This window comes from Trachurus trachurus (genome assembly GCF_905171665.1).
Source record: "Trachurus trachurus genome assembly, chromosome: 9".
Lineage (NCBI taxonomy): Eukaryota > Metazoa > Chordata > Actinopteri > Carangiformes > Carangidae > Trachurus > Trachurus trachurus.
In genome coordinates, this window is record NC_139895.1 from 20,174,569 (window position 1) to 20,296,965 (window position 122,397).

Sequence of the window (122,397 nt, forward strand, 5' to 3'; positions counted from 1 at the left end):
CTGACACCTCTCCTTTATGCTTACCTAATTTTCATAATTCGTACCGGATGATACAGTGACAGCAGTTATCTAAAGCAGTTGTGCAAATTGAAAATGATCTTCTGTAGGTTCAGCTTAAAAAAAAAAAAAAATCTATAACACAAAGTCATCCCAGGTGGGAAGAAATGTAACACTGTGGGTAATATAATAAAGATGAGGGGTTGTTACGTTAGTCTCATATAATCACACACTGCACCAGGGTTCATCATATAGGAACAAGGAGGATTTCCTGCTTTGCCACAATTCCCAGTGTCTCTATGTTCGACAATCCATGCGTTTCACTTGCAGTAAAGTCTGGGTGTTTGAGCGTGGTCACACAACAGTCTTCCTTTCAGGCTATCAACATGCTACAGATACCACTTCAAACCATCTTCACTTACACTGATGATAACTGAACTCACAAGTATTTAAGTGCCACAATTCATAGCATAACCACATAAGACTCTATTCTTATTTCTCATGGTTTCTCTCCATAACAATGCGCTCTGTCACATGTGCTAATTTGTCTTCATCACATACTGTCACTTAGAAAACATGCTCATGTGCTCGGCTTCACTTTCAGATCACTCTCACACATTTCACTTCACATTCACACCTTGTCTCTCTCTTTTTATGACCATGACCATCATATCACCTATGTGGCAGGAGCTTATGCAAATATATGTGATAGCATGATAAAAAGAAAAAGAATATAACTGTCACATGGCAAGGAGGTTTACACTGACTGTGGCTGCAATGCAGCTCAGGACATTATAGTTAAATAAAATCTGAACAAAGATTAAAATCAAAAGTCATATGAAGTTGTGGACACTCTGTTGTGATCCCACACATCACTTAATTCATATGTCAATTTGTTGTGGTTTCACAATGATTTGTTCCCATTGCTGTTCGTCTGCAGAGATCATGTCTCATTTCTGTTTTTGTCAGGTTTCTGCATGTGTTCCTCCTCCTCGTTTCACCTGTGCTGAGTTCATGTTAAGTCAGACGATCAGAGCCCAGAGCTGATGAGTTTGATCAGGTGCAGCAGGAGAAGTTTGGTTTCTTTCTTGGAGCATCCAAGCTGGGCAGCGACTGATACTGGTTCTTTTCAGCAAAGAGATCATGCGCTCTCACTTGTCTGTGGAGAGAAAAGAAACACACTTAATTCACAATGAAACATTTTCTTTACTGTCATAGGCTTGCGGCCAATCATTTCCTCCTGTCGATCACCTGACGTTATTAAAAGTTGCAGCAAAAGATTCAGCTGGAGGAGAACTTGTAAATGTGTGTTTTACTGTCCTGTCTTGAGTTTTTGTTCAACAAAACTTCTTGCAACTTCCAGTGGATACACACATGGGTTAGCATGCAGAGGTTTGCCTTACTGGATTTCTGTAGTTTATAATTTTCTCTACATACCTATCCATAAGACAATGGTTACTCTAGCCAACAGAGGGTACCAGGTGTCCACTCTCAGTTATAACAGAGACCAAACAGTGACCCATTGTAAAAGACTGTGAATGTGTTTATAACATGAACTCCGGAGAGGTGAATACGGCTAGTTAGGCCCATTAGAGGCAGGAAAACTCCTCCACACAGACCAGCCATCCAGCAGATACTGTACAGCACCTGTGTCCTGGAAAAGCCCAAACTAAACGCCATGAACAATTATACTTTAATTACACCTGTCTCCCATGAGCTAAAAATATAACATCTCATTCATTTCTAATTTGTTTACGGTTTGTAGACTCAGCTGATTGAATCAGTTTTCTCACCGGGCCAGGTGCAGCACAGCCTCAAGGATATTGTCACCATCTTTGGCACTAGTTTCACAGAACAGAGTGTTGTAAGTCTGTTGGGTAAAGACAGAAAATCATTTATTAAACAAGAGTAAGTTGGGTGTGGATATGTGGCAGGTGTTCAACATTTCACTGATGTGGTTAATAAAATATATTATGTAAAGATGACGGTGTTCATTTGTAATTACCATGGCCAGTTTTTCTCCATAACTAGTGGGAACGCAGTCAGCTCTGTCTTGTCTAAGATCACACTTATTACCCACGAGCATGATGGGAATATCCTCATGGGCCAAATCCTGCCATGCAAGAAAAAAAAGAGGTGAAAACAGAAACAAATGAAATGGAAAACAAAATATTAACATTAACTATTAACTATTAACAAAACAGTATCTGATCATAATAATCAGATTATTCAATGTGATGAATAAAATAAAAAAAAACAAAATAAAATAGAGACACTTGCTTAGACATTAAGCACCACATTGTCTACATTATCTGAAAACACACACTGCACGCCATGCAGAAATTTCAACATGCTCACAATATAACAACAGTACATGCTTTACACCACACACTTACAATTCTGCTGCATGTAAAAAGAGAGAAACAAGCAAGATGACTTAATTTGATATTCAAATGAACATGTTAAAATACTTCAGTGTCTTATAATATGACACCTCCTGGTGTCTTGTAATAATAAAAAACTATCTAAACTAATTGCTGCTACAGAAATGTGGATGAATTTCATCTTGACTTTATTCTGCAGAGCTACTGATGTCTTCTGCTGACTACTGCGATACAGAGTCAGTCAGTAATGTTTTAGTAGTGGAGAGTTGTGCATTACCTCAATCATGTCCACCCACTCTCTAACATTAAGAAAGCTCTTTTCACACGTGACATCGTACAGCAGCAACACACCGTCCGCCCGGCGGAAATAAGACTTGGCAATACTGCGAAACCTGAGGTGACAGTGAAGATACACACAAACCTTGATTTTCTCTACTGAGGTGATGAATTATGTGCAGTGATAAAATAAATACATGTCCACTTAAGTGCTATTCTGTATATCATGTGTACATCAAATTAAGCTTTATTTACACTTCCTAAAACTACATATACAATGACAATGACAATGACAAACAAACAATACAATTTTAGCTTTACAAAAACATTAATTTTTGTTAATCTCACTCTTCTGTTAGTTAATATTCACACATGCACAAACCCATACCTTTCCTGTCCTGCAGTGTCCCATAGCTGTAATAAAACAGGCTCTCCATCTACGATTACTGTCTTCATCTGGAAATCCACTCCTGAACACACAAAGGAGTCGCAATGAAACATGTCTTTACAGAGCTGATTAATACAGATAATAGATAGATTAGAGACGAACAAAAAGATGGTTTTAATTCACCCAGCTCACCCAGAGTCGCGCTGGAGTTGAGTTTGAATTCGTTCTTGCAAAAGCGCAGCAGGAAGCTGGACTTTCCCACCGCAGCATCTCCGGCCAACACGATCCTGAAGGCTTTCTCTGATGTCATGTAGCCCAGGTCAATGCTGTCCTTGCGCTGCTTTGGAAGAGGCGACCGACAGGCAGAGTGAAGATAGGGGAGAGTGAGCCACTAATACATCACTGATAAGATTGATGACGGCATTTGTATTCTGCAGATTGACTTTAAGTTAAATGTATTCAGTCCTTGACATTGACCACTTTGCGACTGCTTCTTCTCTTACTCCCATCTCTCTTCATTATCAGCTCTAGTCAACGATGTGGGGACTTTATCTTATCGCAGGTCAAGAGAGGTTAGAAATATAATAAGTAACAGCTGCTGCAACGACCGTCCTGAGGAAGGCGTCCTCTCATCCCCAAATATATCACAAGTTCACTGCTGGCCTTCATCTTCTTGAATATGTAAATTTCACATTCATTTTCAGAATGCATTGATAATGTTGACATGACAGTGGTAAAGGTTCAGGAATAATATCTGTCATTAACAACGCCAAATCTGCTCATCGGCTCTCCAGACATTTTACTCTGGAGCAACATAACAGGAAAGAATAATCTGTCAACAGTGCGTCTTCCTCCACTTGTCCTCTATCTGTCAAGCAAAACGTCTCTTTATTTCTCCTGTTAGATCTCTCTTTTCCTTCTTCTCTCTCTTACCTTATAATTGCCGGCACTGAGGGGTTTTCGTTTTGTTGGGGCTGGCGTTGTGTTGACACTAATGGATTCAGACGGCTTCCAGTCCAAAACTGAGCTGCTGTCCGACCCAAACGCTGACTCACCATCCTGTGTCTCCGCTTGCTATGATGTAGGCAAACATTAACATTACACTAGTCACAGAATTTACGTTACGACTTCAGGCTAAACCACTGAAAAAGTCTGTGTGTTTGGTCCTGGAAAAATACCTCAACTACTGGAAAAAATAAACATGAATTTGCTACTAAGGTTTAAAGGATAAATCACACATTTCCTTTACTGACGTTGGGCATCCTCTGACTTTTCCTCTGGTGCCACCATAAGATTCATATTCATAGTCTATAGAATGAAATATTCTATCAACGACTGGATGAATTGCCACAAACCGGCCAGATAGATTCCTGTTCCTCAAAGGATAAGACGTAGCAACATCCCCTAATGTTTCATCATCAGGTCAAAATCTCAATTCTTCTTTTGAGCACTTATGAGCAAAAGTCTGGATGCTTCCATGTTAAAGCTATGGTTGGTAATCGTGTCCTTCTATCCTGAGACTAGTCAATACATTATATACAGAAAAAGGAACAAAAATAATCAGACGTCTGTGGCAGCTGCAGGACTGACAAAACTCTGACCAATCCATGTTTTTCGCTCCGAGAGCAATAAACCAATCAGATGCCTTCATGTCTAGTTCTGCCTACGCCCAATCAAGCTGCCGTCTCTCTCCCTCTCTCTCCTCTCTCTCGCGTGCATGATCATGGAAAAGCCACACAAGGTGAAGGCGTGGTTTCAGAGAGAAGTCTGAGGAAAGGGGCTGGGACTTTTGACCTTTGTATTTTCAAAATGTGGCCTGCTATTAACATTTTCTCCAACCCTACCTTTAAACCCCCCCCCCCCCCCCCAAAAAAAAATGTGCAATGTACAGGTGTGTCTTTTTATGTGTCTCACTTCCTTATTGTCTTACCTCGCTGTCAGAGTTTTCTCCCATTGTGCTATGATGGTTGACATGCTCCCTTCTTTTCCCCACTCTCTCGTCCTCCTCTTCTTCTTCTTCGTGACCCTTGACCTCCTGCTCGGAGTCGTAGCCTCCGTGCGACCCTCTGAGCGTAGACAGGCCGCTGTCCATGTAGGTCTCGGGGAGGCTGTCCTCCTCACACTCACTGCTGAGTCTGCGCCTCATTCCGGGGTCACACATGGCCAAGGCCAGCGTGTCACAGCTGGGTCGTTTACGGAACAGAGGGTAATCCTCCATACGCTGGCAGACCCTGAGGAGGAGGTCAGGTAATAAATAATCCATGTGGATAGCACAAGGCCCAAGAGGGAGATTACAAGAATAGCCAAACTCTTATCCTGGGGCAATATTTTGTTTTCGTCACGACACACTAATTAATTCACTTTAAGAGAAAAGACACTTGTTCCCTATCAACTTAAGATACAAAAACCTGTTTAACATACAACTATTAGAAATAACTGGGCCTCTGTACATCCTCTTTAACTATACGAAGACCAAACCTTTGTCCCCTGAGTCATATTGTTCAGCTTGTGTGCTCATCAGCTTGGACGGCACCTTAAATAAATATCTCACAGCATATTCAACATTTACTTTACTGCTGTGTAAATAGACAGTCATCTGTTCTTGGAAAAAAAAAAAACAACTATAATTGGAAAAGCACCTTGATTTAAATGCTTTCAGCCTGAAGGTTCAAGCCTTTTGAATGTATTATATGAAATTAAACTAGCTGATCATCCTAAATCTAGTATAAATCATTAAACCTCTGCCCTTGATGCAGCTGAAAATAATTTTTACAAGATAAATGTATGTACAGTGTAATCCAGATTCAGACTATTAGAATCAATTAAACTATTAATTGATGAAATATACCATAAACTAATAGTGCATCATGCATGTCTTACTTGTCCATTATTGTGAACGGTGAGCTGTGACAGATGCTTTTACTTCGGCCTCTGTTCTTCATGTCTCCTGGTGATTCACTGTTACCAGACTGTAACAAAACAACCAGTAAAAATGAGTTTCCCTTTGTTTGTGTTTCATGAACACACAGTGACACTGACATTGTTTTGCTAAATATTGTCACACAAGCAGTAACATTTCCTTTGGAAAGTGTTGCTTAACATCTCTTGGTCCAATCAATCTTTTTCACATGTTTTAATTATATAAATGGGTTTAAACCCAAAAGATTAAATAACTTTAGCGTCTTTTATGATCATTTTATAAACAGAACTCTTATTTATCTATTTTTATTAACTGTGCAGCTTTACTCTCATGATCCTCTCCAGAGTGGCCCTCAGGCCATCGTTGGTGTCGTGGAGCTTTCTGTTGGCTATCCTATCAATACACACAGAACAATAAACAATATTACTGTTTATCCTAGAATACATTTCCTGTTTTTCATTTATTTTCAGTACTGGAAGATCCCTGGTTGAAAAGCTCAACAAGGGGCGGTGAGTGTGTGTTACTGTTGAACTTACTGCAGCATCTCGATCTGACTCTCCAGTATGTCTCTCTCATCCGTAAAATGTTTCATGAGCTCCTCGTCCCTGAAACAACAAACAACAAACATTCATCAGCACACTTGTTGAATTGAGATGGAAAAAAAAAGTTTTAGCTTCACTGGCTGCACAAAACAGAGGACTACACTAGAGTGAACTGTGTCAATGAATACACTGAATGTGTTCAAATGTAGACATTTGAATTGGTGAATAATGGGTGTGGATTTTGCTCTGTTTCTGCTTGATGCATTTTCAACCTTAGTATAAGAAAATCTAAATAACCAAGCCCCTAACTTTTACTCCACTGTGTTTATGATGCTTTTTTTGTGTGCATGTTGTTCGCTTGTTGATATCTTATATGATATGGTTTGTATTTCTTCAGCTATAATGAAAAGTATCTGGATACCCTCACTGTGACGTTGCTTTGGTGACACACAGCCATGAATTTGGTGGGCGGAGCTTCTGAGGAAGCATTGAGGGGAGGGGTTTATTTGTTTTGCTGTTGAGTTCACACATAAACAGTTTTCTCCAGCCCTGCTTACTCTACCTTTAAGGGAAGTAATAATTGTTTGTTTTCTCTTCTATTAGTTGGTGTCTATTTAAAAGTTAAGTAGCCTATCATCATATCCATGTCACACTCACACACAAACTCACATCCTAAACTGACAAGAGGTCAGTTCTTGTGTTTTCATGCCTGTGTCCCAGTTAATGTCACTAAACCTGAGAGCTATCATCTTTTATTCCCCTTATCCAGTTCTGCAGTAGATTCGCTATCACCAGACACACCCAAACATGGAGACTCGGTGTGATGAGATGATCCAAGCAGCAGTGTTATCCTGCTGGTGACTCTGTTGCTAAGTAACACTTCTGAAGAAGTCATTGTGTGTGTGGAGTCGCTCCAGGATATCCTGTTTCAGCTGTGAAAAAGCGAAAACATCCCTTGGGAATGAGCGGGTCGGAGGGGGGCATGATCTTTGGCAGGTATCTCTGTCTCTCTGTATGACTCTGTCCTGCTCTACAGACATTAGCAGCAGGGTTTGTTTGTAAAGGGCCCAGCCCAGATTGATATACGTGAACAACTACTTTTAGTAGTTTCATAATTTTGAATTCAAGTTTAGTATGGTGGAGGACAGAGTGCAAATACTCACTAATTTCAAGTTTACATTCATCAAAAACCTGTTCTACAACTTCACGTCATCAGTAATTATTCTGTAGGTTTAGACTTTTATAGGTCTGAGTGAAAGTGAAGTGTGTTTGCATGTGTCTGTGTGGGTAATTAATTAGACATGTATGATCAGCAGAGACAGTTATAGAAACACGAGACTGATACAACATGATGATGATGAGGCTTGTTAGACAATGTGTTGCAAAGTGGATCTTGCAAAAACCCAAGGAAGAAAAAGGGATTGAAGCTTAACTCTGAAACACGAGTCAAGATAAATCCAGTTGAAACTGACTCTTAGTAAAGAAAGCATGTACACACCAGCACACAGCATAGTATGTACAAAGCAAAAAAACCAAAACAAACAGCTATAACAAATTCACCGTTCAGAGTTGATGCTTTGATCGGTTATCTCTGTCTTCAGTGAGTCCATATCACTATGTAGTAAAGCAACTTTTGTCTGAGATCTCAACAGATCCTGTTTTAACCGCTGATTCTCCTGCAGAGACAAAGTCAAGACACAAGAGTGGTGAAGAGCTGAACATGAGAGATGTTTGTGAAGCTACAAGCAGAGAGATAAGTAAGAAAAAATATGTCCAACACCTCAAACAAAACTTTTTTTTGCCTCACCAGCGTTATCTCGTTTATCTTCTTCTTCAGTGCCGGGCTCTCGTCTTTCACAGTGATGCTCTTGTACCTTTCCTCAATCTGATACACAAGTTCACATATTTTTGGATTTAGGTCATTTGACTGCAGTTACAGAGATTCAACAATACAATAACAAAACACATAAAACTGTGTAAAATCTGCATAAAGACACCTGTATGATGTAAAGACAACCTCACCAGCCTCACCCTTACTACTGGATTTGTCTTCTTTTTTTTTAACACTTAGGGCCGGATTTACTAAGATCCCAGATAGCGGGCGATATATTGTTTGCGCCCGCTAAAATATTGCGTGTTTGGTTAGTGCACGCAAAACAGCTGATCTACTAAGAGTAACCCGCTAAATGAAAACACGTGCAAACCGCAATATGTAAATGAGGGTTTTGCGAGTGGTAAACGTTTCCGCCATGGAGAGAGTGGACAGAGAGCTGGACGGACGAAGGGACAGAATGACATTTGATCCGATGCATACAATGACAGCATGTGTGTTCATCTCTCTCGCGCTCTGTTTAGATAAATAAACACAAATCGCTACAGGGCCCAACTCGTCATATAGTGACGAACAGGCAGCAGCTGCAGAGACAATCACACACCTATAATGTGTGTGTGTATGCCGCCCATGATTTTTTAAAAATTTCGGAACAATTTCGCATTTCAGGGCTTCAATACAAGACGGACATTACATACGAGCAGCATGGAGGTATTTGGATGTTTTTTGGTGTGTCTTTTTGTTACGAAGAAAAGTGGTATCCATTTGCAACCGTTATATGGACATGCACTGCTACGCCGAGACCCCCTGTAACTCAGAGAAGCCACGGATAACTCTGAAACTTCTCCCAGCCCTTAGTCGACATGATGATGAGTAGATAATGAGTGCAATTTGAATTTTGGGTGAACTATCCCTTTAAAGTTGATTTTAGACAATTTTAAGAGAAGAAATGTGTTACTTTATGTTAGGCAGCTCCTTTTAGCTGAGGCGAAGGTTCATACTGATGTCAGTAGTTGTATCTTTTTTTCTTGTTGCTGATTTTGAAATATTTTCCATACTGTATAACTACAACACAATAACACCTCCAGAAAGAAAACTGTGCTTTGTAACTATATTTTCCTACATTAGTTTTTTATTTCTTATACTCTGGCTGCAGCCCCCACAGCTCACTGCTTCCCACACTAATGCCATTTCAATCTATTGAAAGTAAGACTTATTTGCTCAGCTGACATGAGGTCAAGAGAGGAAATCCGCCCTGGTTGAACTTCTAGTGAATGCAGTCAGTGTTCTACGTTATTATTTTTTAAAACTTTGTTTTTTCTAAATATGTACCGTGCATTTGTATTGATATAGGTCAAGTGCCTGCTCTGCTCCAGCAGTGCACTTCTTCTTATGGTGTCTCAGGTCAGGTCCCATGTCACTGGGGTAGTAAAACACTGCAGCATTGTATTGAGTGTTTATTTTTAAAGACCTCTCTATCTGTAGCAATATGCAGCCTGAGGTTTCATACATTTATTTCTAACAGATGTGGATATATAACCAAGAAGAAATAAATTCATTTAGAAAATCAAGTTAATATGATACATATTTTGCATATTATCTATATGCTGTGGCTGAAAACAAGTCTCATGGTGTTGGCGTCGCTGATTCTGGACATGTACATCTAGATATACAAAATGTGACAACAGGACTCTGTCTCGACCGACAGTGTTAATAATAGGTTAAAGTGAGACTGGAAAGCAGTCAGAGGTGAAAAACGTACCTTCTGCATTTTCTGGATCTTACACTGAAGCTCACACACTTCAATTTCATAACTTCTCCGTAACTCGCTCAGTGCAGCCTCAGTTCGCTTCTTCTCCTACACAAACACATACGAACATAAAAACACAGTCAAATATCATTAAAGTGTGTGTGTCTCTAGTTATGTCATATGATAATGTTATGTGTGATATTTTAGGGCAGGCTTTGAAACATGGATGAAGGAAATCAATAAGTGTATCAGCAGCTGTCTATTTACGGTTTCCTTTCTTGTATTGTAGGTCTCAGAACATGAGTGTGAGTGTGCACACATTACAGTGTGACACAGGTGAGTGCCCTCTAATTTTGTGTACTTTTCGCAGACAAAACAAACAGCAGCCCCCGAGTCAGTGGAGTACACTTACATAAGTTTATACACACACACACACCAGCAGGCACAGAGATATGAGAGAGATAAAACAGAGTTTATGTTCCCATGGAGTCTGGCTCTAAAACACCGTAAAGAAACATCAGGACCACACGTAAAACGAAAGGGACGCCGGTCGAACAAGTCAGATGGTCTGATACATTGAGCAGACGCTGGGGTTGTTCTCACTTTTCATGGAAAGCCAAACATTGGTAGAAAATCTTATCATTGCACACATTTCTTTCACTTGGATTCCTGGAAGTAGAGAAATATCAACCAGCCATTCACTATTCCAGTGTAGGCCTACCACCCCAGGACAGGACATCCAGTCTGACATATAGAAACAAACTACCATTCACACTCACATTCACACCAGCTTATATCACTGACACAGCGTTGCCAGAGCTCTCTATACATATGTATTTACATAACATCTCATCATGGAGCCTCTCAGTCTACTGGCATATACACTGTATGAGGATGAAGGGACAATGTTTAAACATTTCAACTTGACAAAGACTCGACTGTCATCAGAACATTGTCACTTTAAACAAATTTGTTGTTTCAGCAACACAGAAAACTGCATAAATTGTCTGGTTTTGCAATTCATGCCCTTAATCTTAGTTCTTTCATTTTGATCTTGAAAACTGAGCCTAGGACATCAACACTGAACCCTTCATACACCCTATTATTGAACAACCAGGACAGCAGAAATATGCACCAGATCAAGTTATAATCTTATTTTAAGAGAGGAACAATGCTGCCATGCAGTCATGTTTAATTTATAACTAAACACACCCTGATACACAAACTAACAAAACAACCTAGACCACATAACTTCCAGGCTTTGTACATGTGGCACCATGCTGTCCCTCATGTCTAAAATAAAATTACAATTACAGTAATCAGTAACAACGTTTGCCTGTATTTGATGGTGAGGGTGCCTTCAGCCCATTATAAAAGAGGCTACACCACCTTTATATGTCCATGTTCTACCTCTGTGATCCACTGAGTTAGGAAATCCAGAGGATCAGCAGGTGTGTCTGCGTTTGGATCAAATCGGATATTCACCAGCGTGTTTGTTTGACATGAGGGAAGAGCCGTACAAACGCACCCTGCTTATTGCGTAGCTTACACAAACCAGAAAGACAGAAACACCTAACAGCAACCAACCTGCAATAATAAAGCAAAAACACAAAGCCATGTTTCCTGTGGACATTTGAATTTTCTGAGTGTGATGTGTTGGTGAGCTTATCCCACCTGCTCCCGTGTCTTTCTCTCAGTAGCATGAATACGTTGGTCCATCTCCTCCTCCATCTCACTGAGCTGCATCGACGCCTGGTCCTGTGCTCTGCAAAACAACAACAACAACAGGATAATGACACTCACTAATGTCTGGAGACCTTTATCCCACCATCATCTTCCAGTGCTTTCACATTTACCTGACCTGCATGTTTTCAGATATAAAAAACACTCAGTGTATGTATATGTGTATGCATACGTATGTGTGTGTTTTTCACCGTTTGATGGCATACGCCAGGTTCTCCATCTCTGAGTTTTGCTGTTTGATCTCCTTGGTGAAGTTGATGATGATTTTTTCAAACTGAGGAATCAGCCTGGGCTCAGTCAGGCTGATGTTCTGGTACAACGTCGCTGCTTGTTCATGTCTGAAAGAAAATCAGGATTTGACATCAGCTTTCATGTTGACTGAGATGTTGACTGCGCTATTTTCTTTGATAACGCTTCAGGACTAAAGAACAATTCTGTTTAGTTCATTTGAAGTCACTGAAGCACACGGAAAACGATTATTTATTCACAACACTCAACACTTTGTATTTCGCACAAAACACAAAGCACTGGGTGAGGTCAGGATACTTGGTGTTGATATGTTCAGATTTTTATGGACTTGGAGTAGGCTGAACACTGATCTGCATCCTGCTGTGTTGCTATTGAATCAAACCAACCGAAACTGACTGAATTATGACTAATGGATTGTGATTAGTAGTAGAGGAAGAAAGCCATGGACTATTATTATTGAATGACGCACAGAAACCATTATCACAACCAAAATCAAAGCATATTGTGATAGCTCTGATTAATCATTTTTGTTGGGCATGTGCAGTACATTTTTTATTTTACTAGTCCTGCTATACTGTACTTGTTCCTATGGAAAACACATACCTTGCATCAGTGACTAATTTTTATCTAGTCAATCAGTTGGTGATTTGGTCAAACACATTGAATTTTGATAAACATTTTAATTTCCCAAATATAATTCAAAACAGACTGATAGAACTTGCTGTTACCTTTGATACCTTCTTTGTTTTCACTTTGTTAGTTTGTTTCCATAACTCCTGGACAGAGAATACTGGTCCCATGTCAGTGTGAAGTTTAACCTCTATATGAACAACTTAACCACACAGTTTATCCGGTGTATGCTGCCCTGAAGCCATCACAGTGACAAAGTGTCCTGCGTCACACAGCACGTAGAAGTAAAAGTGGGTCATAAAAGTGTGAGTGTGGGTATTTGCCTACTGACAGGATGGACGGGCTCTAATCCTGAGCATATAGACTCTGCTGCTGGTCTGCCAATAACTCACAGTGACACATAGCTTGCTGCAGCGTCATAAGCTGTGACACACAGAGCGATCATGACAGAAACACACACAAATAATCTAAAGTCAGACCAGCAAAAGTACAAAATAAACAGAAGTAATTATTAGTTAGTGGTTGACGTAATCTAAAGCTGCTGAAAAACAGGTTGCTGTCCTTTCTTCCTGCACAAAACCTAAAGTATTGAAATACATGTACTGGACCCAAACAAAGCATTTTTGAACTGGGAATTCTGTTCTCTTTTTGTAATCCTTGTTTGTTCTGTTCTGACATCAAAAGGTTGTGCTGTACTTTCATATACATCAGACATTTAGATATGAATCTATGAATAAACCAAAAGGGAAAACATGGAGTCATTTCATGTAGACAAATCGTGTTTGAGTGGACAGCCTGACCTCTTATAGTCTTAGTCACTGTCTGAGTCAGCTGAGAAGCCGAATAATATAAAACAAAATAGACAACTCGTTACATTAGCCTTCTCCACAAAATATTCTTTCTTCCCCTGGAACACAGACACTTGTCTGAAGTGAGTATTTTCCAAGTTGTCATCTGTCAGCTGACTGTTGCAGCGGAGACTGTAACTGTTTGAGGATAAGAGAGATTATTTAGAAAACGGCACCGCTGTGACAATCAATGTCCCAATGCTACGGCACGGCAACGCGTGGATGAGTCCCATGCCAGGCCTGAGGCAGTTTTACACACAAACAGACACACAGACACAGACACACACGCACACACACACACATACACACACACATCCCTGAGCAAACACCTTGGTTTTCTACAGAGCTCTAATTCTACAAAGGAAGTTGTAGATGTTGTTTAAAGCAGAAGTAAGTGATATGTTTGTGTTAATATAAGTCTTAAATAGTTATATCTTCCGACAGCAATCACTTATATAGAGTGTTTGGACCGAAACACGGGTCTGTCAGTCACTCTGCTCTGCTCTGAGCCGAGGAGAAAACTTTTATCGTATCCTACAGTTTTTATCCAATGAGGAGAGAGAACGGCATGCAGGGCTGTGTGTGCAGCCAAGGGACGCCGTGAATGTGGTGATGTAGGGACGAGGACTGTTATGGTGCGTTCAAGGAAACTCGTAACTCGTGTTTTTCCGACCTGTGAAGTCGTACCAGTTCGATCTGGTACGAGTTCACGGGTCGGAAGTTACGAGTGGCCGTTATAGTGCACTTTCACAGGTAAAACAGGTCGGAAAAACACGAGTGGGTTGCCTGAAACGCTACAAAGTCGTAAATTGTGACTTGAAGCTGTAATTTACGGTTTCAAAAGCCTGCCTGGAACGCAGCATTAGCCAAAACGACCGGATCGCTTACTTCTGCTTTAAACACAAGCAAATTTTCAAGAACTCTCAAATTAAATTAATTTCGGGGAAACAACGTTATTCATTTACTGGTCATGAGTCTGTATAATGTTTTAGACCTTTCAGTAAGTGACAGTATTTGTTGCTTCAGACACATATAATTGGTCAGAAAAACAACGACTGAGGTTTGATGCCTGGCTCCATTAAAACACATGATCATAAATTAATTAGAAGACAGATCAGATAAATTAGATATAGCCTTGGCTTAACTGTAGCATACAGCAAGCTGTTTGTGTGAGTTATGGCTGGTTTCTACTCTACTTGGTAATATTGATGGTCAAAGGATGCTTTCTTTGAGAGATTTCATGCAAGACAAGCTTGAGCTCTCAAGACATCACATAAAACATACAGAGTTGATGCTCTGAGAAATCTAAAAACTCAAAACAGTGCTGAAGATCACTGGTCTGGAAACTTGAAAGACCTGCCAGAGAGAAGTCTGGCATACTGAACTTTAAGCGTGGAACAAATGTACATTAAGTTATATTTTCTGCTGCAGGCAATTTATGAAATATTTTGTAGATTATATCTATTAACACAAATAAGTCATGACAGGGCAGTTCTATAAATAGTGCAAGAAAGAATTAACATTTTTTAAATGGTGTCTCTCAGCATTCAGTTCACTCAGTTAACATGATTGTCCTTTTAGTTACTTAATCATGTTATCAGACTTACAACTGATGATGTTCCACTGTGATGTTATTTAATGCATTTAATGTAATGTTATTTGTTCTCTATTCCCTCTATGGTAAAGCTACCAACACATTGGTCCTGCAGCTGAATGCAAGGCAATGCAATGTCAATGAGGTCATTGTCTGATTTAAAATACAATTTGAACATGAATGATGTTTTGCTTTAACTGGAGAAGTAGTATCTGAACACAGTTTATTACAGTGAGCATCAATCTGGTTATTTGAGCATGACTTTTGAACTATTTGCAACATCACTGATATTTAAAAATAAATTCTTGTTATTCTAATCTTGATTTCAACGATAGGCTACTGAATTATGTCCCCTAAAAAATCAAAGGCTCTGTCTGAGGAGAAAGGAGGGTTTGATGTTTCTCTCCATGTATACCAGACAGGACAAAAAAATATTATTCTACTGATTAATCTGTTTTCTTGATCTATTTTTTTGTTTTAATTGGTGGAAAAACATTCATCACAGTTTCACATAAAGCCCTTGTTTAAAAAGAGAGTAAGTTAAGATCCTACACGTCTATCTGATGCTGATCTGACGTTCACACAGGCCGATGACACATTTCTGTTATTCACCATCACTCCTGTGAAAACAACTCCTTTACCTGGCTTTGGGCTATGAAGACAAACAGACACTCAAGACAAATACATTTTCAAGACTCATTTTCATTCTCTGTTATTCAAATCAAGCAAACTTTGAAAAAATGATCTCTACTCCAACTTTCCCATTACTGTTCTCATTAATTTCTCATTTCCTTTAGAGCTACCTCTGGTAATATAATATGTGAGTGAGTGCCCCGGGCTGCGGTGATCATCAACCACTATCAGATCACGCACACTGCGCTCACTGTTGAACACATTCATATCACCTGAGGATTTTCATAGGCCTATAAAAAAACACATCCATCCCTCGGTAGGCCACAGATACTCTGACGAACAGGTGTGCGCCCTCACCTGGGGATGAACTTGGACTGGTCGCCCATTCTCGTCTCGAAGTCCTCCCAGGCGACGGACACGCAGCCTCCCTCCAGCTCCATGTCCTCTCCGTAGCGGTCGTGGAAGCCGCTGATGAACTCCAGCAGAGTGACGGTCCCGTTCTTGTCCACGTCCAGCCGGTCAAATATCCGGTCCGCCTCGGCCGCGGGCACCTGCAGCTCCGCGCAGATGGTGAGGAACTCGTTCCTCTCGATCTGGCCGGAGTTGTCCACGTCGTAGGACTTGAAGAGGTTGCGCAGCCGGTCCTGCTCCTCTGCGCTCATGCCTTTAATTGGCCGGCTAAAAATAAAATAAAAACAATAATAGAGCAAAAGGGTCTTTCAGTAAAAATAAGTTGAGCACCCAGAGGTGTCAATGTTTTATTCCCTGCACACCGGCAAACCAGACAGTATGACTAACATCCCAACTTCCACACTCGTCCGCGCTTTATCCAAACATGTCGACCGCTGCCGGCATTCAGCCTTCAAAAGGTCTGAGCGAGTTAATCCGTGTCAAAGTTCTCAGTGCTCAGTGGGTCAAATGCTCCGGTGTCTCCTTCGACATCAAACCATTTTCCTGTTTGCAGTAGCAGCCACTGTGAGCACAAAATGCTGTTGCGTCTCACTCAGGTAACGCGCCAAGCATCACCTGTGTGTAGGAAGTGTATGTGCTCTCTCTCTCTCTCTCTCTCTCTCTCTCTCTCTCTCTCTCTCTCTCTCTCTCTCTCTCTCTCTCTCTCTCTCTCTCTATTTACTTAACCACAATGGTCTGGGCTTGGGGCCAAAAGCAAGTGCTTTCATTGTGGGAAGAGGGTGATTACCTGAGATGGACTGAATGGAAATCAGACACCATCAACCTGTATAACCTTCCAACCTCTAATATACGAGAGGAATTTAAGACACTCCTGACACTGTTGTGTTAGTAAAATGACATCAGAAGTTGTTTTATTGCCTTCATCCAATTCATCATCTGCATATCTCCATAGACATAAGCATTGGAACTTGGGTAGGCTCTTGAGATCTCGATCTCAACGGGTCTTTTTTACCTGGTTAAATAAAGGCTAAAAGGGGCTCTGAGCCATTTCCTATAGCCTAACTCTGTGACACCAGTTTAACTGCATTTATAACAATTTGAAGATCTTTCACTGATACAGGGGATTATTTAAGTCTGACTCCCTTTCACAGTCCCTTTCACTCCTTTTCTTTTTTTTTTTGAACAGGTGTTGTCAGCACAATAGGCCTTATTCAACTTTGTCTCCCCCAGTTATCCCATGATGAAATGCAGATTTATTTACAGTAAGAATAAACCAAATGTACTTCAATATCAAATGCCTCTAGCTCTGTCACAGTATCCGATTTTCAATACACAATAATTGAGGTCAAAATAATTCACAATAATGATTTTCATATTATTTTCATGTGTCATTTTACAGTATCCATATTTTAGAGGAGATTTTTCAGAAAAGCGATAAATCTGGTAAGCACTTGATTTGCAAAGTCAAAAGCATAGAACAAGTGCACTGCCGGGTCAGGTTCATCCATTTTTTTTGGATAAGCACTTAATTGTGTTGTGAGGATTTGCTAATTTCTATAGCATTTATGAATTTGGTGGTGTTGTGTACATGTTTATCAAAAAAGATGAAGATGTTTTCTGGATTTTCTTGTGTTTTGACCATTTGCATAAATTAAGCTGCAGTGCACCATAGAAAGCAGGTTCTATACAGGAAACCAAGATTCATTTGCAATTTTTACTGTTGTGAACTTAACTTAGTAAATTCAACATTAAACCTGATACCTTAATATTTATAATGGTGGACCCAGGCTTTCAGTTTTAGTACTGGGTAAAGTGCTCCTCTGAATTTTGTTCAAATGTATTTTCTTCGTGTTTGACCACTGAAAAGCAATTCAAGGAAGTTGAATCTGCCCAACAATATAAAACTGTGTCATCTGCATACAAACGAACAGAACCATTGTTTAATGATTAAAAATACTGTTGTTGGATGAGTCCAAAAACCAGCAAGAGAAATCTTGTACATTACACTCCTCAGAGTACATTTCCAGTAGTTTGCCAGGCTCTGCGCTGAGATGTATGGTAGTTTATCTCTTACCTGGATATGACCTGTTCCTCCTGGTTTGGAAAGTCGTCCACATTTGAGGAACGCCTGTCCTCCCCGAAACGGTCTTGGAAGCCGCTGATGAACTCATGCAGGGTGACGGTTCCATCATTGTCCACGTCCAGCCGGTCAAATATACGGTTTCCCTCAGTCGGGGGCACCTGCATCTCCGCACAGATGGTGAGAAACTCTTCCCTCTCGATCCGCCCGGAGTTGTCTGTGTCGTAGGCCTGAAAGAGGGCACGCAGCCGGTTCCGCTCCTCTGTGCTCATTGTCCTCGGTGGCTGGCTGAAAACAAAACAAAGCTGTTGCTGGATGTAACCCGTGTGATGTCACCTAAAGGTGTCTGAAAGGGAGTTTTGAAGTTCAGAGTGGGCTGCTCTTGCTCTACCATTGCCATCTTGGCAGTGCTTAAAGGGATATTTCAACATTCTGGCAAATTCACCCATTGCCATAATCCCTATAGTCATAGCAGTAGGTTTGTTACCTTTAATTGTCGGTGTAAACTGTTTTTGATCGGCAGGGCAGAGATACAAGCTGCTCAGCTAATGCGACGGAGGCATATGGTATTTCCAGGTTTCCCCCCATCAAACTCATCAAATACACAATCCAACAACTCCAAAATGCTCTCGTGGACAAGTTGTGATCTGCAAATTCACCACGCTATGAAATAAATGCAGAGACAGAACTACACAGACACGGTGTATTTGCTTTGTGTCGTACTGTAATGTTACATAATTATACGTTAGTTATCCATAGTATTAGCTGAGCAGCTTCTGCCCCGCCCATTGAAAAACAACTTGCACCAACAATTAAAGGTAACAAACCCTACTCCTAAAACTATAGGGATTATGGCAATGGGCAAATTTTCCAAAATGTTGAAATATCCCTTTAAGTCCACCTAACTCCTATTCCAAACACTAACGAAGAGGTGGAGCCTCTGTGGTAGACTTCTCTGAATGAAGTATACACACTCACCCACCTGTCACTCAGTTATATAGATCTTCAAGTCTTGATAAAATGTATAAACCAAAGTGTAACATAGAAATCTTTGTGCATTTGTTACAAAGGGTGAAATTAAGTGTCGAGACTGAAACCAGCCTCAAGCAGTCATTTGAGGAGCTGCAGTTTCCGGTACTTAAGAGTTGGTTTCCCTTTTTTTAGCCCCAGAGCTTAAAGGGATAGTTCAACATTTTGGCAAATTGGCCATAAATTGCCATAATCCCTATAGTCATAGCAGTAGGTTCGTTACCTTTAATTGTCGGTGTAAGCTATTTTTAGAACAGCGGAGCAGAGCTGCGAGCTGCTCAGAGCTACACTATGGAGGCTAATGGAATTTCTTGGTTTCAGCAAGCAGCCCCTAGCCTGACAAGCCAGACTATATCATTAAAATGTATAGTCTGGCAACGACTGGTAGACCTCGGCTCAATCCAGGGGGCGGTATGAAGGCTGTCTTTCAAACTACCTCTGCACGCAATAGGGTAGCGCTACAAATCAATCTAATCAGAGCAAAGAGCAGGATGACGTTAGCCTGACAAGCCAATTAAAATGTATGTCATTATCGCGTTAAGCCCGCCCAACGACTCTCTTTCTAGACCCACCTACGGAGCAAATATATTTGCTGCTGCTAGGGTGCGTCTAGAGTTCTAGGCTAAGCAGTCTCTGCATTTGCCTCGAAAACAACTCTGTCTCGTAACGTTCAGTTATTATCTCATAGCGTGGTGAATGTGCAAGTCAAACCTTGTCCACCAGAGCGTTTTGGAGTTGTTGGATTGTGTATTTGATGAGTTTGATGAGGGAAACCAAGAAATCCCATTAGCCTCCATAGCGTAGCTCTGAGCAGCTTGTGGCTCTGCTCCGCCGTTCTAAAAATAGCTTGCACCGACAATTAAAGGTAACGAGCCTACTGCTAAAACTAAAGGGATTATGGCAATGGGCCAATTTGCCAAGATGTTGAACTATCCCTTTAAAGCTTGGTTTTAGCACAGGGGTGTTTTCAGTCTGAATCTCTGCTACATCCTGGAAACCAAACACTTCCAGTGTTACTTGGACCAAAAAGGAAATCAACAGCACACTTATTGAATTGACTTTCAACACATCAGTCAGATTAGTTTATCAATAAGGGTTTGGACTGGAGAAAACTAAGTTAAAGTAATGCGATTAATGACAGAAAAATTAATAGCTTAACTGTTGCTGTCCTGCTAATTCTTTATTTCAAAAATAACTCAACATGGATCCTTTAATTAGCCTGTCATTGTTAATGAGTGTCAAGCCTTTGAAACTTCTGTGTTAAGATGACATTACCACAGAATTAATTATATTTAAAATGATTTTGGTCGAATATCATATATCAGGATCCATGTTATAATGAAATACTTTCTTGGTTATCAACATGCTCAAAACATGAATAATGACACATTGTACATTGCCCTGTGGAGACTACTCTAATTTGCACTTCTGTGTATGTTGAAAGACAGTTCATTTCTTAATTGTATCTCTACATCTCTCACCTGGATTTGACCTGGTTCTTGTTATTTGAACATTCCTCTTCGGCTGCTGAGTGTTTGGCCTTTGCCTTGGTGTCATCCTCTTCCTCCTCGTGTCGTTCTTGGAAGCCACTGATGAACTCCTCTAAAGTCACTGTGCCGTCGTTGTCGACATCCAGGCGGTTGAATATTCCCTCTGCCTCTTGGGCCGGGACATTGAGCTCCTGACAAATAGTGGTGAATTCATGTTTCTCAATCCGCCCTGAGTTATCCACATCGTAGGCGTGAAAGAGCGCACTCAGGCGCTGTCGCTCTTCCTTATCCATGCCCTTTGCTGAAGGCATGGTTTTGCTTTTTAACCTCGAAGAAAACAACTGCTGATAAATAAGCAACAGATTACGGTTTTGTAAAAACCAGCAAGACTTGAAATATAACCATATAGCAAAGTGGGATAAAACATTACATTTTTGTTGGCAAGAGTCAGAGATGGTTAGAGGCCAGCTCTTAGGTGGGAGCAAGTAAAAACATTTTGCTCAACATGTGAAAAAATCCCACCACTCAAAAAGAAGACTGCCCCTCCAGGATTCCTCTCAAAGCCTCTGCTACCTCTGATCTCATCTCATCTCCTTAACTTGTGTTCACTCCTCACAAAAATACACTCTTTATTTCCCTCAGTGATGCTGTTGCAAATGCTATTAAAGCCATGACTGGTGTCTACGTGGAAGAGTCCCTCCTCTTTCCCAGAAGGATGGAAACAGTGTGGCTAGGATATTCAGGAGTAGATCAAGTCACTTGTTGTTTGGAAATCGTGGATTCTGTGAATATTTGGAGTTTCTATGGAATGAATGAATGTTCTTTTAGCCAGCAACAGAAAAAGACTATCTTGACTTTTTTTTCCTCCAAACTACATCTGATGAGCCAAGGCAAAGATAAGGAGTTAATTAGTCTAATGATAACTATAAAAAACAAAACAAAGTAACCTCATCACAGAATCCAACAAAGCTGGACTGCAGTGAGTTAAACACTGGTCCCCTGCAGGTAACAGAGCCCAAAGGGACGGAGGAGGGAAGCATATAGTCAAACACATGCAGGTAGATCGAATGCATTTTATTAATATACAGAATAAACATAATTCTTAATCATTTATGAATACCACATTACTCATTACTGTGATAACAAAGGAATATGTATAATAGAAGTAAAAAAAAATTCTACTACTATCTACCGTTACATATTTAAAATTAGCTGGTCTTTGTTCCAGCTGGGTGCAGATGTTTGTGTGTCAGGACTGAGAGACTTGAACAACAGTGTTAACCTCTCTGATCTCTGTCACCGTTGGGGCACGGGCACAGCCGTATAAATGAAGCACTTCCAACCTGAACAGAGAGAAACATGGAGACAGCAAGTAATTAATAATAGTGTATGTTGTATGTAATGGTGTTTTTTTAGGTGTTTCCTTTACTGACCCTTCATAGATTCTTTCAGATGTTGCCAAGTCTCAGTGTTTTCAGAGACTGTTTAATTTGCTCTGTGCAACGCTGACAAATACTGACAATACTTTGTATACTGTTTGTGTGTGTTTACCTCTCGCAGTGTTTGCAGAGCTTCAGTATACTCTCTGAGGTGATGTGGCAGAAACTGAGTTTAACAGTACGGAGGTGTCCACTGCAGTAATTTGCCAGCAGGGTAATGCTGTGCCACACACAGACACACATACATTTTATTCATCAGTTTCATACCAGGAGATGAGGACAAAACAGTGCACACAGCTTTACAGTAGGTGGGATCTATTGAAAAGTGATGGTAAATCTTTACATCATGACAAACCACTGCATAGAATATGTCATATGTTGAATGTCTAAAATGTTTCTTACCCTCTGTTTCCTGTACTAGTGGAGCTGAGATCCAGCTGCTGAAGTTGTCTACACCCCAGGGACAGAGACTGAACTCCTACATCTGTCACAGCCTTACAGCCACTTACATCTAAGGACCTGACACACACACACACACACACACACACACACACACACACACACACACACACACACACACACACACACACACACACACACACACACACACACACACACACACACACACACTAGAGCTGTAAACTGTCAAGAAGCCAACAACACATTGGTCAAAGATATCTGCTGAGACTAACCCCACAGAGTCTGTAGGGAATCAATGCAAGACATTACTGTCTCTTCACATTACAGTTTCTGTGTTTGTACCTGATACAAGGTGTGTATTTGCTGATGTTGTACAATGTCACATCAGTGACTCCAGGACAGGAACTGAGGATCAAACTCTGAAGCGCGACGCAGTTTTGGAGCAACATGTCCATTGTGGCATCAGTTACCTGTTCCAGTAAAACCCAGAAGAATCGTCCCAATTACACAGAAAATATTTCATTCATATACAGTAAAAGGCTTTTGAATAAATGTCAAGCTCACCGCCTGTAGAGCAGTGAGATTGAGGGAAATGAGACACTTGAGCTGTGACACCATCACCATCAGACAGTGTGCGTTGACTTTAGGAACCTGTCCGATGTTAAGATGCTTTAGGCCAGGACACACCTTAAACACAGAACATGAAAAAGGGTTAGTGTTTAGTTATAATATAGTAGTTATAATTAGTAGTTAGTAATTATAATATAAGGAATGAAAGCAATATAAGAAAACACTCATGTCTTTCTGGTAATGCAATGAGGGTTAAAGATGTTTTCGTACCTGAAATAATGTCTGCAGGCAGGATGGAGTGAGAAACTGACAGCCAAACACCTCCAACCTGCACAGACTGAGGTGAAAACACAGCCACAAACAGATGTTAGATTATACTGTACCTGGATGGATTATCCATTAAGAAGTCAACATGCAAATGCAACTGTCATGTCCAGTTCAACAGGTGAATCATGGCTGGTTCTAGCCAGATGAAACAGAAGCAAATATTTTCACATAACTAATACTCTTCAATTTTTCCAGTTACATTATGTTACCATTGCACCTAAAACAGGCCGTTAGATTGAAATATAAAAGACCTCTCACAAAACAGAGACACATGTGACAAAAACTTAAAGGAAAACAGATGCTTACAAATGTGCACTTGCCTTATCTGATGCTACAGTGCAGCACAAGCTATATTTACACAGTACGTACATAAATAAATGCACAGACCTCTCTTTGTGTCTCATGACGAGTTTCTTTAGTGGGTCATCAGTGACATGGCAGCCATTAAGGACAACTGATTTTAGTCTTGACCTACAGGAAGATTACATGAAGTTTTAAAATTACAGTAGTTTTTGTTTTAGACGAGCAGAATCATGACCCCAGAAAAAACAAGGGTGTGTGTGTGTGTTTGCGTGCCTATTTGTGAAACTGACCCTGTGCTGCCGTCACTCAGAGCTTTCACTCCTGTGTCTGTCGCTCCGCTCCAGCTTAGGTCTACACTGGTCATATGATTACACAGCCGCCCAATCAGTGACAGCATCTGGTCACCATGGAGCCCAGGACCAGTGCAACTTGTGACCTTGACTTCCTGTAATTATGTAACAAATGACAAAGTACCGGTAGCTTTAACACAGTTTCGTTCAGCCAGTTAATGAAGAAATAGGGATCTGCAGGGTCAAATCAAAACGTAGAAAAGTCCAGTCCGTGCTCTTCTCCTTGTTTATTTTAAGACAGTGGGTCTTTTGCATGTCTTTGTGGTCTTTTTTTTTGTCTCATTGTAATTGTTTTGTATCTTTTTCTGTGATAATTTGTGACTCTGTTGCTGTTTTACATTCCTTCATAGTCAATTTGTGTCTCTTTGTCCCTGTTTAACTGACTTTCCAGTGAAGAATGTTAACATGCACTGCAAACAAAGGTTGAGAGATCAATAAGGCTTGTCAACTTGTTCAGTAACCATTCATAATGGTAGAAAATATACTTAATGTAAGTAACTATGGCAACACATTTTCACATAACATTGTATAGAAGTGGTGACTTATTAGTACACTCCATAAACACTGTATGCACTCAACAGATGTGTTTTATAGACACTGGCAGCAGGCAGATGCATGTAGGGTGTGAGGTCAATAAATTTAGAGTCATAAGTCACATAAAATACGTTCTACTTATTTTTTCTTCCCTCCAAGTGCAAGATTTTATTTTGCATAACAGAGAGCACAGTGTCTTATTGATTAGATGATCTAATCCTATAAATTGCGGTCCATGATGTTAAATCATGTGACAGAAGACAACCCAAGCTTTCTGCTTGTAATCACGTATTTTAAGATAAGCACCTGTTTTACAAAGTCTTGTCTTGACATTTAATCATTATTATTATTACCTCCAAAGAACTTCCACACAAAGTGAAAAACACCTCCAGCCCGAAGGAGGTGACAGACAGGCCACTGCAGTTGTACAGACTCAGGCTGTGAGGACGAAGTTTGCCCACAAAAAGTAACCACGGCTCTGTCAGGGTGGAGTTTTCCACTCTCAAATGTTTCCCTTTGGGAACAAAGAGAAGAGTCAAAATAAATATCATATGTGGAGAATCTGAAACTGTTTTGATAAGTGGCCTTGTAACTACAGTGTGTGTACAGGTATGAGAGCATGTGATGTCGTAGGTCTGTGTTATCTTACTGTATGTTTGTCCAGGGAGGGGTACAGTACACCACAGCACTGGAGGAACTTACATCATGGGAACAAACCATGTGCTGCTACTTTGAATCGTTCGGGGCATCCCACTGACCTAGGTCAATAACTCCGATAGCTAACATAAACCTTAAGAAGCCAAACAGCACAAGGCTGCTAAAACACTTCTTGTCTCAAGGAGTAGTCATACATGTTAATAGTCACCATGAGACATAACCTTTGTTTAGATGGTCAGCTTTGCATGGCTCTATTTATTGAATATTTACTAGTTCTTCATTACATTATGAAATATAGCCTATTCTATATTTGAGTCTTTCAACTGCTGCTTGTATGATATTAACATTTTACTAACTTGTAGCAGAATCTTTTATCAAGAAACATGATAAACATTTTTTATTTAACTATGGCTTATCGCTGCTCTAAATGTCAGAAAATAGTTAGAATCAGTATTGTTTTTGTTGTTTACTCAGCTATTTGTTATGCTGTTGTCACAGTTATGTGTTACTGTTTACTGTTACTCTGCATAGCTTGTACATTGTCTTCAGAATGATTAGTTTGTTGCCATTGCTGTCTTCATGGCATCTTGTCTTGCCTATCATTTACATTTTTACAGCATCACCTCACCACATTATTATTGTTAAAAAAATGCTAATTAATGAGCATTATCCTTGAAAAATAATTAACGGTGGCCAAAAATTGTCTGTTTCTTCCAAGTGAAGTGCTTATAGTGCATGAGGCTCACTCACAGAGTGAGTGGTCGGTAGCCAGTGCGTGCAGCCGCCTGCAGACCTGCACCACTCTGCACAGATCACTGGGAGGCAGCACAGACAGGATGGACAGCCACAGCTCATCAGGCAGACACATCCAGCTGCTACAGACAGGGACACCTGCTGGCTGATAGGTGCAACAACACACACACACACACACACACACACACACACACACACACACACACACACACACACACACACACACACACTGGTAAGATACAGAAAACACAGTCACACAAACACAACATTCTTATAAAAAAAACTCTCTTAAGACTAATACATGGCATTAGAGACACAGCCACGTTCGGTCTTGATGAAACACAGAAGGACTCGGTGACGTGACTTTTCCACATATTCATAACAAGACATAATGTAATATATTTTGAACATAGAATAATTTCAGTAAAGTGGTCAAATTAGTATTATAAACAAAGTGATAAAGATTGCTTACGCAGTCCGGGTTGTTCACAACACCATGCACGTTTGTACCTGTAAAAGAAAATGTTATATATTTTACTAAAAGTTATGACTCCAAAGGAATCCAGTATCTTTGTTCAAAAATTGAGAGAAATTCAACATGGTTTAATAACTTATGAAACTAACTTGCTCCACCGTCCCTTATATTTTGGGCTCTTGTGACTTTCCTTACTTACTGCTAGTACGAACTGAAAGAAAGCACCACCCTAACCATGACCTTCTTTCTAATTTAATCCTTAATAGACAATATATTAGTTAACTTTGAGGATTTTTTTTCTCTATATCTCCATGTGACCATGTGAACAGATTTCTGGTTCTACAACATGATCCACATACAGCCACTTTGTAATGAAGGTCTTTTTATCCTCTGACTTGCTGCTGGCTCAAAATCTGAATTGGTGTGAAATTAATTAACATTTCCTCAGTCACACGGCCTGTTGGTGACTTCAATTTTTCAATGAATGCGGGTTTCTTTTTATGGTTTTTAAAAGAATTTTTTAAGCAATGTGTGCGGCTGTAAATGTATTGTTACTTACTTGCTGGTGATGTTGGTCTTGTGTTATTATGAGGACATGTCTGTGTCTCTGTAGACTGCAGCCACAAGTGTGAATCCGTGTGTTTCACTCTGTCCTTGAGGTTGTGTTTCTTTGATCTCAGTCTCTCTGTGTTTGTGGCTGCCGGCTGTGGTCCGCTGGAGGCTGAGGAGGATGAAGTTCTGCCCTGGTTTTTATTGATGGCACCTAAGCACCACTTCCCTGTGGTCTCTGCAGCTGTGACCATTCTACTTATTGCTTTGTTTAGCTGTTTCTTTAACTCAGGATTTTTGGAGTGCAATCCAAAGCAAGATGTAGAGGCTGATGCTTCAGCAGATGCTTCAGCAGATGCTGCCTTTTCTTTTGTCGTCTTCTTCACTTTTGCAGATGACTCCAAGGAAGATCTCAGTTTCATATGTTGGCCTACTCTGATGTGATACAGTTGATCTACTAAAAGCTGGTACTGCTCATATACAGTTAAATTTGGTGAAATGTTCAAGTGATGAGAAAAATTGGGGTTTGCGGTCTGTCCTGGTATTTCCTCTGGCTCACTCATATTCATATTATTATTTACAAACCTCATGAAAGCAGAGCTGGAATATTGTTCTTTATGTACTTTCCCATCACTTTCCTCCAACCTTGCATCTGTTTTGTCTGGCTCAACCTTTGCCATCCCTTTATAAATCATATGTGTGGAATCCCTAAGTAATGATTTGGTCACAGCGCTACATGTGGTGCTGACAGTGCCCAAACATGAGGTGGATTCTTTCATTGAGCAAGTTGCAGCATCTGATGTAAACATCTCATCTGTGCTGCTGTCAGACATGTTTGTTTGGTATCTTTGATCACATATGTGAGGTATGTCTGTTCTCCTGTGCTCCTGGTTGGGAGTTGATTTATTAGTGGTTTGCTCCAGGTTCATATTCTTCACATTTTCAATTTCTTGGCTCTTAGTCCAAATTGCTTCATCTCTTCCCTGGGTAAATGAGCAGGGTGTGTGGAGATCTTCTTGTAAAGGAGATTTGAATCTACAGAGGAAATTATTTTGTTCACTCTTCTTATAATTTGAGGGTTGCCCCACCTTCAACGTACTCCCTTTTTCAAGTACGTCATGAGTACCTACAGCGCAGGAGACTTGGCAATGATACTTTGCTGCAGATGGATCTTTACATGTAGGCAAACATTTCTCTGTTTCCTTCTTCTCATTGGCCAGAATCAAACTGTCAGCTCTGCAGAGCTCGTGACAAATCTCAGATCCACTGGAGAGGAATCTGTGGGCCCAGTCCAACACATGCCTCAGCTTCTGCTGTTCACTGCAGCAAGTGTAACCGAGGAGATGAAGACTCAGCTCCTGGTTTAAGTCCTGCCTACAGTTCCCAGCATCCTCCAGAAGTTCAGACACATCATGTGCTTTTCCTAAGGTATTCATAGTTGGATTTTCTGGTTTAAAAGTCATCAGTGGCTCATGTTTTTCACTCCAATGTCTCACATTCATGGAGTTTTAGCCATTATTTTTCCATTGCACACACCAAGGTGAACATCAGTCAAACACATCCATGCCGGCTATCTTCTTCTTTATCACCTCAGTTAGTCTTCATACCCTGTTGTGTTGCTCTTGTACATCTGTAATGTCTTAATACAACGCTGTTCGAACAGAAAAGACAAAACAGTTTACAGTAAATTCTCAACATAAGTATGTAACATGTCATCTTTTCAGTGTTGGATTTTATCTATTCAGGCCACAGAAACAACAGCTACAATTTGAGCCCACTCAAGATAAAAAGTCAGTCTTACCATAAAGATGTTTGTTTATTCCAGCAGAATCTGTGTTACAGAGAAGATATGGTCGCGTCTACTTCAGCTCCTGAGGTAATACACCATTGTAGCCCGGAAATCTTGTGTTGTTCACACAAAATCACCATAGAGACGGAGATGCAGAGAGCAGTAACTCCTTCACACCACATGAGGTGGACAAATCTTTGAAAAACTTCTGAAAGATCATCTTAAATCGAGGCTGTGGAGAGCTTTGAACGAACTCAGAACAATGCAGCACTTTTACAAACTGAAAAGTAAGCAAAATGAAAGAGAAGAATCATTTGCCAAAAATGAAATGTGGTGGAGTGAAAGTGTACAGTGGCATAAAGCAGAAACACACAAAATTGTATTACTTTCCACCACCGCTAATGCAATTACAGCCCTATACAAACTTTTGCATGTAAAACAAATCAAAAACTGATGAATTAAAAAACAAAACAAAAAAATCTCCAACTAAGCCTCTAGGCCTAACAAACGCTCTATTGTCTCACTGCTGATGACTAAACTGTAGTCTTTGCCTAGATTAAATCATGTTATTACATTTTTGGTGATGACATAAGGAAAACTTTGAAAAACCCTGCAGTGAAACTTTATAAGATAACTAGATAAAATCTTCAATTAGAAGATTGAGATGAACCCAGGCCAAATTAAGACAAAAAATAATCCACACAGAAAGTGCCATATTTCAATATATATTCATTGGGGAGCTTTATTGTGGCAGTATTAACATATAAAACAATCCATATTTTCTTTTATAACATACAAACATTCAAAATTTTCACTTCACAAAGTTCATAAGGCTTAGTTGTCCCAGAAGAGAGGGGGTCATTACTTAGGGATTTTTTTTCTTCTTTTTTTTCTGATACTAGTTAAATCAAATCTCCCAGAGTTTCTTATTAGAAGAGACTGAATGACAAAAAAAAGAAAGAAAATGAAACAAATGAACAGACTAACGCATAAAACAACGAAAACGATTCTTTTGACAAACATTCAAAAACAACAAAGTGACCGTGCAAGAGAATCTGCTACTGTACATGCCCACACAACACTGAAATAATATACTAAACAACAGTTTATTTTCCTCTTATACCGTGTGATGTCCAATAGATTTGCATATAGTAGACCTGAGTTCAAATATTTAAAATCTTAAATAAAATAATTAAAAGCAGTATTTGTTTGTTTGTATTAGATAGATTTAAACAGTTGAATTCCAGGTTTTGGTTGTCTGTAAAGCAGTTTTATTATAACTGATAAATAAATGTACATGATCAAATTTAAGGTTTGTAAATACTTGACTCATGTCAGGAACTTATGAATTTGAGTAAAACCTCATATGTGACATCAACTGGTGTGTGATCTTGATGATGTTTTTATCACAGTTTTATGTACGTACAGGCAACAAAAGTTGTACTCTCGGTCCATCTATATGCTGTAAAACACAGGAACAGTTCAGTAGCTCAAAACAAGAGCTAAATCTCAAAGAGGTTAAATCCCCCTTTAAACTCATAAAGGCTGCTATTGATAATTGAGCTACAGACTAATATAATGCTACAGTGTCATGGAGCCAAAGATCTGTTTCATCACAGAACCGAAAAGGCCTTGTTTTTTTTTTTATTCGCAATGAGTTGAGGTGTAGTTTTACTTTCCATTCACTCTGTTGGGTGTTTTTAATAATAATCTTAAAAACTCAACATCTAAACAACTGATTCAGTTAGTAGCATGCTCCATTAGCAATGAGGTTAGGTGTTAGCATTAGCATTTAGCATCTCGCTTCAATGATACACACACAGCAAAAGCACAATGAAGGTAACAATTAAAATATTTTAGCGCTGCTCTTTATGAGATTGGTAAATGATCTTTTCCAAGCAGCCACTAAGAAGTCTTCCTCTTAGACAAAATCCCTTTTTTTTTTTTTTTTTTTTTTGGATAAGCCAACAGAATTAAGCAAATGTTTTTAAAGGTGGTGGAGAAACTGCTCAGATCAGATGCCTAACTTTCACTGAAAGAAAAGCCTTTAATGTTTCAAGAATTATCCTCTCTTTCTCCTGTTAGTAAAAACGCAGAGAACATGCAATCATCTAAGATGGTCAAGACAGCCAAGCCTATATCTAGATCGCTTTACACAGACAAGACACAAAAGGGAGGAAAGAAAGGAAATCTCTAACCAGATTGTTTTTTTTTTTTGCCACAACTATAAACAGTATTTACAGATGAGGGCATGCAATTTGCATTGAGAGGTCAGCCAAAGGAGCCGAGTGAGAGCTTCCCGGATCAGTTATAGGAGGACGATGCACAGAAATAAAGGACCAAAGCCAGAGACAAACTATGTCTGTACAGCTGTGTACACAAAGCCTATTTTAAATGTGAATCGCTCAAGTGTTTTGGTGTATGTGCAACTTGGAGGAGCAACAGTTACACATGTAGACCGGATGATACTATGATGATATCCCCCATTGTTAGTCACCGTGGGATGATGGTGATCATTTAGCAGTGCATACAGATCAGCCACATCCACTACAGCGAAGCTGCTTTTATCTCAGAGTCTGTGGTGTTAAATGCAAACATAGTCGTCATAGTGGTTTGGCCCTTTGCTTGGTTTCAGCATCAAAACTCAGTGCATGTATTGTACGTAGTAGGAAAATAAATGCTTTGTCCCAAATAAGCGTGTTTCTGTTGTTACTGCATATTTTCTATATGCATAAAGCTTGTTAATGCATAAAGTTTACAGAGTTACATGTTAAAACAGCTGATAATATGAGGCAGCAACATTGGATAGAATATCATGAGAGGGCTTTGATGGTTATGTGCATTGCGGCGGCCTCTGTAGCAGCCAACCCACAAAGATTATGGAGAGTGTCTGAAAATAAACTTCAAAGCATTAGTTCAGTTCTTGATAAGAGTCTAAATATAATGTGAGAGCTTTGATAGAGAGAGAAAGTTTGTTTGATAGCAGTGAACCAATTGTGAACTGGCAAAACTGTCCACTCTGCCATAAAGCAGTATGGAGGTTCGGCTATAAAGTCCAAACTATTGGCTGTCAGCAGTTTTTCCCAGGATGACATGGCTGCATACATAGTGGAGTGATATGAGGCTACAATAACACGGACAGTCTGCAGCCATATTTATGTCCGGTTTCAGACTTAGTATAAATACATACAGTGTTTGGATATTATAATAGTGAGACATGTATGAATGTTACGGATAAAATATATATGGTTTATGCATAATATGCTATGCCTTTTTTCTCTTTTTTGTATTCCTTAGACACACATTTGTTATTTTGAACAAAAACTGCTAATGCCCTTTCCTGAGAAGTTGATCCACATCAAACTACATTTTGAACAAAACTATTATTTAACAACATATACTGTATTTTCATTTGATCTGAAGTCAGCTTTCATCATTTTACCTCTCTGTTCTCCCCTCCACTCAGAGCCACAACACTATAACTGACAGGCACTGTCTATATGCTGAACAATCTTGCTGTGATTGATAGCTGTAGGCTCCCAAATGTTAGACTAGGCTACTAGTTAATTTTGTCTTTAGCCCAATGTAGACATAATTCAATTTATATAATTAAATTGTGAATTGTGTAATCATGCTAAATATTTCTCTACAAAATAAAAGTTTTTCTTTTTCAATAAGTGTTTTAAGTGCCCTCTTGGTTTAACCTTGATTTTATTCAATTTTGACTCCATGGCCCCAGACCTTTTGGGAACCCTGGCCATATAAGCCATAACAGTGAATGTCCATAACCACAGCCTTATGCTGTAGTTACTAAAAATCTTATTCCTTAAACTTCAAATTTACATCTTCCCCATCTATAACTCCTGACATTAAATAATACCGTCTCTATTCAAAGATACATAAACTCTTGCAGTTGTTTAAATAATAAAAACAGAATCCATCCCATGTCATGTATCATTAGCAGTACAGTTGAACAACACACATGTCTTCCTCTGGGCAGTTTGAATGTACCATCCAGTCTCTTCCATTCCCTCTGAAACATACACAGAGCTCCCCCCCAAAACTACTATCTACCAACGGATCACCATCAATGTCACACTTGAATTTAAACTTAGTGACTTTTTCTCATGAATAACCTTTTCTTCCCTTCATACAAGTTAAACCACATCAAAAGTTGCGCTACTGTAGTAGCCTTAATCAGTGAGCTAACATTTAGTTCAGAAGACATCTAGAAGTTCAACAAAACACACGTTTTATCATAACAAACAGACTAAAGTGTCTCTCATGCCAGCCTCCTGTCTCCAAAATGACATCACATAATCTGAAACAGCTGTAATCAGTGGTCTGTGTAAAAGATTTGTGCTATAGCCTCTGTAGGAAAAACCCAGGGTGCTACCAAGTCAACAAATATTGACGGTAGTCTTAAAAAATAGCTTAAATTTCTCAACACCCATTACCCCAATAAACTTCAATAAATTTGCTTTTTTTGTAATCTTTTGTAAACTCTTAATTTCAAAATAAGATCAAAGTAGATCCTCTGACTGAAAAATTCCTGAAAGATCTGGATCACATAAAAATGTACAAAACATTAAAAACAACTTATTTAAGATTGGTATTAATTATCAATATTCTCTTTTGTTTTTAAATATATATAATGTGGCTGTGGCTATTGTTGCGTTCAGTGACAAATCAATCATCTCTGTTTCTTTCTCTCTGTTCCCACCCACTCCGTCATGACTGACTGGCTCTGTGACCAATCAGGTGCTCTACTACGGTTTGTGACGTTTACCAAAGAGTCTCTGCATCAACTTGTCAGCATCAGGAGTGAACAGACCATCAACGCTTCTAGTAAACCAACAGGGTTTCTCTTCTTTTCAGTGACTTTTTTCTCTGACCTCCCTCAGTTTTATTTTCACAAAACTTTCTCTTTCAGTGTGTTCAACACTTACAGTGCGACTTGTCCTCTTTCCTCTCAGTTTGTCTGCCAAAACTGTCTATCTTAAGAAGTAATTGGATCCTATGATTAAAATCTTATTTTTTCCTCTCTATTTTTGTCAAGACACCAAATTATGTTGCCAAAGAGGTGAAAGAAACCTTCTTGTTTCAGTGTAATTCACAAATCACAAATAAGGTAGCACAAAGGGGCAGTATTTCTATCCGGGCCCCTTTTTGATAAAACATCCTACTACAATTGTACCAGCCCTCATAAATAATGCACCTTACCAGCTCATAAAATAAAATGAACTTCTTCCTAAACAAGTGAAATAATTTCATCCCATTGGCAGACCTCTGCTTCAAGAGATTCTAGCTTTTAAGACTGAATATAGGAGTAAATTACATATTAAGACGGACATTTTGGCTCATTTGTTTCCCCCACAGTGCCTTCTCATTCTCTCCTTTTCATTCTGTTTCCTTTCCTCTTCAGTCTGACCACAGGTTCTCCATGGCCATGCTGATCTTACACAGGATCCAGCGCCGAAGCGGGCAGTAATACTCGTAATGAAACTGCTCAAACTCTGGCGTCTGGCGGATCTCATGGAGGAACGACACATCAATGTCCGACTCCAACAGTAGCAGCAGGGTGGGCACAGTGACAAGCAGGACGCCCATTACTACGGCAACAAAGCGGGCCACGCTCAGCACACATGCATTGACTCTCTCATTGGACGACAGCAGGCGCAGGCTGCTGGTCAGGACTCCGCCCATTCGACTTCTAGCAGCCAGGCGGGTGCGTTCGTAGGCCCGGTCTCGCTCCCTCTCGGCCTCCAGCTGGGCCTGGATGTCAGGATCAGCGTGGAGCTCCCGTAGCAGCCTGGCAGGGCTCTGGACCGGAGAGGAGAAGAGCAAGTCGACCCCTCCCTGACTGTCGTCCACCGGGGTGGGCAACATGCTGGCACAGGGGCTAGGGAGAAAAGAGAAGAGGGAAGACATTCAGCAACAATTACAGCAGAAGAGTAGACAAATACTGAGTGAGAATGAACGAGGGCTCAAAGATGGAGAGGGAACATTTTGATTTCTTTCACCAATTAGCAAAGATTTCAGCTCAGCTCAGACAATCACACAGTCACGTGTTTCTACAAGTTAGGGCAAGCACTGTCTGATCTGGGACTCACCACGTCTAGAAACCAAAGGCAAGAAGTGAGGCACAATTCTTACATTTTTACCACAGCATGTTGTGTGCCTATAAAATATAAAATATAAAAGGGACAGTGCATTCCAGATGCACTGTACAGTATGAAAACTGTGGATTTGCATGTGTTTTGTTTAGATAATTCTGTAATTAAACTTACAGTGGTAACAGTAGCTATTGAATTCACTGTGGGTTTTTAATCTAATCTAGTATGAGAACAGTTGCCTGCTGTGTTTGAAAACAATGCAGTGAAGCTGTGAGTCTCTACCTGTAGACAAGCTCAGATATGGTGAGTGCGCCATTGGCGTCATCATCCTCCTCCACTTCATCTTCAGCTTTTGGCGTCTGCGGTCGAAGATTTGAGGTTTCCGTGGAAACATGGGGATGCTGCAGGTCGTTGTTCAAAGCAGAGTTTCCTTCCTCAGCACTTTGCTGCTCTGTATCTGTGGGTGCAGCTGAAGGTTTGAGAGGAGACAAGGGAACTGAGTCCTTCACAGCAACAACACCTGGTGTGATTAAGAAGACAAGAAAGACAGACATGTTTTACACAACACTGTATACTTGGTTTGAGGGTAGAGAATATAGACCAAACTAGGCCTACTGTTTCATGAGTTACTCGAGGAGATATACTATGAAACATCATTCAACTGTTTTCATTCAAGTGAAAATATATTTTTCTGAATACATGATCAATCATTTTTTTCTGAGCTGCATTTTCTGGCACAAAATGTAATCCAGTCATAATTATGTTTGATCTGGTTGTAAATATGTTTCCTACAGTACATTGTGTTGCAATATAGTTATATAGATACATGATCTAGGAAACAGGGCTGAACTGGGACAAAGGGCTACAGCTGTTGTTTTAAGCAGCAGTTGAACATATTAGACACATGATGGCGCTGCTCTACTTCCTAAGAATAGAGAAACAAGCGCTATCATCCAAAACACTGATGTGTAACAATCGTACGTGTTGTTTGTAAAGCCAGTAATTTATCAGCTGTTTAAGTGCATGTGGCAGCTTAAAGTCATTGGCCTAAGGATGCTGGCGAGGGACAATCACTCTGTAAGCATGACTAATACTGTACAAGTCAGGCTTAGGTGAACTTGGTGATACTGTTTGAACTGATTTCAAATATAATGGAGGAGAGTTACAGCACTCATCCCTTCTGATGTGACGTAGTCTGACAATGGAGCAGAGTGAATGCAGCCTGTGTGAGTGTGTGTGTTGATGCACTTCACTCTGAGGTGATGACTTAAAGATGAGTTTCTCAGACATGAGTGATGCCTCAGTGCACGCGATGAATCTGAATACGTGTGCGTGTGTGTGTGCCTTTGTATGTGTGAATGTTAAAAATAAGCCCAGCTGTCTTCCTACTATGGATTAAGTAGGCGCTCGGGGGCTAAGTGTCCAGTGACGTGTGACTCAACTTGTCAACACCTCTATAATCCAGACTCGTGATCAGACACACACACACCTACACACACACACACACACACACACACACACACACACACACACACACACACACACACACACACACACACACACACACACACACACACACACACACACACACACACACACACACACAAAGTTCAACTATATAAGTAAAAATTACAATTGTTTGACATGCATGAACTAAAAAAGCTGTACGATTGCCAACAACAAGTCAGACATTAAACCTTTTTGGGTGTAGCTACAGCTGCAGCTCTGAGAAACAGGCTAGCAGCTAAGGCAGCTGTTTGTTTGCCACATGCCACAGAAAATCAAGGCCAAAGTCTCTCATCAGTTACCATGCCAACTGACTCAAACACAAGTTGAGAGAAATTGAAGAAGAACAAGGAGTGAGGGGAGAGGAAAAACCTGACGAGCAAGTGGTGACAGCTAGCTACCATGGAAACAGAGTCAGCAAAAAGCCGCCGAGTGAGTGAGCCCAGGGAGAGAAAAAGAGGAAGGTATAAACTTATACTGATGAAACAGGGAAGCAGGAGCAGGGGAAAATGTGAGGAGCGAATCAAAAGACACGTAGAAACTCAAAATCCTTTAGTAAAATATTGCATCATACAGTAGCAGCCTGAATTTATCATTATTCATCTATAATGCATAGCACACAGGGAAAAGCTGAACTATAAAACATGGATTAACTGAATCAAGGGAGATTTTGACACTTCCCCTCAAAATAATGACGACCCATGGTGAGTGTATGTAGCTGTATTACCAGGAAGAAAAATGACCAGATCAAAACCTTCTGATCTGATTTTGGCATTTTACTAGTTGAGAGAATCAACAAAAACAAAAATACAATAGTTTTTTGACAAAAGAGGCGACAGGCTTAATTTGGTGGGGGGATAAATAATATAAAGTGGACACACAGCACAGACAACACAGCTACCCACAGCTGCTGTTTTCTCATTTAGAGTACTGTCTGCTTTCTGTCCTGTTAGCTGAGATGCAGGCTTCTCCTTAGAGGCTATTTACACTGCAAGGTGCGGGATTCCTGCGTGGTCATCACCACACACACACACACACACATACACACACACACACACTCATGCACACACAAAACAGGGGTTTCCCCATTATGAGAGTGTTGACAGACCTTTTTATCTTTGTCATGCAACATCATCATCGACAGCCAGACACCTCACAAGTATATATAAACCTGTACAACTGTGACAGTGTGCAATAATAGAGTTGCATTTTAGTGGAATCACACACACAAGACTCCTGACACTCAAGAACTTACAATGCCTTTTAAATAGATTTCATTTCAGCAATTTGTCTCATCTCAATTTGCTTTGAGCACTTTTCTTTATAAGCTGTGTTAGAAAAATGCCATAAAATCAAATTACATGCTGTATTTCATGTTATGATGATGATGCTAAAATGTATCACTTCATTGATTTGTGCAGATATTGTCCTCTGGTGTGGATTTGCGCGCCGCTCCCTGTACAGTTTGAAAGGAGGGAACCGGATCAGCTGTAAAGCATCACTCCTAAACCTGATGAAGATTCAGTGTCAGTCTCAAGGACACCTCAGCAGGATGGAGGCGCAGCAACAAGGGGACTTCAAAATGAGGCCAGTTATATAAGTTAAAAAACATACACATATTTTCTGAAAAATATTTAAAACACAGCTGTTACCAACCTCCTGATAATCAAATAATAATAATAATAATCACTGATATTAAATAAAAGCTTATTCCTTCGCTCTTTGATAAGACTTTCCTTAGTGAAATTGATCAAAACATTAATGTTGGTTTTGCAGCCTGTTCATGTCATCCTGTAAATGGTCTTTACTGGATTTAACAAACTGACAATTTCAGACTCTTAATCTGACAAGTGCTGACAAGTACAGCTGCACGTCACCCTTCAACTGCTGGCTGTCAAGCTGTCCAGCAACAACAGCATGAGCTTTGTAGATCATTGGCACACTCTCTGATGTACCAACCTTATTATCTTATTTGCAGAGACAGCCTACATCCCACACTGGATGGAGAAGCTTATGTCTAGAAATCTGGTCAAGTTTATTAGAAAGATCAAAACAATGACAACCCAGAGTTGAGATCTCTTACAATCTTCCCTGAAGTCACCTGTCAATATCCCCATAGAAACTGTGTCTGGCATTAAGCCAAAGGTAAACACAATACTCAATTTGAAACCTGGTTGCAGCAGGAATAATATGAACACCATATACTCAAATTATCTTTTACATTTCTCAAATATAGGCTGAGAAAAAAGGGTAGTGATGATTTTCACTGCAGTTTACTAATCCACACATAATCTAAACTCAGTCATAACTCATTTGAAAGTCTATTATTGTATATCTGTATATATTTCAACATTCATGTAGCCCCAGCATTCACTTTTAGAATTTAACAGAATATAAATGAATCACTCACTGTTTTCATCACACCCTTATTTTGACACATAGGGAACGAACATTTGATAATATTCTGCCACAACACCCTTTTTGTCTCTAAAATCCATTATGGGAGGTTTCCGTCTGACAATTCAAGATAGATTCCTTTTTTATGTGTCAATACAATGGATGAGAGCTATCTCTTTACGCCTACACAAGTTGATGATCTTGTTGACAGCGCTGCAGCCTCACTGTGCCCAACACTCACATCAAATGCATGCTCAAAGCAGACTGTGAAAGCAAGAGAGAAAATGGCAGTCTATATTATAACAAAACGTCTAAAGGCCCTCTATTGACATATGAAATAAATGCCCATATGCCAGAACCTCCTATTATTCCTGATTAATGAATGAATACAAGAAATGTTTCGGTTAAGCATTATAAGCATACCTCAGAGCTTTTCCAACAGCTGGTACAGATGTATTGTTCACAGTAAAGTAGCGGCCTTGGAGTCAACTCTAAAGCCTGATTTATATTTAGCTTCTCTCCACCTTCTCTGAGCTGAACTTCAACTATTTCTTCAACTTATCTCATAGACCCTATTGCAACAAGGCTATTCAAGCATGCTTTTCCTTTAATTAATACTTAACAAGGTGTTTATAGACCAAACTGTTTAATCCTCCCTTTATTTCTAAAATCATAACGAAAAGTTGATACCAGTTATGTGATTATTGGCGCCATGCTGTACTGTAGGTATTATAGTTATTTAAAGAGCACAGAGCATACATTACAACATTATAATATACAGTATGCTACAACACACATGACATATGTGTGGCATTTGTGGTCTACTACTCAGTCAGATGGGTGCACACCACACACACACACACACACACACACACACACACACACACACACACACACACACACACACACACACACACACACACACACACACACACACACACACACACACGGGCCTCTTGAGAGTCTCAGGATGTTTTACAGATTACACTTACAGTTTGCAAGTGGTTGCCACAACAGACCTGGCAACCCAGCTACTGGGCTAATCTAGCTCGTCCATATAAAACACATTCACGTCTTGGTTTGACAGTAGAAATACAAACTGCATCACACTGACTACTCCAGTCCACACAGTAGAAAAGACGAGGTACACCAACCATACATTACTACTGTACGTCAATGTATTTCTGCTCTTTTCCACTTCCTCTTACTGTGTTCCAGTGTATTTCTCTGATGTCCAGTACTGGTTCCGCTGATGCGTCCTCCATGCCCAACCAGTCGCACATAAACGTCCCGTGCCGTGTGATTGGCTATACGTAGATGCAGGCTACGCCGTGTCGTTATCTTCACCTGGCACCTCAAAGCCTCTGCCACCACTATCGAAGCCCCCCGCTCCTCTGTAACCTCCGCTGGGTGGAAGACTTCAAGAGGCCCGGCCTGTCCCTTCTCCATCTCTTCACCCTCCAGGCTCTTGGGGGTTACGTCCAGTCTAAATCCCTCTGCCCGGACCTGGACCCCACAGCTACGGGCGTCGCCTACATTGAGCTCCAAACTGCTCTGCATGAGGCTGCCTCCGACATCACTGCCGTTTCTGTGCTCAAGAAGCTCCATCATTCACACAAATGTTGGGCCAGCTGTCTGCAGCGAGACCCCCAGGCTGGCTGACCGGGCTGCAGTGCCGAGTGAACTCTTGAGGCTGGGAGTGAGTATGAACACGCTCACATGTGCACAACCACACACATCCCTTTACGTACACACACTGAGAGAGATGGTGAGAGATGTACACCAGACACATTCTCTCTCTGATGAGCAGACATGGTGGCCCATGAATGTCAGCGATTTAACAAAGAGTGCGGGGGCATTAGAGGAGGATAAGGCCCAAAGCTGCAGTTTCTATATATAACCAGGTGGTCCCGGCTGCAGAGGGGCAGCTAATCTAACTCTGATTACAGAGGGGCAGGCCTCACCCAGGATGGGATGCAGATCACTTTCTTTTCCTCTCCACAGCTCTTTCCTTTCTTTGTATTCCCTGCCAGTTTCCAGCAGCGACAGACAAGAGTCAAACTTAACTCACCTCACCAGCTAATTTGTGAACCAAGTGTGAACTGTGAATCTGGCATTAAACCTCAAGCACACACTTGTTGGCTTGAGGTAAAAATAAGACTCATCACATCAGTGACAGGGGGCCATTTGTTATGTTAAGTCAGGGTATGAGTGTGGATAAAGCAACACAAATATCCACATGAAGCATCCATGAGCAATAACCTCAGGCAAAACATGACCTGTGTGTGTTTGTGTGTGTGTGGATTTTGGTAGATAAGAAGGGAACAGGCTGTACAAACAGAACAAGGTCAGCACTGACCTTGGGTCAGCTTCCTGTTTCCCCTTCTAATGGCTGAGATTAGTGCTCTGAATATAGACAGTGATCCTAGACCATCTCCCGAGAACACTTTATCCCAAAGTCCTTGCAGCACCTTCTTAAAACAGTCAGCATTTGACTGCTTAAAGGTTTGGGTAAAGTTTGTGTTGCGTGTCATCTGACCACGTGGAAAAATACTGTTACAAAAGGCTGCGCTTGAAGGTGATAGTCTATTAGAGAAGACAAGCCATTGAAAAGTAATAATGATCTTAAAGGAAAGCATTTAAAGTGCATTTAAAGTTTTCCTTTTTTCATAAACAAAAAGTCATGGAGGCATTTGAAACAAATTGAAAGAGCTTGAGGGAGAAGTTTAAATCCTGTACTGCCTCATGTGGCCAGTGGCTGTGTGAAGAGAGTGTGTTTCTCTGATTGTCAGTTTCAAGAAGTTACAGAAATTACCAAAACATGTCTGGTGCACTGAGATGAAAGTAAGCTGGATTTTCACTTGTTTCTCTGGATCTTTTTTTGTTTCCTTCATACAACTACTTGGTGTTCACCACCAATTGCACCTCGATGATTGACTTGACCAGGAGAAAAGATGATTGCTGTTATTTCAATGTGTACAATACATTGGCTAAATGACCTTTTAGAAGGTCCATAAATGCTTCTGCCTTTAGATCAGACACAACATTTGATGTTTCCTTTGAAACAAATTTTGGCAACTAATACTTTGCTGTAGCAAAGTCGTTTAACTTTGGTCATTCAAAGCAAAACGTTCATCAGAGCAACTTGTCTATTAGTGGCCAATTACTTCTCCTCTATGGCTGTATAGTTCAGTTATTTTTAAGATAATAAAACAAGTAAAACATCTTCTAGTTTAACGAGTACAGAGTGTCAGGCGATGCCGTAGGAAACAAGGCAGCCTGAGTCTGAATCGTGTGCCATTACTCAGTCTGCATCTGAGCAGGGCCTTGATTTGATGACTACCTCCTGCCCTTCCCAAACCAACAAACTGAGACAGCCGATATGGTTACTGCTGCAGCACTTTGACCCTGAGCCAAGGCAGAATTGATTTTCCTTTAAATGGGATGAGGGAAGAGAGGAAAAAGACAGAGAGAGCGAGAGAAAGATGGCAAGGAAAGCGAGGGGATGACCGTAAATTCTGCTAGAGGAGGCGTGAGAGAAAGCGCCCATCAACAGTTTGAGGAGAGTGATGGTACCACGACGTGATTGTACTGTACATGTGTGAAGGCCTAAATAGCACCGCTGGGGGTCGCCGTGTGAGAATGGAGGAAGGTGAGGAATTGGGGGGGAGGTGTGGGGATGTAAAAGATGGGGTGGAGGAGGGGGAAATGAGTTAGGTAATAGGAGAAGTAGGGCTTTATATTGGTGAAAGACAAAGGGACATACCCTGTGGTTTGTGGTATAGAGATGAGAGGATCAAAGAGAAGAAAAGATACAAGAGATGGTATCAGATGGGAACAGGCTCTTTATCAGGTGGCAATTTCACTCTCTGTGGTAATAATGTCCAGTAAAGATGTGGGAACATATACAACTGACTGAAAATAATTCTGTCTTCTCTGCCCTACACTTAACAGTTGCACACTCACCTATAGTGCATTCACTGCAATGCGTTTCACAAGCAGTGGTGGCTGCTTTAATCCATTTTTATGCCATGAGTTTTGTCTCAGGCTGCAGGATACTGTAGCCCTGTGATCAAGCTGGCTCAGCCTGAGAGAGACTCTTTTAACACTATGGGCTCGTAAAAGCACTGCCACCTCATCTGAAATGTTTTAGGGCAAACACTGATCTGAAGATAATATTGCCCGAGTGGGGTAATTGAACATCAGTCAAAAGGCAGTAAAGAAGGGTGTTTGTGGTACCTGCTATTTGGTTGTTTTGGCTTCCTAACTCAGGAGCCTATACTGTATGCAAAGTGGGAAGCGACACCATGAAAGGATCCACACCTGAGTAGGTTAGCCCTCAAAGTTTGACAGGAGTAGAGATTAATTACATATGTTGAATTTCAATATACACATTCAATATAAAAAGCATATAAAAACTAAATACAGTATAAAACATGTTAGAAATGTCATATATTGACACACATCTAACTCATATGTATATAATATATCCACTTATATGTAGGATATATGTCAACATGACTCTTTATATGTCATACATTACATTTTCATAATTTTTCTTTTATTGCTGTCTTCCACCTCTTTATTTAATTTTGGTTAGACTAATAATAATTAAATTAATTAATTCTCATGTCGTCCTGTTATGCTTTGCTCTACACACACTTGTGCCGTTCATCCTTTCAAACCTATGTTCATTCCCTCAGACCGACATATTTTATGTTTTTTGTCTCCTCTCTCTTCAGTCAGGCTCTCACACTGTCTTGTGTAACCCAGCTCTTCCTCATCTGCTTTCTTCTTCTCAATGAGATTTATGTCTCAATCAGATAATATGTCACAGAGGAGAGGGTTGAGAGAAATAACAGAGGGAAAAAGCAGTGTTGCCCACTCAGCCACATCACCTCATAAAACACTCCCTTGGGAGGGAACTGATCCAAGTTCAGCTAGGTGTCAACAGGCCAGGCAGTGAATAACTTACCTAAAAGAACCACCTCCATCATGCTATTAACCACTGTATCTACAAACGGATAAAATAAAATGAATTCCTACAACTTTTTTAGGACAAAATATGCTAATTATAAGGAAATTAGGTAGATTTTCACTCCATTTACTCTGATCACATGGTGGGGAAATCTGTAAAATCTGACACACTGATCTTATATGAAAAAAGAAAATAGGTGGGACGCCCTGAAAAAGTTTGGGTAATGTAACAATTGGTAGCCTATAAGTTTAATTGAAATTATATACGTGTTGCATTTTCTTAGTCTTCTAGTGTTTTATTAAATGTGCATTTGTACACTTGCAAAAATGCAATTCAACATAAATGGAGGAGAATGCTTCCAATAATATAAGTTTCCTTTGAGCCAAAACATCTAATACTCCCTATAATTTGTACCAAATTTCATGGTTCTTTCCTGGTAACTTTCTACGAACATAAAAAAATTCTTAAGAAATTGTTAGGAGATAAGAGGAAATAGATAAAATATACAATGTTATTGATTTGTTTCTTATAATTAATATGAAACATATAAGTTGTATGTCACTTTTTATATCCTAAAACTTAAAAATATTAAAATTACGAGCACATCCCCTAAACTACAGTCAGCAAAGCTATGGGTGTTCTTTCAGTTTCACTTTAATGATGCAACTACTGAACGTTCATACCCAAACTGTATAGGATAATGCACCAACATAAGCTTGCATGAGTACACAGAAGCATAAAGTGGTGTTAACAGAGACAGACCCCATGGAGCCAAAGAAATAATTTCTAATTGAGTTTTCCTTAATGATAACACAAGCTAGGTCTGTGGCTCTGTTTCTGTGATGTCACAAAGTGGGGTCCATGCCTATGTTCCCACAGCCTTATGTTCCCACAGCCCTATGTTCCCACAGCCCTATGTTCCCACAGTTCTAAGATTTTTCTCAAAATTAGGCTCTATGTTCCCACTGGACTCTCTCTACCTATCTGGACTCTATCTATCTGGCCTGTCTAGCCTCTACCGGGTCTTTTTACTAAACTTAACCAACTCTTTTCTTCATTGCCTAAACCCAACCAATGGTGGGACCAAAGGGCTGTGGGAACATAGGGCCTAATTTTCAGTGACAACAAAAGTTAGAAATGTGGGAACATAAGGCTGTGGGAACATAGGGCTGTGGGAACATAGGAATGACCCCACAAAAAAAAGTGTATCATCCCCTATGAAACACACACACAACGTCAGACACACCGACACACACAGGCATACTGGTATCCTTAGGGAGGATCACAGGAGGCGTATTTTTAGCATGCTGTGATTGGTGTCTCCAGGGGGACAAGACTGATGGAGGGATGGGAGCATCAGCTGCTCAATTAACGCTCTCTGTCTGAGCGTTGTGCATGTCCATGTGCTTCTTCCTACAGGGACGCCCCATGTGACTTTCCAGAGGTCTGTGGCAGCAGGGGGGCATGGGTGTGTGTGCGTGTTTGCAGAGCAAGACATATCCTACCATTGTCTGTGGCTGTCTCTTCGTATTCGTTGGTAGAGGGCAGTGCAGGTACCAGAGGTTCCATATTCATAATGAGGTTTTTATGGCTCAGTGAGTTAAAACTTCGACTCTGACCAAACTGGGCTCTGAAAACACAAACATCAACATGTTGCCTGTTTTAAGCTTTCCTTGTAAACTCAGAGCCCAATAAAGGGATGGCAATTTGATTCATTCAGGAAATATCCATGTGTATAAGGGTATTAGTGTAAATTAAATAAGCACAATAATTTCATTTTACTGTTTTCTGACTGTGAAAGATTCGCCACTTGTCCTTACCTTCGCACTACTGGCGGCTCTCTCTGTATTTTTGAACTGGCTTCAATCACTTCCTTGGCCACTCTTCCACTAACAAGAGGAACCAAAGATTCATTGGAAGAAAGACAAAGAGGTGCAAGAAATAATGTCATTTATGTGCTTTATCTCATATGTTTCAAATTGGAAACAGCTTTACAAGAGGAAAAACCCCAACTGAAACAGCACACACAAAGTATTCAATAATCGATATCGACAGGTCATTACAACTTAAGTCTATAAAAGAATCATTCACCCCTTGTTTGAGATACAGACCCACTTGAGGTCCATAGCTGAAGACTGGTTGTGATGGACACATGTGCTTTAAAAATACCAATACCCATTTTATATGATGTTTTTAATTATGTCCCTGTCAGTATTATGGATTCTGCATCCAGTAAGAAACTGAGCGACAGATAATTGCAGTGGTGGTTACTGTTAGCAAATGATAATCTGCGGATTTCTACTGGTTTTGCAGTTGTTGTACATAATCAAAGCTGTTTTTGTTTCTGTAGAGCAGCCAGGCTCTTGCCAGCAGGGTCAGCAGCTCCATTAGTCTGATTGTTGGATGAGAGGAGTTTCTGGAATATGACTGCTTTGGTGCAAGCCAGCAGCCAACATCCCACCCATTAGTCTATTGTTGGTGAGATTGATGGATAGGTCATAAATTAGAGGGTGAAATTAAATACCTGCAGTGGTAGACATGCACTTGAGGGACCGTCACAACAACACTGCATGCTGCTGGTGTACGTATGCCTATGCTGGAATATAAAAGTCAGGCCGATCCAACCCCACAAATCCGTTTCCCATTTCACATTTGTTCAAATGACCAATTCCCATATTTCAGAACTAACTCCACCATATGCTATTACTTATCGTTGACCCTTAAGCCAATCAGCTTGAGCCAGCTCATGAAATGGAGCAGACTAAAGTGTAAGCCTAAAGGGGTTTGTCTGTGATGAGAATCAAGGCTAACATGGCCTCCTGAGTGGATTTATGTGGACGCTTTCCAGTGATATCAGATTAGTAAATCAAAAACCAGTGTAGGATGGAACAGGATGTAGGTGCTGTTGTTGACAGGCTCAAGGTCAAGGTCAGTTGGGATTCAGGATGAAATTTCCTTGATTTCTCTGCAGGTTTATTTATTTATTTGTTTGTTTATTTCGGGCATGTCAATTAAATCATCATCATCACACTTCTGAGTGTGGGTGAATTTGCATGAGTTTAAAATATAGAGAGATTAAATCTGACTGTATCTTTTTATACCCCTACTGTCTATATATATATATATATATAAACTAGCTTGAATATTGTCTCACCTGTATCTGAACCTGCTGCCTTTGAAGAAGATGTTACTGCTGGAAACCGTCTTTATCTGACTCGACTTTGCACACCTGTCACAGAGCGGGAGGAAGAAACACAAAGAATTTATCATCATTGGAAACAATGAAGCACAAACACTTCAACAGCTCATCTTTTAAAAACACATTTTATGAATTTGTAACTATAATCCCAACCACAACTTTAGATACTGGCGGAGGGTGACTTTCCGAGTACAGACTTGGCTTCTTAAAAGGCTGAAGAGGAGGGTGTTTATGTGCTGAAATGTTTATGCAGCAGGTAGAACCTTCTGGTTTTGTTCAGGATCACTTATCATGTGAAACGAAGCTCCAGAGAAATAGAGGTGGTGCCAGAGTGCAGGCGCACACCTTTGCTTTGCTCAGTGTGTGCAGACAATCCAAGAGAGACAGAGAGAGAGAGAGAGGCTGTATATCCTCAAAGCTCTGCTTGGCTGCCATTTACAAACTCAATTTACTATGATTTGATTAAGGGGCTCTGATGCTTGTCTGACACCCAAGATGACATCCCCCTCCTTCTCCGTCCGCCTCTCAGAGACACACGATCTGCTGTCATTAAGAAGTCAATATCCAGGGTTGTACAGGCTAGGGCTATTATCAGGAGGTTTTTATTACTTCATCAATGTGTCTTCCTGTTGTAAGATTCTCTACATGTTGGTCATTCACCAAAATAATAATTGAGCCGGTCGGTCTGTTGCAGCAGATAAAACAACAAAAGTTACAGAGGAAAATAATGTGAATATATTTCAAAACTAAAACACGTTAATAAAGAAGGTATGAGTGAACAGTACGGGGAAATAGAAGCCATGGAAAGAGCAGAATATTTCCAGACACTGAGGTAGATCTTCAGAGTGATTGACAGTCTAGAGGACCCCATGAGGAGATCACAAAACAGCCCTCGAATTGATGTCAACAGGACATTACATCTGACGAGCTGGTTATAGCCAGAAGTCCTTTTCCTCCCACTTAGCACCATCTTCACACTGCATCCTTGTCAGTTTGTCCTCAGGTCCCCGCCAGGTAGATCTTTCCTCACTCTATTATCTCCCTCCTTTTGTGCTCGCACAGATTTGTTTCATCTGCTGTTTACAGGGCGAAACAAATCTACAATTCAGTTTGAAAACTGGGATGCACCGAATTATGGTTTGCTTTTTCTCTCTCCCCCTTCATGCAGAAAGTCCAAGCTCAAATTTCAGGAAAAACTAAAGGGAAAAGGAAAAAAGCTTCGAACTTTAGTGCAACACAAGTCAACTTCCTCGATCAAGTGCAAGAAACTGCTTCTCTAATATTCCCACTGAACCTCAGCCAGGGCAAAGAGGTCGTTTACTTTGTTTGCTTGCAACCTTGTGTTCGCCATGGCGACAGACGAAAGTAGAGTTTAATCACAGTTTCGCCTACACCCCAAGCTTGTTTCCATTCGTGACGTGCCAACAGTGTCAATAGTCTCTGCAGATGAGAGCGACGGCCTCGGAGCGATCAGCTGCTCCCCAGTGAAGGACAGCAGCATATTGTTGCAGTGCCACACTGAGGCAGTGAAATAAGGGTAAAAGAGTGATCAAGTGCTAAAAATAAATGTGATAAAATAAACATGAAGGAAAGCAAATCAACAGGGAGGAAAAATTTAAATAAACATGGAGTTGAAAACCGCAATATCCATTAGTTCGGTGGCATCTTAAATATTGGTAATGTTGACAAATTCTAATGCTAAAATGTACAGCAGACTATTTATTCATCTTCTCCTCTTTATGGTGAATGTTTCCTGGGTATGTTCAGTTGTCAGTGTGTGTGAGTGAGTGTGTAAATGCATCTCAGACCCACTTGTAAAAGGCCTGGTTCTCCACGCCACACTTCCATAAGTGCTTACACGCCGCAGGGGTCGAGGTGTGAAATGTCAACACCAGTTTCTTCTGCACAAAAAAAAGGACAAAGACACAGAAAGAGAAAGAAGAAAAAGAAAGAAACACTGTCGAGATGAGAAGTGAGATTACCAAATGGTGTGTGAAGATGGACGAGAGAAATGCTGAACATTATGGGAGGGAGCTGTGCAAACTGCTGACCCACAGACCCAAGCCAACAAGCTTAGCAAGATGTAAGACAGATATATTGAGTTGGCCACAGCGTTCAGCAGTAAAATGGTGCACTAGCAGGACATAGGTCTTTGTGGACTGGGAGGAGGAGGAGGAGGAGGAGGAGGAGGAGGAGGAGGAGGGATATATTCCTGTAAATGTCTAATTTTCAGCCTGGGTGTCTGGTAATATGAGATTCCAGATCAATGCTGCTCAACAACAAGAGGAGGAGGTGAGCAAGGAAGCAAGGGAGGGAGAAAGGAAAGAGTCAGATCAATAACATAGGAGTGACTTACTGTAAAATGGTAACAACCATGTTTCCGACATAACTGCTATAACTGTAAATTGTATCGGGGGGGAAAAAACGAGAAAAGGCTTGGGATGATGGTTCGCGGTACACTGATCCGACTTGTTCCCTCTCCTAAAGCCTCTTAGTCAGCGATACTGCTCAGCCCCCTCAGTGCTGCACATCAGTTTTATTAGGTATGTAGCTGTGATTTACACACATGTGCTGCTCTGGCCATGTGTGTGTGGTCACAAGCATGTGGGAGTTACCAGAGCTGCGTGATATAATATTATAAAAAAATTGTCTTTGGTCCCACTTTGGCTGCTGCAGATGAGCTTTATAAGCACAACAACAGATTCTGCTTAATACTGATGAAAATATACTATGTACATGTAGTAAAGTACATGTGTTAAGGATGCATCTTGTGTTTCCAAACCTCGGTCAAAAGGATGCACTAATTTGTCTGATCTCCCCTGATGTAAATTAACTATTAAAATATATTTGTAAGCTGAAATAAGTACCACTAAATTATGAAAATAGATGAACTGCTTTTAAAATCTGTGTTATAGTGACAAAGCCACAAAATGCTGCCATCAGCGCAAAGTGGGACGACAACATTAATGTGCTGAATAACAGGGGTGAGGGCAGAAAGTGAAATCATGCAGTGACCTGTCACAGTGGGAAAACACACACCAAGAAAACACAGTGAAACATCTTTGTTTTGTAGATCATGTGAATGTATACAGAATGCACACACGCACGCGCACACACACACACAGACACACACGTAAAAATACACTAAAGAAATCAACATTTCTCACATGGACAGAGTTATAGATTATGCATCATGATATCACATAATCTGCAGTATGCTGATGAGCTGTGAAGCGTATATTGATTATGTGGCTGTGAGACATAATTACACAGGAGAGGGACATTTCAACAATAAAATGGAATATTTATACTGACAAAGGCTCAACACAATAATTAATAAGTAAAATAATAAACGAAATAATTGAGAATGAATTTATAACATGAATGAAACAGCAGTATGGACCACATTTGAATACAATGATATGAAACAAAAATGACACATCCAAATAATGAACACAGAGGAAGATGAAAAAGGTCCCTCCAGTTATAAAAGGGAAGTGAGGGCAGGGCTGTAGGGAGGGGCATCAAATTGAGGAATTAAGTACAACAATGTTTTGTGTGACTATTATTACTTGTATTTACTCACCATTGATGACTATGTTAACACACAGAGAGAAGAGACAGAAACACAGAGATAAAACTGCATCTTCAGCCATTCATGAGTTGCCAGACAGACAAAAAGGCAGACAGACTGACGAGTTAAGCTGAGATGAGAGAGCTGGTTTAAGCTTCAGTAATGAAGAGAATCAGTATGAGATTGAATGACAGATTGACTCATTGATTGATTGATTGATTGACTGATTGGTTGATTGGCTTACTGGTAGATTAAAGAGCAATTTTTACAGTAATTATCATTTTCAATAAGGCATCTCACGGCAACATGAGACACAATCAGCTGTAGGTTTTTACGAAATGAAGGTTTTAAACACACATATAAGACGTAACGCACCAGAATAGCTGCTCAGAATCTACCACAGCTCCAGACCGGATGAAAACCATAGAGCGTACAGATGGAGCGTGTGTCCCAAATGAGAGACACCTGTTCTGTATTTTAAGTCAATATTTTCTGTCTGGGTCAGTGTCAAGCAGAGATGTGAAAGAAATTTGTAGATGTAAGTGAAGGAGTCTCATATTTGGGCCACAGCTGACACAATAATGTGAGGGAGGACGTTAGTTGTAACACACCCACCATCCTGTTACAGTGAATCCTGCCTGTTAAGGAGATCTGAAACAGTGACACACATATACAGTGTGTATGATGGTGGACCAGATTACATACAAAGAGTACAGTTTCATAGCACATTTTTCTTATGAAAACAATACACAGATGAAGAAAGGGTAAAAAGGAAAGGAAGGAGGAAGGAAAGGAAAGAAAAAAGGATGTATAATACACTTTAAGGTCAAAGAAATAAAAAACTGAATCCAAATGAAAACGGACAGTAACTGAGTCATGGTTAAAGGTTGGGATCTAACAGGTCAGCATGATGATGACGACGTACAAGACTACGCAAGTCATCATCATGATAGCGGAAACTACACAGCACATTTTGTTCTCCATCTTTAACCCTTTAGAGGAGGAGCTGCATGCAGCAGGACACCACACTCACCTCTTTCTGAATCCCGATGACATAAAAGGTTTTCCCTTCAAACTTAAGCTTGCTGACATCAGCCCTGCAAAAAAAGGAATGCAGCTCAAAAATAACTTCAACTTCATCAGGGATAAAACAGGCTAAATGATTTGATTAAAAAAACAAAAAAGCTGACAAACTTCTGCTCTAAAGTGGTTTAGTGGGATATTTTTCACCTGGAAAGGTATTTTGTCCTTGACAACAGTACATTTGTTTTACCATTTAGATTTGTTTACAAATACACCAGTAAGTACATTTACTGTAAGTCAAATTTCTGGTGCTTGTAATTTATTTGCACTCCTTCCATTTCATGCTATTTTTACATCGGAGGTAAATAATGGTTTCAAACTACATTCATCAGACAGATATAGTTGCCAGTAATTTCAGATTAAATGTTTGCTCAAAGCATGTAGTCTTACAAAACACTCCAAAAGGCTCACTCTTCCTAAGAAGTACGTTCAGTTTTATGTAAAGTAGGCTACACTTTTCTCTCCTGTGTTCTTTTACTGAGTGAGGGAGGAACTGGAGCTAAAGGGATTGCAGTTTTTTGTGCACTGAACTGTCTTGTTCAGCATAAAAGGACACAGAGCTGTGTAATGATTGACAACTAAACCCGAAGATAATGAACAGTGAAATAGAGGAATTAAGGAATTTGTACCATTTGAGGAGGTGGATCCTCTTGTTTCCCTGGAAGACCACAAAACCTGTGGCTGTGAACCCAAGAAAGGCTGTGGAGCCTGTAAAGTCCTGAAATCACACAATCACACACACAGCATGAGAGGCAGCACATGGCATTATGGGATACAGGTGGACTAACAGCAGGGAAGCAAGTGGGCCATCAATAATCTCCATGGCAATGGCACCTACACAACCCCCCATTTGCAATAAATGGCATCAAGAACAAGGTACAGAATGAGAACAGACTGAGTTCGACATAATGAAACAAACACGGCTGTTTATGATCTGCAGATCGACCTTCTTGTGTGTCTCTACAGATCCATCTGTACATCTCTGCTACATCACATTTTCTTGCCTGACAGATCTGCAGATGTGCGGAATACTACAGCCACACAAATAACACCAAATTGCAGCAGACCAAATTAAAAACAGCCCCACTGACAAGAGTGGAGCAGATAAAGGGGGTATATTATACCTAATAATATTGACTCCTGAAAAGTGTCATATTCTGTGCAGATTTTCTTTCATTTACCAAGATAATGTCACCACCAGGGATGCAAATGTATCCTACATAATCATCACCTTCCCTCACCCATCATAACACCCCTCCTGCTGACCTCTCAGGTTTGTTGAAAGGTTGCAGTTAGCAAAGTTAATTATGTGTATATTTGTCTGTTTAATACGCAAATGAAGGGCAAACACACAAAGGGTAAAGAGGACACAGGTGAGTATGTGTATAACATGCAAGCTACATCAGCACAGTGAATGTTTACACCTGTAAAGGAACTTCTTTCTTTCTTTCTTTCTTTCTTTCTTTCTTTCTTTCTTTCCCTCAGTTTAAGATTTGTTTAAACTCCAATATCCCCCAAGTCTAAGCTGCAGTAACTGAAAGGAGGAGGAGGAGAAGGAAGGACTTAACGTAGAGAAAATAAAAACAAACTAATGTAACCTTGCATGGATGAGGGTCAACTCCATATGTTTCAAGGCTGTGAGACCTCTGGAGCATGTTGAGTTCTGCAATATCAGCACACTGGCCCCTAAAACAGAGAAGTGGGAAAGAAAGGTCACCACATGGATACCACATGGAACTTGTTTTTTTTTTAGTTTATATTTAGTAAAATCAAGTGAGATAAATTTTATACTAGTAATTTTGATTGTAGGTCTTTCACAGTGGATTTATGAACATTTTCTTGCATTGGGCATCTGAAATAATTATATTCTGAGTTAAATCTGTGTGATTCAGTGTGTGATTCATTGCCTACCTCAATTAGAAGATAAAAAAGAAAAGATTTTGTCTTCGAGTCATTACATTTGCCCCAGCTTTTGATCATCTACTTCCATTTTGCAGAAACAGACCTATTATCAAAGGCCAATTGTTGAAGCTTTACTCACTCATTAGTCTATGTGATGCAATGTCAAGACACTGGGTGACATTCACCACTGCTCATCAAGCTGGCGGACATACGTATAAATCAACATTAAATTGACAACCAAATATATCTGTCTATATGCACACATCAGAAAATTCTTTAAGACATTTTTCACTTTGGGAATAAAATATGTACACACATTTGTAAATCACCTGAAGTGTCTCTCCACAGCTCAGCACTAATCTACATGCTGTTAATCCCGTCAGTCAGACCCACAGGGGCAGACAGAGGGCACTTGGCATCATCTGCCTCGGTGCTCTGGGGAACAAAGGATTTGTCTTTGATGTTCTATAATCGCCGTAAGTGTGACGATCACAAACCTCACAACATCCTTCATGAGCTTCAGCGATGATACAAATTACCACAAACAACCCCAGGGATGAGGTTTATGTATAGGTCACTGTAAATTACGTGATATTATGACTTAGGACTTTGAATGGGCCATAAATTGTGACATATTTGAATCTTTTTTCACTTTCATTATTATATTAATGCAGAAACCTCTGGGTGTAATAATCTCCTTTTCCTCATATTGCATGTTTTTCCCCACAGCCAATTTCTTTCCTCAAATAAGGTTCAGACATTTTAATAAAAAGGCCAGATACAGCAGGCAAAAATATGTTTTTTTCATGCACTCAGCAAACCTTTTGGGGGGGGCTTTTTTGCCTCCAAAACTTTGTTACCACTTACTTTGTATTAGATATCATGTCTGTAAATAATTTCCCAAAAAGACTATGGAATTTAACAATATATTTAAGAGCTGAGCCAAAAATGTCCACTTACAAAGCACATACTCACAATCTAGATTAATATTCAGTTTATATCTAATATGGTTCATATTTCATCCCTACATTTGTGATGCAATTTCATACTATTTTGATCCTCATCTTTCCAATGTTTAGATTTCTGTTCTTGAAATGGATGAAAATGTGTATATTGAGATAATGCGTCATGTACAAGCTGGTGATGTCTATTAGTTAAAGTCTTTACCCAATTCACCTGTTGTCTCGTGTTGGAAAGAATCACTGCAACATGCCAGAATTTATAGACAATTGTTGTGCAGATTTCCGGTGACCCAGAAGCAGAGGCTCTGATCACATGCAGTAGGACACAAAGGGGTGTAATTTTTTCAGGTCTGGGTTCATCTCATTTCAGCTCATCTAATTCCAGCTTTTATTCACTTTCAGCTAAATCTAAACTGAAATACCCTCTGCAATGCAATCAGCCACAAATCTCTGGGCATCATCCAATTTTTGTCTCTAGCCAGAGCAACAGAAAGCGCTTTATTGTCTGCAGAGTAGAGAAGTGTCTCCACGGCCTGCTCTGAAAGCACAGATCACAGGAGTGAGCATCCATGCTGTCACCAACATCAAACAGCAACATGATAACAAAGACGCTGCTCCAGACAGAAAACAACCGCACACATGCACGCACGCACGCACGCACGCACGCACGCACGCACGCACACACACACAAACGCACACACATCTCTTTTACCTGAGCTCATTCTTGTGTATTTCCATAATCTTCCTCTCCAGTTTGAGGGATTGTTTAGGGAAGAGCTTGAAGTCACTGATGTAGTCTGATGGGTGCTCCTCCGGGTCATAATCCCCGAGTTCAGCTAAAAGGAGGGAGCGATATCAGTGTGGAAAAAACAAAACAAGTAAATGCCTTACAAAATGCACATGCTCTCCAACAGAACAAAAATATTTTTCAAAAGGTTTTACATCTTTTTACATCTTGGTAAAAAGAAGGATCTTCTTCATTATATTCTTATCTCCACTCCATATACTCATACGCACATCTGAATCAGATAACCATAGTAGTTAATTAATTCCTTCAGTCCAGCCAGGCAGTCACTGATCTCTCTCTCAGATCTCTTCTAAATTAATAGTCATAATAAAGGTTAAATCAAAAACTAAGCTGGGGTTTAATTAAACAGTAATCCTCAACCTATTCTCTTGCACTATAATCAACACCCGAACAAAGTGGGACACGAACCTGCCCTTAATCATAGCAGCCAATGATGGGCTGCAGACACACTTGGGGTTGAGATAGCTTAGCCAGTTACACTTTGCTCTCTGGGGACGTCAGCCAATCAGAGAGTGTTAGCACAGTTGGGTGATTTGGCTCATGACATTTATATGATACAGCTCGGTTAATTCTTTTCTTAATCCATATGAAAGTAAGAGGCTCCGCACTGTGATTCAACATTAAACTGTTACTGCTAATTAACTAAAGAAAAAAATCCTTTCTTGTTCATTTTCCCAGTCCAGATATTGAACATCCTGTGGTGTTTTAAAGTGTGGGATTACAACAGCAGTCTGGTGACTTGAAAGGCAGCCAGTTAATGAGGAAGAGACCAGACAAATGGGGGGATTGTCAGTGTTAGTTTGATGGTCTTTGTTCAGACTTACCCCAGTTATAACAGACGTGTTATGGAGATTTAACGTTACACAACACCAAATTAAAACAGGATACAACACACAAGCTAATTGTCACATACAAATAACGATGTAGTGTAAACTGGGGTAAGTTTTACAAATCACACATGTTAAAGTATCCACGGGCAAGAACCTCAAATTGCCCATTGTGTATTATCGGTGTGTATGATAATATTGATAGATAGAAAAATGTGTAATATATAGGTAAAAGCGTTGTATAATTGGGTGTAAATGGGTTAAATTACTAGTTGTGAAGCGTTTTGAATGGTCGCTTAGACTAGAAAAGACATAATCACCACTGAGTAAACAAAAAAACAACCTTGTGCTGACGTAAACACGTTGGCCAAGAGATGTATTGTAAGAGATAAATCTGACATGAATCTGACCACTGTGGACTACAAGAATGGGCAAAAAGTAGCGGAAAAACAGTCAGGCTGCATCTCATATCCAGGTGTAAATCCTAATAATGTTGTTATTGTTCTAATAATAATTAGACCAATCCAACTGCACCATGTCAAACCACTGGTCTGGTTATCATTAGGACTCACCCTGTACAATGCAGGCGCCCAGATATGCAGCTTCAGCAAAAGGACAGAGGAGACGACCATGATAGATGTCTCTCTTCAGCTGGAGGTATAGCAGATACCTGGACACACAAGAAGAAGAACTTACAAGTTACTAAACCAAAGTTTGTTTACATTTTTTTCTCAAGCTGAGAATTTTTATTGGTTTACAGTAAAGCTGCTAGGCTATAGGTAGAAAATAATGTGTGCAAAGATAGTTAGTTAGTGTGCGTGGGTAGCTGGGTTATCTCGTGATCGTATCCCAATTTTCATACATGCGCGACTTGTATTCAATGTTTAATTAATATTTTTGTGCTTATGTAATTGTTCGTGTTGTATCATGATTTTCCTTAAATATTGAAACAGAAAATAATGTGTGAACAATGTGACATAAACGTTATAAACTATTACACTATAAATCATCGTCATGATCTTCTCATTATGTTCATATGAAATATTTCATATCAGGATACAAAGGACAAAAATCATAGATCTGTTAAAAGCACAGTGCTTGATGATCCGCCTGTGTTGCTATGGATATTAAAAAAACGAGAGTGCCATGGAAACAACTACCATGTAGCAGAGACGGGGACTGTACTGTAGTTACCATGGAAACAGCTTTGATGGAGGCTAGTTCGGGCTTGCTGCTGACACGCTGATTTGTCTCATGTTACCAAGGAAACGAGAAATGACAGTGGTGCTGAAACTGTTGCCATGGATACAGAAGAGTTTCCAGAGAGGACGGCGTCTCTGAGTCAACGTACTCATTAAACTTGTTTTTGAGCTTGAGCAAAAGAAGTGGCAGAAGGAAGCATGAAAGATTGAATGGAGTGAAAATAGTTTTATTTATAGAGTCAGTCTGAGGCCATTTGACCCTCTAGGTTGTGTTTAATTATGATCTACTTTATTTTCCTCATTGTCGCATGCTGAGCTTCCTCCTCACTCTTTTCTTCTCAGCTCATGTTGTCCGCTCTGAACTCACGTCAGTATCTTTTACATGCTTCTTCTTTTTACACAACAGTCTGTCTTTCATCTAACTCACCTGTGTTGTTTTACTACAGGGTCATCTGTGATACTAACTACAAAAGACTGAGTCTAATTAAGTCTAATACCACTCAGTAGTTTATTATTCCCACTTTTCATTACTGCACCACAGTACTTACTTTATTTGTATAGGTCAGCGGTGCTTTGAATGTATACTGGGGGATCACAGAGGAGGCAGAGCTTAAGGTAATTTCCACTGAAAAAGTTACTATATACTTAAATGATTCTTGTTTTCTTAATTTTTACCACATGCATCACAGACAAATTAATTAAAACAGTTTTTGGGATTTGATGATAAATAAATAAAAATCCAAAAGCCTTGATTTCATGGCTGCACTTCATTCAGACCTGTCCACTCCTAAACATCAGTGATTGACAGTGTAATGTTGCTCTTTGAAGTCTCTGAGATTAACTCTAATAAACAGAGATGGACTCAAGGACAACATAGAAATGAGAGTCCTCCCAAACTGCAGTAGAGGAGGAAAATTCACAGATACATAACAAAAAGTGAAATCCAACCCGGGAAAGGAGGAAACTGGGAAATGGGCAGAAAGGAGAATAAAGTTTTAATGACCTTAATAATCTACAAAAACACCTTCAAGTAATAAAAGTTGAAGAGAACAGGGGGATGTGCCAGTGTGAGCTGAGGGATGTGAAGAGACACCTGAGGGAGGAGAAGGAGCTGTGATGATGACGGGGGAGGAAGAAAGAGGACAGACAGAGACCAACAGAAGGGAGGGAGGGGATACCTTAGGGATGAAATTATGAAGAGACAGAGTGGAGTGAACTGAAATGTATGAAAAGAGAGAGGAAGCGAGAACGGAAGAAAGAGATAAGGATCGATAGAAAGGAGCAGAGATGTTGAGTCATGGCACTTCAGATGGGACAGAGAGCATGAAAACATAGTCCCTGCTGAGAGAGCTTCTCTAATTATCACTACGCCTGAGGGAAGGTGTTTGTGTGTACAGTATGTGTGTGTGTGTGTGTGAGTGAGAGAGAGAGAGAGAGAGAGAGGAGGGTTAATATAAACATTATATAAACTACCAGTTAGACACAAGTTGGACCATGGCAAAGTTACAGTATCTGACAAATACTTATAGCTGTGAAATCATTTGCAACACAATATCAAAAAGTTTAAAGGATGGTGTAGGGGAGAGCAGACAGCCATGTTGCTGAAATAAATTGTTGGATGGATAAAAACTTGAAAGACACTGAAAACACATGTTGCTGAAGTCATAGCACTATGTGAAAAGTGTAAAAGTTCCTCTGCAATCATTTGCATGAACATGTTGGAATATATTATGGAAATAATATGTGTATTGAAGGATAAAGAAGAGACAAAAATATGATGAAAATGAACTGGCAATCAGAACTGTGGTGAGCATTATGTGTCAGGGGTATTTCATTTAACTGTAATAACAACATAGGAAAAAAATCCACAGTAATCTTTAGATAATACGTTAAATCCAATCAAAGGTCCAATAGACTAAGAACAACTAAACTCTCTGAAATTATTTTTCAACCATTCGGTGATGAGAGAAACTGGTGAATTCATTCAAGATGAAGGTGTATATAAAAGTAATAAAGCTGCATCTTGATATTTAGCATCAGTCTTAAACCACCCGCGGTCTGAGTGGGTTTGTACCTGGTGAGCTCCTCCTTGATTTTCATCGGCTCGTGGGGATAAAACTTCACCCTGAAGCACATGGTGTACGGCTGCTGAGCTGCTGAAGACAAGAGACAAGGACGTGAGAGGAGAAGGTGAAGAGATGGCAAAAATCAGAAGACAGAGAGGAAAGTTTAAAGAGAGAGTTGTAGACAGAGAGTTGTTTGTAGGCGAACTGAAACATAATGGAAAGTTGAGATAAACGAGGCAGAAACCAGGAGGAACAGAGATGATTTTGAGTGAGAGGAGGAGGAAAGAGAAGAGGAGAGATAAACGAGTACACAAGAGGAGAGGAGGAGCGCAGGGAGGATTATGTAAAACTGAGGAGAAAAAGAAGTTGGAGACAAAAAAAGAATTCACAGTATGCTTCTAATACTGATTAGTCATTTGATAATTACAGTAATTACTCATCACACACACACAGATGTAGACATGCACGCACACGCGCACACACACACACACACAGACACACACACTAAGGGCCTGACTTTAACTAGGGTCTGTCGTCTGCTTTGATCTCAAGCCTGAAGTATTTCATTGCTGTGTGTGTGTGTGTGTGTGTGTGTGTGTGTGTGTGTGTGTGTGTGTGTGTGTGTGTGTGTGTGTGTGTGTGTGTGTGTGTGTGTGTGTGTGTGTGTGTGTGTGCCTCTGGAGAGGATTTGAGCTTAGAATATTAAAATATTCACAGCAACACACATACACCTAAACACAACACAACACACAAGCCTGTGTGTGCACACACGTACACAAACACACACACATAGAGTCAATGATAGGTTATGGGGATCAGATCAAACGACAGTAACAGTTAAAACTTCTTCTGAAGTCTCACAAAATTGCGCACGCACGCACGCACGCACGCACGCACACACACATACAGTACGCACGCACGCACGCACGCACGCACGCACACACGCACGCACGCACACACAGCAATGAAATACTTGCACTACCATAAAAGTTTGCACTGTGACAAACATAGAGGCACAGACAAATGTACACCCTGGTGTAGAATTAATTAAGCTTATCCATGACCTTTCCCTAAGTAAGACTTTATTCTCTCCTAACCTAAGTCAGTTTTGCACCCATCATTTGTAACAGTTCACGATGAGAAAACACAGTTGAAAGTTGTCAAGGAGGCGTCAGAAAAATCTGTTTGCCATTCCTGCAGGCACTGGCAAACTACGTAGTGTCTAGTTTGGAGGATATGACGTGTGTAGATGCTCGTATGTGTCATCCGGCACATGTACAACTACAAATGCCTCAGAGAATTAAAAAACAGGCTACACACAACAACCTGTCTCATTCCTCTTTACATGGTGACCTGAGGTGATCATTGTGATTCACTTAGACTGCATGAATTTTATTGGGAACATGTAAATTCAACTACAAAACATGCTGCAAGGACCCGTGTTCCCTCCCACTTCTCCAACACCAGGCTGAGCTGTTGAGCTGATAATCTCTTCCTCTATAAGTATTAATCAGCTACCAATAAAATAATTAATAGTGTTCACATTTACTAATACAGAGTCAAAGAAAACAAAGGAACCATATGGAAAAAGGAAAAACTACAACAACTAAAAACTGGGGCTTTTCTGTGGAAGAAAAAATAGGAATATCAGGAATCTGATATGGATTATTGACAAAGGAGATGCTACAATAAGATGCAAATTTATATTGTAAATTTCATAAAGTGGGCATCAGGGGTGGACTTAGCTAAAGAGCGAGGAGAAAAAGGGTGAAGGCATAAGAGGAGGAAGAGGCCTGAGCATCAGGAGTCTTTACAATGTGCCCTCACCCCTCTGCCTTTAATAGTGGGAAACCTCTGCAGTATTATCTAGCTATGGAAAGCAGCACACATCTACATAATACATGTAGAGCAATATAAAAGACGCAATCCTCCCACCTGCTCCCAAAGAACATGAGCTGCTTATTTGCTCAGGCTTAAGGGACCAGGATGCTCTTTTTGAAAACATTTCAGAGAAAGTGAATTGGCACAACTGTAATTACACACACACACGCAGACACACATAACACACAAATGGACAAATGTGACGTGTGTACACGTAAGCTGGCACACACAAAGCCAAATAAAACACCAGCCACATCCTAATTTGAGAGAAATCCAGCCACAGGGAGAGCTGATGTGTCAGTACAACTCAAATCTATTCAACTCTCTTCCTCCATTCCCTCTCTCATCTCATTCTCCTTCACTCTCTGTCAGTTTCTCTCATCGCAAACTGTCTCTCCGCTCTCCACTTTTCTTCCCTAATCTGACTTTTTTCTTTAGCTACGTTATCTGTCACTGTCTGCTCTCTGTCCCGTCTGAATCACCCCCTCCAAAAAAAGTCCCCTTTATCACTCTTTCCCCTGCATTCTCTATTTTCACTGATCTCTTCAGCCTGCCTCCCTCTCATCCTGTCCTCACACACATGTTCAGATGAAGCAGAATTCACCACTAATAGCTTCTTTATTAATTTATAAGAAGACAGAGAGAACAGGGGAGTCATTAAAAGGGTGGGTGAACTTCAGATAGAGTCAAGAAGAGAGAGAGATGGAGGGGAGAGTGAGACAGACAGAAATATAACAGGGTAGGAAGGAGGAAAAGAAAAATGCCCCAAAGAATAGTTCTTAAATTTTACTGTTACTTTTAGGCCTGTTTTATCTTTTGTGAGTGCATTTTTGCAACATCGGCAAAGATGGACCCAAAACTTGCTACTTCACACAGGCTGTTTGCACAGTAATTTTACCTATTCAGGCATGTACCTACGTATATGTATATTCATGATTCTTGTTTTTATTTGCACACATTATTTATCATTTTACCTATCTTATCTTTTTAATTCATCTGTCACTATGCATAACCGCCCTGTGTGTTTTTGACTGCCTCCAGGGACAAATAAAGTTTTATTAAACTGAATTGAACTGAAATCGGCAATGATTTTTTAAAACTATTTAAAATCAATAATAGTAAACATCAGTGTGTTAGAATGAAAAAAAATCACACCAAGATGCACTTGATTTTTTGTCAGATGTTTTCCTCATGGTTGTGACAGACGTCTTTTTATGAAGCCATTCTCCCTTGCCCCTACAGTTACTCCCTCCCAGAAAGATAGTAAAATATTTGCCTTCAGAGTGAAATGATATGATGTTTTGAAAACAGCTGACTTTGGTCAGAAATGTTTCATGATTTGAGTCATTGTTGCACCGTTGTTTTTTGTCTTATTGAATGGCTACAGAATTTAAAGAAGTGGGTGCATCAAGAGGGAAAATAGTTTTCACTGCTGAACCCTTATTTTATGTTCATACAGCACAAATAGGCTAAAGTGGCCAAAAATGCAACAGGTGAAAATTAATTAAATATACTGTAAGAACATGGTGCTTCAATAAAATACGGATAACAATGTTCAAATGAGGTTAAGGTTACCGCTCACACATTTAATATTATTTTTTTGTAACATGTTAAAAAAAAATCTGTTGCTCTTTTTGCTCCATTGTTTTTCATGAGAAGCCAGTGATGTAATGGTCATAGAAAATATCACATGTAGCCTAACTGCACACCCTGACAGCCTGCCTGCAAAAATAGTGAGTATTGCCTGAAGAACATCCACAGTGTCCACAATTTGTATGCCCTGCATCTGAAAAGGCAGGCAGTGCTGGCAGATCCAAAGATTCAGTGTGAGATGATAAAGCTGCAGGACACGGAGCTTGATAGAGAATTAAAAAAAAAAAAAGAAAACCTTGAGAAAGTTGGAACTGGAAATCAAGAAACACATGAATAGGCCTAATTATGAAAAAGAAAGCATAATAAATAAATACTGTAAATATTTCATGTTTTTATTGTAAATAAAAAATGAGGTGAATATGTATAAGATCATGGAATAACTAATAACTGTGTGAAACACATTGATTTCTGATCAGAGTGACTGCTGACTTCACAGATAAGACAACAGCATTAACTAAGCCTGGCTGTTAGTCTGGTCTGGAGCACGCTAGAATAAATCACCATAGTAACTTGACCAGGATAAATTTAACCTGCTTTCGAACAACCGATTTGAGGGTAAATTCAGCCAGAATAACCAACATATCCCGGCTTAATCCCTTTTCTAGGTTTCGAACAACAGGCCAGATCCGACTTTCACCACTCAGCTAAAATAAAGAAACACCACTGGAAAGGAGAAATAAAATCTGTATCCTCTTTTATGATGGACAGTTAAAGTGCAGTAGGCTGCTGTGTGTAGCTGTAAATCGCCACAGCTCAGTGTGAAAGTCCATTCAGTGAAACTTGTGACTGGTTAATCTGCACATAAACTCAATGCAACCTGTGTACACTACTTGCATGACAGTTTCTTCACTTTCTTCTTTGTGTTAAGCTTATGCTCCCTTTTACTTTGTGTGTTTGTTTTCTTTAATTTTTGGGACACCTTCTGTGTTTGTTGTGTTTCTGAGAAACCCTGCTTTTGTCACTTTGTCTGCCTCAATTGTGTCTCTGTTTATTTCCCTCTAGTGTTTCTGAGAAAAAGTCTCTGGCTGACATTGTCAGGCTCTGTCACTACTCATGACACATGGTAATGTGAGCAGCGCGTCCTGGGGGCAACAGTGGATGATAAAACCCAGAAAACAGGTAATTCTTCATGTATCCAGTGGCAATAACACTGTTGCGTGTGTGCAGCCATGTCCCTGTGGTGTTGTCTGTTTGTTGTAGAGCTTGACCCACACATACTTAATATGGCCCTCAAGAGACATATCCAGGCCTGCACACACACACATACACACACAAACAAACACAACAGGAAGAACACAAATACACATGCACATTCATTTCACACTGTTCATTGTTGTTAATACAAAAACACACACAAACAAGAAAGAGGGCAGAAAGGACACTTACACTTCATCTGCCTCACCACAGGCTTATTGGGCTCCAGCCAGTGCTGAGAGAAACAGTGAAAGGGTGAGAGCAGGATGGAGGAAGTAAAAAGACAAGTGTTACTCGTAAAATAAGGCAGTTGACTTGTAAAGGGCAGATCTTTTAAAATAATACTGTATGTTGGAGTTGAATTGAGCTCTAGTGAGTTGACACGTTTTCCTATTCAAAAATCTCACCCTGTTTTTCACGAATAACTGAATGACAGATCAAAACTCTGCACTGTGAGGTGACACAGTGCTGCAAACAAATCACATCAAAAACAATTACATGTGTTTAAATGCATCATTGCATTCACTTCTTTTGATGTATACGTCTACGTATTCTCTTTATACAGCGTCACACCAATGCTGCTGGGTGATTTTTAGGTTTGTGCTTTTAGTCCACACTGTATACAAACTTGTTTTTATTTCTTCTTCACTGCACCCTATTGTGCTTTCAGTTTTGTGTTTTAACACCTTTCGCTGTTGTGTAATTCTGTTGTCGTTTTGCATCTGAAATAGAGCTACAGTACAGTAGAGGCCAGCTGAGCTTCTGTTCAGACTGAACGTCTGCTTCCGTCTGTGTGTGGGCTGTTTGAAATATGGAGACTGATTTCGCTGTTATTAGTCACTTGAACTTGTAATGTAATGTACTGGCTGCCTCCTGACTAATGTCCAACATTCACATTTTGGCAATGGTGAGTCAGCAGAGCCGTTTCCTTTTAGTACAGTAGGTGTGATCAGTTTCTTCATGTTTGCTCTCATACTGTGTAGCCATGCAGAACCTTTTGCTGGGTTCACATTTGTATGAACTTTATTTCATTAATCATCATGTGGGAATGATTTAAAAAAAAAATACACAGGGAGGAAAGCTGCTTGTACAAGTCTACAAAAGGAAACGTTTCTTCTACCTGTGCTATTTCCTTCCTATATACTGAACACTGCAGGCAAATTTGAAAAATACCTGAAAACCATCAGACTGAAATCCTCGAGTTCCAGCGCTTAAAGAATCAGTCGATTAATTGATAAGCCAAATCGAAACAAAACCATTTGTCAGCAGTTTGGCTAATTGTTTGATTTACTGTGTAATTAACCAAACAATTACTGACTCCATCTTCCTCACTGAGAGAATTAATTATTTATTTTTTCTCTCTCTCTGTTAGCTATATATTGTGTAATATCATTTCAGATTAAATATTCTTGTCTGTTGTGATTGACAGGTCAATAATGTTGAAAATAGATATAGATTTCCACTGCTTTTGGTTGTTGTCTGTGTGTATTATTTACCCTCTGTTTCTCTGGGTCCACATATCGAATACCAAAGTAGTCTTTCTCAAGTAGGTTGTAGTGGTTACACACATGGTCCAACAGGAACTGGCCTTTGGTGTCTCTCTGTAAAATAAGAAGAAAAAAAAGGGGCGGAAAAAACCCATCAGTAGGATGTTATTTTGTGATCAGTGTCCTCAGCAACCTCTATGCTGATAAACCCCATAAACCCCACAACTGGCTCTGACACCCGCTGCATCTCAGTGCAGTAATCACAGAAAACAACCCCCTCTGGGGTAATATTTCTGTGAGGCACACATAGTTTTACCAGAATAAGACACGTTAATGGAAAAAAACACATCAAGGTCTCTTGATGGTGATATCTATCTGTTGTGTGGTCATATCCCAGACCCAGCCTCCTTACATGCCAGTAAATACAGTCCATATGCAGTTCATAAACCCAGAGCAGACACTGAGAGATCAATGATCACTTTACATTCATTACCTGTTCCTCAGTCAATATCCACTCATCGCATACTGATGCCAACAAGGGTCCTCATAGAGCTCAGCACAAGCCTATGTAAACTGTGATTCTGCACGCGTACAAACAAACCTAAACAAAAATGTGTGCAATTTAATGATACACTTGTATGTGCACATATTACATCACATAAGTACACTTTCAATTCTCACCTTAAACCCATTGAACTTATGTCAATATCCATTACATTGCCAATTTGTCAGATAGCGTATGCATCACAGATCCCCTCAAGTCTTGAGTGATTGTGTGATTGTGTGTATGTGTGTGTGTGTGTGTGTGTAACTGCTCTATAACCTGCTGATGGAGGTGGATTCTGTGCTCAGCTAAGCAGGACTGATTGATTCAGTAGGAAATCGTCCGTTTGCCCTTGTTGTGATTTACACACCACTGGGGACACATGCAAATGAACACGCACGCACGCACGCACGCACGCACACACACACACACACACACACACACACCAGTCACTTTGTTCACATCTTGTCGGCAAAACAATATATAAACCTGACAATCAACATTAATGACAGTAGGCTATACCATAAATTCACCACAGTCGCCATGGCAACTGATTACCTCTTGCATATTCAACACATACTGCACATCTTGTCATCACTGGGTTGTCCTGGACCTGGACATACAACATCAACTGTTACCTGTTACCTGTTACATGATTTGTTTTGCACTCAAGCCGCTTCATGTTTTCTGTTTTCTTCAGCTTCTCGTTTCGCTCTGGAGTTGAAAATAGTTGAGAATGAGGTTGAGGTGCGCCCAAGACCCCTGCTGTTTTCTCTGTTGTCAAACAGATGCCTCATCAGCAATGGCTGCTGTTTCGGTCCTACTCAGCAAGCAAGCTAAGGACATTAGCTTCACTCATTAGCTTTATTCGCTAATTCTGTGCAGACCAGGGTTTAAGTGACTGACACATCCAGCACTTTTGCCTGATAGGCCATTTGTCAAAGTAAAGGCTTCAGTAAAAGCTTCAGATGGCCACTATGTGCAAGCTCATACAAATGTGCACTTTGCTTGAGTTGAGAATATAAACTAACATCTGCGGTGGAGCATGGGAGAAAGACGATTTTTAGGAATATACACTTTTAATCCGAATGTCTATTGATTGTTTTTATGTCCTTTTATGTCTGAGTGTTGCTAATTGTTTTATGTAGGCTACAAGCATCATCAATGAAAATCTTCTGAATCTGAATCCAGTTTTTTCAAACTAATTTCCTATTGTCTCTTCTGCTTCCCTGCGTTTTAATTCACAAAATCCTCCATCACCACATCATGTGTCTGATAGCATTTTTTTTTAAACCAACTGATTGCTGGATACTGCTCATTGCAATTCTGTCATCATGTCTTTTTTTCTGTGCAAGTCAGGCCTTTACAGTCTTCAAGATGTTTGAAGAGCCTTCACTAAAATTTGTCTCCATAAATACAGTTCTTTACTTCTGACTGATCTCTACTAAGGTCTGAGATAACGAACTGACCTTCTGCAACTCTTTAAGCTACAGTTTGTGTTGAATAGTATTACATGTGACTCATGTCAGAAGAAAGAAGAGAAAGATGTTTAGAGAAGATGCTGTTAGATGATAAATACGTACGTATAAACCTTGGAACATACAGTAGGTTGCATCTATATCCTGAAATCAACACTTACATGCTGTTGAGTTGGCCTGTGTGTGTGTCAATCACTGTTCATGTCCAGTCATCTTACTTTATTTTATATAAATATTAATCCCTGGGCATATGTTTCATTTGATAAACATAGCAATCTCTTGCCGAGGCCACCTTTTGCATAAACATCTTGGTGAGTCATGCACCATTTCTCAGTAAACAATCTGTTCTGTGCAGTAATTGCAGTATACTGTAGGTGTTGATAGAACAGCCACAAAAAGCAAGATATCTCCTGTAAAAGTCACATTAAACCACTCTAAAACGGTAAAAACAGAAACAACACGGTCAGTAGAGATAGTGGCTTATTTGTCTACAATAGCTACCACAGCTGCTTTGTGTTCCCAACAAAAACACACAACTGCGTTATACTGTAGAAACACAACTGTAAAATAACCAACAGTTTCAGGTCAAGTCACTAAACAGTGAGCAGAAATTAAAAATAAAACAAGTTCCCTGTACGCAATACGCAGAAGGAGTTCATATGTGGGCTAATCACATAAACACAACACACAGCACACATTATCATATCAATATTTAATTGACCAACATTCCCAGTTGTTCATCCATTGTTACTGTAGACTGCTAGATGCAAACGGGACAGCACTATTCCCATATCAGCAGGATATGTTTATGTTGTTCTATTGCTTTTTTCAATTTCAGAATGATATTATTAATTAATAATCAGCAACTACAATTTATTTATTATTACAATTTCCATCCATTCTTTGACTGGTTAGGGGGATTGGCTGCTGGGTAAAAAAATATAACATTTCTCTTAACACCATAAGGTTTCTACTGAGAAGGCTGAGTCAGCCTGAGTCAGGGAGTGTACAGAGTGACGTCACATACTGGGCTGTTGGATGGAAGTCTCATCACGTGACGAGAGGAGAGATGATGATGACTGGCAAGACAACAGAGGAGCAGACAGGAGAGGATTTGGTGTAAAGGCAAAAGCAAAAACAAAAGCGCCTCTCTCTGGCAATGTTTCAGATTCCCGCACCGAAAGGGATACTGGTAAAATTGGAGAAATAAACTTCATGGGATGAAGGTGGCAGCGACTGGAGGGAACAAAATCAGTTCATATGAATTCAGCAGAGACACGACTTTCATGTAAAATATCAGGTGTAATTAGTGACGCCCGTGTCACCAGTTTATTATCTAATAGTGAAATTTGCACATAGTGGCATCACTGTCTTAGATCATTCTGTTTTGAACTCAGTGGAGCTGCAGTAAAGAAGTAGAAGTAGTAAAGAAGTAATATAACTAATGGAATGTACAGTAACTACTAGTCAAGTAATCAAATCACCTTTTTTAATGACTGATGTGAGTAGCCTAATTGAATTAACTTGTTGTAGGCTACATTCAGTTACCAGTACCAAACAATTAGGTGGATGATGTCCACAGTGACCTTTGTTACATCACCGTGGCAACAATCAGCTGTATGTGATTTCCGACACAGCATGTCCCTGTTGGCCAGTTCAGGTTTACTGTTATATCACTATGACACAAGTGAGCTGCAAATCAAGTGTGTTCCTGTGGGTATAGCTGTGATCGTGTGTGTGTGTCTGTGTGTGTGTGTCTGTCTACATCTCTTTAGGATTTTCGGATGATCCCTGACAACAGTGGTACTAAGCTGTTAAATCTGAGGAGCAAACAGACAGAAACATACACAGAGGGAGGAGGAAATAGAAGAAACAGAATGAAAACCACCGCACTGTGAGCCATTTCTAGCCGATCATCAAACAACACCTTTTCCCTGTCTGGTTCTCAGGGCAGACACTCGTCTGGAGAGGAGAGGCGAACCGATGCCAAGAGAGAGGAGAGAACAGACCAGACAGAGAGTGAACCAGGGCCAAACATGCCGAGAGGCTGAAAGAGAGAGTCAGGAAAGACAGAGCTAAAAAAAAGGAGAGAGAGATTGAAAGACTCAGTAAGATGAGTGAGGGAGAGAGGAAGAGACAGAGTGAGGAAGAGAGGTATAAAGACTCTATGTCATGTCCAACAAGGGCTGAATACATATTTTATATATCCAAAGGCTGGACATTAAAAATTAACCTGGTCATCCTGTCTCTACATGATCTAACCTAATGACGGCAAAGTGCTCCTCTCTCCTCCTCGCTTGAACACACAGACACATGCACACACTTTAAATAGAGCCTCGGTGTAGAGTGTATTCAGTTTAGCAGAAGCAAAGTGCACTTTGACGTGTGTGTGCGTTCGAGTGTGTCTATCCATCCTCTGCCATTTTTTTTTCTTGATAAAGCAACCCCCGAGTCCAGACGCAGTCCAACCAAACAAGAACTAGGAGGAAAAAATAGAAAACCATCAGCATGCTGAGTATAAAAGCACACACAGAGTCAATTATTTATTCCTACATCTATCCTGAATTTTAAAAAAGAACGTCTTTAAAACTCAGTGAAATCAAATAAGTTTTGACCTCCAAACTGCACACTACCATAACAATTGCAGACTGAAGAGTCATAATCGCACTTTGTGCCTCTCATATAATTTGATTAAATCTCTTTTTCTGAAAGATGAATCTCTGGCCAAGTGTTCAGCTCCACTTCTAATGACCCAGTCCTGTCTCCTAGAAATTACATTTATGTACAACTAATGACAGTGAATATGTGAAAGAAACATAGTGTTTAGTAAGTTGCAAACTGAGCACATCATTAAAACGTACATTGACACTGCATTTGTTTTCTGAAATGTCCAGTTCAGCCATTGACTATTAAATTGAATTGACTAGTGACCTCAGCTCTGTCTGTTACTTCCTCATTGTCTCTCTGCATGTTTATCAGGTGGATTCATCAAGTGTAGGCTGAGACATGGTCACATCTCCGCCTCTGTTGGCGTGTATTTGCCTGTTTTATTAATTCACAGTAATAAGATCTCAGGGCCAGTGTATTTATCCACTCAAAAGGAAAAAATAAATGAAATCCTTAGAGCTCTGTCTTTACCAATAAGATAATGCACGTATGCACATATTACTTAAAAACAAAATACCAACTGTGTGTGACTTGTTCTCATCCCTGACCTACAATCAGGAACAACTCATGACTTTACGACCAGTACCAGTCAAGCACTAGGACCCTGGGTGCCCTGTCCCAGTTAAACACCGTTTGTTGTTTAATTAATATGCATGCCAGCTCAATTATAACTGGTCCTTATCGACTTCAACGGGTTTCTTTTCATGACATGGCATACCTAATTGGCTGAAACGCAGTGAGGAGAAGGAGCATCAAATGTCTGCGATTCCCCAGTGAAGAAACCAACACACAGGCCGATCTGCTCACACGGGGAGAGGGGGGTGAAGACAGAACAGGAAAGAGAGCAGACTTATGATAATGATATGCCCCTCTTTCAAGGGCGCCGGAATGGGGGGGGCCAAGGGGCCATTGGCCCCCCCACTTTACGCCCCTGCCCTGCTCTACCGGTCGCTGATCACCATAGGCCGCTATCCCGGTTTCAATAATTCCCCCGGTCCCACCCACATCAAATGAAATAAACCAGTAAAACATAGAAGAATCTTTCATTTTAAATAAAATCTAATGCTACTCTGCCTGTAGTGCAGCCCAGTAAATCGTCCCAATTCAAGTCTCTCCGGCTAAATGGTGCTCACGTGAATGCACAGCTGAACGGAGCTTCTCCAGCTTCCGTCGTCCTCCGTCTGCTTATTATCACCTTCACCTTCGTCACCTTCTCATCCTGTAGGCTTCATCCACAAACACTGTGGACCTAGTGCACCATCTCAGAAAGTGCAACTTCTGCTCTGCCGGTGAGCGAAGGGAAGTTTACTTTGAAAAAATGCGAGGAAAAGATGAATTAACCTGACGTGTTAATAGCCTAGTTCAGCTTTGGTGATAAATGCCTTTAGTTATTATCAATACCAGGTGATTTACAGTTGTTACAGTTGTTTCACCTGGAGATAGCCTACACACCCACAGAGACAGGTGATGAACCGGACTACAGCGGCGAGGGATTTATGACGTTACGTAATTCAATAATCAATATTAACGAGGGCGAGTATGTGTCTGCTTATTTCCAGCATGTCACTGTCTGTTTACAGAATCAACATCTAGCTCATTCCTAAAGTTTGTGAAGTGTGTGTGGAGTGGTTGAGCGGACCTGCTGACAGATGTGCAGCTGACAGCCATGACATCACTAGACCTGAGCCACCAGCTGATCCTCCCTCGCGCACGTCCTGAGGACGGGACAAAGTCTCCTGGATATTATTTTTTCTTTTCCTTTATTCATTTCTAACTGGCTCGTTTTGCCAGTAAAAACCGTAACTTGTGAGAAAAAGAAGAAATGCGCGAAAACAACAAAATTGAAACATTGTAACCACAGCTGGCCCGAGTGGTCTATAACAGCGGTCCATATGAAGCGAGCACAGTCACGGACTGAGACAAAGTTATTTAGCTACATAAAGTCCAAACGTCTGTCTTAGCAGGCGTTGACCTTAAGCATTGTTCCTATTATTAAAACATGAATGACAAGAAAAGAGGTGAAAAGTAGCTGCTGCAGACTGATGCGCCACAGACCTGAGTGCTCATAAACTGTTACTTCGGCTTTTACAAAGGCTGATTTTCTGCTTGATCCATGATGATTAATTTACCTACAGAATATCTAAATGCATGGTAAAAGTAACATTAGCCTACTAATATTTTAGAGATTTCAAATTCACAAATGATGTTTTCTATTAGGTATTAAAATTCTGATTTAAAATATTGGGTCAGGTGGGTCGGACCACGGGCTTCTTTTATTTTTTTATTTTTGCCGTGGTCCAGCCGAGAGACTGCTTGCGAGTCCGGCTGCATCAGGTCCAGGCTTCAACACCTGGATCGGACCGGGTCGGGTCGTTGAGAACCTAGCAGTTTATAGAAACTGCTCAAAGAGGTGTAGTATTCACAACATTTTATTTACTCAAACCGGCAGCCAGACCAGAACAGGAGACCGGAGTACAGGGCTTTCTTTTTTTTTTTGATAAATTACGGTATCATGAGGGTCTGGGAGACGCTGGCGGAGGGGGGGGGGGGGGGGGGGGGGGGGGATTACGCATTATGCTGGTATTACGCATCACGGCCGGACGCTACAATATGACTATTGCACCGACAGTGAGTGTGTAAATCTATGCCCCGTAACAACCCAACCTCCATGGCCCCCCCACCTCTACAATGAATCCGGCGCCGCTGCCCTCTTTACCTTCACACAAACCAATTTAAATTCCTAGACGTTGCAGTAGACAAATGCTATGTTAATTCAATGGCTTTTCTCTGTTGTCACTACTGCTACTCTTTGGGGAAATGGAGATTTAAGATGCTAGTGGACCAATTTGCTGATTTATGTGCCAATTAGGATGAGTGTGCAAGCAGGCTTTTGTCCATGGGTGACAACATTGTCCTCCTATTATCAACACTGCCAATATTATTAAAGCCAGAATGTGTTTACCACCCAAAATCTGAGCCCCCAAGCCACCGAATGGATCGATCCAGAGGCTTGACCAGGATGCAAGAGAGACAAATCAATGTGCTGGCCGCCGTGTGTGGGGAAAGCAATGCAGAGGATCAAAGAAGAGAAGACCAAAGTTAAAAGCTTTTTACTTCTATTTCTTGGGATTTAGAAACTCATTATTGTGCATTGTCTTCAGATATATGAACTTCCTATCCTATTAGCATCATGTTTTCCTTTTTTAAATTCCCCTTAAGTAGTGTTGAGTAGAGAAGTCATCTTATTCCACACTGTCAGAATGAAGTGCAATGTAATTTGGCTTGTTCCAGTTTTGCAGTGTAGTTATATGATGTGAACAGTAGCTATATGTTCCTTACCAAATGCCAGATGTCTAACAGACCTCCATATTTGACCTATATTTGGAAGCTCTCGTATCTTGAAACAATGTTTGGCTGCATGGCATGAGTTTGTGTTGGACTCACCGGCAGGCCATTGGATTTAAAAGACTATTTCTTACTATTTTGATGCTGTGATAGTAATTTCTTTAAAAAAAAAAAGAAAAATGATTTTTAGAGTACATAGTCAGGATGCAAATTGCTGTGCATGCTGACTATTGGAAGAGAGCAGCAGAGGATCAAACACTTCTAGTCTGGGTGCTAAATTATGGAACACATCCAGTTTATATTAAGGGGAGAAACCTTTAAAAAGAGACGCTTGACCTCAGCACCAGCACCAGCACCACCCCTCTCTGTAATAACCGCTCTTCATCACAGTATTTATTACTATGTCTTCGTGATTTGTAAATCCATGCTGTTTAATATCTGAGGTGAGCAATGTGAAGACATGAGACAAGATGTCATATATCTGAATGAAACCCACACAGTTCCAGCGAAGTATTGATCTCTTGAGCTGCATTACAGAGTGTGCTAGGTTTAACCTCTTCAACCACTGACCCACAACAGTAATGGACTCTTGCCTGGAGCTATAGACTTGGCATATGGAGGGACTTCCTTTATCATCAGTGTATCATGGCCAGAAAAAAGAGTGTAGATATTCCTAATAAACTTTGGAGTGGTTTACCTCTGACGATAAGGTCATTTTTTAAACATCATGTTTTCTACTGTTTTCAGGTTCAAGTCCCACATTAGTCCAGACTCAACAGATCTCAGAGTGCCATGCAATTTTACAGAGGCATTCATGATCTCCAGAGGATGAATCTCAATGAATTTAGTGATCCCATGCTTTTCTCTTGAGCACCATCATGAGGTTCATATTTGTGGTTTTAAGTGAAATATCTCATAAATGTTATTTGATTGCCATGAAATTTGATTAATATAAATGTAAGGATGAGGGTGTGAGGGCGAACTGTTATAACTTGGTCATCTTCTGACTATAAGATCACATATCACACTTATTTTATCACAACATCAGCATTTTATCATTGTCATTTTGAATATGCTGGCATATTAGCATGTGGTATCACACAGCTGATTTTTTGTGTGAGAAAACCTTTATGTACATTTTGTTATATTCATGCCTTCTGTGCATACAGCTAATTAAATACAATAAACCTTAAATATGTTACTTACAAATTATCCTTACTTCGGTAAATGCTGGCACATGTCATTGTTTTTTGTTTGCATTGGATGAAGTTCAAAAAGATTATGTCAGTACACATTTATGAAATACTAATCTACTCTGATATAATCTTTTAAATTATGATTTGAAAAATATACATTCGCTATAATCTTATCATTCAAATAATTTATATATTGAGCAGATAATCCTTCCCATCCCTGTGAGCAGCACTCTAGTGAATGCGACCTTGTCCCCGAGTGGAAGGAGACAAACCAATTACCTTATCATCACCTGCAATGCTGCCCTGACTCTCTCTCTCTCTCTCTCTCTCTCTCTCTCTCTCTCTCTCTCTCTCTCTCACACACACACACACACACACGGAAGGCATGCACAAATTAAAGTAACACACATGACATAAAACATGTCACATGCACTACACGCTCACACTCTTCATGTTTATGGCTGAGTACAGCCTAATAAGCTTAGCGGCAGAGTCGTAAATTATAGATATATGGAGCAGAACCAGTTTCTATTATAATGGATCTTCATGACACTCACTCCGTGTGGAGCTGGACACTAACTCACAGGATGACAGGAGCGAGAAAGTGTGATGATGATGGCATGACTTCAGCCAAAGCGCTCCTGTTATGAGTGTGTGTGGGTACACTCAAGCAGCTGTCTTATCTTTGCACCACAGGATGTTAAAAAATTTGTGGCAGTCAAACAAACAATCCAGAGAAAAGAGAGAGAGGGTGAGCCTATGTGTGAAAGGTCCGTTCGTTTTTGCTTATGGCAAGAGTGACTGTTTGACTGTGTCTACATGTGCTTGCTGCTGCCTCACTCTCTTCCTTCTAACGTCTACGGTTTGATGCAATAAGCTGTGCTGCGTGCTCCAAAAGGGGTTAATGCAGCTCATACACATGCACATCTCCTTGTGCACGAGCTGAACTCAGTAACTCAGAGTTGATTGAACTAAGTGTTATCACCTGTTCTGAAACCCCCAAACTCTGAGTTGGACAGTTCAGGGTTAGTCAACCCAGAGAGTTTAACTCAGAGTTTGTTAACCATGCTTTCTGAAATTGGGCCCTGGTATTTTGAGCTAACATGAAGATGTTTGTTTCAATTAACCTTTGCAAAATTAGAGGAGTGCACCAGCATGCAAAGTGCAATACAACTGGGTTTAGATAGATAGATAGATAGATAGATAGATAGATAGATAGATAGATAGATAGATAGATAGATAGATAGATAGATAGATAGATAGATAGATAGATAGATAGATAGATAGATAGAACTGACATTAAAGTAACCCAACAGGCTGTAAGCATCAGTACTATACAATATTGCTGATGTCACCGTCTGTTCGTATTGCTTCATTGCATAGTCACTTCCTGTTCAGCTTGTTTCATATATTTTGTTTGGTTTTAAAATGAAATTTACCTTCTCTTGTCTCCACCTTGTCTTCCAGTTTTTCAAAAACCGCCTGCTCTGCCACTCTCATTTCAAATCTGTTTCATGTTTTAATCTGCTTAATCTGTTTTTTTTTCCGCAGCTCCCCTACCTCATTTCCTCTCCTGCTCCTTCTTACACCCTGTTGATTTGTTGCCGTCACTCTCGCAGCTATTGCGACCCACCATGTCATCCTATATTTTGTCTAATCAACCATCTCTATTTCTTCCCCCCTTCACCCATTTCATTTGATGTTTTCGTCCTTGCCTTCCTCCCTCTCCCTCTTCTATCCTGCCGTCTCATCTCTCTCTGCCTCCTCTCAGTTGCAAGCACAAGTCAGAAAAAGGATTATTTCTCTTTAGTCATCTTCGGAGCAGCATCAAAGAGGCGCCGGGAAGTGGGATAAGAATAGAAAAACTGATACTATTTATAACTTGCTCCAAAGAATGCCTACCAGCTGAAACAACAGCACTAAGCATTGTTCACATTCACACACACACACACACACACACACACACACACACACACACACACACACACACACACACACACACACACACACACACACACACACACACACACACACACACACACACACACACACACACACACACACACACACACAGCTATCCACAAAAAGGCAGGTGTGTAACACCGGCATCACCTTATGCTACACACACTCACACCTCTCCTTGACCGAGTAAAAGGCAGGTGCAGTGTAAAACAACACCAGCTTCCATATGCATCCTTAAACAGTGTGTATCGGTGATGTATTGAAGAGGTTACCTGCACTAGAATAGAAACGGCATAGTCAGCAGGATATATTTCAAGCTTTCAAAAGTTATTGCAAGCTATTTTGGTGCCAAGCAGTAATTTCTTGCTAAGTAAGGTGAATTAATGTCTGTAATTGCAGAACTTTGGCTCGGTGGCTGCGTTTAAATCTTTCATGCGAGTGAGCCATGGCTACCCCTCCCTTCCAACACACACGCATACATGTGTGCACGTATACACAATCGTGGGGAAGCGCATCGCTGACAGCTGACTGATGTTGGCCTCATGAAGAACAGTGATCTCCTTTAATTATACATGATATGTCACAGAGAAGGAGGAGGGAGAAAGAGAGTGATAGAGGGGACGGAGGGAGGGAGGGAGTAAGAAGATAGATATGAGAGATGTAAAAATAGAAAGTGAGAAAAGGTGGTCAGAGGGGTAAATAGGAAGATGAAAGTGGAGCAGAGAATAAGTGGGGGCGAACGAGGGAGCAGAAGGTTGAGGAACGGGAGGAAGAGAGAGGGGAAAGAGGAGAAGGACAGATGGGAGGATGAGAGGAAAGAGAGTGGATGGTGAAGGGGAGAGAGGCTGAAAGCAGAGGAGGTCACTGTGTATTGATCTTGACGTGTCTCTCCTGCAGCAGGTCTGACTTAACATTACCACTGAACATGAGAGCAGCAGGCTGGACACACTCACCCCCCGGCGCTTTAGACACACATGAAAGACACACTCACCTGCAGACACACAGCCACATACCCACACACACACACACACACACACACACACACACACACACACACACACACACACACACACACACACACACACACACACACACACACACACACACACACACACAGAGATCCTCTCCACCTGCCTTATATTTGGCAGTAAAGCTATTCTTAGTATACAACTTACTTAAAAGTAATTATTCTCTGCTGTGATCTGTAATTAATTATGTTTTTAAAACCAGAACCTAACTCTTTTCAAAACCAATGTTATCATCTAAATCTATACAGATACCTCTGCTGCATGGGATGATTAATTAATTACTTAATTAATTAATTTGGTAATTAATTAAGTAATTAATCAAGATGATTACCCTGTAATAATAATAAATAATAAATAAATAATTTGTAATACTTATTCTAACTAAAATAAGAGTAATCTTTTATTAGCTGTATTTTTGGGTAAAATGGTTTGATAATGTTGTTTTGTGTAATTGGCATTTCTGGTAATTTATCAAGTACACAACTAAATAATAATCTGTATGTAAAGAATCAGCCTCAGATATCACCCAGATTAAGTTGAGACAGATAGAAGGTGTGAAAGATAAAGTGTGGTCCACTGGATAAGAGTTGTGTGGTGTGTTTTACTCCCGAATGTCTTTAATCTTCCTGTCACCAACGTTGACTTCCTGCCAATGTAAGATTTTCATTATGTCAAAGTGTGACATCCAATCATATAACTGTTTACAGAGATTTGTATTCACATTCACTATTTTTCTACTTGCAATGGCCTCTTTATTCAACCTGGGTTCATTTTGTTTATAATCCTAATATCTTTGTATCTTATGCATATTGTATTATCATTCCTAACATCATCTGATGCTTCTTTTATCTTCCTAATGTCATTTAGTTTTACGCAAAGCAACTACTTTGTTGTTTAAAGGTGTTGACATAAACTGGCCTTGTGGTATTTTTACAGTTGCAGTAATCAGATGTTATTACGCAATGACCATTGCAGTGATAATTGATTTTTCAGCTAAAATTGCATTCTCTGTTGCCTTGGAAATGTTCACACTTATCACAAGACATATTTTGAAGTCTTCATTCAATAAGGATAATCCATGCAGTGCCAAGCATTGTGCCCCGGGGGACCTACTGTAGATAATGTACCCCCATGTCTTATGCAAAGTCAAAAACTGACGCCTTAGAGTCAAATTTAAGGACATAAGGGTATTGCAGGCTCATATTAAGCAAATTGTTCAGTTATGACGCATTTGTGGACAATTTTACCACATGGTTTTTACGATGGTGTTCAATGTAGCGCCATCTTTGGCATCTCATCTTGACCTACATATTCCCTACAAAGAGCAGCAGAATAGACCAAATGCGAAAGACAATGACAATGCAGAGAGGGAATAAAATGAGCAGATAAAGTCGGAGATGGAGGTCCCCATACAGTGGAAAGAGGAGAACTGCTGTTGTCGAGCAGCAGAAGTGTAGCATGAGGAGCACAGGATGTCATGAAATATGTAGGAGGGAGCAACTCAGCACCGGAACACAAAGCCATTAAAGAAAGCCCAGGAAAACACCGTCAGCTAGAAATATAACTGTCCATTTCCTTATTGTGCACAGATATGCTGGGCATAGCTAAAAGCATATACACCGCTGTCACATTAACAATCTTGAACTCATGCATCTCACTTTAATGTTCTCAGACGTGTACACAAAGTTTAACACACTTTTGTGCTCTCAAAGATGCAAGCACACACAGGTATACATGCATGTGAGCACTAACACGGACACAGACACAACCTCCCTCTCTTCCTTGTTTCCTTTTCTCACAGTGCACTCTTGTAAATCATTGATTGGGTACATGTAGAGGATCAGCAAGACAGTTAGTTTGACATGCAGTGAGTGCTTTTGGTCTTTCAGGGTAAGGCAACAGGGTCATGGCAGCTGACAACTTCTTTTGAAGGAAGCTCAGGATGAGACCAGGTGCCGCTCTGAGCTGCGTTCGCTCACTCCGGTCGCAACTCTTTTCAACTCACTGGGTTACCAACAAGCTGGTGCTGCTTTGAAGGATTTGCTGCAAATTTTAATGGCCTTTAACACCTCGCCAGGAGGACTACAGTTGAAAATTAGCCTTTGGCTAACACTGGCACTTTTACAGTTATGTTTATTAATGTGCACTGTCCTCCCTAAATAAATAAATACTGAGGGTATAGTACAAGTGAATAATATATGTCTATGTATGTATGCACTGTCCTTTATTAAACACACATGTTTTGAGAATTATAATTTCTACTTGAGCAGTTTTACAGGATTTTACTTTTACATCTGTGGCAGCAGCTGGTGCTTAGGGCTGGAGATGCCCAGGAGTCAGGTATGATCCACACTGCAGGCCCACAGGATCTAATTTGTTTGAGGAAACTGGAGAAATATATTTTCCTTTGTTCAGGCAGCCAAAACGGTTTCAATATTAGATATCAGATCAGTCAATAGTTAAAGCCTTCTATCCATTAACTGGATCCAGTCATTAGTTTTTATTTCTTTCATGCCAGTTTCCCACATGACTGGATTTCTGTGGGTTTACAGTAAACTCCTTCACTCCAAGCCTTCAAGACACACTAATATTGCCAGATAGAAGCCAGGCTAAATGATAAAACAGTTACAGTCCAGAGCTACAGTTCTGGGAATATAACAACATAAAAACTACACAGAACACCAATTATTTTACCATAGGCTGTAACTCACAGTAAATCTCCTTTTCTCTGAGTCTGCAATTTGTAGATCAGGATCTTGGCCACACCTTCATCAGTCTGCTCTCAACTGAGAATATGTTGTCTTTCCTGATTACATTTAGCAAAGTAGTTTGTATGCATGCAAACATCTCACACTTACATCCTTCTGTCTGTTTGCTTCTCTGGGTGGCACACTGAGCTGTACTTTGACATGAACATATGAGTAATGAAAAAAAGAGCTGAGTTAAGTTATCCATAAAAGGGCTGGAACTACCTGAGTCATTGCAAGAAAAGATTGAAAATTACTTATAGATATTTCCTGTCCCTCATGTTGTTTTAGAAGCCATTTACAAGCAAAACATGAACGTTTATAAATGGTTTAGGACCAATTATAATGTAGTTTTAAGTGTTTATTCAGGAGTTATAGGCCTAGCTGTTGACAAATCTATTAACAAACACACATCTGCTCACAATGACATCATAATGACTTGTAAAATATGTGTGTATCTCTGCTCTTTAAGACTTCATAAAAAATAGTCAGGTTTCAGCTATGCAGGGCAGGGACACTTGAAGGCACCATGGTGGGAACAACATGTATCATCAACAGAATTGAGAGCACACAAGTAGGCACAGCTAGTTGCCTCTCTCCACACACACAGTTTGATACAACTGATATAAAATCAATAATCCAAACAGAGGTCCTTCCTGTCCATGTCATCAGTTCAATTTTCACCACCACACCCATGGAGCTCCATCGTTTCCTCTGCCACCAATCAAACTACATCCCAACTTCCCTCCATGTGGGCCATATCATGCACAAACCCAACGCAAATGCAGGGATGTGACTGAACGTGCCTTTTTTCCTCCTCGCCTCTCCACTACCTATCATATGGGCAGTACTATGAAGCAAAGCATGCCACCTCTCATGTTAATCACAGCAGCACTGAAACTAGAAGAGCAATGCGCTCTAAATTTTCTTTGACGAACCAAAATGACGATGCAGGCTTGTTACAGGCTTCAATCGAGGATGGTTTTAATTCACCGATATGAAGAAAATTCATCTGCTGCGTCCACGTGATTTTTTGCAGTAATCACAGGGAGCACAATGAATGAGGTGCATGAGGCTTGAACGTTTACCTGGATGCTGCAGGAGAGCTCGGAGTCGTCCAGTAACCGGATCGTGCAGAGGACCTCCTGGTCCAAGGAGCGGATGCTGGGGCTGCGAAACCGGAGCATTTTCATCCTTCTGTCGATTCAGTTTCAGCTCCTCATGTCAGCGGATCCACGAGCAGAGCAGACGCACGCGTAGACTCTACCTACAGGCTACACACACGCAGGACGCACATACACATGTATGTGCGTTTCAGTCGGGTCCTGTCACCCCTTGTGACGCCCTTGGAAATGAATGAGTGGATGGAGAGATGGGTGGATGGACAAGAGAATGGATGGATGCAACAGAGCGGGAGGGAGGGGAGCTTGCATCCGTCTCCTGCCTGCCCACTGATGGATCTACAGCAGAGAGGATGGCTTTTCCCCTATTCTCTCTCTCTCTCTCTCTCTCTCTCTCTCTCTCTCTCTCTCTCTCTCTCCATCTCTCTCTCTCACACACACACACGCGCGCGCGCGCTCAAACGCACTTTTTTTCTCTCGTCCTTCTTCCCTCCTTTTTTTTCTTATCCCCCTTTCAAAATTTCAGCTTGAACCCCCACTTGTGTAAGATTGTAAATGTCACCCATCCTGTGAAATTGTAGGATATATTGCCAATAACACAATGTTTTCCACTCATTATTGCAGCTTGTGTCAAGTTTTAATGGTGAAACTATAAGCTTTGTCTGGACACGTTGTTTTAAGGACTATTGATGAAGTCCTTATGTAAAGTTAGCTACAGTCAAATGGGTGAAAAATGACAGTTAACCACATTTGTACATGTATGCATGTAATATGCCCTCTACATGTGAAGTAAGTAAATATCTAATGTGTTATGAGATTTTTTTTTTATAGAGAGATTTTATATCACATCACTGCCGCCGACGTCTTTATTTTATTTCCACCAGTAATGACGTCTGAGGTACTTTAGTTGCTACGTAAAGAGAAAGCGCGGCCCCTTTAAATTGGCACGTAACCGACGTGCTTCTGTGCGTCATCGCGTACTTCAGCAAAACAACCCGCGGCCAAGGTCCATGCAGCCAGTGTTTGATGTAGGAATGAAATGTAGGCTTAAGTCACTGATTCAGCGACCATTTCACAGACTCACAGCTCTTTTTTCAGTTAGACTAGAGTTTTGTTTTACTAAAACCGGGTCGTTAACGTTACTATTGTTTTAGCTGGTGACTTTTATTGGGTGAAACACGTTTAGTGGCGGGCTGCACCTGTGCAAGGTTTCTTTCCTTCCTAACTGTAAGTGAAGATCCTACGGCAACAGTTTGTTACAAGTCGCATCCAGCGGTTAAGTGTAGCTGCATTTACACTACAGATAGTGCCTGCACTCAGGTTACTTTATACTTTTACTACTCCACAGTTCAGAGGGAAATATATTTCAAGATGCATTTGAGAGTTTTTAAGCTCTGAATCTGAACTAAAAGTACTGGAATATAAATGTAGCCACCTGCTGAAGCAAAAGCAATAGTAGCATTGTGTTGATGACATAATTTCAAAGTACTGGGACTTATATTGTTACAGCTAGTGAAGGTGGAGCTAATTTATTTTGTATGTGACTTAGGGATCAGTACCATTACAATCCGTCACAAGTTGTTTTTTGTTAAATTTTGTGTTTCAATTTTCATCTGTACAATAACATTTTTTTTGTTATATAATCAATGTAGTGGAGTAAATTGTGTATAGCCTACATGTTTATAGCCTACATACACACTCACACTTATAAAACATGATGCTTTGTTATGATTAAAATGACCTTATGCACCTAAGTACAGCTGAAAACAAGCTGCTTTTATATGAATGCAAGTGTAAATAAATGATATAATGACACATAACATGGATTTTTCTTCTTCATGAATCCACTATAGGATGTCCTTGGGTGTCTGAAGATCCACAGACAAGATGATCTACATTGTAATGGGAGTCTCAGGCTGTGGAAAGTATGTTGAATACTGTCAAATAACAAACAAGTTTATTGTGTTTCATGAGGAAAAAGAACATGTTCTGCAGAAAATAAATTGGAATTGTTTATGTTTGTGTGTGGTTTTGAGTTGGTGAAAGTTGATCAACTATCAATGTCTCATCAAATATCAATGTTACTGTATTACAGAACTGGTTGCAGTACAGGTGTCTGTTACAAGGTCACTTAAGAGACCTGTAAAGATGTAACTCCACACAACATTGTGTACTGAGGCTACAACTGACCATGGGTTTCATTGTTTAAAAATCAGCAGATTTCTTTCTTGATGAATCAGTGAATCAGTATTTTTATCCATAAAATGATGGTGATGTGGACTCAAATTGCTTTGTTTTGTCTGAGCAAACATCCAAAACCCACCCGGTATTACATAGGAAGAAGACTTTAGAGGAGAAAGTTGGCACTTGGTAAATTTAAGGGTTTTTTGGTTGAAAAAATACTAAAATAACTCATTGTGTTGTAAAATAACTGCAGCATATCTGTGACAGTACAGCTTTGTCTTAAATCTATAGAGGTGTCAGATTAAAGTATTTTGTCTTCACTTTTGTTCCTTTTTTTTTACACAGAAGCAGCTTAGGGGCTTTACTTTCTGAAAAGGTAACTCTCTCTACTCAATATCCCTCCATTCATGTCTGTGCTCACTCGTTACCAGACCCTCACCTGTCTGTGTTTCCATTCATCAGCTGGGCTGGCCTCTGTATGAAGGGGATGAGTTCCACCCACAGGAGAACCTAGAGAAGATGGCTCAGGGTGAACCGCTCATGGACGAGGTCAGTGTGTGAGTGTGTGAGTGCTGCGCTGTTTCTCCACAGTCATGAGTAAATCCTCTCCTCAGACCTACAGTGACACACAGCTCAACAAGTAGCTGTGGCAGCTGCAAACAGAGCAGACAGTGAAAGCAGCAGAGAGGGAAACTGATCTGCTCCCTAACAGCCCACAATCCTAAAATTCAGTTGAGTCATTTATTTTTATTTGTTCAATATTTATCTTTTCCTCATCCATGCTGACTGTCAAAATAAAGAGAGACCTTCAAACAATTGACTGGCCGTCTCCCAAAAGATGAGTATACAAGCTTACAGGCAGAGCAGCGGCAGCCAACATTTGGCAGCAGTTTGCCGGTGGCGGTGTATGGTGGTTGATGATAACCTCCCACTCAGAAATCTGTGCTGAGCAGCAGGGGGGTGGGGGGGTTGTTACACCAAGACCTGCTCTGTCCAAAGCTTTGGCATATTTTTAAAACACTCAACAGTTGGCAGTTTGAGAATAAATAATGATGTGAAGCAGAAATGTAAATTCAGGATTACTGTCAGGCTGAGGGGAAAAATGTATCTTTCATGCCAGTATCAGAGTTGGCAGATTGACGTTGGCATAACCAAACAGGACATGAGTGTACTCTGAAGCTCGGATATAAGAGAATGGGATTCCTCTCATTTGAGTTCAGCTCATGTTAAAGGCATTGCCGTATTAAACAAATGACTCCAGTTTGTTTGTAACCAAATTAGGACTGATTCTGATCTCAGTGTCTGCCATGTCTGCTTGTCATGACCACTTACACTCTTTCAATTGAGTCTGTTAAACACAAAATATTGGAGTATTTTGATTTACAATTAAACCTTACCAACTTTTACAGCATTACGCTAATGAAACTATTTATACCTAAATGTATTTTCTCTCTGATGGCCAATGACACTTTGAAACCACAAGTTTATGTGATTGGATTCCTCCTTCCTCTTTACTTGTCATGAAGGGCAAAGCCAGAATCTGTGTTCATGTGAGCCACCCCAAAAGTAAGCTGGTGTCTTCTCTTGCTTTCTAAGAGAAGTTTTCTCAAGATTTATTTACTTTCATTAAGAGTGTATGCTATATTATTCCACAAGCAAAAATCACTAAGATTAAGAGCAGCTCTATCATTTGGGGCATTTATTTTTCTACCTTTATTGGACCCTGTATATCTTCTCTTTTTACTTTTTTTTATGTGTTTTATTGTAATATGATATTAGCCTATATTTTATTGCTTTGTAAAGCACTTTGAATTGCCCTAGTGTATGAAATGTGCAATACAAATAAAGCTGCCTTGCTTTGGACAATAGAGAGAGAGAGAGATGGGTAATGTTATGCAACTAAGGTCATCAAACTGGAGGTGGTGCAGTTTGCAATCAACATTTTAACCTCTGTTCCATCATCGAGTATCTCTTAGAAATGAAATATGTCTGCTACAATGTTAAAACATGGTGTTTACAACAAAAAACAAGTCCAGTTATCATGTTTTTCATTGTCTATTCAGGATCGATTGCCTTGGCTTCTCAAACTACATGAAGTCATTCAGAGGTAAAAGTGATATATGTACACGCACACAAACAAACACACACGCACTGGCAGAGAAAACACAAGATAGTTTTTAGTGACAGAAAGGGAGAAGATGATGGGTTTAAAGAGTGAGCGGGAGCTGAAGAGCAGAGCAGCGAGGTAAGAATATGCAAGCGTGAAATTGTCAAAAAAGATCAAGAATATCAAGGATGGTTTTGAAAATTGAGATGAAAACCAGAATAGTGAGGAAAGGGAGTTGGGGAGAGGGAAGGCAGACTAAAGGAAGGAGAGAGGAAGGAAGAGGTGAGAGGGAAGTCTTAAGACGTCTGCAGCGACATCAAAGACTTCTTTTCCTTAAGTCTTCCACTCAGTCACACTCATTTTTCCTCTATCTGCTCATCCTCAAAACCTCTCCTTCTCTTTCCACCTCCTCCTCCTTCTTCTAAGCTGTTTGTGACCAGAGTTCACTTTGTGTTTGTTTAGTTTATTTTTCCTGCTGTTGCAATTTTTTTGTTATGCATTCAACATTTCAGTGTTCATTTCTGCCCTCACTTACTATCTGTATGTGTGTCTGTGTGTGTGATGCCACCTCAGAGAACGTCGCTCAGGCTCCGGTGCTGTTGTGGTGTGCTCCGCCCTGAAGAGCCTCTACAGACAGGTCCTGCTCTACGGCGCCAAAGCTCTCACTCTGTCTTCTGGTCCAGACCAAGAAATCCCCCCTCCTGTTGTTCCCGATGTCTTTTTTCTCTTCCTACACGGTGACTATGATCTCATTCACCAGAGGATGATGTGCCGGAGGGGACATTACATGAAAGCAGACATGCTGCGGTCCCAGTTTGATATTTTAGAGCCTCCGTCGGAAGGGGAGAATGTGTTGTCACTGGACATCAGATGGAGCATTACTGATATGGCCATGGAGGTCGAAAAGCACATTGTCAGCTTGAAGTCCTCACCAGTAATGCCTTAACCACCACAGCAGATAAAACAGAGCACATCATCATCCTCATCATCATCATCGTCACATTTTCAACTGTTTCTAGGGATGGCAGTGTCGGTCTTCTCGGTACGTTCACCACAGACTGTGTGCCACAACAGTCATGCAGCCCACAGGAGGAAGCCTCTGACTTTTCCTCTAGTTCCCCCAGCAGGTCAAAGATTTCACTTTGTGTTTTCAATATTCCAACATCTACCTAATGGACAGCCACAAAATCATGTGCTGACAGTCAAATGATGAATTCTCATAACTGTGATGATGATCCCTGATTTTCTTTGATTTCTGCTATAAGTTAAACATGTTTAGCCTTTATTGAAATACACTATATAACAAAATTGACCCACTGACATGTCACATGATTCTTGAACCAACCTCCTATAATATAACTAATTTTGATTTATTTTAATAATAATTTCTGGATTAAAAACAGGCCAGTTAGATTGACCACATACAATACAGGTCCAAATGTAGTTCCGCTATGTAAAATTTGGCATGGACATTGAGAGTCCTTACAAAAAGTGGTTCTTATCTAACCTTTCATCTTGTGCCATCCCCAGGTCCACTGGGGTCCACTCCTCATCTAGTTCATATCTTAGCACAGGTGAGAGGTAAATCGCTGTCACAGTGGAGCTACAGCATCACAGAGCAGCTTGCAGAGCTGTGGGAATTTGGGTTTGATCTACTCATTAGCACTTCAGTAGAGAATGAAGTACATAATTTGTGTGACCCTGTGGCGCATCTGTGATTCTGGAAACAACTCATTAGCGGAAAACATATTGCAAACAGAGTCTTAAGTGGCGTTCCACAACATGCAGCACGGTCGGGACCAAAATGGTTGTTTTTTTGTTGTTGTTTTGTCCAAAAATGCACAGAAAACAACGGAAACAAAGAAAAATTTTCACCTGGATATTAGCACTATGAAATTGACGATTGTGGAAGCATTGTAAAAGTTTGCACCGTGAAGATTCTATGTTTTGTTTTACTTTACTATTTTGTAATATAATTTTACATCTTTGACTGCAGAGACAAGTGATAATAGACGAAATACTTGGGGAATATTGTATGACACAAAGATCTTTACTGCTTAGATCAGTTTGTATTTATTTTGTTACATGTTTGTAGCAGACAAGCATCATGTACTGAGGCTGCAACTAATAATCATTTGCGGTATTTAATCAATTTGCCTTATTTTCTGCACTGATGAATCCCTTGGTTTACATTACAATATATTAGAAAATGATGACAAACTGATTTTTAATCAATGAACCAAATGCACCAGCAGTACAAGTGTTCCTGCCTTTTTGATCTATCTGCCAAACCAAAAGAAAATTAGTTTAATTAGAAATAAGATCTTCTCAGTCTGAAAAACCTTATCTCTGGAAATGTTAACTCTATCAATTTCAAAGTAGCTGACAATTTATTTTTCTATGCAGGGTAACAGATTTATCAACACATCACAGAAAATAAATCTTTTTTTTTCTTCTTTATCCTTGTGAAGTCAATTCAAGTTTGTTAAAGTTTATTTATGTTTGTCAAACTTTGTTGATTGGGTTATGGGCATGTTTCTGCATGTTTCTGCCACCAACTGTATCGATTCACCACTTCTGCTTCATCCAGCTCTGCCCTCTAGGTTTAAATGATGTTGGGAGATCATTTTCATTTTACCTTCAGCATTACAGGTTTCTCACCTGTTCCTAAACGGGCCTGTTCCTGACTACTCGACAGCAAAATGCTTTGTCTATAAACAAGAAACTGTTTTGATGATATCATTCAATCTGTTAAACCAACTTTCACGCTCTGACACCAAACGTACCAACCAATCTGAGGCACAATCTTCACACTGAGTACGATAAAGTGACATGACTAAGGGGATTTCAGTTGAACTCATCACTGCTGCATATCGCTGTGAGGTTTCTCCTGACAAGGAGATCTTACTATGTAAAAAAGGTCAAGACTTTGTGACCCTGTTTCTTTCTCCGTAGGCGTGTTTGTAAGCTTTGTGTTTCCACACTGTCCCTCAAACACACACACACAAACACACTCCACACTCCACTCAGCACTGTAGAGCTGTTTTTGTGGTGTGACTCATCTTCAAACCTCAACCCGAATATTTTAGGAGCTTCTAATCCAGAAAAAAACCCCTTGGCTACTCTCATATCTCACACATCCAGACAAACCAGCACACACACACACACACACACACACACACACAGATTAAAACACCCTCAGTCTGGCAGCAGCAGACATACGCACACAGGTTGACAAGTGGATCACATCCACACGTATCTTATGTCGTAGTGTCTTGTTTGTTAATCCACTGGGTCTCCGAGAGGGGACACTAAAGCAGCAACAGAGCACTGACACGGAGCAACTTAACTGTCCGCACAACTGTTTCTTATGAAATCACCTGTAAATATGACTTTGTACTTATGAGATATTAGTATCAGTAAAGAAATTACATAATTGGCATGTCAGATCTTTGATCCTACAACACTACTGATCTTAACACGTAGATATAGATTCGAAGTTCATATGCTACACCCAAAGTAAATTAGAATAACAACAATTTAGCTCAGAAAACTGCAGTGTGGGGGCATCGTTTAGCTCAGTTGTTGCGCAGGCGCCCCATATACAGAGGCTGTAGTCCTCGCTACAGCAGGCCCTGTATCGAATTCCAACTCAGGTGGCCCCTTGCTGCATGTCATTCCCCTCTTTCTCTGCCTCCCATTTCCTGTCTCTCTCTTGACTATGCTATTGATTAAATGTGAAAAAGCCCAAAAATATACTTTAAAAAAACAAACTGCAGTGTGATTCTTTGTCGTTGCATAATTCCAGCTGTGAAAAAACCATAACAACTGGTGTTAATGAAAAAGTTAGGTGTAACTGCCCCCTGGTGTTTATGGTGGAAAAGTTCAAGCATGGATATTAGTGGCAGCAATTGCAGAATAGCATGATAACTTCTATTACCGTGTCCTTATCAATCACAGAGGATGGCACACCAGTTTGTGTTTGACTTATATCTTTATTGAGACTGTCGTGATGATGCTCTGTGATCTCACCAATTCTGAGTACAGCATTGTGTGTACAGCCTCTCCGACATGAGGAGTTGATCCTATTTGATATAAGTGTAAACTTGAACATCCTCTGGATTTGAATCCATTGGCTGAATAAATTAGGTGATTTGAAGCTGGGTCTAGGAAGTTGTGATAGATATTTCTCCTATTTTCTGACATTTTATACAGGCATTCAGTAGTATTAACCATACTGTTAACCGTTATGCAGAACAGCTGAATTGCAACAAACATTTTCATAATTGAAAGACAACAAAATGATCCCAAAAAGACACTGGAAGAAAAAGTGAACACCTTTCATGCATTCAACACCTTCCACAGGTCAGCGACAGTATGTTGCTCAGTTGTTGTAAAGTTAAATGGTGCATCTAATCCCAGGCATTAGTGGTCAGTGCAGTGGAAGACAGTTAGGCACAAAGGGTTTCTAAGAAGTGGCTCATCTAAGTAAATCATTGGTATTATAATTATCATAAATACTATTGTAATCTTTTTTTCCCTCTCTTTTTCTTTCATGTTTGTGAGAATGTGTTGAGAAGATTATCACTGCAAATAGTTCATGTGCCCATGTCCCATAATCACTGATATTTCTGAATATTTATGCAATTGCAATTACAGTGTGAGGTGAATTTAAGTATGTCAACTGACCTGCACCAGTGTAGGTCACTGATGAAAGAATTATTGTATTCCCATGTTTCTACTTTAATATTAACTCAAAGTGTTCATTCTGGTGGTACAAAGTAGAAGGTCCATATCTTTTCTCAGTTCTTACTTAACAAAAAACAAATTAAGTCATGTCTATAATGTATTTTTTGTTTATAATTTATGCACAGGAAAGCCCTGCCGGGGGTCATTAAATCAGCACAATAAATGATCGACCGCCTCCTGCCCTCCCTGGAGGACATTGCAGACTCTCAGGGGCTCAACAGGGCAAATAGGATCCTCCGTGATCCATCTCACCCCAGTCAGAGCCTCTTTAACCTGCTTCCCTCTGGCAGAAGGTACAGGGTCTTGAGGCAATGCACAAACAGGCTCAGAAACACTTTTTACCCTTGGGCTATCGGGCTCTTGAACAATAATATGTGCAATATATGAATGATCCGTGGGTGAGGGATAGTTTATAGTTTTTAGTACCGGTATGTTGTATTGTATTATCTTTATATTCTATTGTTTTCATATTTATTGTTTTTATATGTATTGTTACTTACTTATTTTATCCTATTGCACTATGGTAAGGGTATCCTGAACCAATTTCGTTGTAATACTGTGTACAATGACAATAAATTATATTCTTCTTCACTACGCTCAAAATCACAAATCTGCCTGAGGTGGCTTGATGGTCTGGTCATCTTATGGCAGCCACTATCCTTAGGCCTTCAAATCAAATAAGGTAATACGTGTAGAGCATAGTATAGTGAAGGTGACTTTGATGGCAGGACTAAATATTCTTTACTACAGTGTCACTACTACTACTGCAGACACATGTTAGTACGTGAAGTTAAGGAATGAATATTAGCATGTCTTTGAAAGTGCAGCAGTAGAAATATGGCTTTGCATGTCTTTAGTGTTTGATATCTGTAAAGCACTTCATTATTGTTGATAGTCATCATGTAATGATGAACTTATATGCAAATGTTGCTACGTGTATTCACTTGAGCATGTGTGTGTGTGTGTGTGTGTGTCAGAGACCAAGCAGTTGTTGTATAGCAGTGTTGAGGTCTCCTCCTGTGCTGATGAGGGCCTGAAGGTTCGCCTGTACGTCCCTGAAGCCCATTGAGTTCAGGTGCTCCAGCTCCTCCTTGAACTCAGCCTCCTGAGGACGGGCCTGACAGGACAGGAAAGTTACTGAAGTTGCACCTGTTACATTAACATGATTGAAAACAACATTAATTGACAAATCTTCATGTGTGTCTCTCTGTTGTTCTGGAGATATGAATTTTGAAAATGTGTCCACAGTATATCCCCTGTATCTTATTTAACTGCACCAAACAAATGCATGTTCAGACCCAAAGTAATAACATACATCAACTTCTTTCCCAGATACATGACAAACTTAACACCAGATTTTGGAAGGAAAGTGTAGTTGCTCTGGCAGCTATGGGTTCAAATGTTTCCTGAACCTCTGACCACACCAAACACTAGACATTAGATTGGGCGTAGTCACGTGAGAGGTACTGTTGTGTGTAAATACTTGTGAAATTGTGCTTTATACAGTGAGTAATGAACTGTTGTAATTTAAATATTAGACAGTTGTTGTCTCATACCCTTGGTTTTTGTGGCAATATTAAAAAAAGCCTGTCATTGTAACGAGAGTTCTCCAATTGGCTATTGGCCTTAATTGTTATTAACTGGTGAAAAAAAATCTGTTCAAATGCTTTGCAGGAGCTGGAAACAAGGTTATAATAAGGCAAGGCGGAGGTACCCCATTATTGGTATCAGCCAGTGCCTGTAGCATCTGTTGTACAAACTGCTGCTGCTGCTCTGTCACCGTGGCAACCTGAGGACCATTTCCTGATTGGCTGTTCAGAACAGAGTCAGATGCGAGCTCTGGGGCAACATTAACACTGGCTCCAGTGTTGCCGAGACCAGTCCTGCAGGAGGGTATGGAGCATCACTTGTAAAATGTTTTACAGTCAATTCAAAACACAAATCTTTTACCCAAAAACAAAAACCACCCTGTTCTTACTCACGCAGGTATGAGGGCGGGAGCCTCTGTGGCCAGAGTCTGTAGGCCCTGCTGGATCTGCAGCACAGCCTCCATGGCTCTGGGGTTCAGCATGGCTGAGAGCAGCTCCGGACTCTGCATCTACAAAGGATTCACGATTAATAATCAAGCTATTTAAGATAAACACTGTGAAGCAGTAAAAAGTAAAAGATGAATGCATTTAATACATGACATTTTATCATCATGTGTGTTGCAGTTTCAAGATGGGAGAGCAGTGAAGAGTTAAATGTAATAGGGAGAACAAACCTGTTGCAGAAAGAGAGGGAGCTGCCGTCTCATCTGCTGCTGCAGCTGAGGATTTCCTGAGAACAAAGGGTGGCTTAGCAGCATCTGAAAGAGGCAGTAATTGAGAGCAGTCTGGACTATAAAACCCATCTAAGCGAGTATAGATTATGGGGATATGTTAACTAAAAGTGCAGAGAGGGACTGGAGCCTAGGTCCAGACCCCTGATTGGCGGCATATGATTTTGCAGCCATTTGTGTTCTGCTGGTTTCCAATATACAGTAGCTGCTCTCATTATGTTTTTCTCTTTCAAGTTCTATGAGATAGAGACTGACATGGTGCATTAAGACAACATGTTAACCAAAAGTTACTTCTAAAATCCTTTTTTTTTTTAAACTATCAAACAAAAAATGATCACACAAAACTACCAATCAACAAACACGTCACCTGTGCAGCCAGGTCCGGGTTCTGGCTGAGACAGTTGAGGAGACTGCTGACGTGCGGCCCAGAGAGCAGGCTCTCCATCAGACCTGGGCTGGCTGTGATCTCCTCCAGCAGTGACTGCATGCCTGAGGGAAGGGGGAGGAGACCAGATAGATTTTTTTTTAAAGGCACATTAAAATGTTTAATTATAGCCGATTAAACTTCAGTGTACAAACACCTCCAAAATAACCTTAAATACATGAAAGGACAAAAAAGAGAGATCCAGTGAAAGATAGATTATGTGGTTTGCCTGATTGATTTGATAACTCCACCGTCTCATGTTTATTTATGGTACTTAATTTCTACTGTTTCACTTTGTGTGAAGCAGGTGGATGTGTGTCTTCTTGCCTGCAGTGTTACTGCTCTGGGGGTTTGGATCAGCTGTGGGCGAGGCAGTCAGTTCTCTGAGAGGATCTGTGGAGTGACTAGACAAGGGCGGTGTCTGGTCTCTTTCTCCTCTGGGCGTCTGTCGATTCCCAGAGGAGGACTTCACCACTACAGGTACTCCTTGCTGGGTTTAAAGGAGAGTAATAACAGTCAGTGGGTTAAAATACACAAGATTATTCTAATTTCATTGAAACAGATAATTCAGGGAAACATCAGCTGCAAAGTGCACCTGTGATAGTTTGAGATTATGTTCCTGTATTTTTGCTTCAGTCTTCCGAGAGGCATCAGAGTCATTCGTGATAGTTTCAGGGTCGTTCTGCTCTGGTTTTAAATTGTTTAAAGCTCTGTCTTCATTATGCATCACTTCCTCTATCAGGTCAGGGTTTCTGATGAGCTCCATCACCTGGAAAAGGAAGCAAGAGCAAGAAGACATAAAACACATGTGTTAGGGAAATTAGAAAGAATGAGGGAGCAATTGTTCAAGCCACGGTGAAATGAAAATTTTTGCTTCAGGAGCAATCTCTTCCTGAAATAATGCACTTATTTTTATCCCGAACTACTCCCACCTGTGTGATGATGTCCGCGTTGTTAAGCATGTCTCCCACCTCTGGGTTTGTCTCTAGGAGCTGCTGGATTTGGGGATTGGACAGAATAAGCTGTCTGGTCATTTGGGGGCCGGAGGCAGAGAGGGTGCTCTGCACGAGGGGGCTGTGAAGAACACAGCGCATCATCTCCGGGTCAGACAACAGCTGCTTTTCCATCTGCCGCTGGAGTGCAGGGAAGAAGCCGGGTCCATTGTTTGTCAGGCCAAGACTCTCAAGTCCTTCCACTGTGGGAACAGGATCAGGTCAAAAGTACAGAAGAATGACACTTGAACTGATGTGTGTGAAATTTGAGAAAAAGGCAGAAAACAAGTTTCAGTGTTTTGCTGTTCTTACCCAGACAGAGGGGAGAGGTGGGAGATGGTGTGAGCATATCGTGGTCAGAGTCCAGAACATCTGTGAGCTCCGACTGGACTGTGTCTGAGGCTGGGTCACTGGTGGATGCAGCTGAGGAACGCCGAGGCCTGAGAGGAAGAAACGCAACCTGAATCTAGACCTTCAGGTGTCTTGTGTAGGATCTTTGTGTAGCCTAGATATATGTTGTGCCAGATCAAACAATCTGAAACTGGAAGTTGAATATTGGCACTTCCAAAATCTTCAATAAAACAGAGCAGCCATTCGGGTACAGTATGTGTGCTGATCTGATGTCTGACCTATGACCTATGTACGTATCTCATACTGACAAACTGATACAGTATGTAGCCTACTAGTAGCATAGTTAAAATGCAAGTATTGCAAGTATATGCAAGTGTTACCGACTTTATGTAACAGCAGTGGCTGATTTAATCTGTCCGTGACATGACAAATTAAAAGGATCCTCTGTGAATGCTAGTTTTAATCAAAAGTTCTTATTTAACAAACATTGACAGAAATGGGGCATAGAGTCACGTGGCTGCAAATTTTACAAAAGCATGACTATCCCTTTAAAATCAGAAATCTCTGAATTTTTCAGCACTCAGGCTGAAGCTACTATTTTTGTCTGCACAGATGCACTGTCACAAATTAACATGATTTTATCAGGCTGAGTGAAGTCTACGGCTGAGACAAAAACATGTGTGTGTGTACCTTCGGATCATGCAGAGACTGACTGTCTCATGCTGGCCTTTCAGGTGGCTCAGGATCTCTGTCTCTCTGAGGACCCGACCAGAGTGGATCAGTACCAGCTGTTCTGCCGAGGCTCCCAGACGGTCTGATAGATCCCATTTCAGCTTTGTCCACCAGACACACACATACAATAAACACACAGCACCGGCCTAATCTCATAATTTGGCAGGTTTTATTCATACTGCTCAGTTTACGATATGGGAACCAATACTGAAATCACTGCGTATCGGCTCTGAGCCGTTTTACGCACAGAGCCTCCCTCCAGACCCCGAGGCTGTGTGCTCTCCTCACCTGTCTGACGGTGCAGTCTCCTCTGACCGTGAAGTCTTTGCTCTCCGTGGGACTTTTGACGGCAACGTGGATCATCTCGGTCCTCTGATTTTCACTTGGTGATCTCAGTTGATCCATGTCAATGCTGTCCGGCCTCACGCTGAGCAGACCCGGATTGCAGCGCACAGTCACAGTGCGGAGGTGCGTGTTTTGGTGCCGATGACTCGGCAGAAAGTTGTGTGGATGCGTGCAGCTCTGACCCGACTGCGCAGGAAGGAGCACATACAGATCTGCATCTTTCTATTACGTGATGGGAATGACGCGACTCTAATTTACAGTTCTTTACACAAAGGCCACTGCCAGCAGTTAGCTACATAAATTATTTCATGACTATGGTTATGCCGAGATTCAATTTAAAGAAATAGCAGACCACAAAACTAATCAGCAGTTCTGAGACTAAGGTGTATTTTACTTATTTTTTCTTTTAAATCTCCCTCCAGTGAAAATAAACGTGTTTTAAGCCTTTAAAGCAAAATCATTGTCAAAATGTCTCCACTAAGGCCACATACATTTGTATATCCTCTGCATTTCACTTCACAGCACTTGTTACATAATGCTGCAAAACCGTTTGGGCTGAGGTTTGACACAATAAAAAGAAATGTTTTTTTCCTGTTTCCCATCACAAAATAATCAGGACTGGGGTAGAATATTATTCGGTTCAAATTTAAGTTAAATCTGTTTTTAAAACATCTTTCTAAGTGGTTAACCTTTGTGTTTCTTTATTTTTTATAATTATCTTTTTTTAATGTAACCTTCAAGATTTATTTTCTTACATTAATATAATTGGTCTGTCAGTTTTTATCCTTTTTGAATTCATTTTAATTTGATGCATTGTATGAAGTAGGCTACTTGAAGAAACTTAAGTTTTGAAATGCTGCATAGATTGATTGATTGATTGATTAATTAATTATAAATTATTGGGGCTGCGTTTATTATTATTGCTGTAGTTATATTTAGCATTTTAGAGGTTTTGTAAAATGTTGACATTCAAAACAGCATATCAAGGAATGAAATTATTTTTGTTCACTGAAAAAGTACTTTATTTACTTAACAGTGATAAAACAAACCAACAAAAACCGTCAATTTGGCATTAAAACCCACAGAAAGAGATGGGGCACAAAACCATCAATACTTACGATGCAGTGACACACCTGAGCCTGCAGGGGGCAGCAGCGTGTGCCCTGGTACCGTTGCAACACAAATTCCAAAGTCAATCAAGTTTTGAATTTAATTCTTGTCGTGATCAGCTGTGTAATACATGGAGTGTATACTGTACTGTCTGTATGTGTGTGTGTGTGTGTGTGTGTGTGCATGTCTGTGTGTAATTAAGGGAGGCATGCATTTATGCTGACATAGAGTTCAAGCTAAACAAAAAAAGAACTTAAAAAAAAGAAGAAGAACTTAAAAGAAAGAAAACCCTGATTATGATCAGTAATGCTTTTCTTCATTTGTTCATTCATTCATTTATTTTTTTCTATTCAGGCATTTTCCTTTGGAAACCTTCATAGATCTGTCTCCGAGCCTTTCTTCCCTTTCTTATTTCCCTGCCAAACATAAGCAAAAGGAAGGACACAATTATTAAGCATTTACTTTACTGAAGGCTGTGTGTTTTTAGGCCTATGTCGCACACAAAAAACATTAATTAATTAAGATGAAATTAAAAGAAAAAGGACAAAGAAGTCCAAACTCTCCGAAGTTGAACTGAGACTGACCTCACATCTACTCTGACTATTACTTACACTGTAACTTTTCTCACTGCACCTGACCTACTGGCCTCTGTTTCTCTGGTCTATAGAGAGGGAAAGAAGGAACATGCACGCATCAGGGCCCGTATTCACAAAGGCTCTCAGAGTGAGAGCTCCCATTCATAGCAAGGAATCTTAGCTTAATAGTGATTTAGTTTCTGAGAGCAACTCTGAGCTAGCCTCGTAAACCAGCCTCTCGCAGAAATGCATTTCATTTCATTTCTCGGGAGAGTCTGGCCTCAACCCCCTCTAAGCGTTTGGGGTGGGCGGGAGCTGGGCGGGAGTAGTAGCAAAGACGGTTTAATATCTTTGGTAGTAGCGTTGACAGACAACCTCATTCAGCCAATCAGCAAGTTGGTGTAGTGACGGGGCTTTGCACCAGTCGGTCCCTGATTGGCCAACGTGCTGTGTCAATCACAGTGGGCGACGCTGATTGGCTCGGCCTTCTGAGGGTTTCAGGCCAAACGCTTAGAATGGGGATGAGGCCAGACTCTCCCTCGGAATGAAATGAAATGCACTTCCGCGAGAGGCTGGTTTACGAGGCTAACTCTGAGCTCTGTGAGGTGTGGTTGACCATGTTGCTTGGGATGACTCTTTTTTTTTTAAAGCTCTGATTGGTTGTTAGAAAAAAGGAGGGGAATATAACGATTTTGTCCATGATTGTCCGTTTGTGAGCCTGCAACGTATAGACCTCCAAAAAAAAAAAAAAGAACAAACAGCACTACAATACGAGGTTGTAAAAAGTGGATTTTGACAGTCATCACTGCTGTATCGGTGCATTTTTCCAGTTAAACATTATAATGGTGGGATTACCTTCATTTCTGCTGTTATTGCAGTATTTCAAGGTGGGACAAACATTATCCCTGCACAGTCCAATATGTAGCGTTTAATTAAATCGCTGTTGTTCAGTGTTTGGAGAATATTTCTCCGATCTCTCCATCTTTCCGCCGTTTCCTTCTCTGCTTAAGAAACTCTTAGGCCTCTTAACAGTTTGTCACCTAGTCTCTTAAGGCCTAAGATGCTTTGTGAATAACTTTTATCTTCACAATGTCCAACTCTTAACTTTAAGGGGAAATTAGAGCTACTTTTAGTCTTAGGATTCTTTGTGAATACGGGCCCGGGTCTCTCTAAACCAAAAGTCTGATAACTGAGATTACAACAAATTCTTATTCTTCCCTGTTATGGCAACATATCCATACATCAGTCAGACGCAACAAGAAACTGAGAAAAATTAGGGTTAATTCTCACCTGATGTTTCGGCTGCTCTGACTGCAGACCTTTGACTTTAGATCTTTCTTGTTCAAGGGCAGCGTGTAGTAATGTTACCTAAAAAAAAATGCACATAAATATACAAAAATCTGACACACCCAGATCTCTCACTCACAATCTTTATCTCACAAGAACAAACCTGTGATGACAGTTCTTCTTTTATATGTAGCAGCTCTTCTACCTGTAGAAGGATTTCTGCTTTATCTTTCACTGAAGGAGACAGATAAGAGACATCAGGCAGATCACATCAATTATTCATTTGGCTTCGTTTGGAGAGGAGTAGGAAAGTAAACGTAAGAAAAGGAAAGGAAAGAAGGCTGTAATTTGGGCAATGCTGAACTCACTCTCTCCCTGCTGGAGCATCTTCAGCAGCTGGGAATTTCTTGCTTTCACCTCCTTGTATTTCACCTGCCAAGGGAAGATGAAAGACCAAAAACCTTTTATCAGAATTGAAAAGCTGGACTGGACTTTCAGTTCTTTCAGAGGTGAAATGTCTTCAAGAACTGAAAAAGAAATTCCAGTTGCCTTCAAATTTAGCACCAATTGAACCGTTTGATACTCAACAGAAGGTTAAAAAGAAATGTCCACTTGGTCATCCATATTCAGCCTCTCTCAAAACTCTTACCCACCTTACACACTCAAATAGTCTCATGTGCAGAGTTTTAAGCACAAGTTAAACAAGTTCAAATGAAACACAAGTGAATAATCACCTCAATGCTACTGTTTCCTTAGATGTATCACTTCAAAACAAAGACCAAGCTGTTTGTGTATCGGTTAAAAAGGGACTGTGGCTTACAGTATCAAAAAAGAAAATGACCTGCAGACCTGAACAGTTCAAGGAACCTCAGTTAAAGGAAAGCTGTACATACACTCTGAACTTGTCTACATGGACAGTTTAAAATGTTTAAAGGAAGGAGTGATAAAGTACAAAGCAGCTGCAGTAAGCTTGTTAGATAAAGTGCTGCAGGCGACAGCCACACACTACGCTTAACTTAAGAGCACCTATTCCACAACAAAATGGGTGAAATCATAATTTTCCAGAGAAAATTTAGAATCACTGCTGACCTCCCACTGTGAGATTGTCTTCTTAAGCTTATCAATTTCCTGGTCTTTCTTCTCCAGATCGTACTTCAGTTGCTCTGCCCGAGGGTCCTGACGGGAATAATAGGAAGAGGAGAGCATGTGAGGACAAATTCATTCTTCTCACTAACTTAGCAAAGTCAGGGGGAACAAACTTTACTTACTACGACTGTTATTCACTCAAACACAGGAAAATGTGCACACGGTCAGATATAAGGCGAGACTGTTATTCATGTTCATGCACAGGAAGCTAGATGAGCATTGTGTTGTTGTATGTCTCCGTCTACTCACTGGTTCGTGTTCTGTGGACGTGTTGACTTCTTGCCCCTGGCTGTTAGAGTACTGTTCACGTCTCTTCTCCTGTTGGACAATCCGAGTCACGTCATCCTCCAGTTTGTTAAAGAACCGCTCCTCCTGCCCGATCCCTAGTGCCAGGTTAGCTGCTCTAACATCCTGAATGGGAATGTGGACAGTGTTTGACATCACTCATGGTCTTCAGCCCCACATACACCTTTTGGCTGTGCAGATTCATATGTAGTAGTATATTTAGTATATTTATACAGAACACATTCTTGCTCACCTCTTTTTCTTGTTTCTTAGTTGAATGTTCTGCAAAGAGACAAAGTGCATATATAGGCTATAGTTTTCTGAGTAAAGGACATGTATTATAGGCTACGGACTACAGGAGATCCTAATTCAGTGGTTTTTGAAACTAGTGGGTAGGTTTCTCTCACCTACACTGCCCTCAGCCTGGAAGTCCTGCAGTGAAACTGTTTTTTTGTCTTTTGCCTGCTGATTCTTCTTTTTGTCCTTCTTCCCTCCGCCCTCCTTTCCTCCTCGTGACTTTGGCGAAGACGTGCTTGTGTTGTTCTGATGAAGGAAAGCACACCAACTGACTTAAACTCAAATTATAACTGAACATCCTTAACTCAGAATCACAGTTTACTCAAAACTAAACTAAAGGAGGCTTAAAAATAAAACTTCCATTTGATGCCAGAAATTAATTTGTTTTGTCCCTACTCCAGTGCTCTGTGTAAGACTTTTAGCTTTAACAGGACTGTATTTGTATCATGTCAGTTTAAATTTAAGTCAGTGTTAGCATGAACAGTTACTGACCTATTACCTACAGATTCTGCTGTGAAAAGACAGACTCAATTGTGTTAACAATTAAGTATTTCTTCTTCGTGTTGATGTTTTCTGTTTGCTTTAATTCCACAGCAACAACAAAAAGAGACCCAGAGAGGGTTACAGGTGAGCTGAAAAGTTATTTTGTCATCACACATTCAGTATCTGCAGTAAGTTCATGTTGAAAGCAGTATAGTTATGTGTATGCAACGTACCTGTTTCTGTTGTTCGTATTCCAGTTTACTGAGAATCAAAGCCTTTTCCAGGTCTGCCTCATATAATTCAGACGTAATCTAAGAAGAGAGCAGGTTAAAGCAATAATGTGCAAGAAAAGGTTCTTGGGAAATATAGTTCTAAAGTTAGACAATCAATCCATGCAAACATGGATGCTGCCAACACAACCACTACTTGACTGGTGACATGTGAACATGTCTCTTTGAATCAGAACAGGTCCTGGCTGTGGTGCTGTGGTTATCCTGGCTTGCTCTCATGTTCCTAATGGGAGTCGTTCTCTCTCTCTTACCTGCTCATCCCTCTGTTTCCACTGCTGCCAGCCCTCTGGAGGCAAGCTGTGGTCCCCTGATGCAGGGCTGAGGAGTTCGCTGGCTATTCCAGACAGAGACATACAGGGAGGCGGGGCGGAGGACTTCTGAGGAATCTTCTTGAAGGCCAGATTACGTAACTGAGGGAAAGAGATACCATCATGCACATGAAAAGTAACAGTTTTGAGTTTCTCTAACCACTTATGACAATTGTATTATTCATTGTCAATCTAAACATGCTGACATTTTTTAAACATCAAGGTAGTTGCAATAACTTTTCTGGATACAAACTAATCAAGCTCTACATTTTTAATGCAAACCACACGCAAACCCTGCTGAGTTATTGTCTGGTTGACATACTTCACATCCTGTCACATCATCACTGACTGTTTTGCATGAAAGCCATATTTTTGACTGTGAGTGATATCAAGACAACATTTTGTGATGTTTGTCAAATTTCTCATATAAATCTAGTTGCTCCATCCATTGTTGCGGTCTAATTGACATCACCTTGTGTAAAACAACAAATAGGCTACAACCAGGATATGAAACATGTTTGCAGGCGTTCGTGTGATTTTCTCCTGCCCCATCATCAGTCACTCACCTCATTTGCTTCACTCTGCTGCTGCTCCTTCTTCTTCTTCTTCTTGTCTTTCTTCTTGTCGTTGCCCTGACCCGACTTCCCCCCGGCTGCTCCTGCCTTCCCAGCTCGGGGCTTCCCAGCGGAGTCCCGTCCGGTTTTGGTGGTGGTCTTCCCCGGCTCAGAGGTGTCGGAGTCCGAGTCCGAGTCTATCTGAAGCAAGGCGAAACGGGAGGCGGTGGTGGGGACGGTGATCATTGCAGACGATGCCATTGCGAAAAGGGGAACACTGAAACGAGATAATAATAAAAGACAAAGAACAATTCAGTGTGTGTGTGTGGGGGGGGGGACTTGAAGCCGGTTGTACAGGAGTTAGCTTCCAGTGGCAACCTGGTTTCAGCTGGAAACATCACAATGTCTGGTCCGAAAGCTTCGTTTAGAGCGACACGTGTCTCCGTCTGCATGTTTTACCAGAACAGACACAATGTTGATAAATGTCAAGTGTTTTGAGGTACATCGTTACCAACAGTCGCGTGAGAAACGCGGCTAGCATTACATAGCAGCAAGTTAACCTAGCTAACTATAAAAAGGCTTAGCCGGTTTTTTTGTTAGCCCTTAAAACAAGTACAAAAGTAGCGATGCACGACAGTTAATACCACAAATTCAGGGCCACGTGGATATTTAGTTTTCTACTGCAATGACTGACTCGTCCGTAAAAGGTGCTACTCACAAGAAAAAGTTGCTAAGGAGTACTTTCACCTGCTCGTGAGGGAACTGTCGCTCACCGTTGGTTTGCTACCAGCGACGGTCTGTACAGCAGCCCGGTGGGGCCAAAAAGGAGAACGGCTATAATGCGATTCCGAATAGGGTTGGCCAAATTTGAGCAATATAAGTATCCCAATCAGAGTCAGTCTATAGATAAATAGGGAGTTCATCTGTGAGATACGACTTGAGGCCACTTTTTTTGTGTGTGTGTATTTGTTTACATTTAAACACGAGTTAGCTATATGCAGTTTGTCTTTACCATTATGCACCAGCAGCGGCTGTACACAACACACACCTTTCAGTGAATAAAACAAAATCTGTCTGAAGATGAAAAAAGGAGAAACATACATTTTCTGCTGGAACAGAAGCATTCAGTTTTCATCTCACCATGGCAAAATGTATTTTGCTTATTGATTTAAAGACAATGCAAAGTGCAAGCATCAAGTATTTGTTAATAGGAAATAATAGAGACGAAGTGAGTAATGCCAACAGCTTTGAATGCAGCAAGAAGTGTTGCCACGTATCCATCTGTGCAGGCATTTCATTTTAACTTGTTGATATGGCAGAGAACTTTATTATGTGATGATTCACATGATAATCTTAGCTCTGCAGTCCCAATTAAATTATTTTTATGGTTTCTAAGCGGGTTTATGGACATTTATTTGCGATGCACCTCGCAGATAAAGACATCCTTTGAACCCGTGAGTCACCTGAATCTAATAATACCTGCATGATGTTGATAAGCAGGTCAAACAACAGTAAATTAACCCTTTCTCGTGGGAAAGATTTTGATCACAGTCAAGAGTGTGAAAACTAATTTCTGTGTGTTTCATAATGAGTTTCTTACTTAAATAAAAACCCTGAAAGTCGAGAAGGCATTGGCACTTTCTGGTATTATGGTTTACAAAAAAAATATTATTATATCAGTTTGTTTGTGTATTATTTGTAGTATAATTTTAATGTTTTGTCTGTGTTGGTTTATTCATTAATGGTAGTATTATTTTTGCAAGCACTTCCCTTTGCGCTGTATATAGTGAAAGCCAAGTTGATGGAAATGGAATTCTTTAATTAAACAAACTCTGTCCATGGGTTGGGGTGGAAATAATCCTAACAATAAATGCAAAACAAGGAGAAATGCATAGGAAGTTTAATCAGTTTGACTGTGGTGTCACAGAAATAACTTAACACAGAAATTAAAATACACTACAGCTAACAGTATGCATACAGATAAAAAACAACAACAACATTGTATCAAAAACACACTTAAAAACCACATTACTGTTGTAGTGCTGAAAACATATTAACTGGTCTAAGTGCTAAACAGTGCCAAAAATCAAAGGTTAAAACCAAAGTATATAATTTCTTTAAATTATAGGTTGATGAACATATTTTCTCTAACTCTAATAGTGTTGTGAAAGTAGGCAAATACATTTAGTGGATGCAGTCTGTGATAACCTTTAAGTGATCTTAAGTATTATAAGTACAGAAATAATCTAAGAAAAGTGCTCATTCTCCTCATTCTCACGCAAGATTGTCAGTTTTGCATAAACAATATTACAGTGTGTGTGAGAAAATGTATGGCATTGCAAAGATATCTTTTTGTCTTGTATTCTGTCTTTATATAGGACATAAACGTGAAACATAGGATCACCAAGTTTAGGTGGATAAAACATGAAATGTGCAGCATTGTATTTCAGTGTGGGAACAGCCCAGATAAAAATCTATATTTTCCAAATCTGACGTTTTGCCCTATTTTTTTTGTGTAGAAACACTGCCAAGTTGTTGTGGGAAGTGTGACCACCATGAAAGACAGTGCTATGACAAGTGGTTCATTGTGAATCAACCACATTCCTAAACTCTGCAGTTTTTCATGGCTTAACTATTCAGTAGTATCTAATGCTCAAGAAAGGACAATCTGGACTGTCCAGGGAGAACTGAGAACAAAAAGTTAAAAAACACATATAATCACAGTATATTGTGATAATGGACATGCCTTTTTTTAATTCTGGGAAGTGAATCAACTGTGGCACCTTTCCCTGACGTCAGAGCCCCACAAACTCCTTAAAGTAGGTATTTTCCAAGTACATTTAAAAAATATACTCAAGATGAGAGGAAGCAGCGTGTCATACACAATAAGTTTTCTCAGTAGTCATTCATGACACAAAATTTCTTTTGCTTATTACTACCTAGTTGGAATGTTTTGTCCACGTTACTGCTGTCAAGTGACTGCAAATCATGCAACATCATCTGTCAGTGTTTCTGGACACCTCTATGGAGTCCTCGAGTATTGATTCTGTACTGGTATCCAAGAGAGACGGCCGCTGCCTCTTTGTGGCAGAAGCAGAGACCTGCAGATCAGCTGGACAGATCTCTTTCACTTCTCTGCGACACAGGCGGACTGGTGCCATTAATAAACTTTCCCCACTGTCTCCCTCACTCCTCTCCAGGGACTGTGTTTGTGTGAGCATCTGATTGTATTCAGGCTTTGTCTCTCTGTGTGTTTGTGGGTCACAAGATGAAGATGGACAGGGGGATTGTGCATGTCTCCTATGAAAATCAAACTGTATCCCCATGGCCTTTGGCTCAGCGTGTATCTTTGTGTGTGTTGTTGCTATATGTGTCCTTGTAGGTATCTCTTCAGTTTGCACCCTGGATTTGCTTGAGCTTGAGTGTACCTGCATATTGTGTGTTTGTTTGTGCTCCTGCCTGTTTAAGGGCTGATCGTCAGAGTTAAGTGGGCCACTGGAAAGTTCTTTGAGTTTCTTTTTGAGCTGCCGACTGGAGCTCTTGTAGAAAAACAGTTCTTTCTCCAGATGCTGCAATCTGTCTTGGATAGCCTGCTGTGATTCTTCTGATCCACATTCTAACATGCACACACATACCCACAAACAAACAGGCACACAGAAACAAAGTAAATGAATCAGCAATATTTATGACACAATTTCTGTACAAAAATGTACATTTTTGTTTACCAGCCTAACCAAATTCTCTCACCTTGAAGTTCCTGCAGGAGTAACTGGATGTTGTTCTGGTGATCTCGGCTCTGCTGGGTGAGCCTGCGGTCTGCATCCAGTGCCAGGCGCTGCATGGCAGCCTCCATCTCCCTCAGTACCCCCTCTTGCTCCTGCGCCTGAAGCTCCAGCTCTTCACAATGCATACGCAAATGGCACTCTGCCTCACGAAGACGAACAACCTAGAGAGGATGGTAACAGGAGCCAGAGAAGAGTGCAGAGAAACACATATTACACAATATAATTACAAAGATATTGGCTGAATCTTGTACTTTTGTTTACTCTGACACTTGCAAAGAAAAAAAGAAGGACAGAGCAAAACAAGTGGGAGGGATTTCATCATGATATAATAGCATAACATGATGCAAACAAACCTCCTGAAGACATATCAGATCAGCATAGGCAAAGCAGAGGGAGGGCAAAGGCATAATTTAATTAGCATTGCAAAAATAGTTCTGCTTTATTTCTGACTCATCTTTGACTCAAGCACATCACCTGAGGAGAGAGGCAGGGGAAGGTAAATGGCAAAGTACGAAGATGAAAAAATAGAAACATAAACTTTCTGCTGGAACAGAAAAAGAGCTCAGCATTCATATTTTTCTTATTGAGTCAAAGACAATGCAAAGTGCAGGCATTGAGTATATGGAATAGAAAATAATAGGGAGTAAGTGAGTAATGGTAACATGTCAGCTTGGAATGTAGCGAGATGTGTTGCCACGCATCCATGTGTGCACGCATTTAGTTTTACCTTGTTGAAATATATGACAAGCAGCTCCGAAGCCTCTGGTGGTGTCAGCTCCTTCAGCCTCCTGAAGACGTCACAGAGTTGGGCAGGTTCGGTGCTTTGTGATGAAGCGGAGTCTGTGATTACTAACTTCTTCTGTTTATCCTGGATGAAGCAGTTTTTAAACTCTAGAGCTGCATCCAGAGCTTCAATAGCTTCCTCCATCTGGAGCAGGACATGGCTCTCCTACATAAGAATACACAAAAGTCAAAGCGCACAAAGTTTACTTTACGAAAACCTGTGATATCCATAAATCGCATCAAGTGTTAATTTCATTTAATACAACACATTTCCTTCTTTTTCTGACCTCCATAGAGAGTACTCTGTTTTCCTTTAACTGTGCATCCAGAGTGTCTCTCCTCTTTTGAAGCATGTCTCTCTCCTTCTCCAGTTCCTCTTTGGTAATTCCTCCTGTGCGCCTTCCAGTGCCACCGCTCTGCAGGTGCTCCTCCACTGACTCCAGCTGCATCGACACACGCAGCAGGTCCTGACTCAGAGCCTGAAAACATAGTGACAAAAAGATTTAAACATTGTATACGTGTAACAATATAAGCTGAATCATAATAGAGATAAACAGGCTGACCTGACTGGAGCGTAGTATCTTGACCTCCAGTTTCTTTTTCTCTTGTAGACAGGCTTCTCTGCGTAGGACTACCTCCTCTCTTCTCCTCAGCTCCTCCTCCAGCTCTTGTAGCTCTGCTCTCCTCCGGAGCACACGCTCCTCCTCCTGCTCCAGCCAACTGCTGTCACATAGCTACAGCGAGGACAAGGGGGAGAAAAAGGATGTAGGAGTGGGAGGGGAGTAAAAGGACAAAAAAATTAAGAAGATAAGAAGCAATAAGAAGATAGAGGGAGGGAGGGAGAAGTTGTATGTAGAAGAAACTTGGTCAAGATGTCTGGTGCTTTACTTAATAGTTTACCTTTTCCTTTGACTCTTCCTGGTGATCTACTGCTCTTTGCTCCTATTAAAAACACACACATGTTAATAATTTACCCATGCTGTGTCAATTGTTAGGGCACTGAATTGTTTTTCATTCAGTTTTCAATTCGTTTATTTTCGCACATCAACCAAAATAAATCATTTTGATGATTATATGAACATAGATGACTTATAGCTTTAGACAAGACTTTTTCTACTACATAATCTAAACACCATGTTTGATGTTACTGGGTTCCTCTTTCAAGTCTTAATCAGCATGCACATTCTCCTTCGGGTGGTGCTGGGAGCAGATCCCCAATCAAGTTCAACATACAAAATCAACGCTTGCTCCCGCACTTACTTGAAGCTCTTTTATTTAGTTAACGTTTCGGTCTATTGACCTTCATCAGGACCCAGTATTTTACTTCTGTTGTGTGACTGTTGGGTTCCTCTTTGAAATCTGTACAACATACCCCACTTTGGCCAAGTTCTTTGTTATCGTCAGCAGTCTGTCTTAGGTGCCTTAGGCTGGTCTGAAGCTGCACCCTCTGCAGTCTCCTGAGCTGAAGGCTTCGATACATCTCCGCCCGGACCTCCCGGTTCTGCATGGCAAGTCTTGCCAACACACCAGTATCTGTATCATCTCTGTAGTGTCCATTTCGGTCCACCGCCTGGATCTTCTTGTCTGTCAGGCAAAAACACGCATTTATAGATGCAGGTATTGCTCAAATAATTTAAGAGGCATAGACGGAAAACTTCCATTTTTGGTTGCATTAAAATAAATAAATAAACATAATTTACGGATCTATTCAGTGGCTTTATCACCAAAATAATACTTTCAACAGAAGCCTCTGTATATGGATACTACTAAAACTCCTCACAGAACTTGAAGAGTCATAGACAGCAATACACAATATGTATATTTGTATCGTTATGTAAGCACCAGTTTTGTCCAGCTCTGTGATGAGCTCCTCTTCTATGCGCATATTGACTGTCAGATCTTGAATCCTTCTCTGAGTAATGCTGGCTCTTAGTCTGGCCTTCATCATATGGCGTTGTTTTGCATAGTTTTCATTGGTCCCTGTGAAGAAATAGTAAAGATATAACAGCAAAGAATTTCTTGGATAAGAGAACAAAGACAGGAATGCTGTCAAATAAAGTCAAATCCTTGTTAAGTATACCTGAGGCTCCCTGAGGCCTCTGTGCTAATGCTTGATCTAGTCCAGTGTTTTTCTCTTTCAGAGCCGATTTCTTCTCCCGACTGGTCCATGTTCGGTTTAAAGAACGCCTGGAGTAACATCACAGCATTTTATTAGTAAGATCAGTTTGGATTAACCTACTGCTGTAAGGAAAAGCAGGCTTACTGAATCAAAGATTATTGATGGACCTTTTGGATTAAAGTGACACACTTGGATTAGATCCTAGTATCAGTGATCTAAAAGAGCATCTTAATCAACGTTCAAGAAAAAAACATGTCTCATTTAGCAATAAATAGTTATTTGGCAGCACATGAACAAAAACTTTGGGGCCTTTCAGGCCGTTGACCAAAATCTGTGATAGTGAATCACTGTTGGCTTCAATAACACACTCACCTAAATGCCATTTTGGTCACAGAGTCCTCATCCTCGTCCTCCTTCTCTTGACCCTTGTCTTTGCTTTCTGTCTGTTGTTTTATGAATGGACAGTACACCTCATCCTTTTCCTCAAGCTTAGCCAGAAGGAGATGACCACGCATCTTAAAGGCTGCCATCACCCTCTCCAGTGAATAGGCTGGGGGGCTGGAGTGAATCTACAAACACACACATGCATACAGACAGAAACATGTACATGCACATAGTAAGTGAGTGGATGCACAGCACATGTAAATCTATAACAGAGTCAAGTGTATCTGGTTCAATAGACACACAGAACAAAGCAGTGCAGTTGCCTTCTACCTTCCTGGGAGCGATGTGCCCACAGCTGTGTCTGATCGGAGGGACACTGTGAGGTCTCCTGTCTGAGTTCCCAGAAGCCACTGCTTCCAGTGCTGCCCCTGAGGTTGCACCCCGAAAAGTGACGAGGTCGCTGTGAAGACGATCAATCAGAACCTGCTGGTCTAACAGTTTTTCTGTCTGAACACACAAACGTGCACACAGGAATGTATATTAGCAAAAACAAAAAAACAAAGTAAATTCTAGGGCAGTTTCAAAGTTTTATGTGTAAATTAAATTTGCTAAATGCTAATTTCTCTACAGAGCTGCCTTCACAGCTGTTCTTCTTCCTCACCTGTATACGATTATGTTCCTTTTCTTCCTCTAAGGCTTTGAGGTGAGTTTTGCTCTCTTGAAGAAGCCTCTCAACATCTTTTTGTACTTGTCTCAGCTCTGCATTTTTCTGCTCCAACAGCTGCTTCTCAATGTTGAGAGTTTCCTAAGGGTAAGAGGAGGTAACAGACGAAGTATAGCTTTTTTTATACTTTGTTAGGTGGACATTTTATCATTGATCTTTCTCAGAGTCAGCTTTTTGTGCCTGTGCATTTTAATGGTCCAATATATCTGTTGTTTTCATTCACATGATCTCATCGTAGCCTCCCAGGGATTGAAGGATGTCACAATGGAAATGTTGACTTTTCATAATGGAAAAAAACACAGTACATTTTGATTCCTATGGGTGTGCCAGAGAGCCAGCAGAAACAGCACTAGGACCTGCTGAGGATGCCACATCTAAATGTGATGTTATTAGTTACACCTAACCAGTACTGGTTTCCTACATGCAAAAGGCAATGCTAATAGCACTGCTCCTTAAAAGGTATGAGAAGAGCAAAATGACAAGGAGATGCCAGGTGGTTAATTGGCAGTCTGCACACTGTCTGTTTTAATCAATTCTAACTACAGTATTTTCTAAAAAAAAAAAAAAAAAAAAGAAAGAAAGAAAAAAGACTGGAGCAGAGTAGGGTTTGAATAAATGAATGACAGAAAGTGCATTAGTAACCTTATTAGTGGCATCTCAGCTTGCACTTTGAGTTAAGATGGACAATGCCATTGCACAGTTGAATATAGCCTATGTGTTATAGATTGTGGACCAGTTCCCCTCAACTGTTGGATAAAATAAACATGTGTAACCTTCTGTCATTACCTGGCATTGGTGGAGGTCTTCTCTGAGCTTCAATATTGTGAAATGTCCGGGCTGGCCTCCATTCCCTTCTGAACAGTCCTTATCATTGATTTGATGTGTGTTATTTACAGCTGTCAATCTCTCCTGCCAGTCTTGGAGTCGCTGTCTGAAACATTGACTTGAAGAGGGGCCAGAGCGATCTGCAAGAAGAACTGCAGCCTCTTGTGCCAGGAGGCAGTAGTGTAACGATCGCTCTTGGTCGATCTTCTGATCTGACTCGGTTGTCCTCATCTGACTGGTCTGTTTGATAGTCTCCATCTCACCATCTCCTCCACCTGTCCTCTCCCTCTGCAACTCCATCTCTCTCTCCTTCTCTTTCAGGCATTCTCTAAGCGTCTTGATTTCATACTCGAGCTCCCCTAGTCGGGCCTCGCTGGGGTCCCAGGCTGAAGGACACGATCTAAGCTCGGGAAGAGTAGATATCACTCCAGGACGGTTGCGAACGTGACGGGCCTTGGATGCAAACTGCAGGACACAGACAGTCTCAGCTACGCTGTAGTGAGAGGGGCTTACACAGGCCACCATCAATGTATGCGCAGTGCCCCCCAATGAGTCACGGAGGAGTCGGGTGAGCTTGGCAGCACGGTATGGTATGTGTGCACTGTTGCTGTTGTTACCACGGCGGGTTCGAGCAGGGTCAGACAGGGCACGGATAACATTTCCCAGCGCAAGCAGACCTGTGTTGATATGAACAGACTCTTTGAGCCGTATTCCAGTGTTGCCCGTTTTTCCAGCACGTTCTGAGCCTGCCAGGTCGACCAGACAGAGTTTGGAGGAGCAAACAGACTTTAAGGAGGAGCTGTTGCTGCAACACTGGATGAGCTGAAGGGTGAGAATGGCATGAGAGCGACTGGAGTGCTCGTTCATCCCCGTGGTACTGGTGCGTCGCAGGGCATTACCCATCTCTAGAACACTGAGCAGCTCCTCTGCTGAGTTGACAACCACCTCTTTGGCTCCGACCACCACTGAAAACACACAATTGAAACATTACTTTCTCCCAGAGTACAAAATAATGGCTAAAAGTTGTTTGTTTCTGATTAATTAAATGAACGAGTTTACATTTTAAGATCAGTTTACTAATTAGCAGCTTACTACAGCCTGTAATTCACCACCCAGGTTCTCTTATGGGCTTGGAGACTAAAAAGTTACTACAGAAACCAAGTGGACAATCCTGAGGAGCATGATGGGAAGTCACTACTACAAGTCACAATAAACTGGCCTCTGATGTATGAAAGTGACCTTTAAATGTGTAATGCTGACTACAGTACCAGAAACATGACAAACAACTTAGTGATGCGATGAATGAACGAATGTCCTTAAATAGGATAAATAGCTGGAGGGTGGATACAAGGACTAATCCAAACAGGTAACACACAGATTTATGAGTCATGTTGTTTGTTTAGGATCATTCCATAACATGTATGTGACGCAGATAATAATAAGTTCACATTATGTCACATTTGTCTGTCACTTTACCTGTGTTTCCCTTGTCATCCTCTCTGATATGAAGGTCTTTGTGCAAGGTTTTCAGCTCCAGCAGGTCTCGCAGCTCCTCCTTATACAGCTCCATGTATGAGACCCGGACTGTGGCTTCCTCACCATCACTGTTTTTCCTCTTCTCCTCCAACAGCGCAAACACACCCTGGGCCAGACGGTCAATAATTCCTCCCTCTTCGTCTGCCAAACCTTTCGGGAGCAAGAGAGACATAGTAATAAGTGCTGCAAAAAACAGAGCATGAAACATTAGAAAAGATCTTCTAGGTCCAAAGTCTATTGTGAAGCATCACACTGAGAGAATAATGGTCAGAACACCCCACCCAAAACAAGAACAAACCATTAGGTTTACATCTTTGTCCTCAAGGCACAACTAACAATTATCACTTCACCGTCACTGAATCTTGCTGATTGGCGTCTAAATCAAGTGTTTAGTCTCTCAGCCATAAGGAACTAGGGGGGAAAAGTGCTGCTTACAGCCTCACACAGTCAAATGTCACCTCCTCAAATGTCTCACTTTATACAACCAACAGTTCAAAGATATTCAGTTTTCTGTGATATAGATATATACAAAGAAAAGCATCAAATACATTGTTGTCTTCCAGATCTGTTTTCTTTCTAACCTCAGTCAGGGCTCCAGACTAACTTTGAGCACAGTGGCCCCTAGCTGAAAAATTTTAGGAGCACAAGGAGAACATTTAGGGGCACACACTGTAAATCGACTTAGAAAGCAAATATTCACATTTCCTTTTCATTCATGATCCTCACACACTTTGGCCTGTCACCTGTAATGACAGAGTCCAGATTCTTTGAGTCTGTCCCCTTCTTCCACGTTTCACCAGTGTTAACAAAACAAAACAAAACATAACAAAAACAATTTACTGGTTACACATCTGCCAGTAGATTAAAAATTAACTTGCACTTTCTCAAATTTTAGGGGCTGAATGCCCTCATTTAGAGGCAGACTGGAGCCCTGCTGAGGATGAAAACATGTGCAGCAGCTTACCCAGGTTGCCCCCTCTGAGTGTGTACGTCTTCCCCGACCCTGTTTGTCCGTAGCAGAAGACGGTGGCATTGCAGCCGTCGAGCAGGGACTCCACCATCGGCTGGACGCAGGACTCGTACACCTCATCCTGGCCGGCTGTCGGTCCAAACGCGTGGTCGAAGGAGTAGAGTCGGTCGGTACCGAGCATCACCTGCGCCGTGCCCGGCACCACCCGCACACACACCTGGTGGCTCTGGAGGACTTCCCTGGAGAGCAGCGGCCGCACACGCACCGCCACTCGGACACACACCTCGCTCATAACGATGAAATGCGGTTACACAGCTGCTGAGTCGTGGTGAAATTTCTCATTTCAGCTCGCTAACTTGCCTGATGATGAATTATAGTCATTTGGTTTGTTGTTTCTGTTGTTGATAACTTTGGTACTGTCCCGTTTTTTGTTGTCGCTTCTCGGTTGCCCGGGAAACCGCCGTCGCTGGGCAGCAGCAGCAGAGGAAAACAGGAGAGGCGTTCAAGAGTTCACGTGGAGGACTGACCGAGTGGCGCGTGAAGGCAACAGCGCCACCCAACGCCTGACCCTACTAACTACCAAGCGTACATTGTTAAAATTATGAACATTTTATCCTGAAAATAGCCTACATTTAACGCTGACCAAATTATTTAAATTTAAAGAAAAATACAGCGTTTTGCATTTTAAAGGATAAGTATAAGACTTAAGTCTATGTTTCTGCCGACTTGTTGTGCTTGTTGTGCAGTTGTGAATTGAATTGAATTGAATTAAAATGACAGTTGCCTGTACATAAATGCGTTTCTAATGCAAAGGATGTGTAGGCTTTGTAAAACCTTACCTGAGGCTTTGGCCATCTGTTTTAGGATACAATTCCTTCCTTCATACTTATTATTGATACAAAAAGTACAAAGATTGAAATAATGATTAAATAGCTTTTTAATTCATATCAACAGAGTGTTAATATTAGTTGTCTTTTCTATTTTACTTTATTTTTTTTTCTTGGATTAATTATTTTAAAATAGCCTAACTATAATAATTTGGTTTGATTTTTTTTAGGCTTCAAATTATTTCTATAATTTACAGCAATACATATATTATACATTATACACAGAAACATTAAATATCTAATTTATATTTGTCCAAAAACATTATGATAATAGTCAAAAGTCATCTGTGGACATATCTATTTTGTTAACAGCTTTAATCAAATTTAAGGTATAGTAGATTTGCTACTGTATGAATTTCTTTTTAAGTGTTACCTCATTTAAGGTGTTACCTTCTTGACAAGATCCCTGGAAATTAAGCTATTGTTACACTGCTATCATACAATATGTAACCAAAATATTTTATTTTCAGTCTGGTGTCAATTCAAATCACTGCAGATATGCAGTGTATGCACCTATGGTATGCACACAGAGTTTATCATCACTTGCACTTGATTATACCAAGCAGTTTGTTAGAAAATTATCCATCTCATCAACAGTTAACATTTCAATTGACTGTAAATGGACAACAACATTAGTGCTACCGCCCACATGGATGAAGCTAAATTAAGCTTCACACCTGTTTCCATTACAGCTAGAGAAAAGCCCATTTGTACATATATCTGGCACAGAGACATACTTGGCTTTATCCCAGGGAAAGGCACCGGTGCCAAGGCTGCACACTGGGAAGTGCTGCCTACTGTATGTGATGCTGCCAACCACCTCCTCAGTAGTAAATACACCGTGTGTGGTGAATGGGAATGTGAGCCATCTCTTTGTGGTGCTGCTTGGCATAAGGCCACAGGTAGAAGTCGATGACTGCGGAAGTGATGTCACATGTCTGTCCGTCTCTCTCCTGCACGAGCTTACAAAGTCTGTGTTTGATCAGCTCCACCGACCAAATCGAACAACCTCGGATCTCAACCTCTCTTCTGTCCCCTGAAGGTAGTAGCTCGCCTGAAAGAAATGGGAGACAAGCGCATAAAACAAAGAGTGGTTATATCATACTATTTTCAAAGGATTCATTTCTTTATGCACACTCCACTTTCCTGTCTCACCGTTCTTCAATGTTTTCATCAGTGTATCTGAGTATCTTAAGGCTCCGAGGTAGACAAGAGCCTGTGGGACCCTGTAGTCTGCAAACATGGTGAGCCAGTCCATGTTAATGAGGTTTCCCTCTCCTCTGGCCTCCATGACACCCCAGAAATCGGCCACCAGGATCTGCGATCGCTTGTAGAGTGAGATTCTTGTCCCCTGAAAGAAACAGGACACTGTACTCTACACTCTTCTGATGCTGTGCTGTTTGTTCAAATGTCTATTGATTTGTTCTCAAGCCACTGCTTTTTATCACTTGACTTTCGCCATTACTATTTTTTCTTGTGTGCAGAGTATATTTGCTTCTTCACTGACAGTAGAATATGAGGAGAGCCATGGAAATGTTGCCACACTGTCTTTGACCAGGAGATGGAACTCTAACATCACAATTTATCTTCTCCAAATACATATAATTATCTCAGATCACACATACATCCTATATGCACAGTGCATTCATTTTGCAAGCATTGAATTCAGCACAAAAGCTGATATAACTAGTCGCATCTGCACTGAAGATGAAAAGCTCAAAGCTAAAAATTGTTTAATGGACACCAACCCAACAGACATCATGATCATTTTGCCATCTGAGATGTTGCAGTCATTCAAAATCTTGTTGAAAGACTAAAATTTCTGTAACCAGACAAAATCTCTATAAAACCTGTTAGAAAAGGTCTGTTACAACTCTCACCTCATACACAGCTTCGTCCCTGTAGGAAGGGATCTTCTGCACGATGAGCTCCACCATCTTCCGGGCGTCGTTCCCGGCTCGGCTGATAAAACTGCGGAAGCTTCCGCCGTGTTCCAGCAACACACGACCGCCTTCAGTCAGCACCTTGTTAGACAGATTCAGTTTAAATTCAAGAACGGTGACGAGTAGGAGCTTCACTTTCCATTAGTGTAGAGGAAAAACAACTCGGTAATGGTGTTACGCTGATAGACAAACTACAGTGGTTACATGAGCTGTGATATCAGTTTTCTTAGTTAATGTGAACATTTATGCAAAGAATCTTTCAAAGGTTTCACGTGTGCAAAGCTGCCATATGACAACAACAGTGACATGGAGCAATGTAATCCTTATGAACCCTGCAGGAACGTAAGAGATGATGCTGTTTTTCACAGAACATCCATTTGTCTCTCAGCTTAAAACAAGTGCAATAGTTTTGTGCAACAAAGCTGTTGAGAATGTAGACTGAATGTACTGGTGTAAAAATAAGCTGGGCATTCAAAAGTGTCAAATGTACCACTTACAGTACAGTCTTCAACAGAAAATGAAAATGCAAGGTGCAACTCCAGACGTCCCTTTCAACATTGTACTGACGATATGTCAAACTCTGATTAAACAAAGTAACATCACTCAAGTGACCTGTGGATTAAATGTATAATTACATCTCTAGTGTTGTGGCAGTCAGGCTTTAATGTGATAATGTCAGCACCTTGTGGCGCTCCTGAAGCATTGGCATGGGTGTCTCGTTGTCTGATCGAAGTACATGTCCCAATTCCTCCACACTCATCTGTGAGAAGTACTTTGGATCAGTCATGGGTATACCTGTGGCGTGAGGACAAGAGAAGCAGTTAGATGGATTCATCTTTAGACAGGGACTACTGGTGAGAGAAACAAAGGAGGGCCACTAAGTTATAAAGTTACAGTGTGCTATAATAACAGGAATATAACTGCACAGTGGCCATTTCTCAGAAGAAAGACATAATTTGCTCTGATCTCACGCTGTCAACCCTTGAGATTCACAGACTGGAGAAAAGGTACCTGTGTTTTTCTGAGAGTCTCTTGTAATTATAAAGGCCACAGCGACCACACATTGGGAGCACTATTCCATATGAGACATAATTGATTCATATCCGGAGTCATTCACACTAATTATGAATGATGCACAGGCACATGCAGAGCTACAAGCAATTTCCCAGCAGTCCAAGTTCAAGTAAAGGGCGCATACACAATAATTGGCAACAGCAGTGAAAAATGAAAGCACACAGAAAAGACACAAAAATATACATCTTTTTCTTTGGAGGCTAGGCTTCTAACATAAAGGATGAATCACTCTGTGACAAAGAGGCACACTTGACAAACATCACTGTTAGAGCATGGCCCAACCTTTTTCTCCATAATTCTGACATTTTTATCACTCAGGCTGTTTTTTTTCTTCTTTTTTCATTGAATAGAATCTGGTTTGTTTTCTGTGTAATTTTGATTAAAATTTGCTCAACAAATGAAAGTAGCAGCTATGATGCATGACGTCAACTTCACACCTGTTTTTTTTTAGCCTTGTCACAATACACTGTACAAGCACCTTCACAAACTTGAAAGTCTCCTGATTCTATCTATGCAAAGATCCTGATATCACCACAACAGCTGCTGATACAAAAATGGCTCAGACTTTCCCTTTTTATGAAAAACAGACTAACAAACATTCTACCATAATCTCATGTTGGCTCTTTGGTTGTAAAATTTGAAGGGTCATCCTGAGAAAGAGAACTGGTTGTCAGCTGTTATTCAAGGGGTTAAAGAGCATTAGCCTGTGTCAGTTTCATCACTTTATCACATCAAAAAGCTGAATGCTGGTGTTCACACATTATTTATTGATGCGATATATTGTACGTGCTCTCACCTTCCTCCATGGCCCTGGTGATGGCTGCACATAGTGTCATGTAGCCTGTGTACGTGGTCCCTTTATAGGTCACCTCACACTGCTGACTGTCATTCTCTGGCCAAAAGGAGAAGTTCATGGTGTCTACAACGAACACCCAGTTCAGAGCCTGCAAAGTCAAAGGACACAAGTTATTGAGAAAGAGAGGGGAAGGAAAAAAGCAGAAAGGCTGACGCTAATGCTTGAACAATGTGGTAGAAAATAACAGTATGGTTAAATGGCTAAAAGGCACTATACAGTTTCTCCAGTTTGAAGATAATTCATTTTGATGACTCACATTAATAATGAACTAAAGAGGATGGAATATTATTTTTCCATCAGCAGGCTTTTCATGAGTTTTTTTTAATTATTTCCAGTGAATAGGAGTCACCAGGTGACCTTATATAATTTGATTTAAAAGAAGAACTTGACTGTTTTTTGACCTGAAGATAAAAACCGTAATAAAATGTATTTTTTAACTAAGGCTGCAACTAATGATTGTCTTTGCTATTGATTAATCTGCTGATTATTGTTCAGCTTTATCGTTTAAATGTGACAGACTAGTGAAAAATCCCTGTTACAAATTCTCAGGGGTACAGGTGGGCTTTTCTCTTGGTTTGTCCAACCAACAGTCAAAACCCCAACGATACTTTATACTGAAATGATAAACACAAGTCACATCAAATAATGCTTGATAAATGAAAAGATTAATCGATTATCTAAATTGCTGCTCAGGGAATTTTCTATTGATTGACTATTCGGTTAACTCATTGTTTAAGCTGCTGTTAACAAACAAACTACAATTTCTCATCAAAATGTCTTAAATGTAGACATGGAGACAAACCCTGACAATGCTCGGTCAGAAACCAGAGCATACAGGATTGCAGTAGTACTGTTGCCTTCATTTCACTGAACACACCGCATGTTCTTCACAACTTTTGCACAATATAAAGTTTTATTTAGCAGACTGGGGGGCCCCAGCTGTTGAAACGTTGACTCCCCTGGTCAGAAGTGGGCACTGGGGCCAATGGGTTTGCCGTCTTCCAGCCACTGGCAGTGAGAGCGTCACTGAGCCGGAGGGTGTAGAGCATCTCTGCCACCTTCTGCACTCCCTCCTCCTCCACAAACACATCCCGACTCCGCTCCGCTATGAACTGGCCAGACTCACGAGGAAGCAGAGGTGTTTCCATGATGGATACTGAATAGAGCAGAAACATAACTGAAGGAACGCAGTCTGCAAACATGTACGAATATGAATACATTCTTCATCAGTGCCCAGCTCTAGTCTATAGGGAAGTTACTATGACAACAGTCATTTGCAAAATAAACCAAGAGTACCTCCAGTGAGAGACAGACAATGTGAAATCCCAGTGCCCTTTTCACACTGAAGCAGAAATATCCTACACACTTCTCCAGGGAAGTGGCATTTTAAAGACTGTCTCCCTGCTTTATTAGATAATTCATAATGAAGATGAAGCTATCTTAACGAAGCAACAACATTTCTCTTTAAAAAGAAAACATTGCGTGAGTTTACAAAGTTACACATTTTCCTTTGGAGGAAACTATGGACCTTGTCCTTTACTCAAGTGGGGTTCTGTATTTACTCAAGTATTTTCACTTTAATGTTGCTTGTCACTTATACTCCACTTTTGTGTTTTTATTCATTTGATTGATAAATTAGGGTATACAGTGATCAGCCCAATAGGTTGTAAAAGAGCCAGAATCAGTTTCACTTCATCCAACTGTTGCACTTAATAACAATGGTATAATCAAACCCTATAGGAATTTAGCCTGGTCAGTGGGCGCTTCAACTATAATATTGAAATAACTTTTGCTGGTAAAACTTAACATAGCCTACCTTTACTTAAGTACAATGTTAAATGCATAACTTTTAAAGTGTAATTCTACATGTCACTGATTTTAATATTTCTTCCACCACTGTTTCTTGTGTGGCATCAGTGCATGGTCTGCATTCGTCTTCCTCCACATTAGAAACTGTAGCCTATGTCTGACCAGTGAGCAGTGACTGTGTGTTAATGGTTCCTCTATCAGAGTGGTCGCAGTTTTAACATGCTGGCTAATACTGATTTCCATTGATTTTTCACTGGTCTTTCTGTGATGAGTCACATGTTTCACTCTCCTCTCTGAGGGGGACATGTGAAAAGAGCACTTAGGTCCATGGGTCAGTCTGCAGCTCAGATAACTTACGTCATACGTTTCATTGATAAAGTGTAAGAGCAAAGTGCACAACAGGACATGAGCGTCAACAGCAGTACAGACCACAGGTACAGACACTACTACTGAGCTCCTACCACCACGTGCAACAACACGCACTTTTAGAGACAAACGTCCTGTTCAGCTGCATCTGATTCAACTGAACAACTGAACAGTTTCCTTCACTTACCGATCAAAGTAGGCTAAGTCAGACCGTGCAAAGTTGCAAACTCTTCCTGCGTTGTGTTTCTACTACCTGGTTTTCAGCTGTTGACCAATCAGAGCCTCCCTTGCGGAGTCATCGCAGACCGATGGACCAATCGTGACAAGCCAAGAGAGGAAATAGAAAAAAACAATTTCCGTTATGCACACACTAGATAATTATTACGGTAACTCAATCTTTATCTTTGTATTACGACCACGGGGCAATCTCACCGATTTCTTCTTATTCCTCTTCCGTGTCAAATTTTGTCCTAATATATATCAAAACGTGCGTCTTGATCGGGATCGGTTGTGAACTGTGAAAATCTTCTCATAGAGAATGAATCGGGGGAGGTAAAATAATTGGCATAATTTCACCTAGAGACTCCATTTAAACTTGTCCTACAATATAGAACGTCTCTGGTATAGGTGTAGCCTATTACACGTTTCGACAGACATAGTTTTTGATCAATCCCTGTTAAATGACCATGATCATTTTTGGAGAAATTTTGAGATTATAATGGGTTTTGCGCGGAATGTTCCTGTCACAGTGCGTGACATCATCGGTCAGTGCACATGCACTCCTCTTCACACACACACAGCACAGGTAATTTTGGCAATCTCTGAGCCTCAGGCAATCCCCCATACATTTATAACAAGTCTCTGTGAAACACAACCACACACACCAACACATGTGCACTCCCGACCCTTACCACACACACATAGGTCACTTTATGTGATTACAGCTCCTCCATATCAGTATTCAGTGAAAGATGATCATGTGTCTGTCTGATTAGCTCTGCCCCCTGACCTTCAGGTCATGGGTTTGATTCCCATGTTGACAGAGATGGTATACCCCACAGTAGCCCCCCATGGTCCAATTAAAACCTCCCAGAGGAAATGTTCTAGTTCTGTGTATTATTTAGGCGAACATGTGGGCCCATAACATCGTGTCAGAGATATGTGGTCATGAAACAGGCGATTCAATCATTAGGGGGAAACTACAGGACCCCATTTACCCCACTGTGCAATTCTCTCATTATCCTAGAAACCAAACAGTACCATATACCTTAAATGACTGCTTCAATACACTAAAAGACAATAAATTACCAGCAATATTGTTTGCTTAAGCATAATTTTTTAAAAATTATTATTACAATTAAAAATGTCAAACACCCAGTGTTACCAGGTTCTTAAAGATGCAGTTTTCTGATGGCGAACTCAACATTTTCTGTTTTTGACAATACTCTATTACATTGCTCTACGAGGACTAGTGATAGACGTTTTTCACCATTTGACATTTTATTCAATGACAAATCAATCAATTATCAAAGACAATAATTGTTAGATGTACTGATAATGAAAATAATTACTGGTTGTACACAACTTCTATGGTGGAACAGCACCACTTTGCCTGAGGTGTTTCATATGGTAATTACTTTATAATTACTAAAGTGGCAACATCTCATAGTCATTTTTACAACAAACAAGCTCAATATAAACTGTAACAATTTCAACTAAATATAAAGAAGATGTGAGTGGCCTGTCATAGTTGATGTTTGTACCATTTAACTTCTATGAGGGAAGTCAACAAAACTCTTCAAATCATTCAGCATTTTAATCACCGATGTGGCACAAATGCCACACATTTGTCAAATCAGGCTTATTTGAGGGTTTTCTTTGTTTTGGAAAAGTCACATCTCTTTGAATTAAGG

At 40.5% G+C, this 122,397-nt stretch overlaps 8 protein-coding genes across 11 annotated transcripts; 1 reads left to right on the forward strand and 7 right to left on the reverse strand.

Annotated features, from left to right (window-relative positions):
* Positions 1–369: 369 nt before the first annotated feature.
* rasef (RAS and EF-hand domain containing) lies at positions 370–21,106 on the reverse strand (the record flags this gene model as incomplete). Its single annotated transcript, XM_083978414.1, has 18 exons — positions 370–1,156; positions 1,791–1,867; positions 2,003–2,110; positions 2,659–2,773; positions 3,046–3,127; positions 3,238–3,385; positions 3,979–4,119; positions 4,976–5,276; positions 5,926–6,014; positions 6,292–6,358; positions 6,502–6,570; positions 8,068–8,183; positions 8,315–8,392; positions 10,101–10,196; positions 11,763–11,853; positions 12,023–12,169; positions 16,143–16,463; positions 20,787–21,106. The coding sequence occupies 18 exons, from the start codon at positions 21,104–21,106 to the stop codon at positions 1,054–1,056; spliced, it is 2,469 nt and encodes an 822-aa protein (XP_083834540.1). The 3' UTR covers positions 370–1,053.
* An 883-nt stretch (positions 21,107–21,989) lies between these two features.
* LOC310991006 (uncharacterized protein) lies at positions 21,990–24,218 on the reverse strand (the record flags this gene model as incomplete). Its single annotated transcript, XM_083978574.1, has 8 exons — positions 21,990–22,138; positions 22,347–22,454; positions 22,637–22,753; positions 22,997–23,124; positions 23,219–23,341; positions 23,495–23,561; positions 23,939–24,022; positions 24,145–24,218. 8 exons carry the CDS (start codon positions 24,216–24,218, stop codon positions 22,045–22,047), a joined length of 795 nt encoding a protein of 264 aa, XP_083834700.1. The 3' UTR covers positions 21,990–22,044.
* A 10,164-nt stretch (positions 24,219–34,382) lies between these two features.
* frmd3 (FERM domain containing 3) lies at positions 34,383–81,956 on the reverse strand (the record flags this gene model as incomplete). Its single annotated transcript, XM_083978774.1, has 16 exons — positions 34,383–34,863; positions 35,360–35,597; positions 45,464–45,588; positions 45,779–45,847; positions 47,113–47,187; positions 48,970–49,058; positions 51,347–51,382; positions 51,765–51,828; positions 52,444–52,532; positions 53,413–53,500; positions 55,391–55,514; positions 56,886–56,983; positions 59,590–59,671; positions 64,502–64,544; positions 65,806–65,910; positions 81,852–81,956. 16 exons carry the CDS (start codon positions 81,954–81,956, stop codon positions 34,383–34,385), a joined length of 1,911 nt encoding a protein of 636 aa, XP_083834900.1.
* A 955-nt stretch (positions 81,957–82,911) lies between these two features.
* LOC310991167 (putative gluconokinase) lies at positions 82,912–87,230 on the forward strand. Its single transcript, XM_083978779.1, has 6 exons — positions 82,912–83,111; positions 83,738–83,809; positions 84,414–84,444; positions 84,531–84,617; positions 86,132–86,175; positions 86,749–87,230. The coding sequence occupies exons 2-6, from the start codon at positions 83,772–83,774 to the stop codon at positions 87,119–87,121; spliced, it is 573 nt and encodes a 190-aa protein (XP_083834905.1). The 5' UTR covers positions 82,912–83,111; positions 83,738–83,771; the 3' UTR covers positions 87,122–87,230.
* A 4,667-nt stretch (positions 87,231–91,897) lies between these two features.
* LOC310991007 (ubiquilin-1-like) lies at positions 91,898–96,148 on the reverse strand (the record flags this gene model as incomplete). The annotated part of the gene is made up of 11 exons (XM_083978575.1): positions 91,898–92,041; positions 92,639–92,807; positions 92,907–93,022; positions 93,188–93,271; positions 93,612–93,733; positions 93,996–94,158; positions 94,264–94,437; positions 94,601–94,863; positions 94,973–95,100; positions 95,702–95,844; positions 96,032–96,148. The coding sequence occupies 11 exons, from the start codon at positions 96,146–96,148 to the stop codon at positions 91,898–91,900; spliced, it is 1,623 nt and encodes a 540-aa protein (XP_083834701.1).
* Positions 96,149–97,160: 1,012 nt separating this feature from the next.
* gkap1 (G kinase anchoring protein 1) lies at positions 97,161–103,233 on the reverse strand. Of its 4 annotated transcripts, none has more exons than XM_083978321.1 (13): positions 103,171–103,203; positions 102,802–102,869; positions 102,436–102,700; positions 101,813–101,971; positions 101,505–101,582; positions 100,899–101,034; positions 100,745–100,773; positions 100,456–100,617; positions 100,150–100,236; positions 99,429–99,492; positions 99,224–99,294; positions 99,064–99,141; positions 97,161–97,614 (listed from the first exon to the last, which is right to left on the reverse strand). In XM_083978321.1, exons 2-13 carry the CDS (start codon positions 102,819–102,821, stop codon positions 97,573–97,575), a joined length of 1,191 nt encoding a protein of 396 aa, XP_083834447.1. In that variant the 5' UTR covers positions 102,822–102,869; positions 103,171–103,203; the 3' UTR covers positions 97,161–97,572. The 4 variants fall into 4 exon arrangements, with proteins under 4 accessions (XP_083834447.1, XP_083834446.1, XP_083834448.1 ...); XM_083978320.1 differs by having other exon boundaries at positions 103,142–103,192; XM_083978322.1 differs by lacking the exon at positions 102,802–102,869 and having other exon boundaries at positions 103,142–103,233.
* Positions 103,234–105,374: 2,141 nt separating this feature from the next.
* LOC310991008 (kinesin-like protein KIF27) lies at positions 105,375–113,841 on the reverse strand (the record flags this gene model as incomplete). The annotated part of the gene is made up of 15 exons (XM_083978576.1): positions 105,375–106,039; positions 106,171–106,369; positions 106,936–107,157; positions 107,279–107,470; positions 107,555–107,725; positions 107,892–107,933; positions 108,364–108,575; positions 108,834–108,971; positions 109,072–109,178; positions 109,483–109,679; positions 109,825–110,001; positions 110,156–110,299; positions 111,005–112,008; positions 112,520–112,720; positions 113,544–113,841. The coding sequence occupies 15 exons, from the start codon at positions 113,839–113,841 to the stop codon at positions 105,420–105,422; spliced, it is 3,924 nt and encodes a 1,307-aa protein (XP_083834702.1). The 3' UTR covers positions 105,375–105,419.
* An 810-nt stretch (positions 113,842–114,651) lies between these two features.
* On the reverse strand, positions 114,652–119,460 carry qng1 (Q-nucleotide N-glycosylase 1). The gene is made up of 6 exons (XM_083978793.1): positions 119,268–119,460; positions 118,250–118,396; positions 117,062–117,174; positions 116,317–116,460; positions 115,592–115,787; positions 114,652–115,490 (listed from the first exon to the last, which is right to left on the reverse strand). The coding sequence occupies exons 1-6, from the start codon at positions 119,455–119,457 to the stop codon at positions 115,261–115,263; spliced, it is 1,020 nt and encodes a 339-aa protein (XP_083834919.1). The 5' UTR covers positions 119,458–119,460; the 3' UTR covers positions 114,652–115,260.
* Between the last annotated feature and the right edge of the window lie 2,937 nt (positions 119,461–122,397).

Excerpts from the sequence above, each read along its gene's own strand:
- LOC310991167 (XM_083978779.1), top strand. The coding sequence starts at position 83,772 with ATGATCTACATTGTAATGGGAGTCTCAGGCTGTGGAAA. Across the intron at positions 83,810-84,413 it reads GGAGTCTCAGGCTGTGGAAA|AAGCAGCTTAGGGGCTTTAC; the intron begins GTATGTTGAATA and ends TTTTTTACACAG. Across the intron at positions 84,618-86,131 it reads GTGAACCGCTCATGGACGAG|GATCGATTGCCTTGGCTTCT; the intron begins GTCAGTGTGTGA and ends TTGTCTATTCAG.
- qng1 (XM_083978793.1), bottom strand. The coding sequence starts at position 119,457 with ATGGAAACACCTCTGCTTCCTCGTGAGTCTGGCCAGTTCATAGCGGAG. Across the intron at positions 117,175-118,249 it reads CACCAGGGCCATGGAGGAAG|GTATACCCATGACTGATCCA; the intron begins GTGAGAGCACGT and ends CTCACGCCACAG. Across the intron at positions 115,788-116,316 it reads GGGACGAAGCTGTGTATGAG|GGGACAAGAATCTCACTCTA; the intron begins GTGAGAGTTGTA and ends TGTTTCTTTCAG.
- gkap1 (XM_083978321.1), bottom strand. The coding sequence starts at position 102,821 with ATGTTTCCAGCTGAAACCAG. Across the intron at positions 99,295-99,428 it reads GATGCTCCAGCAGGGAGAGA|TGAAAGATAAAGCAGAAATC; the intron begins GTGAGTTCAGCA and ends TGTCTCCTTCAG. Across the intron at positions 97,615-99,063 it reads CAGAGCAGCCGAAACATCAG|GGAAATAAGAAAGGGAAGAA; the intron begins GTGAGAATTAAC and ends TATGTTTGGCAG.